The following is a 144,179-nucleotide window of genomic DNA, read 5'->3' on the forward strand; positions in this document are numbered from 1 at the left end:
TATAAAACTTTTTAACTTGATTTGAGCCCAAAACAATAAATGTTAAGGGGTTAAAATTGGGGACAAAGTTAAAAGAAATTGACCTTTCAGCCAATTTTTGGTCTAAACATTTGAAATTTTACATAAATGGTATTCAGACATAGGGCAAGCTTTTTAATCGTTTTTTGCGATAATTTGGCTACTATAGGGTCAAAGTTCAAAAGATTTGACCTTTGTCGTCTCTAGCGTAACCATGCAGTAAATTTTGGGTCAAAAATTTGAAATTTTACATAAAGGGTATTCAGACATGCAAGCTTTTTAATCAGTTTTGGACGAAAATCTGGCTGCCAAAAGGTCAAAGTTGAAATAGTTGATTTTGCAGACTACCAAACTCCACCGCCAATTTTGGGTCTAAACACTTTGAATTTTAGATGTGGTTTACCTGGACATGGGTCAAACTTTTTAATCATATATATATAAATATGCACATAAAGTTATGAACAGTACATAGGACCCGAGCAAAGCTGGGTTGAACTCTTAGTATTAGATATAATAGAAATGACAATAAGAAACAGTAAAATGAAATGAGGAAAAATGAACTTATATTATCGAATGCTTAAACTAAGGGATATTACAAAAGTTTTTTTATATCTCTTGGAATTTTGAAAATTAGGCTATTATATATTTTATCTATATTAAATCATATTTGATAAACAAATATTAAATATAATAGAAATAACATTAACATAATTGTACAGGGGCCCGACAATATTTTTCGTACACTTTGAAAAAGTACTTCAAGGTGGTTACTAGTGCCAAAATCTTTTGAGATTGTAAGTACGTAGTTGAGGAGGGAAAATCCATTACGAGTGTAATCTTATTTAATTTGGCTTTAGTTTTTTGTGATAACTTGCGCGACACTATTCTTCAGATATGACGAAAAATCCTATTTTATTAAAAGCCATGTTCATGTATATGTTGCTGTATGCAAATGTTCTGCTTGTACAGGTCGGAAAAGATCAATTGGCAAGAGGACTGAAAGGAGACTGAAGAGGACTGTGACACGGCTTTTAAACATCTGGAAAAAGTTACAGCAACAAAAGTAAAGGAGAAATGAATTGAATGTAAACGTCCGAACAGTACAAAGAACGCTGCATAGGATTGGTTTGAAGTATGCAAAGGCTAAGAAAAAAATTACACTAACAAAGAAACACAAAGGAGCAAGACTGGAGAGTGCTAAAAAGTGGTTAACAAAGCATGTTGACTTTAAGAAGATTATATTTACTTAGGAGAAGCGTTTAAAGCCTGATGAGCCTGATGGATGGTGTATTTGGTTGAGAAGGGGTGAGCCTGTTGTACTGAACAAATGACAAGTGGGAGGAGAAGTTATGGTTTGGAGTATGATCTTTGCTAATGGAAATATATGGTTGTAGTGGCTGAAAGGACGACAGAACAGCGAAAGTTACGAGCAGTTGCTGGACGAGAAAGCCCTACCAAGGATAAGAAGGGAGATGGGGAATGATTTCGTTCTATAGCAAAACAATTGCAGCATCCATGTCAAAACTCCTGACAGAATGGGTGGCTAAAGTGAATATGACTACTTTGGAATGGCCTGCAAAAAGCCCATATCTTAATTTAATGAAAAATGTTTAGGAAATGCTTGCGCAACTTGTCTATGATAGACCTGAAATAAAGAACGAGGCTCAACTACTGGAACGATTACTAGATGCCAAAAAAACAACTAATAGAAACACGTAGAGATTTTATCGTGCATATGTTTGATCATTATGGGAAGAGATTGATAAAAGTTATTGAGAAAAAAGGTGATATTACAGACCATTAACAGTTTTTCAACGATGTCCGAAAAATAATATCGCGTTTGTTTTGTAAAAACTGATGAAAATTAAATATTTTTCCTTACCTAATCGATTTTCTTCCATTTTTATTACAGGTATTGTCTTTATATGTTTATGCTACTCTATTGAAGTAATTTCGCCACTCTATGGTACTCGGAAAGTCGAATAATAAAGTGTGCGAGAAATATTGTCGGGGCCTTATATATATATATTGTACGTAAGAGCAAGTGAATTAAAATAGTAGAGTAAGAAAAAGTTAAAAATCCGTGATTATAAATAATGTGGAATAGCAAAATTCGGTCAATAAATTTAGTTTATTAAATAACTCACGTCAGAAATGTGTATTAACGTAAATAATATGGCATAATCACGTTGAGACACCGGTTCCTGCTGGATCACCGAAGTTAAGCAACGTTAAACCTGATCAGTACTAAATGTGTGACCATTTGAGACTTCCATGTGCTGTATGTTCTCTGTGCTTACCTCGGCATTGTTTCCAGTCGTCCTGGATTTCTCCTTGCCATTGGACTCAAACAATACCGACTCAGGAGAGGTGTGGTTGAGGATTGCATAATCCTTGCCTCAATTACACGCGCAGCTGCTCCTACAGAGGGTATCATTTGTCTCTCCAGACTGAACGAAGGCATCGTAACTTGATTAATTCCAGCAAGATTTCAATTCAGAATGAAGTCAAATTAGAAGTAGAAATATTAGTTCACGAAATTAAACTTCCATTGGCAAGTAAAATAGTAAAAAAATGGTGTAGATACCTCATCGGTTGTTCAAACATTAATTAAACGTTTAAATGCATTATTTTATGAAGTTATTCTATCACCAAAGTTCAAAATGCTTCTATTTAGAACTTGACTTTCTAAGCAGATTTGGATTTTGATTGAAATGGGTTTATCCATTTCAGAATCACGGATACTTTTAATTGATTTATTAACCAAGTAACAGATCAGATTTTGCCTTTTGACTATTTGGACTGCCATCTCGGCATTTTAGGGGTTTTTTTTAACCTAGCAAATGTCAAAGTTCTCAATTTTATAGCAAATTCATACTTTTATTTTGCTAGTTATTAACTCTGAAGAGGAAAATCTGTTTAATTCTACTAAATAATGTAAAACTTTCGTTATATTCTCTTGTGAACTTTTGATGGAATAACACATACATATATATATTTGATAAAATTACTGACTTATCTCAATGATAGGAACCAAAATAAGAAAGTTCAAGGATATATATATATATATATTATATATATATATATATATATATATATATATATATATATATATATATATATATATATATATATATATATATATATATCCATAGTGCAACTGCACTAGTTTTATTTGTGAAACGTAAAAATATCGCATTATTCTCAAATATTAGAAGGCAGGTAATAAGACTATATGAAAAAAAAGGCACAGAACAGTTTTAAAACTTGTCTTCCGATCTATATCTTCTTTTATCACACCCATATTCTCTAACCTGAGAATGCGGTGAGTGATTGGGTGATTGAAAAATGGAAACTCACTCTAAATGTTGATCACTTTGATCTAAAATAATTTAAAGCTACAGAAAGGGATTTTCATCTTTGTCAAATTACATTGAAATTAACAATGAAACATTTGTATGGAAAAAAAGTCCATTCTATAATTTTAGAGAAGAATGTTTCAAATCAATTTATATTTTCTATAACGTTGAAATTTTATTAAAACCAAACAAATTTATATATAAGTGTGGGTACATCTATTCGCTCATCCTAATCAAACCCTTGTCTCGAACAAAACGGAAAATAGTTAACATCCTACCTAAGAGTACCTCTTTCGATCACATCGGTTATCAATTGAAACAAATACATTGAAGGTATTGCAAAAGTTGCTGGAAAGAAGGTGATTTCCTCAACCATGTTAGAAAATTACTCACCTTAGAGTATCCCATACCACTAAAAGTCACCATTCATCCACGAATTGAGTATTTTTGCAACATCTGGGCACTAGTCTCTCTTCTAGACAGGTTAAAAAAAAGAGTCCAATCTAATATGTCCCGCACTATAGGGCAAGTTCTAACCCTTTTTCTCATCGCCACAATATTGTATGTTTTATGAGTACTTTAATGGAATATGCTCTGATGACCTCATGGCATTTGGGTTCCCTCGGGATAAATATCGACTAACCCTAAAAGCAGCAGCATCCCATCACTATTTAGATCTGTAGATGCCGGAAAGTCCTCAACTCTAATGGTTTCTTTCAAGAACTGCTAAACCTTAGAATGCTTTTCCTGTTCCCTACTTTTCTGACTGTATTAATATACAGATGTTTAGTTGTAACGCATACAGAAATCTTGCGGCTCAACTCTCCACAGTTTATTTTAGATATAACCATAAATAGTAGCCCTTTACATCAAAGTGGCAATGAGCTGAAAAAGCATCAATAGGAAAAGCAATTTCTTAAACTTTTGCTTATTTACGCTACAAAATCAATTCTAAAATGTCACTGGAAGGTTAAAAATCTTTGTCATCTTACCATTAATGAGTTTTTTTTCTTTATTGCAGATATTTTACAGATAATATTTTGAAAATAAATTATAGATAAATATAGCATTAGACAACGTACGCCAGTTGTGAAATTCTTTTACCAAAACCAGGGGTCGGTTGCTTTGACTCAAAGAGCTTATCGACGTTCCCAGACTTGACTAACCCAGACTTTCTCTTGTAGGGATATCTTAAAGACAGAGCCTATGTTAACAAACCTCAAACTCTGCAATAATTGAAGGAAAATATCATGAACGAAATAAGAGAGTTAAATTCAAAATCCAGAGATTCTGCAATCTGTTATGAATATTTTGGAAAGATCACAAATATGTGAAGCTGAAAATGGGCAACAGTTAAGATATTATTTTTCCTGAATAAAAATTGTTTGAATTTTGCATATTTTTTAAATTTGCCAATGTCTTAGTCAGATTGTGTAAATATTACAGAAATATATCTTCAAGAATAAACAATCTAAGTTAAAAATCCTTCCGTGACTTTGACTCAATTACACGCGCTTTCTTGACACACTGTATTAAATTATAATACTACACTGCATTCTTCAGGACAATTTATAGTTGGCATACATCGCTGAAGTATTTAATGGATTTCGCAAATACTCAGAAAAAAATAGCATAAAATATTACAGCATCGAAATTCATAAATATCATTGATTTTATGAGTGTCGTGTATTATATGATCTCTCTATGCATATCATCATAAATGTTTGAGATAGTCTTTCTTTGGACAACTTTTTAAATGCAAGACTAACACAAATCAATTGTGATTTTGATAGAAATTTATTTATCCAGAAAATAAATGTACATTTCGAGTAAGATTTGATAAAAATATTAATATATGAAAAATAAAAGCTTCTGAAACATCAATTTATTGATTTTGTGGGCAAAAATCAAAAAAACAATAATTTCAGTATTTTCTATACAGGAAAAGAAATCAGGTATTTCCAAAAATATAGTTTTCAGAAAATGAGAAAGAAAATAAAACAAATATTCAAATACGTCAAAAGTTGTGTTTCGAAATGGCTTGCAATGTTGACAAAGTTCATTTAAATGAATCCATTTTTGTGATGCAGTATCAGTTATTTGAATTAAATCTCCTATCAAAGTAATTTTTTCAGAAATATAAGCGTTTTTCATGATAAAATTACTTTTTATGAAGAATTTAATACCTTTATTTACACATTCTTTCTTGCTTATATATACATAGTTAAATAAAACGAGGAATTGAACATAAGAGACCTTACGGCAGTAACGATTAGGTTAACTAGTGCGGATTTTGACAAGGCTCACACTGGGTGCATGAGAATACAGATCTGCAAAAGAGAATCATTTCAGTTGAATGAAAGTTGAGTGACATAAAGTTGGGGCAGGGGGCAACAAGTAAAACGATTAACAAAAACGATTTCACAAAACGAATGATAGCGTATGGCGTGTTTTTAAGTAGAGATAGACAAAAATGTTCAAATCAGTTTTCTCGTGGAAGCCGAGCGAATGAGACCGCCAATGTAGAAACCTGATAACCTCAGTAAATGTTAGCGATGTCTTTGTTAGCGTACGTCACTCATGTCAGTTAAGTAAATATTATGCATTATTCTGTCTCCTGTATCAATTCTCTTTAAATAAAACCATTTATGAAAATGCTCAGCTAATTCCTAATTGTGCCGCCTTATAAATAAAATTAATAAATAAGAAGATCATTGTATAGTATCCACTTCATGAGAAAACAAAACGGTGTACTGTACAGCAAACACTAGAAAACGAAACAGCAACGATGAGAAGACGTGATTTTAACAGAAGTGGAAAACAAACACGTACGTATAAAGATTCTACTTTGTTATTGAAAACATTGCATATGCAAGTAAGAAATAACAGTGACCGGCTTCAACATTTGTGTAAATTAAATATAACAAATAAACATATTTTTTTTCATTTTATATATTAAAAGGGTGCAAATAAGAATGAAAACTAAGAACGATTCTAAATAAATTTAAATAACTGTCAGTTTTGTTTTGGTAATATAAACCATTATTCTAGAACTAAGTATTATTCTAAATGCGAAACTAACTTTACAATAGATTTACAGTAAAAATATGAAATTATAGAAAAAACTGAGACTCATTTTTTATTATTCCCTTAAAAATTAAGGAGAATCATATATTAATAAAAAACCTTTCAGTGGTTTATCATATTTATGAAATTTAAGTAATTAATTGCTATTATGGATTTTCTTACCGCATATATATATATATATATATGTGTGTGTGTGTGTGTGTGTGTGTGTGGAAATTGTATAAAAGAATTACACCTAAAAAACGACTTCAATCTATTTCAAAACGTTTTTAAAACGTTTTGAAATAGATTGAAGTCGTTTTTTTAGGTGTAATTCTTTAAAATAGTTACAGAAATTTTAGGTATAATTCTTTAAAATAGTTACAGAAATTAAGTATACAAATAAGTGCGTTTACATATTACTTTCATAATAAATATACTGTATTTTAAAACACCATATTTTATTATAAACTTTTTATTCATATATATTGATACGTTCTCGGCAACCAGTCTGAGAGAGTATCCGATAAAAAAATCATTTCGAGCAGTGTCACGTTTTATATATATATATATATATATATATATATATGTGTGTGTGTGTGTGTGTGTGTGTGTGTGTGTTAGTGTATGAGAGAGAGAGGGTTGGTGTAATGCGACAATAGTAGTGATAAATAACAGTTCAATAGTATTTTAAAGTAATGAAACTTTGTAATTTTAAGCCGTCATATAAAAGCTGAAGTTAATTTTAATGGCGTTTATTTAAAAGAAACAATTGTACTCATGTTTTCTGAGTCACGTAGAAACAAGTATCGTTAGTAAAGCGAAAAAAACTAAGAAATTCCCATTAGCAAAACACAATACGACAAGACTGCTTATCTACAGACTACATGATAGTCTTCAATCTTCAAATCCACAAAAATTATCGACATGTATTCTTAAATAATCAAGTTTTCTGTTTTCACCATGAACACCGCTTATCAAAACACCAAAACCACTTGAGAATAAATTTAATTGAGATTCAGGTAAACTGTGAGACAACACTGATGATCGGTAATGGTGAAATTTGTGTATGGTTTGGTTTAATTATTTATAAAGACGGTTCAACAAGAACTTATTTGCATTAGATATGCAAACGACCATGTTATAGTCAGCTGAGAAGCAGTTCCGCGGTATTGTGTTCCGCAGATGGGCAATTATAGGAAAGAAACTTTTCTCGTTAAATTATTATTTTGATTTAGGTACTGGTGGAAAGTAGGGGAAATTATTGACAGTTGTTGTAGGTACATTAACATTTGTTGCGAATGTTTTGCAGAGAGGGATAGACTGAACGTTAGGCGAACACCTGCCATGGAAATAACGATACAGTAGAGATTGAATTCTAACTCATTGTTTCAAATCCTCTCGTTGCATTGTTCATCATTCAACTGGCAACATTATTCATTATCCTCGAACGGCTTTTTGCCTTGACAGTTAAAATATATTTAAATTTTACGTGCATATACGTGGGTTCTAAAGGAATGTCAGTAACTATAAATAAATGGATATTAAGAGGGAGTGATCGCTAGCATTTTTATTATTTTCGTAAACGGAATTTCGGTTTCCTTGAAAACATGTCAGCCATTTTAATATAGTATTGTTACAATTAATGATTACTTTGTGAATCTTCGAATTATGAATGGAATTTATATCATTAAAAACTTGTGTTATTTTGGGTTCTTCGGACTTCCGTTCTAATCTTTAGTGTTATTTTCGCAATGTTCCTGTCGATGTAACCTTCGACCTTCTTCGGGTGTAACAGGTATAACTCTGTAGTCTTTTTGTCGAAATAGGAAATCAGCACTGCATCTCGAAAGAAAATATTTAATTAACGGAGTCATTTGCTTTCTTTCAGTCAGCCAGATATTATTAGCGACTGTATTTTAAGTGTTGCTGAACTGTAGCTTGAATCTTCCGCCTTGAAAAAAAATTATCTTACAACTGAATATTTTTTATCAAGTAGATTATTTATCAAAATTCCATGCAGATCTCCGGGTCGACGGAAAGATTCTGGAGTTCGACCAGATACACCTGAAGAGGGTCGGAGATTACATCAACCGAAACGTTGTGAAAAGAAAAATTCAAGGTGAAAATATTAATTCAAAGAATCGAAATACGAATAATCAATCCTCATCTAAAAATTTTACATCATTAAAAATAATTGTCGAGTTCAAAAGAAATCATTTCTGACGTTAAAATTCTTAGTTAATCCTCGTATATTAGAAGATTGAAAACTTGAAAATCTATTTACATCCAATCATTTGATAATGATAAAAGCAATATTACCATAAGTTAGAGTTTTATAACAATTTGGTTCAATTAATAATTTAATGACGAAATGGTAGCTTAGTAAGTACATTAAATATTCAAAATTCTATCAAGATAAATTTGTAATAAAAAAACAGCGTAGTTAAAAAAGCGAAACGGAAATAAAAATAAAACATACCGAAAGCGAAACATTAAAAAAGACTTAACACTTGCCAGGTATGATTAGTACATTACATACTTGTTTGTACGGCATGCATGTCATATACAGATTTTAGTTATTTACGTATGTACAGGTTTATGTATATATATAACATTTGAACTTAAAAAAGGACATAGTAAATTAAATGAATAGTATATGGAATTAGTATATAATATATGGTTTGACTTAAAGACCAAAATATATAGGTGTTCCAAACATACGTTTGTATAATTATTTAAACTTGCTAGTTTCCATATATCCAATCTATATTCTAACCATTTGATATATAACACGTAAGGCTACTTTTACCCATACATTTCACATACACAAATAGCTCAATATCTGTTCAAGTAGTATTCAGTTATAAATATTATTATTATACATTATAAAAGATGATTGTACAGTTTTAGTCCAATAAACTCATAAGTGTGTAAATAACATTTTTATGTATATTTTAATACAAAATCAAAGTAAAAATTCAGTTTTTGGGTTTGTTTGGATTTGCATTTAAAATGTATAAAAAAGATGTAGGCCTTCATTGGTTCACTTTTCAGATATAGTTTTCATGAAAATGCAACGAAGTGTTTAGATAAGCTTAGTTTTTTCCTCATAATATTCATATCTGTGTGCGTGTTTATATGTGTATATGCGTATATTATATGCATGTGTATTTATATGCATCAGCGTATGTGTGTATTTGCGTTTTTATTCACGTGTATGCTTATATGGATATAGTTAAAATGTACGCATATGCATGCAACTCTGTAGCAAGAGAGGATAAAAAGGAAGAAAGATGTTTAGCTTTAATGATTCATCTGATAAAAACGTTACTTTTGGCAGTAGAAAACAATTTTTCCATCAACCCGTTTAGAAAACTCCGGGTATTTTTCCGTTGATGCTGGATAACGTCCCACAGTTATTCTTAAATTATTCTATCATTTGTTTTGTTTTTTCTTTTCGAATGCAAATACAGTTCATATCGCTACATCCTCGGTACTTACACATTCTGGAAAGATCGTAAGCATATATATATATATATATATATATATATAACATTGTAGCGATGATCCCGGGATAACGAACAAATGAGTAGATTTACGCTCCCAGCATGCCGCGTCGCGATTTCAGTTTGTAACTCGGCCACCTTTTATATATTTCAATCGTTAATTAGTTCGAATGAATCAAGTTTTGATTTCTTTATAGCTAATTTGGTTTCTTCCGATTGTGCTGGAAAAATTCTCCGGAAAAGAGCGTGTAGTGCCTTTCTGACATCGTTATCAAAGAACCAAAGCAATGGAACAATTCCGGCACTCGTGACGCTCAGATAAGCAAAGACGTCCAACGTAATCCAAAAACTCTCTTCGTACCCAAAGTAACCGTTGTCCATTATATACTGATGGAAGCACTTCAAAACAAACATGGTGGCCGTAAACACCAGATTCACAGCAATGCCGGCGATTAAAGAGCTCCGTATTGACCGGCGATCTACACTGGTCAGTAAGCGGTAGGATTGCAGCCAGCGAGATTTTAACAAAAAGTAGATAACAATAAACGTGCTGACCACTGTGGAGAGGCAGACGAGGAATGTGAATAGATGAAATGCGCGGTTGGCCTGTGGTATCAGCGCTGACTTGCAGATAGGATGGGGTGTAGTTAATGTGATTTCAGTCACAGCATCTGGGTAGCCGTTAGTCATCGACGTGACGGCCACTGAGGTGATTGATGGAGTCGTACTGTTGGAGGCAAAACCAACAAAGTATATTGGCAAAGTGACCAGGATCGTTGTCACCCAGGGAAAGGCAAGCAAAATTCCGCAGCCGACAGAGTTGACACGTTGGAGGTATCGGTAGGGACTTATAGCCTGTAGCACTCGATCGACACCAAGCACAAACATGTGGAACTGGAAAGAAAAGAAAGAAAATTAAATGATTTAAACTGAATAAGAAAGGACATAACTTAATTCGATTAAAGTTAAGACTGAACTAATAATAATCAAGTTAAAATAAAAGACAAAAATATGAAAGATTAAATACAGATGTAAAGCTTAATATATCAATAGAATATCTAAATATTTTGTTGCTTCTTTGTTTGAACATGTTTTTATCTTAAACTCTTTCTTTTTTTGTATAATAAAGGGTGTCTTTTTAAGTTTTTTATCGTTGAATATAGCGTGCAACTACATATGCGTCGACACAATTTATAATAGCTACTAGGTCCTTGCCGATTACAGAGGCAAGTATTTTATTAAAGTATTTCATTAAAGAGGCTAAATGAGCATTTATTAACGTAATGATAGATTGATTATGGATACGTATATAAACTTACAAAACTAATTCCTAATTCTGTCACAAAAGATAGAGTTTACATAGATATTGATTAGGTTATTTTTCACGTTAATCCCTTCTGGATTATTGTATGACGAATCTACACGAATATCTTGTCTACAAATGATTTGTATGTTACTTAGTTCTTTAAGTTTGTATGCGTATGTTTTATTAATCCGTTTGTATACAAACAATTCTATTTGTACTAGGAATTAAGGGGCAATTTTCTATTCTCTAAAGCTTTCAAATTGGGAACTCAATACCGGATCCAGTTTACTGTTAATGAAGACGATTTAGTGATGTTAACTGCGCAATCTTCATTCGTAAAACTTGACACCGTATTGCTTATGTTCAGTAGTAAATGGAAATTCAAGGCAACAGGACGTAACTCGATGTGGCAGAGTGAACAACGAAAAACAGTCGGAAAACTAATGCACCTAAAATAAGATATGGACCTAAAGATATACGAAATATACATATATCGTTTAGAGTATGGAAGAATTGCAAAAACAATTTTTTTTTATTCAATTTTCACCCCAAACAAGGCACAGTGCCACTTTGAAGCAGGGGGCTACTATTAGGGAATTAATTAGCGGGGTCATTATGAAGGGAGAAGAGTAGAAAGATGTTTGTTAACATTACACTTGAACTTCTGCATATCATTGCAGTTGGGAAAGCAAAATCCCGGAAGGGAGTTCCAAAGACCCGCAGTTCTGGGGAAAAAACTATTGGAGTAAAAGGCTTTCTTGCACCTAGGGATCTCTACTGTAAAGGGATGAGACTTAGTAGCTTGTCGGGTTTGTCGGGGGTTGTTACGTCGGGGAGGTACAAGTGTTTGCAGTTCGTCAGAGCATTCACCATTAAAGTATTTGTAGAATAGGCAGAGGGATGCAACATCTCGTCGATGGGACAGAGGTTGAAGCCTAGATGACAGTTCAGGACCTATCAGGTTGGCGACTTTTTTTGAACCCTGTCCAGGAGCGAGAGACAAGCAGCAGATGCACCAGCCCAGATGTGACAACAGTACTCCATACATGGGCGAATGGTTGCCTTATAGAGGTATAGGATACTGGCAGGCGTAAGTAGTTTTCTAGCACGGTAGAGGGAGCCAACCTTCCTCGCAGCAGCCTTGGCAATGCTCTCAATGTATCTATTCCAGTTCATATTCCCTGTAAACGTTAGGCCGAGGAGTTTAAAAGAAGTACTTTCAGGCAATGTGTTCTTGGCCATTGCTATTGGTGGTAGAGAAGGTTTCTTGTAGTTATTGAAGGAAACAAGCTTAGTCTTAGCAGTATTGAATGTGACCAACCATTTTTGTCCCCATTCCACTACGGATTGGAGGTCGTCCTCTAGTGTTTCTGCCATTTCCTTGGATATGTGTATCCACGGACATTTGTCTCATTCTATGTATAAAAAAGTACTGGTACTATTACGAAATTGTTTTTTCTGCAATCTGAAGGAGTTGAGCCCAAGGTCGATTTTTTTATGTCGGAAAATCCAGCTCTGGGACATTTTTTTAATACTGCAAAAGGATGTCTGTTCAGCATAAATATAGGTGTATTAGTTTTTAGTCAAAAGCCGTGATTAGGCTTCCATCAAGAGGAGTATGGCGAACAACATTAGAGTTCATATGTTTGATGTTCCATACATACATATATACATTATATACAGTGATGATCTTATTTATTGGCACGGTAAAATAAAAGTTAAATTTTGTCTAATAAATTCTAAAAAAGGGATTAAATTAAAGAAAATAACAAAGTATATTATGTATTTTTAACTGGCATTTCCGATGCAGCAATCGGATTTTAGAAAAAATAAATAAAGGAACAACAAACATAATTGCAAAAAACCCTTGTTCAAAAGTATTGGCACGATTTATTTAATAATCAATTGTATAGCCTTTGGCCTTGATTACCTTCCTCGGTCGCTTTTCATAGTTTACAACCAAGTTGTTGCACTCTTCAGTAGTAATTTTAGCCCACTCTTCCTGACAATAATCCTCCAATTGAATAAGATTCTTAGGCTTCCTTTGCATTACCCTCAATTTTAATGTTCTCCATAAATTATCAATTGGATTAAGGTCTGGGCTTTGTGATGGCCACTCCAAAACATTAATATGATTGTCCTCAAGCCATTTCTTAGTCAGTTTAGCCGAATGCTTTGGGTCATTATCTTGCATGAACCACCAACGACGACCAAGTGAGAGCTCTTTAGCAGAGTCTTTCAGGTTTTCATCCAATATTTTAACATAATCTTCCTTTTTTATGCTACCTGTGACCTTAACAAGTCGCCCTGGTCCAGAGGCAGCAAAGGATCCCCAAAACATCAAACTGCCTCCACCGTGCTTCACTGTGGGTATGGTGTTCTTAGGCAGGAAAGCTTCGCCAGATTTTCTGTAAATATAAGACACTTTATTATGGCCAAATAACTCTATTTTCGTTTCGTCAGTCCATAGAACACGTTTCCAGAATGCAACATCTTTATCAATATGACGTTTTGCAAAGGCTAGCCTTGCTTTCAGGTGCATAGGCTTCAATAAGGGAGTCTTTCTCGGACGACATTCTTTTAAACCAGCTCTCTTCAAAACTCTACCAACTGTATGTCGAGATACATTCACTCCAGAGGTGCTCTGTTCATCAACAATCTCCCCAACAGAGATCCTTGGGTTTTGTTTTACTTGTCGAACAATTTTCCGTTCATCTCTTGGGGAAAGAATCCTTTTTCTCCCTCTACCCTCTAAACTCATAACGTGGCCTTGCGATTTGAACTTGTTTATTATGGCTCTAACAGTGGATTTGGGAAGGTTTAGCTTCTTTGAAATCTTATCATAGCCCTCCCCATTGGTATGGTATGCTACAACAAGCTTCCTGACGTCTTCGCTGTGTTCCTTAGTTTTAACCATGGCGATTGAAAATTATAATTTAGTCACTTATAATAGTTTAAATAAATCGCTATCTAAAAATTATCTGAAAAAAATTATTCACTGAATTAGCGTTAAACAAGCATAATATGGCTATAAAAAAGTTCAGAAAGCACGTAAACCGGAAATTGATTGATATTATACTGATACTAAAAGAAAAACAAAGCCGTGTCGATAATTTTGAACAAGGGTCTTTTGCAATTATGTTTGTTGTTCCTTTGTTATTTATTTTTTCTAAAATCCGATTACTGCATCGGAAAGGCCAGTTAAAAATACATAATATACTTTGTTATTTTCTTTAATTTAATCCCTTTTTTAGAATTTATTAGACAAAATTTAACTTTTATTTTACCGTGCCAATAAATATGATCATCACTGTATATATATATATATATATATATATATATATATATATATATATATATATATATATATATGCTCAGGTGTTTTAGAGACCGTAATTTTAATTTACCCCAAACAATTGCCGAAGTGAGTATTAGCTGTTCTCTTGTCGCAAAATTGTATTTTTGGAGGACTTTAAGATGAGAACAAGATGTAAACAACCTTTAATTTCATTATCAAATAATTCGACTTGTACTTAAATAATTTCTCTTCCAGAGGGGAGATAAAAAAAAAATTGCTTTTAGTAGTGCGCAAGCGATCTTTGTAATTTATTTCCTAAATACAGCCATAATATATAGTGCTTAATATCCTAGATAGAGCAAAAGGAGAGGTAATTACTCACAAAATAAGATATTTCTCTTTTGAAATAGGGAACCTTCACACATATGTTCGTACATACGTTATCCACTATCACATTTATGTTTATACGTACGTTATCACCTTTCACACGTGTTTGTATGTACGCTTTCATTTGTACGTACGTTATCACCTTTCAAATACACTTATGTCTGTACGTACATAACCACCTTTCAAAGATTTGCTTGTACTAAATTGCATATTCGTTTGAAAATAACTTATTTATCACTCTTCGATTTTTGTTTATTTTATGATTAGTTTCGTTTTACTATTACAGTTTACATTGTGCATAATTGTATAATGTTTTTAAACTTTCGAAATCACAACTATATATTGAGTTAATCAATAGGATTGTTTTATTTAATAATAAATACAAAATCTGCGTGCATTAAAGTGTCATATTTTAGCGCATTTTACGGCCGGGCAACGCTAGGCGGCCTGCTAGTATTTTCGAGAATCAAACTCATGGAATGAATTTGGATCAGCATTAGAATATGGACCATAGGCATAAGATTAGTATCGTTACATCCTTTTTTAAAAATCTTTTTAAGGGGACATAAATAGTACAGAACTCTTCTATTCGGGGTGGGGCGGTAATTTCTACCTATCCCGAGATTATATATATATATATATATATATATATGACTAACAAGTATACTTTAATAAAACTAATGAGAATTCTATTTCAATGGAAAATGGATAATTTTTTAATTCTTCATTTTCTAATTTATCTATTGCAACTCGTTTATGCTTTTATCGAGATAAATCTTGAAATCAACCTAGAATTTTGCGAGCCTATAATAAACGGACAGCTTGCTCATTTATTTATTAGGACTTTATATTTAAGTCATTCTGTAGCTAGTACGTGTGAAGGTCGCCTAATACATAAACATGAGCACCTAATAGCATATTGTTGCGTTCAAATCATCCCCACTTCAGTTGGCGTTTTACTTATCTTATTTAATGTTTATTTCAACATTCGTCAAAGTGAATAATTATATCACCGACATTGAACAATCATTGCTTGTTAAGTGCCTAAAACCGTATCGAAAAATCAAACGTTATCTTTTAAGAACTGTTCAATTTATTCAAACTTTGTTAAATGTTATCGCTTCGCTCTGCTTTCTTGCTATTTATTCATGTATTCGTCCAATGATATTCACGGCTGGCAACGGCCGGAAAATAACAAGTGATAGTTTCGCTTATCAATAATCATTATGTATTTAATCGCAACTCGTGTCCGTTAAATTGAAATTCAGTTTCTAAAACGGATAACGTTATGAAGTAAGGATCAATACATGTAAAACAAAACATCGCTCTTGTGCATAGATTGAAAGGGATCGGTTAGCTTTGATCGTTATCGGCTCGTCTCGTTTTGCTGTACCAGGCTGTATTGTTTGCGTAGCTAGCTGCTTATTCGCGCTTGTATCAGATGATGTTGTCAGCCATTTTGAGATTGATTGTCCGTTTTATTACGTTATCAGTTAATCAAAATGCAAAATGTAGGGCAGCGCGTGCGTAGAATAGCTTGAAGAACTAGAAACGCATGTTTAGAGGAGGCTGATAAGAATCACCTAAGATATGAATAGTATGAATGTCTGAATCTAATAAGAAATTGTAACATCTTTGTTAGCAACAACGCCGTTTTGCCAGTTTTATTTCCTTTGGTAGCATTATTTTTAAGGCGAACAGTCTATAATGGTAAACAACCTAATTTATTATCGCATTGCGAGAAACAAAAACTTTATTAAAATCCCATTTTCTCATTTATAAGAAAGGCATAACTTATGAAGGCTTGAATACTATTCGAGGATAAGAGATAATGAGCAAGGTAACAGCGTAATTATAGTGGGAAAAATTGGGTAGAATTTGATTATTTAAGAGGGAAGCTAAGTAAGAACTGTTTTTAGATTAGACTTGAAAGCGAAAATGTTTTCAAATGGAAAGAAGCCCCGCGGTATAGAATTCAACGGACGGGCAGTTCTAGGAAAGAAACTTTGATCAGGGTATGTGCGTTTAGATTTAGGCACATATAGATATTATGTAGGGGTTTGAAATTGATGCCATTGTTATTTTACTCATCTTCTACTAACTTGTTCTGTATCGCTTAACTTCAATGGTCTAGTGAGAACAAGTATGACAATATAATGATGTTGTATATATTTTATAGATGCATTAAATTAAAATAACTGATACGCACATTTTGACTTCAACGGTATTTGTAACGTTTCGTTAAATTAAACAACTTTTTGCAGCATAATCCAAAGTCTTTTCCGAAATGAAATAGATAAATACAAAAATACTTTTTTTAAATAAGTTTAAAAAAATATTACTATTGCTACTACGACTACTACGACTACCCGAAAAAAAAAAGTTTTAAAAATTACAACAACGACAATAACAATGATAAAACTCGGAAATCCGGATAAGATGTCTCAATATTATGAATTGACTGACCTGCGCATGGCGCTCCCAAATGGTTACCTATCTTGTCTGTTATTTTGAATTCATCAAAACGTTTAAAATGTAACAGGGTCATTCTTGCAAAAATACCCTCCTAATTTCGGAATAATTTGGGTTTCTTGCGTGTCATCTTTGGCGCTCTCATTTGAGAGAATGGGTCGATGAGACCCAAGGAATTTTCTGCCCGTTAGACTGTAAATTGCCTTTTAATGGTTCCGTTATGACAACAACTGCCTAAATCTGGAATTCGCTCGGAATTTCGAATAGAACTATTTATTTAATCATCTTGTGTAGTACGTTCTCGTTCTCCTTTGCATAGTGAATATAATATTTAATAAAATTCATTTATAAGTTTAACTCTTCTCGTGGTTGAAGATTCAATCCTCAGTGCGAATGACACTAAAAATACCATTTCCAATGGCATAGCGCTGCTACATAATTATAGGTGCCGAAACTACGGCATGCTACCCACGTGGATTAAATAAATGGATCGGTTTAAAATTACGTGCGAATTCCAGAGTTCAAGAGAAATAATTTTTATAATTCGACAAAGTACAATTGATATAGGTCGAATGTTATATCGATTGAAAATCAATGCGAATAAGCTAAAGTTGAGAAGAGTTGTTCGAATAATCAATAAATACGAATTATTAATTCTCATCTAAAATATTCAGAAACAAAAATAAGTTTAGTGTTTCAAAGGCGAATATTAATTTCGTTAGTTCTTTCCTTTTCTAGGGCATCGTCCATATATATATATATATATATATATATATATATATATATATCTACTTTTATATATTTTAATTGTTATGGTTTGAAAGTATGAAAGCTCAGTGTAATTAAGTATTTTTTATTTGTGAACATTTGTTTTTTACGGATACGGATTGCCTCTGGTACGAAAGCATCGCTGAAGCGGTAAATATAAAAACGACAATAAAAGTCGCCCAAAAACATTTCATTAGACACACTTTATTAGTTAACTGCAGCAAATTACACGCATTTAAAGCAACCAGTATGATTTTAATAAAATAAATGTGTGAAAATCGAGATTACAACGTTGAAATCATTGTTTTAAAATCGTTTCAGTTGCTTTAATCATTGGAACAATAATCTATTTAGTGTTTGTCAGTTAATAATTTAATATGCTTAAAGAAACAATACGTTATCTATAATATAAATCTCAGCTGGATGTTTAAATGCATGCATGAATGTATGTATGTATTTATGTATGCCTCGCAAAAATTTCAAAAGAGGCGACGGATTTTCACGAGATCGATATCATTTTGAAGCTCGACCCTCGGACGACAAATATCGAAAATTGGCCAAAAACTAATTCCTCCACCCTCAACTGGGCACTTTTCTACAGTTAGGGGGTCGATTTTTTCGCCGATATTTTCGCCTGTTTTCGATTGTCTAGCCTTAATTTAAACCTACGTCATTTCAGGTTTGGCGATGGCCTCAATAGCTAACGCGTCATTTTTTTTCACTTTCTTTTCCTCCTTCGCGGTACGGGTTCGAGCCTGCCTGCCTACTACCACCTTTCTTCGCTCGCAATTCACCCCTTTTTTTTGCTCAACCAACACCCTTACACCCTTACACACACACACACACACACTTACTTTTCCACCTTTGCGTCAGGAGTTCGAGCCTGCCTGCCTACTACAACTTTATTTTTGCTCAACAGACCGCTAAAGACTAGGGCAACGCCGGGCACCAAGGCTAGTCAGAAATATAAGAAAGCCAAAAACAATATTTTTTCTTTAAAACAAATTAACTTTAGGAAATAAATTAGCAAGCTTTCAACAATCTAAGATGTTTTTCAATTAAAAATAAATTGAAATCTTTTTTCTGTCGGAAATTTAAAAAAAAAAAAAAAACTAGCGAAAACACCACTATGTTAAAAACGGAATTGTACACATCTTATGAAGTCTTCCTTCAGCTAGTTTTAACATAATTTTGATAATCTGTTTCGTATGAATTAAGTACGATTTAAATATAAAAATGTATTCAGTAAACATATCGCAATGACGATTTTATAACAATACAACCATAACCATTCACATGAATGAGGCATTTTAATGTCATGTCCGCGGATTTAATAATCATGTTCATGTTGTCAATCAAGTCTAACATTTATATTTACGTTTGTTTTTATTAAAATTTAATTCAAGTTTCTTGTCCAAATTTCGATGTATATGTTCCTTCAAAAGAATAACTTCATTAAATTAAACGTTTTTTTTTTAATAAATACATTTGATAGCTGTTGATTTTTTATGATTACGTTTGTTTCGTAATTATTTTTAAATATTGTTTTGAATTCTATTATTTTTCTCATTTTAAACCCTTTCAGCGTGACAATTTTTTTTTAACGTAATATAGAAAATGGGGATCTGTAATCAGAGTAGGGTTTATTTATAATTGCATATAAATGTTATATATCAGTATTTATTTTACACACTAGAATCTCTAGTAAAAGAAATCTTACGTAACCGGTTACAATTCTGTTAATATAGTACAGATGGAAGGTTTAAATACAACTTAAGCTTAATTTGCACAACTATTATTAACAGTTCATAGTTATGTGTACTCTAAAAATTTTGTTATGTTATACATATTAATATATATACGAGGCACCTTCAATAAGTTTCCAAACATTTTTGTACAGGTATTAAAAATTGTTGTAGACTCTTGAAATTTTAGTATGAGATTAATATACATCTTCCGAAATAACTGACCAATTTTTATGACTTCATGTTATAATAAACAGCTACGGCAAGAATTGGAATACCCCTTAGTAAAGCCCGATTGTCACAGCTGACGAATTTCAAAACTTCAATTTGGACATAAAGACAATTCAGAAGAAAGATATGCAATAAAATTCTGTTTTAAACTTGGAATGTTTCAGACTGCTTTTGGACCGTTTGCATGAATCGAGCATCAGCTTTTGAGTTGCACAAAAAATTCAAGCAAGGCAAGGAGTCTGAGGTGTGGGAGGAGTAAGAAAATTAGAACATCAGAGTTGATTGGCCAAATAAATAATTTCATGGATAAGGACCGTCTTATGTGTATAGACACTAAGTACACAATTTAATCTCATTGTTGGAACTGTATATCTGTATATCTATAATTTATTTAAGATTTAACAATGAGGAGCATATTTTTATAACGACTAGTTGAAGCTTGGGTTCTGAAGTCGACGGAGGGACGCGACATAGCATGTGTTTGATTTCAACTGGTTTTATAAAAATATCCTCCTCATTGTTAAATCTTAAATAAATTATATTTTTTATAAAAATGCATTTGTTCGCTATTTTTGTACAAGCGTTCGATTTCAGCATGCCATTAATGCCGACGATGGGAAGATGCCAGTGACGACGCAATGAAGAAGCGACCCATGCCAACTAGTTATAGCCGACGACATATCGACCCGTTTTTGTTGATGTTTCCAACATGTGCTGATCGTTAGATATCGTATTTATTTACCCGGGGAGCTGGTTGCGTTCCCAGGACGTTCCTCAACTAAGTAACTTTCCCCGGGGAAGCGATAGTATCATATACCCAATTCTTCGCGAAAGACGTGCAAAGTTGGACCCAATACACCAGTCCATCTTTGTTACAAACTATTAAACCAAGAGAGGGGTCAAGGCAGTTCCTCATTCTCCCTATAGTCCATGCCTTTCTCCCTGTGGATTTTGGTGATTCCCTAATCTCAAGGAAAACCTTAGAGGCTATCCTTATGAGATACTTGAGGAGATGGAAAACGCTGTGACGAAGATCATTGGAATGCTCACAAGAGGACTCCCATGGAGCCTTTCAGATGTTGGAACGGTACAACACACGCATTGCAACTGGAGAAGATTACTTCGAACGTGACTCTAGTTTCAATAAAAGCGCTTATACGAAAAAGTCTGAAAACTTATTCAAGTCACCTCATAAATATATTTCGATTTTACGTTTTCTCAGAAAACTACTGAGCCGATATGGCTTAAATTTTATATGTTATAAGGTGCATCGAAGTAAGTATTATGATTTCCGTTTGATACGAATTTAAATATTAATCTATTAATACTTAAATTATATTTTTCTCGAAAAAATAATTAGGCCGCTCCGACGGGAATTTTACTATTTATCTTTGTTATTATAAGGTGCAGCAAACTACGTATTATCGTATCCGTTCAATGCACAATTAGAGATGTCTATTCAATACAAAAATGAGCACACATGCTACTATATATTTGACAGAAAGCACTAATTCTACGTCAACAATCTCTTGTTTTTAATGAACTAAAAGTCTAATAAATAGGAGTTTGATACAATTTGGAAAACATTTCGTAAGGTTCATTTGAAAATATTAAAAAAAAAATGCTTTAAAACTTTTCTAAACATCCATGATTTTCTAATATTATTTTCATGGCAGGTGCTCGATTGTGTTGCATCTATGATCCGCCCTGTAAAACATTACAACAATAAAAATTCAGTGATTTCCCTTTTCCTTTCAGCCTAAAAGTAAACGAAACATCCGCGAGGAAAGTTTCCTAATGCTAGACCTACTCGTATGTGGAACACGATACCGAGTAGCTGCTTCCGGTTGATTATATATAGGTTGTTCTCGACACGAATTTAAGTTCTGCTTAAATAAACAAATCCAGTTAAATTTTTACCCTTACAAATCATCACAATGCTTCAATAGACACTTGACACCCAGTAACTTATCCTCTACTAGCTTTGGACCTTCATAAGTAGTGAATCTAAAATCCATTCTCAACCTCAGATTTTTTTTTATATTGTGGGTAAAGCATTTTGTGCGGAAAATGTCTTTCCAATAAATTTAATTTTGAAAGGTGCGATTCTTCGTCTCAAATCTTCACGGCCAACGCCCTACACGGGTAAACTAGCATAGTATATAATCTCACATGGCGACCTGTTTGCGCCAAAGATAAATAATTGGCAAAAAACGATATTGCAAATAAAACACCCTACCTGTTAGTGGTTGGAGAAAGTGACTACCCGCTAAGTCGAACCTGTCATCGAAACAACGAGTGTTCAAAGTAAGTGGAATTTTGTAACGATTAAATCGTCGCTATTTTTGATGAGGAGTGATTAAGCTTTTGGGTATGGCTTTTTTTTTCACTTTTTACTTTGCCCGTTTTTCAGGAGAACCATGACGCACTCAAGCGACACTTTAATCATTCCCTTCTCAAAATAAATAATCTATCATTAGTGACGAAAGGACAGTTGATAACAAGTCAATTTACAACTAAGCACTTAGCTTCATGTTCTATTTACGCATATATATATATATATATATATACACTCCTATAAATTTGTTTCTTGTGTGTATTGATATTCATTTTAAAAACACATTTCTATTTATGTTTTTGTTTTTTTACTTACATCCCCACGAGGTCGGTTTTTAATGTGGGAAAAACCAGCTCCCCCTAAAGGTGCACTCTGGTTAGTAACAAAAATAAAAAAAATGTATCAGTCTTGAAAGATTTCTCCTCCATTAACCCAGATCAAAAAGTGTAGTGTAGTATCAGATATTACACTTTGATCTTGACCCGAAGGCCAAGAAAGAAAAAGGCAACCCTTTATTTAAACACAACCGTCTTTCTATATATTTTACGTATGCTTATATAACTTTATTTAAAAAAAAATTGCCTGCCAAACTCCTGTCAGTGTTTGGTCTACAACTATGAAACTTAATATAAAGGGTATTCGCAGGGAAACTTTATATTTGGGTTTTAGCCGGGGTAAATTGATACAAAAGTGTGAAAATTAAAAATATAAAATTTGCCAGGTGAAAGTCGAACGACAGAATTATTAGGCAATCTTGAAAAAGTATTTTGAATAGTTTCCCGCAATTTTGTTCTTTAGACCTCACATTCTACATTTTACAACAAATAGGAAAAAATATTGCTTTTGGTATTGACTTATGTGTGAGTGTTGTGTGGGGATTTTCCAACAATCAGTGGTGGTTGCATAGGATTCCTGTTATGGATCGAATAGATCATTTTCCAAAACTGACGAAAATTAATAAAGTTGGTCTCTTTATTTCTAGCGATTAATGGTAAATCGTAAGCATTACTAAGCTTATTTTTATCCATTTCTAAAGATGTTACCGAGGAGTAACCAGCGATAAATTTTAGATGATGGAGACAGTCCGTCCTCGCTTATTCGTCAAATTTGAATTTCTTAGTTAAAAAGCACTTGATTAATCTTCATGATTTTTGGAAGGTGATATTTTCGGTCAAACGCGTATACATACGTCATAAAGATCTTCTGGTAATTTCGTTTTTTTTTTTAATATATGAAAAATTCTGAATAACAGCAGAATCATCTCATAATATTAATTCTCCTGTGTGTCACATTAACCGGTATTCTAGAAAGTTTAAACCTTAATAAATGATGGTTAATTAGTAAGAGAAGAATCCTATGAAAATTGTTGCTCTTTTCAAGCGGCTACAGAAGCTGATAACGAATGCTGGCGAACTATTTAAGTCTAAATAGAACCCGATGTGATACACATTCTAATATTTATTAAATGTACGTATTTTGTCTCTTACATTATTATGATGGTATGATGTTTATATTTTTCGAAGCTGTAATTTGGCCATTGTTCCTCTATTATTCTTACTGTTTTGTAAGGTATTAAAACTTACGTACCACAATAGAGTTTTAAAATACACTTAATATTGCGGACTATAAAATCTATGATACTATCAACGTTCCCGACATAGTCCAAAAGTGTTATGAATTTAAGAGAAAAACTATGCTAAAAAGGAAAATTATGCTAAAAAGAGTAAAACAAACGTTATAGAAAGGGTGTAGAAGAAAAACTAGAGAGGAGGCTGTTTACCAACACTAAAAGAAGACGAAATAAGTTTGTTAATCATAGTTTGGCAGTGTTTAGAACAAAGAAACGAGCAACAGAGCTCAATATATTAAGAGTTAGTTTACAGTAAGTTTTAGGGGGGTTTGCTCTCGTTTACGATAATTAAGAACGGTTTACGGACAGTCTTTAGTTTTCGACAGTTGAGGACAGATTTGAGTTTCGGACAGTTGAATTCAGGTTGGGGCTCAGAACAGAACAAGGTAAGATGACATTAACTGACAAGTGACGTAGTTGTGAACCTACGCACTTAGTTGTTTCCCACGGTGGTGTCACACACGACTCAAAGCCCAATCGATTTATACAGAATGTGTTGGAGTCTTTCTGTAGAGCGTGTTTTGAAAGGTTTATTTTTTTATATTTGTAAATCATTATGTTCACTCCCTCGGCAGGCACTAACATAGACCAAAACTAGGAGAGAAGGTAAAAGAGAATATAATTACGGAAAAAATCGTTAGGGTCGGCAATTGTTATCCAGCGGAGGAACAATGTAGACCCACAAATAAACAAAAAGCAAGTATCTCTAATTTATAATAGTTTCAAATATTATTAAGCGCATTTGATCATACACTAACAGTCTACTCTAAACTTACACTTAGGACTTAATTTTCAAAATGGCTCCCACTATATTTGTTTAATCTTAGCAGGTAATTTTAATGCATTCAAAATAATTATTACATCAAGAGTTCTCAAGTTTCCCACTTGTATTATTTTAATACGGTATTATCTATATATTAATAAGATAGCATGTGTGTTATTTTGTGTGTCAGGATTACCTCTTTTTTCTTCAGAGGGTTTGTCGTTTAATTGTTATGACCTTCCATTTCTTATAAATAATCTTACCAAAAATTCTTCATAAGTTTTGGTTTCGGTTATATCTGACGGCACTCAAGTCATCTAGATTTTTATCATAAATAATTTTACCAAGAACTCTTTATAAGTTTTGATTTCTGTTTCGATCCAAGCTGATACATTCAAAGCATATGGATATATATATTTTTCGAAACCACAACTTTATAATACATAAGAATTGATAGAAAATTGACTATAATAATATATACAAAATCATCTGCATAAATTAAAATATCATATTTAACCGTATTTTCTAACCGTCCCTGCTAGATTAAATAAATACTTTTGCAGTTTTAGAAAAAGAGCTACAATAATATCAGGGCGTCTCCATTTACGCTGAACATCTACAGAATGCCAACATTAGCATATTACATATGAAAAAGTCTGGTGTGGAATTTCCACAGATCCCGCTAGTAATATATTAAAGTGGCAAATCTTAAAATGATTTCCATTTTTTATAAAATAATATTCGATATTGTTGATAACATTAGGCAATGATTGCAAACCGTAATGACCAGTTCATCTTGTTAACATGTTTAATGTACTTTTATTATTATAGACATTTTTAAACATTTTTTATCAGTTATAACTGTTAATAGAGTTTCAACTGCTTGTTTATAATGAATGGATCGTTTTCTAGTACAATCTCACATACAATATTAGTTCATCAATAATCCTAAATAAGGTTTATACAAGTACATGTAGTGTCATTTAATACTGGCCAACCTCAATTCAACTTATACGCTTTTATTTCGGATATATTTTCAGTATAATATTTGAATTCCTCATCCTACATTCTATACTTTTATATGCTTTTTCATCTAAGTTAATGCATATTGTTTACAAATTCTTTATCGTGTGGCTCTGAAGGGTTTTATTAATGTTTTACTGCACATGTTACTTTGATATTACATGATGTAAGAACTACTGTAATAAATACGAGATTTTTTAGAGCAAAGTTTATAATCCGTTGACTTAGAATAAGTGCTTTATGCTAAATATGAGAGAATATGATTAAATTTGTGCCTATTTTTGCATTATGCCATTACTGATAATCACGATTCTCTCACCAGCAAACTGACACACAATTACCTTTATGCTCGGGTTTTGATAAGTGATTATCCCATCCCTAATAATAATAAAAAATCTATTTTAATTTTTTACAATCCCTTGTCCACATTGAGTTATAAATAAATGAAATGTATACTGAACTAATTTCTTAAACTCTTGTCTTTTTACCATTTCGAGAAATAGAACTATCCTTAAAACTATCTGACGAATGTTCGTTCATAAATTCCTCAAATTACTTCTGGTCAGCTAATTGGATGTAAAGGTTACCTCGTTTAATATGCATTACTTGTTCGACTTACTGCATGGTAATTAGTTATGCTTAAATACCGGAAAACGTTCATTATTTACTCATGAAGACGAAACATATGGTGAACCAGGGCGAGAGCACCGAAACATTAAGGTGTGTCATATTATGTACACGATCTCAAACAGATACTTGAGATAAAAAAAATGATTCGAAAAATCTCACCTGTTTTAATTGTAAGTTTTTTTATTATTATTATATCTCTACTAGCTTCCTCACAACTGGTAAGGTAATCTTGTGGAGGCTAAGGCGACTACAGAACATATACTAAAGTGCCCTTATGATTATGTAATTTAGAATACTCCCAGACAAAGCTGATTTTCTCATCTTCCTTTTCGTCGTCAAGCATGCACTATATTGGAAATGTACTACTGTATTATTGCACACATCTGCTCTGTATACAATGATCAGCAGTAAAAGTATTTTTTCCGGTATTTCTGTCATTTTGTTAAATAGTTTCAGTTTTAGGATCAGAAATGTTAGACAAAGTTGATATGCATGATACGAAACATGCAACACTAATAAACCATCAGTCAACCTTTCATGCATAGAATTGCGGGATCTGGAAAACGTAACGGAGATGGGAGAATCCCTCTGCTTGCGCGACATAGAACTTTAACAATTCCGATAGTATATAACTGATGATAGAGCAGCCGTTCTAAGTGCTACTGAAGAGCCAGGACTTCTTTATTCGCAGTAGCAATATGGCAGCCAGACAATTCCTCAACCTGCCAGACAAGAATAGTCAAAGTAGACCCATGAACATATGTGGCAATTAAGCACATTCGAAAGCACAGTTTTAAAGAAATAGAATAAGAAGCAAGTGGAAGTGACGTTCATTGTCATGTTTAGGCAACAAACACTGGGTGTCTCTGCTGAATATTTGTCATTGCACATCTCCGCCTGGCTATTAGACAACGATGGAGTATAAAAGTCGGATAACATGGAGAGAATAACGACTTCAAAAATATGTGCATTATAACAAGTATAGTTTCTGCGTAATACAGAATTAATAAAGGGGTTAATGCCTAGATGATGGTTCCATAACAGAACAGATACTACACTACCTCATTCTCATCAGCCTAAAAACAGACGTAGTGACTAGAGGTTGGCATCATAACACGTAACACATGCTACACTATATCTCGTAATAGTAGTTTGGAATTCAAGCAGGCATATGCCAAGTCTTCATTTGTAGTTAGTGTCAACAGTCGCATTCAAATCTAATATTTTTAGTTCAATTAATGAAAATCTGAAAAAATATATTTAATCGTTGAATAATATATATAAGCGGATAAAACTTACTTCTTTTGAGGATAGGAGTGGTAATATCAGATCGTATTGTTAAGGGAGTAAAACGCCATTTAAAACCGAAATTAGGCGTCAGTGGAAAATTAAATGTCATTTGTAATTATACGCTTTCAGTTCACTTTATACAAAGTGTGCCAAAAGTTTTGTATTCAGTTATGCGGTCACCATAATTTCTATATAGTTTCTTTATACTTTAGTATCTCGCACGATTAAGTGTTTACTGTACATCAAGCGATATTTCTAACAACTGATCAAGTCTTTAAGACGCAAATTGAAAGTACTTGCACAACGACTTTATAGACATGTATTTTTCAATTAAACATAAATTTCATTTAGTTTTCGTCTTTAACCGGATTAGTATGTTGATTATCTTATAGATTGTTTTATTTTTATATAGAAATCGCTTCAGACAAGCCATGAAGATGAAAAAAACTGAAAAAAATTGGCCATTCATGTAAAATCTAGCGAATGTTATATGGATAGCTTCCAATCCAGAATACAGCAATTCTTCACCCTCATCGCTCATGGAAAGCGAGAAGTAGAGATCCAATAAGGCAAGCGAGTTGTTGTCTATTGCGAGGGTTAAAAATGCTATGTCTATTCCCTTAGTAATTTCTTATATTAAACATATAAAGCAAGATTATGTATAAAGTAATATAATAATTAACACATCTACTCAATGAGGACTGAGAGAACGAGAACAATCTATTCCTGTGCATTAAGTGCAAGTTAAAAAATACACCAGAAATTAATTTCGCTGAAAACTATTATTATGAAACTGATATTTTAGATGAGGACTTTTGGATTATTTGCATCATTCGAGCTAGCGCTCTCATTATGAGTTTCATCATCGCAACGTTTCGACTGATGAAATCTCTGCCCTTATGTCGGTGTATTCTGTCGAACTCGGGAATCTGTAAAGAATCTCGAATGAAACCCCTCACCCAATCAAAGAGGCATTATGCCCTCACCCAGTCAGAAGTCTCAAGCAATTCGAAACTGCATTCCCAGGGTCGCCCGCACCGAGGTTTGAATATTGAGAAGTGTCATTTTGAATTTGATTTAAATTTTACTTATTACTTCATCTATTATGACTAAAAGTAACGAGAAAATGCTTAATACTTCATCTATTATGACTAAAAGTAACGAGTAAATACTTAATACTTCATCCGGTATGACTAAAGGTAACGAGTAAATACTTAATACTTCATCTATTATGACTAAAAGTAACGAGTAAATACTTAATACTTCATCCGGTATGACTAAAAGTAACGAGTAAATACTTAATACTTCATCTATTATGACTAAAAGTAACGAGTAAATACTTAATACTTCAACTATTATGACTAAAAGTAACGAGTAAATACTTAATACTTCATCTATTATGACTAAATGTAACTGGTAAATACTTAATACTTCATCTATTATGACTAGAAGTAACTGGTAAATACTTAATACTTCATCTATTATGACTAAAAGTAACGAGTAAATACTTAATACTTCATCTATTATGACTAAAAGTAACGAGTAAATACTTAATACTTCATCTATTATGACTAAAAGTAACGAGTAAATACTTAATACTTCATCCAGTATGACTAAAAGTAACGAGTAAATATTTAATACTTAATCTATTATGACTAAAAGTTACTGGTAAATACTTAATACTTCATCTGGTATGAGTAAAAGTACCGAGTAAATACTTAATACTTCATCTATTATGACTAAAAGTAACGAGTAAATACTTAATACTTCGTCTATTATGACTAAAAGTAACGAGTAAATACTTAATACTTCATCCAGTATGACTAAAAGTAACGAGTAAATACTTAATACTTCATCTGATATGACTAAAAGAAACTGGTAAATACTTAATACTTCATCTATTATGACTAAAGGTAACGAGTAAATACTTAATACTTCATCTATTATGACTAAAAGTAACTGGTAAATACTTAATACTTCATCTATTATGACTAAAAGTAACTGGTTAATAATTAATACTTCATCTATTATGACTAAAAGTAAAAAGTTTATACTTAATACTTCATCTATTATGACTAAAAGTAACGAGTAAATACTTAATACTTCATCTGGTATGACTAAAAGTAACGAGTTAATACTTAATACTTCATCTATTATGACTAAAAGTAACGAGTAAATACTTAATACTTCATCTATTATGACTAAAAGAAACTGGTAAATACTTTATACTTCATCTATTATGACTAAAAGTAAATGGTTAATACTTAATACTTCATCTATGATGACAAAATGTAACGAGTAAATACTTAATACTTCATCTATTATGACTAAAAGTAACGCTTAAATACTTAATACTTTATCTATTATGGCTAAAAGTAACGTGTAAATATTTAATACTTCATCTATTATTACTAAAACTAACAGTAACGAGTAAATACTTAATACTTCATCTGGTATGACTAAAAGAAACTGGTAAATACTTAATACTTCATCTATTATGACTAAAAGTAACGAGTACATACTTAATACTTCATCTATTATGACTAAAAGAAACTGGTAAATACTTAATACTTTATCTATTATGACTAAAAGTAACGAGTAAATACTTAATACTTCGTCTATTATGACTAAAAGTAACGAGTACATACTTAATACTTCATCCAGTATGACTAAAAGTAACGAGTAAATACTTAATACTTCATCTGGTATGACTAAAAGTAACGAGTAAATACTTAATACTTCATCTATTATGACTAAAAGTAACGAGTAAATACTTAATACTTCATCTATTATGACTAAAAGAAACTGGTAAATACTTAATACTTTATCTATTATGACTAAAAGTAACGAGTAAATACTTAATACTTCGTCTATTATGACTAAAAGTAACGAGTACATACTTAATACTTTATCTATTATGACTAAAAGTAACAAGTAAATACTTAATACTTCATCTATGATGACTAAAAGTAACGAGTAAATACTTAATACTTTATCTATTATGACTAAAAGTAACGAGTAAATACTTAATACTTCGTCTATTATGACTAAAATTAACGAGTACATACTTAATACTTCATCCAGTATGACTAAAAGTAACGAGTAAATACTTAATACTTCATCTGGTATGACTAAAAGAAACTGTTAAATACTTAATACTTCATCTATTATGACTAAAAGTAACGAGTAAATACTTAATACTTTATCTATTATGACTAAAAGTAACGAGTAAATACTTAATACTTCGTCTATTATGACTAACAGTAACGAGTAAATACTTGATACTTCATCCAGTATGACTAAAGTAACGAGTAAATACTTAATACTTCATCTGGTATGACTAAAAGACACTGGTAAATACTTAATACTTCATCTATTATGACTAAAAGTTACTGGTAAATACTTTATACTTCATCTATTATGACTAAAAGTAACTGGTAAATACTTAATACTTCATCTATTATGACTAAAAGTAACTGGTAAATACTTTATACTTCATTTATTATGACTAAAAGTAACGAGTAAATACTTTATACTTCATTTATTATGACTAAAAGTAACGAGTAAATACTTAATACTTCATCTATTATGACTAAAAGAAACTGGTAAATACTTAATACTTGATCTATTATGACTAAAAGTAACGAGTAAATACTTAATACTTCGTCTATTATGACTAAAAGTAACGAGTAAATACTTAATACTTCATCTGGTATGACTAAAAGACACTGGTAAATACTTAATACTTCATCTGGTATGACTAAAAGAAACTGGTAAATACTTAATACTTCATCTATTATGACTAAAAGTAACGAGTAAATACTTAATACTTCATCTATGATGACTAAAAGTAACGAGTAAATACTTAATACTTCATCTATTATGACTCAAAGTAACGCTTAAATACTTAATACTTCGTCTATTATGGCTCAAAGTAACGTGTAAATATTTAATACTTAATCTATTATGACTAAAAGTAACGAGTAAATACTTAATACTTCATCTATCATGACTAAAAGTAACGAGTAAATACTTAATACTTCATCTCGTATGAGTAAAAGTACCGAGTAAATACTTAATACTTCATCTGGTATGGGTAAAAGTAACGAGTAAATACTTAATACTTCATCTATTATGACTAAAAGTAACGAGTAAATACTTAATACTTCATCTATTATGACTAAAAGTAACGAGTAAATACTTAATACTTCATCCGGTATGACTAAAAGAAATTGGTAAATACTTAATACTTCATCTGAGGTGACTAAAGGTAACTAGACAAGCAAAGGCAATGCTATATAACAGGGAAACCTGAGATTGTCTGTAGTGAATGAGGATCAATAAATGTTCCCTCCTTCTATAATTTTGTTATCGAAATCGTTGAAATCGTCCATATTTTAATCAAATCAGTTGATTGCCTGCTCTTGTTACTGACCCCCACAGTGTACTGGGAGGAATCTTCACATCTCTCATCGTAGTGATTTTATTCACAATACATTGTAGTCTACATTGCACTTATAAATAATCTACTGATGATTTTATAAAATTATCTATGAATAATAGGTTCAGTTAAATTTTAAAATGCAAAACTTAAGTATCATATTTCAATATTGCTTTAAACAGAAATATTTCGACGCGCCAACTAATTTTTTTATTTTGGCAAATTATTTTTACTTAATAACCCGAATTAAAGTTAAACGTACAAAAGTCAAGCATGATGGTTCAATTGTACCCTTAAAAGAAATATTTATTTCCAACGTGTCACTATCTTATAAAAGAATCCACAGTTGATCTTATAAGATGGGACTTTCTGCTTGTGCGATGATAAAACTTATCAAATACACGTTTAATGTTATGTTGTATGAAAGTGTTTACTCTGGTCAAAAATCAGACTTCCTTCTCTAATCAGATTGTTTTGACTATCGATATTGGATACTTATTATGTCCTGATACAATGCCTACGTAAGAAAACTCCCAGACACATCAAGTACGTTCGTGGGAAATCTCAAAACATTGTCCCAGCTGAACTAATTCACACGCACAAAGTTACTTTTATATAATAGTTAGATTAAAATTTAGAGATAGAGATATGGCTGTGAATTTCTTATCTGGCCATAAACTCATATAGAAATGTTTCGTAAAATTTTATTTGTAAATCGAATTTTTCCAGAACAAATAAAACAATAAATTTGGTAAAATTAAGATATTTAATGATTACTTAAATTAACGAAAAATACATCGTAACATATTTTATTAATTCTATTTGATTTCTTTCGTTCAACCAACAACAAAAAATAAGGGGTTAAGAAAAGATCTGCTGTTATAAAAGGGTGCAATGTCGCTTCGAGATTAAAGGAGTGGAAATGTCGCCTGCTTGAGTTAAGGTCTTAGATCCAACTTGTTTATAAGCGAGAACATCTATAAATAGTTCATCAAAAGTACATTCAATTCAAATGTTTTCATAGCATAATAGTCTAATCATTCCATGAAGGAATATTAGCTTACATAGAAAGACAATACTTTAACAAAATTCTATGTCATGTGACTGTATATTTTATTCAACAGAAAACCTTACCAAACATTTACTACTAATCTCATTTTTATAATTTTGATGCTTGATATGGTGGCATGTTTCTGGCGAGTTTTTTTGTTTTTTTTTTTGCTTTGGTAAAAATTGGCAGTGATGATAATTCGCAGGATGACTGGGAGAGCTGGTTCTCTGTTTCATTTAATTTCTCGGTAAATAAAGGGGCTGCGAGATACATAAATATTTGAATATTCCATTAAAGTCTTATTTATCAAACACTTTGTTAGAGAAATTGAAAGCAATTTTCCTCTCCCCAATTGACCATTTTTATGTGTTATAACATATCTTTATTTTTGGTCTCTTGGTCTTATTGGGTTCCAGAAGAATCCATATATTCTGGTGAAGTGTCCAGTTTCGTGTTGCTACTTAAGATAACATCACTTGGAGAAGGTGCACCATTCCTTGTAAAGGCTAATGTGGGTTAACAATACCTTATTTGGGTTGTGACTACTATGTGATTTTTTTATATTTCGCCAGGGTTTACTGCCAAGGAAAAGTATCCTCGTGCCATATTGTCCTGACAACCCCCTGTAGAGAGAAACCTTAGACACTTTGGGATAATGTCTATTAGGTATTACAGTTCTCTCCTGTATGTGTGTATGTATGTTCGATTAAAACTTTAAAAAAGGGCAATAAATACTCACAATGTTGGTATTTTTATCTGCATTACCCAGGATGAATAATATATAAGTTTAGAAAAACATTCAATTATAACAAACTGTTGCAGATTTCATCAGAGGGGTTCGGCTTACTAGAATAAATATGTATTGACGAAAGAGAAGTAATTCTGATATTTAATCAAAAGTTAATTTGCCTCAAGCAAAATTGTTCTTTGAGAAATATACAGGGTGTTTCAAAAGTCTTGGGAACAACGATTTTTAATAACTTGTAATGTTCCCAAGACTTTTGAAACACCCTGTATAAAAACAGGTTGTCTATTTGTGTGCGTATGTCCTGAGAGAGGAATAGGCAAGAAAAAGAGGTAGAAAGAGGAGGGGAAAACAGGAGGAAGAAAATAGAGAAAGATAAAGTAGAAATAGAAGTTGTAATCGAAATATGTAGCGCGTTTGCCAAAGATATGACGGATGGCGTTGGTAGTGATAATAATTATATTATCTAATTTCCTGTTACTAACCTGTCACCTCTGGTCACAAGTTTATGTTTATTCTCATTTTGATGAAATTTTACAGCATTTACTGAGAAGGGACTTGGAGATGAAAAAAAAAAGATCGTGTTAATCGAATTTTTGGATTCTTCGAACTACTGTTGTCATTTTGAGTATTATTTTTCACATGGTTACGCTTGATGTAACTTCGACCTTGTGAGAAAATGATTACTTCTTGTTAACGTGCTTGCCCATGAAATGTGAGAGAGAAGCAAGCATTGCATAATTCAAATCGCACATCTCCAGCATTCACATTGTTTTAAGTCTAGAAAGCAAGAAATCCGTGACACCGGAAAAAATGCCAGAATAAGCAGAAACCGACTATTTAGAAAAGCAAAGCTCCAGAATCGGATATGCCGCAGTCAATCGGTGCGACTACTTCGTTACAAACACACACACACACACACATATTTAATTTTAGGTCAACTAATTACATGGTTACAGTAAAAAGAAAGCTACTGTTTTGATTAAATGATGACCTTCACCAGGTAACGTAAAGTTCTGCTTTCATAAAGACATGCAATAAAATCTTAAGTTTTAAAAGGTTTTAAGGGCATGTCTTTATGAAAACGGAAGTTTAGATTAATCGATGAATAGCATTATTTGACTAAAAGAGTAGCTTTGTTATAACCATTTTTTTTATTACATTTTCACCCCAAACAAGGCACATTGCCACTGTGGTGTAGGGGGCTACTATCAGGGGCAACATGTTGGGATTTGGGCAGCAAGATGTCGGTTCACGTTTCACTTGAACTTCTGCATGTCAGTACAGTTGGGGAAGCAGGAACCTGGAATGGAATTCCAGAGTCTAAGGGTTCTGGGGAAGAAACTACTGGAGTAGAAAGATCTTCTACATCTAGGGATCTCTACTGCGTGGGGGTGGGATTTAGCTGCCTGTCGGGTTTGTCGAGGGTGTCTATGTCGTGGGGGCACAAGTGTCTGCAGTTCGTCAGAGTATTCACCATTAAAATACTTGTAGAACAGGCAGAGGGATGCAACATTTCGTCGATGAGACAGAGGCTGAAGCTTAGATGCCAGTTCAGGGCCTATCAGATTTTGAACCTTGTCTAGGAGCGAGAGACTAGCAGCAGATGCACGTCCAAATGTGACAGCAATACTTCATACATGGGCGAATGGTGGCCTTATAGAGGTACAGGATACTTTGAGGTGTTAATAGTTTTCTAGCACGGTAGAGAGAGCCTACCTTCTTCGCAGCGGCCCTAGCAATGTTTTCAATATAATTGTTCCAACTCATGTTTACTGTGAACGTTAGGCCAAGCATTTTGAAAGATGTACTCTCAGGCAGGGAGGCACTGGCCATTTCTATTGGTGGCAGAGAAGGTTTCTTGTAATTATTGAAGGAAACCAGTTTAGTCTTGGCAGCATTGAATGTGACCATTCATTTTTGTTCCCATTCCACTACAGATTGGAGGTCATCCTCTAGTGTATTTGCTATTTCTTTAGTTATGTGTTCATTTGTTTTCCTGTCATGCCTGTTATAGAGTGTGGTGTCATCAGCATATATACCCATCTCAGAAGCAATTTTGTCAGCGAGGTCATTAATAAATAATAGGAACAATAGACGTCCAAGGATAGACCCCTAAGGCACTCCCGCATTTATATCACACTGTTTAGATGTACGACCGTCGAGGACAACCTGGATTTTTCTCTTATCTAAGAAGGATTTAATTATGTTAAGTATTCTACTAGTGATACCGTATGATCTTATTTTCCTGTCATACCCTGTCAAAAGCCTTAGATATATCTAGAGCTACCGCTCTGCCCACCTCCGCTTTGTCCAGTGAATGGTATATATGTTCAGAGATTACACTGAGGATGTCTGCTGTGGAACGGGTTGTCTAAATCCATATTGTTTGTAAGTCAGAAGTTTAGCATCTGCAAGGTGACGGACTAGAGCATGGTTTATTATGGTCTCAAATATTTTGGCGAAAAGTGGGAGGAGGCTAATGGGGGAATAATTTGATGGGTCAGTTCTTTCGCCAGAATTCTTGAATACTGGTACCACAGAAGCAGTTTTCCAACAGCCCGGAAGCATGATTCATTAATACATTTGTTGTAGAGTTTGGAGAGAACTGGAGCTACTTCGGCTGAGCACTTTTTTAATAGCACAGCTGGGATGAGATCAGGTCCACATGCTTTTGAAGTATCAAGGTTTTTTATGATAGCATGTCCCTGAGCAGGGGTGATTTTCAGATCGTCTAGCGTGGCATCTATCCGCAAAGGAAAGTCAGGCAGGGGGTGGTTGGAAGGGTCCAGCGTGAAGTTTGAGGCAAACCGGCTGGCAAGCATATTAGCTTTGTCGGTTGCTGAGCAAACAACCTCATGATTGTTGGTTAGTGGATGAATTGTTGATTGTCCATTATTTACTACACTGCTGTAGATTTTCAGAAGTCACGAGTTCCTAATTTTTGTGCTTCGATGCGTTTTTTAATGGTTTCAGTAAATTCTCTCTTAGCTGTCGCTATTTCTTTCTTAACGTTACTTTTAGCTTCTATATACTTATGTCTGTTTGAACTGGACTTATGTTGGTTAAATCTGCGGTATGCATTCTGCTTTTAAGCAATGGCAGTTGCGCAAGTAGAAGTAAACACTTGGGGGAGTGGGCTTGCTATAAAATTTCCGCATGGGAACATGTGCTTCAATTACTGTTTTGAACCATTCAGTGGTCTCATTTGCGCACTGTTCAGCAGGAAGAGAAAAAGTATTTCCCCATGGGGCATCTCTGATCGCTTCCCAGTCTGCCTTTTTATAATATCTCGTTGTTTTGAGCAGTGACTCTTCAGTTTTGGGTCTAGCGTTTAGGGCGATTTCGACCATTATCACTGCATGATCAGCGTTCCCGAGTGGGCTGTCAGCATTTGTTATACACTCCTCGGGAACTGGTCAGAAACAGATCTAGAAGTGATGCGTGTTGCTCTTGCTGGTCAGGAAAACGTGTTGGAAACGTAACCATTTGTGATAGGGAGGGAGATATAGTGAAGCTATGTGTTGTGCTGCCCGCTGCATCTGTGCGAGTAGAGAATCCAAGCCAGTTTGTGTGGTGAACATTAAAGTCTCCAAATACATGCATTTGTGCGCTAGTGTCGAGAGAGAGTGCTGTGTCTATGCTGTCATGTAACTGATCTAAAATTTAATAAAAACTGTATCTTGCCTACTTTATTGAGGACTATCAATAACCGCATTAAATTCATTAGTTTTTACTTTGAATGCACTTAACCTAGAATAACAATAACGTTTATATATATATATATATATATATATATATATATATATATATATATGTCATTCACATACAGTACTGTTTCGCTGTTTCACAGCTCATCAGTGCGGCTAGACAGGAAACTATCACAAGCCAGGATTGAAACCAGACCGTCTGTAAGACAGTCCAGGCTCCTAACTACTACGCTATCGGCGGCTGCTTTATGAGTCGTGAGTTTAACGATGATTATATATATATATATATATATATATATATATATATATATATATATATAGAGAGAGAGAGAGAGAGAGAGAGAGAGAGAGCTTAGTTTAGTATATACAAACATGTATAATAGTTTATAATTTGTTGATATTTTCGTAAGTATGTATACAAAAATTAGAATTGATAAATTTACTAATTATTAAATAGAACATTTAGGTAGAAGATTCATAATTTAATGAAAATTGTTGGTACGAATAGTTGGGTTTAATGAATTTGTTTGATAAAAATTCAATATGGCGTAATGGGAAAATAAAAAGGTATTTGCAGTCTCTTCAAATTTTCGGATTTTAATCATATCACATTACATTTCAATTCCTTTTGACGGATTGATTGTTGCTTTTTCTTCTGATGAGTTAAGGACATAATAGATTCACTGATTGATATAATTAATTGATTTTGCGCTACGAAACAGATACAGTCAACAATTGTATAAGTCAACTGAATTAAAAGAATAAGTTATAAGATGGTCAACATCATGAATTTTGGAATATAACTTTTTGTTATTTATTCTATATATATATTTGGGATGATTGTGATATTTCCAATCAGTCTGTGTGTCCATATACTCAATAATATTTAAACAGGTATACACACAATCACGTACCTTTAATAACTTAACTATTTTGATAACCTATTTAAGTAAGTATATTTAATTTTGCTCAAAGGAGTATACAATATTATTGTGACCGTTTATTTGTTTTATCTTCAATAGAAGATTAGAAAAAATATCAGATTTATTTATATCAGTAAAGTAACCCTGATCAAGACATATGGCAAATTTTCACCTTCAAACAAGATTTTCATGCCATGTTCCTAAAAGTATTTCCTTTAATTTATCTTTAATTCTGATAGTGTTTTTTTTTTCTGGACGTTTACACTATATATAAATTTAATTTACAACATCATACAGAATTAAAAGCCGATTCTCGTCTCACCCTTATATATGAAGTGCATGTCAAGGTGCGTTGTCATCACTGCATATGAGCTCTATTTAGGTGCAGGTTTTATTTTATGGAAGTGATAGATTTGTGGATGTGAAAATAATTTACAGATTATTGGCACGAATTGTGAATTAAACATGTATTAAATTTCCATCCAGGTTTTTAAGTGACTTTACTAAGCCTAAAACCAAAAGTATTCAATTTTATGATTCGCTATATCTGGTTGACCAGATTTCACACTAACAGGAGTATTCTATGACAATTTTCTAACCCTTACTACTTCCGCGTTGACTTGACAAATTCGAAGCAAATGTTCTGATTATGACACCATTATTATAAGGTTTCATAACAGCACAAACGATTTTCTTTCCTTGTTTTGGTTTTTATACATAACCCCTCTTGTCTTGCCTTGATGTATTGCCTCGATTATGGCCGAAAAACTTCGTCTACATACTGTAGAGTAAGCCTCCAGATTATTAGAGAGGCTAGCAGGTTGTATAATATACCTAAGCGCCCAGTATTTCCTAATTGTCACCCATATGGTATGTGTTAAGTGCAATATCAGTTACGTTTAGTTATATGCATTTTCAAGCTATAAGCAAAATTGTAAACGAGATTTGTAAACTTTGCTTCAACAAATTATGTAGAGAAAAACCTTATATATATTTTTCTATAATAGAGTCGATTGTTAACTATTGTTAGTTTCAATTCCTTCTATTTATTTTAAGGTATATCAACATATTTTAGATTACTTAATGCCAAAATAGAATATATATTGAAAATGCATGAGAGTATGGTAATTATGTTATCTACACGTTATGAGAAATCATGAGTTTATTAATGCCTTTAAACTGAATATATCAATGGGCATTTCCAATAGGATTTGCATCGGCGGTAATATGCTACCGACAATATTCATTCGGTAAACAGCATGTGCACGTACATTTCAAATAGAAACACCATCTTTTTATTTCTTTAAATATATCAAATCTAGATTGATAAAATTAATTTCCGAATTGGACAGATTTTTAACACTTACGTCCCCGGACAAAGAGTAGAATTAAGATATAATGCTGATAAACTCTATATCTAAAATTTTTATTCAAGTTTTTATTTCAAAAGATCTAAGACTTAAGCTACAGTGGTTTTAAGTAGTAAAATTGCCTGAATTTTAATTAAGTGTTTAAGATTTAATGCAAATCTGAAATATTTGAATTTTCAAATGCAAGATATTTCCCATATTTTCATATTGATAAAATTCCTTTAAAATGTCCCAAAGAAACTTGAGATTTTTTTTTTTTTACAAGGTGGTCACCACTTATCAAGGCCCGGAAACCAGGCTGGGATAAGTGTTATTGTAAGTACAGTACGTTAGTGTGGAGATTTAATAAAGTGTCTACATAAGGGGGCGGTTCATCAGGAATTTGTTTGTGTTGGACTTGAAGATATTCAGGTTGTAGTCAGGTGGGAAGCAGGCAAACGGAACAGAGATCCACAGGCGTGCAGTTCTAAGAAAGAAGCTTTGTTCATGGAATCTACGTTTTGATTTAGCCATAGATAAAAAGTGGGGAAAGTTCTTGACAGTGGATTCAGCTAGACGGGTGTTTTTCGTAAAAGATTGGCGAGGAGGGACCAGAGATTGGAGTTCAGACGAGCACCTGCCATGGAAATAACGATAGAACAAAGATAGACTTGCAACGTCTCTTCTATGGGAGAGAGGTTGCAGGAAGAGTAAAGGGCATCCCCAATTAAGTCACGAAGTCTATTTTGTACTCTGTCAAGGCAGGATAGGCTGTTTTTAGCAGTTCCTGGCCAGATATGGCAGCAGTATTCCATCCTTGGACGTACTTGGCTTTTATATAGATAGAGAATTGCATCAGTAGTGAGATATCTTCTAGAACGGTAGAAGGATCCCACCATCTATCCAGCAACCTTGGCAACAGACTTGATGTACGTGTTCCATTTCAGATTTGGAGTGAAGGTTAAGCCCAGAAGCTTATCAAAACATGGGGTTTCTCCTAGACGAGAGCTGTCCATTTCAATTGATGCCAGATGGGGATCAGAGCATTGATGATGTAAAGATAGGAGTTTGGTTTTGGATGCATTAAAGGTAACCAGTCACGTCTTCCCCCACTGAACCACGCGCTCGAGATCAGAGGAGAGAGAATCAGAGAGAACTTTGTCATTTACGGCTTTTGATGTGTTGCCGTAGATGGTCGTGTCATCAGCATAGATGTCAACGAATGATTTAAGTATGTGTTTAGGGAGATCATTGATGTAGATCAAGAAGAGAGTTTGGCCCAGGATGGACACTTGAGGGATTCCAGCATTAATACTGCAGGCCTCTGATTTTTGTCCGTCAACCACTACTCTTATGAACCTATCAGAGAGAAATGATTTAATGATAGAGAATATTTCCAGTTATACCGTAGCTGGAAATCTTGTGAAGTAGGTCTTTATGCCATACCTTGTCGAAGGCCTTTGATATGTCAAGAGCAATTGCCCTAGAAAGGAAGCCTTTGTCAAGAGATTCACTAATCCTATGAGATATAACCATTAGCACATCTGCGGTAGATATTGCAGAACGGAAACCATATTGCGTGTCACTAAGAAGGTTATTTCTGCTGAGATGGTTGACTATTTCCCTATTTACTATGGATTCCAGCAACTTACTCATAACACAGAGGAGACTTATTGGTCTGTACTGAGAGGGGGATGACATCACCTGAGTTCTTAAATACAGAACATACTGACGAGGTTTTCCAGGGTGTTGGAAAGCACTTCTCCTTAAGGCAAAGCTTAAACAGTTTCGTAAGTATGGGAGCAAGTTCTGGTTGAAGTTTTTTTAACACTATAATTGTGATGCCGTCAGGGCCAGTTGCTTTACTGGAATCAAGGTTCTTGATTAGCTTGGCGAGCTCATGCACAGATATTTGTACGTTACCTAGCGTGTTCTGTGTTATAGGAGGAAATATGGGGAGTTGATGGCCTTCGTCGCATAGGGGAGGATTAGCTGCAAAGTTCTTGGCAAATAGTTTGGCCTTGTCTGAAGCTGACGAGATGACTTCTGGTCCATTGATAATGGTTGGGACAGAACGCACTCTTCTGTTCAGGATCTTATTTGTTATGTATTACGTTGGTAGCTATGGAAAAAGTGATTTCTGTGCTCGATGGCAGCACATTCAGGGGAGAACCATGGCAGGCTGTTAGGTTTTAGTTGGAATCTTTTGGGTGGCATGAATCGGTCTATGCCTACAATTAACCATTCGGTCAGGTCTGATACTATAGAGGACACATCCTTTTTAAACATGGAATGCAGGGGTAGATCAGATATAAATGTACGGAAGCTATCCCAGTCAGCCTTAGTGTATCGATATACTGTACGATAGAGAGGTACGTCTGGGGACTTTCATTTTTATCAACTGATACGACGGAGTGGTCGGAGCATCCTAGAGGAGAAAGAACGCAACTTGAACATAGCTAAGGGGAAGTTGAGAGAAAAAGGTCTAGGAGGCTCGCGAACAAACTGAGTGAGGTCATAAGCAATGGCAAAATCATGACAGAACCTCCCCTCATCATCCGTCTTATTTGAGTGGGTCAGCCATTCCACGTTATGGACGTTGAAGTCACCACAGATGTGAATGTTAGCCGAGGGATGTGCAGACAGCATGTGGTCTATTTTCTCAGATATGCTCTTAAAGATAGTAACTCCGCTGTTGTGGGGCCGATGGAGGGCAAATATAAATGCAGTGGTGTAAGCAAGTGCAACCCGGAAACACATATTAGGTAAATTAGGATCTTCTCTAAAGATATCCCTGCCACATGGGAAGCCATCTTTAATGTAGGCACACATTCCATGCCCATGGCCATCTTGGGAGTCAGATTTAGATGTTAAGTTAGAGTATCCATTAATTATGAACTCATCTAGGGAAGTGGTCGGTCCTATTCCAGTTTCACTTAGAATATGTCCGGTGTCGTCTCCTGTAATTGGGTTTGAACCTCTGGAAGGTTGGAACGTAGACCCCGTATGTTGGAGAAGGAGACATGGTAGTAGGGGTCTACGTTGGAAGATAGGGTTCTAGATTTATTCAAGTTTTTTTTTCTGGGGAGGATTCATGTTGAGGTTTTGAGATTTGTAGAACAGGTCGGCATACTTGGTTAGAGCAGTACAGAGAGGGAAAGTAAGAGAGAAAAAGACAGGAATTTAAAAAAAAAATTTTATTAATCAATGTCTAATAACTGATAATATTTCGTCAAAATTGAAGCTGCCTAAAATCTCATGGAAGTATTCCATCCTTTTTGTCCTTTTTTGCATCAACTTAGGCTGAATACAGTCAATATTACCGACCCTTAGATCTACCTGCTATAGTGTATAATTTGTAATGATATCCTTAATAGTTTATGACTTAATTCAATGCATGCAAACATGTAAACATATGCACATAACCCTACTTTATTTAACTATATTCATTAAGGCACAATTATATTCTCAAATGCTCTTTTTTTTAAATAGCCGCCCTAGGGTTTTTTTTAAATAGTTTTTAACTGATTTGCTTTTTTGTGAATAATAAGTATTTGTTTAAGAAATACGTTCGTTTTTCAAGTCTAATGGCCATGTTAGCCGATAGCATGAAATTATCATTTAAAGGACACGCGATGGTATTTTAAATGATAATGCAGGTCATTTGTTTACTAACGACCCAATTCACATACTAAATGGTGCGACCTAATTGTTTATATTATTTTGTCAATGAAATACAATCCAGTTATTCACACATAAAATGCTCTCATTTCCCCCCTAACTGCTACAGCTATAGGCAGATGATAGAATCCTTCCTCCGCACATGTTTCCTTTTTACATTCAAGAGAATTACTTGCTCAAACAGGATGTTTACCGAAATTAATGTTGTATTTTACTTAATACAGAAAATAAAATTCTCGACTTTTAGGTCTATGTTAAATATTTTTTTTTTAAATAGTAGTAACAATTGTCCCTCCATTTAATTTATCTGCTCCCACAGTTTACACGGGCGTACAAGTAACAATTTTAGAAAAGTGCCACATTCTATAGGAATAATAATACCGTATTAGAATGTGAGAACTGTAGATATCCCATACCGTAGTAAACAGACAAAATGCATATTAGACATATATACTGAAGCATAAGACAAAACATTGTTACAATTATACTTTATTTTCGGAACTAAGAACCATATATCAAAGCATTAATTCTTAAACATCGTCCATTTCAACATAACGATACATTTCTTCAATTACTATCGTACATTCTTTTACGTAACCGGTTGTCTAGTTTCAAAACGGAGAATATATTTCAATAAGCAATAGCTTTAACTAAAATGTACGTATTTTTGTTTATATTTATTTATTTTAAGAATTATTTAATACTTAACTTTGAAATAATATATGAAATAATTATACACCGAATACAACAAACGCAAAACAATTCATTTACGCCGTTATCGCGTAATGTGATTCATGATATCGCAATAATAATCAAAGTGAAACTTTTTCTGATTAAATAACATTACCATTTACCAAGCGTGGCCTATTATCGTGCAGATTCTCGAGTTCGACAAAACACACCTGAAGAAGGTCGGAGTTTACATGGACCGAAACGTTGTCAAAATGACACTCAATATAAGAACAAGAAAAATTCAAACAAAACTAATCATTTCAAATATTCAGAAAAAACTAATATGTAAATTAATTATCCATATTGAAGTCGCGTGTATATTCATAACTAATATAAGTTATGTTCAATTTTAACACAGAAAATTTAACTTTTAATATAATATATATAATATATATTAGTGACGAGACGATTCCAATATTTTCTCGATTCAGATACAACTACCCATTACGATTCTTTATAAATCTCTAAATATTTAACTAGAAAATTGTTATTTCACCCCGATTACCATAAAACCACGCGTTAAACGTGCATATATATATTTTTTTTACATGAAGGTCACCACTTATCAAGGCCCAAAGGCCACTCAGGGATAAGGGTTATTGCGTGTACAGTAATCAATGAGATAGTATTGTAATCATTAGTATTGGAGGTTTTGATAGAGTGTCTTAAGGGGGCGGTTTGTCAGGAGTTTGTTTATGTTGGACTTGAAGACATCCAAGTTGTAGTCAGGTGGGAAACAGGCAAGCGGCAGAGAGTTCCTCTGGCGTGCAGTTCTAAGAAAGAAGCTTTGCGCATGGAATCTATATTTGGATTTAGACACAGATAAAGAGTAGGGAAAATTATTGACAGTAGTTTCAGCCAGACGGGTGTTTCTCGTGAGAGATTGGAGAGGGGGGACGAGGGATTGGAACTCAAACGAGCACCTGCCATGGAAATAACGATAAAACAAAGATAGGCTCGCAACGTCTCTTCTGTGGGAGAGAGGTTGCAGGGAAGAGAAAAGGGCATCCTCCGCTAAACCACGAAGTCTATTTTGTACTGTCAAGGCAAGATACGCTGTTTTTAGCAGCTCCTGCCCAGATGTGGCAGCAGCACTATCCTTGGACGTACTTGGCTTTTATACAGATAGAGAATTGCATCAGTAGTGAGATATCTTCTGGAGCGGTATAAGGATCACACTATTTTCCCAGCGTCCTTGACAACAGACTTGATGTACGTATTCCATTTCAGATCAGGAGTAAAGGTCAAGCCCAGAAGCTTGTCAAAACATGGAGCCTCTCCGAGACGAGAGCTGTCGATTTCAATTGATGCCAGATGGGGATCAGAGCATTGATGATGTAAAGATAGAAGCTTGGTTTTAGATGCATTAAAAGTGACCAGCAACCTCTTCCCCCATTATACCACGCGCTCAAGATCAGAGGAGAGAGAATTAGAGAGAACTTTGTCATTTACGGCCTTTGATGTGTTGCCATAGATGGTCGTGTCATCAGCATAGATGTCAACGAATTATTTAAATATGTGTTTAGGGAGATCATTGATGATATAGTTTCTCAAACGTAAGCCACTCTTGTGAAGGGGGCTATAGCTTTTAGCTTTACTGGTAGTTCAAGAAAAATTATTACCACAAGCAGTGGAAAATTTTGTTTTAAACAAAAGCAAATAAAAGAATCAATGAAATTGTTTTTGGCATCGGGGAAACAGGCACAATTTTTTTCCGATTTCGATACCAAAACGTTCAGAGTTTTTAGATTCTCGATTAACCTCCCAAGAGTAATATATTTATTTATTTTAATACCAACAGACACTAGTGTATCATGCTTTCGCTATCATCAGTGCAGGAAATTACGATTACTGTTGGCCCCGAGAGAGTCGAACCAAGCCACCTTTAGCAAGGAACTCACCCCTAACTCAGCATCACCGCCTCGAGAATTAAAGGGAAGCTAACACTATAAAGCCAAACGCAGGTAGGGCGTTATTAAGCCAGTGATAGAGCGACAAGAAATTGCGATCTCGCACAAACATATACATATATATATATATATATATATATATATATATATATATATAAATCTACGCTCACGCGTAAACCTATATACACGTATTGCATACATTGCCTTATGGATACAATAAATCCAATTTCGTTCTACCAAACCATAGAAATAGTTAATAGCATATTGCTGCTACGGTCATTATAATGATTTAAAAATCATGACAACCTAATAATTTTCTGCAAGTTGAATATCTACTGATAATTTATCAGATATATTTGCAAATCAAGAATACTATTGAAAGCAAATAATAGTGCAACAATAGTAAATTCACCGTGTATGGACAATTAGATTCTCGTAATGTCAATGAAACCAACGCACATTAAACCCAGCAGAAAATATTCACAACGTGAACACACAGGGACAAGTGTGAAAGCGTTGCATGCAAAAACCATAGATCAACTTGTCGGTTACGTACCTGGAATGCAAAGTCAAAAGCCACCAGAAGCATGTGGTAAATCCTGCAGGCAATTATACCGAAATTCCAGTCGAAGTAATACGTGTGCGTGAAGAGAGAATGTCCGACGACGCCCCATAAAATCCCATTAATGGTGTAATTAAGGAGGAGTTTATCTAAAGGACGCATGTTTCCGGAACCGATCTTTGACAGCATGGTGATGAAGAGCAAGACGTTAGGAACGGTCACCAGGATGCTGACGCCGATATGGAGTAGATAATAACTGAACTCTTGATCGGGTCGACCGAGTTTATCTGATCCGTATCGATTTCGTAAGCCATAACTTGGGTATTCGAATTCAAAATCCACCATCTGAAAATCAATAAAAAATAAAATCGATCAATTTATTATTACGTAGAAAAAACATAAATTAAAGCATATGGCTCAAATCAGCAAAACAATGTAAATTTATTTTTTATTCCTTTTCGTAGCACGTAAAGAATATTTGTGAATACTCGTTTATTAATTACCCACTCCAAAGAGGTTACGTATTCAGTATCATTTGTAACTTTGTTTAATTATTTACTAACTTTTATGTCTCTTGACTTTTTTATTTTTACATAATTTAATAAGCAAAACATATGGTTGAAACGGGATTTAACTTGAAAATCCTATCTCAATATAGCAGGGTCTTTATTCTTCCTCTTTCATATAGTTTTCTCTAATAACGACATAATCTACACGATCCTTTCTTCAACCACGGAGACTGACAAAGAATGTTGGACAGTCGTCGCGGATGCTTAGTGATAGTTTTGTATTCTGGGTGAGGCCCGACAATTTCTCCTAGAAAACAAAACGTACAGGTGTTCCATATTTCCTCTATCATAATATATGTCACTACTTTTGAAATACCATTGGTAATTTGCATTATTTTTTGCTATGTTTAGTATGGTTTATGTATGGAATTCCAGTAGAGAAATATACAGTTTCGTAATCTTTATAAATAAAACCGTAGACGTATGTGTGTAACTATCTAACAGGTAATCTCTGAAAGTACTGGTCACATAGGACCGAAATTCTCAGGAAATAATATTCATGCACCAAGGGTGATTTATAGCGAATAATATCTTTGCTTGCATGCATGTATATCGCATACACACATCGGCAATTTTACATGAAAATGTTCATTAAAAACATTAGGTGACATTTTGTATTTTTGTGCGCATTGCGCGCTCTTTCGTTTTTTTTGTTTTTTTTTTCTTAATTTCAATTCTAACTGATGACACCAACTCATTTTTTTCATGTTTTTGCATTAAAGAAAAAAAAATCATGCGTACATTTTACTCGCGGTTTGAAATTTGTAAATATGAAAAACCTATCTTTTTTACTTAATTCCATACATTATTTTAAGACAGAGGAGGGGGGTGACACACGGAATACGGACAGTACTGAAATAATAACGTTATTTAGAAATCCATTCTTAATATGGGGAGGAGAAGGTATTATTTAAACTATTCTGTACTTTCACCTAACAATTTATTAAATAAGAAACTCACATGTATTATCTCTATTTTTTTTTAGTATTAGTTAACATTAGGATCTGTTTCTCTATCCAATTTCTTGATTAGTTTATTGTAAAGTAAGTGTTGCCTAATCACTAACTGCACTTTGAAATATTTATTTTTTGAGTAGCATGAATTTTAAATCAGATGCTTAGCATAGATTTTAAATAAGGTGCTTCTACAGTGTAGTATGCATATTTAAAAAATACAAACAATTTATAATGAAATCATGTATTTCGAAAACCTGCTGAGTCATTTTCCGGAGGTGACGTCATGTGTTTATGATGGCGGGGGGACAAGCACGATTATGTTGCTTTAAAAAGTACTCTGGAGGCTGCCAGGGATTACCAAACCTTTACTTTTTTTATTTTTTTTTTCAGGTGAAGTTGGTGCCTATTCATTCTCCCAAGCATTAGGTGTATCAGAATTTTTGTAGGAATTTTTGACACTCCTAACACGAAACTGCGAATAAAATATAAAAATCTCGTAATTTCTGTGGTAGTAAGGAGGAGAACTATATTAATATTGAAAATTGTGGTAAAGTAAAGGTTATTTAGTGATAATTCGCATCAATGCATTTATGTAATTATTTAGAAAACCTGCTGAGTCATGGTCAAGAAATGATATCATTTAACTTAAAATGATGGTGTCAGTAGTAGGGAGGAAAATAACACAGTAATGTGAAATTTTGTAGTGAAGCAAGGGTTGCCTAATCACAAACCTTCAACATATCTTCTGAAAATGACGTCTTTTTTCCCAAAAATTTTGATTGTCGGTAGTGGTGAAAAAATGAAGCAGAGTAATGTAGAATTTGATAATGAAGCAAGGGTTGTCTAATCCTTAACTTTGTCAATGTATTTATGCATTAATTTTAAAATCCTGCTAAGACATCTCCCAAAAATGACAATTTATCTTACAATAATAGTGCTGATAGCGAGGGAGGAAAGAAACGCAATAATATTGAAATTTATGATGAAGCAAAGGTTGCGAACTCATTAACCAACACAATGTATTTATGTATTAATTTGGAAATCCTAAAGATCTATCTTCTAAAAATGATTTCAATTTTCTTAAAATCATGGCAGCCTATGTGGAAATAGAAATTATTTCATATATGTTGTACAATACCTGTTGAGAGTATGTTGAATTGTTTCATATATGTATATGAATTACGCGTCCGAAGGTAGGTAAACATATTTTAAATATGTGTTGTAAATTACCCGTCCAAAAAAGGTAAAATTATTTCATATGTGTAATAGCCGTCCTAGGGTAGGTAAAAGATTCTTTTGCTCGAAATAGCAAATGATATATGCACATTAAAACATCCTCTCTCTACAGAATAACAATTATATTCAAAATCAACTTGAATTTTCTCATTGTTTATATGGTCTCGAGCATCGTCGGTTAGCCTAGCTAGTATCAAATAAAGCGCATTAAGATAGAATTTTCATAAATCTTTGCTAAATATAAATTTATTTAAAAGCTACTTTCTAGGTAAATAGTAGGTAGGATTAACTTTCATATTCTAACAGAGATTTAGTATCTGAAGCCGAAACCATACTATTAGTATTATATTCTATTAGTGTACTTTTGTACCTTCTTTCAAATCAGGGGAAGAGGCGGTGAAATATGTTCTGTTTATAGATCAGCATCCTCTGCATTGTTTGCTTGTTTGAGGTGTAGAGTACTTCAAGAAGAAATTCTCAGTCTGCTCATTAGAAAGCTGGACCTGTTCATTATATATACCAAGAAAATTAGGAGCAATAGCTGTCTAGTATATATTTCATTTGCTAACATATTTTTGTTAATAGACTTAGAGTTTGGTTGTTTTTTTACAGGATATTAACTGTTTTCCTATTATTTAATGCCAACCAAAGCCATCTAAGTAGAAACTTTCATACTTCAAGTTCTTTATATATTCAAAAATGTATTCATAGCGTTTTGCTTGGTTGATTTGTAGGGAAAATTTGTTGGTTTATGTTTGACTTTGCAGAACATGATTGCAAAGAGAAAAGAAAAATTTAAATCAGAAAGTTATGTTCAGACAGCCTGACATAGAAGCAGTAAGAAATATAGGGAGTCAATAAAGGATAGCTACAATCCATTAAGAATTAACATCTTCAAATGAAGCCCAATACTGAAGAGATACACATTTAGAGATACAAAAGACACGGAGACAGACGAATAGACGGAAACACAAGAAAAAAAAACTGTCGTGCTAATTGATTTAAAAATGAAGGTTGCCGTTACGATAATGAAACCAAAGACGGAAGCCTGTACTGAAAAAAAGCGAGATAGAGAGAAAGAGATGAAGATATGAAAAAAGTGAAGTCAGGGGGATAATAGAGGGAGAAAGGGGGAAGGAGGGTATAAATGGGAAGAAAAGTAAGGAAAGAATAGACTGGCGGACAGCCATAAGAGATATACAAAAAAGGAGAATGGGGAGGGAGAGAGCGAGAGAAGGAAAGGCAGAGAGCGAGAGAAGGAAAGGCAGAGAGCGAGAGAAGGAAAAGCAGAGAGCGAGAGAAGGAAAAGCAGAGAGCGAGAGAAGAGAAGGGGAAAAAGGGAAACAAGCCATATACAAAAGGAAAGTAGATTGAACGATAAAAGTACTAAAAACTGCTTAAAAGTAAAGGAAAGAAAAAAACGGTGAGAGAGGAGGGATGAAGGGAGTGAAAGTGAAAATCTACGAATAAATAATAGTATTTAACGTTACTGACAAATAAACGCAAAAAAGTTGCAATGGGGGCACGCTTATCCTTGCTTTCTGCACAGAGGCCATTGCCAGAATTCTTAAAATATGATTCATCCTTTGATGGCGACGATAAAAATAAAAATGAACAGAATTGAAAATGGTCAGGTGTTTTTGATTGCTTTGATAGATGACGAAGCAAAAGTCGATAAAATCAAGCACCCGCGAGACAAACGAGGCAGAGTTTGTAGTTATCACGTGATGCTGTCTGCGCAATCTTCGCCATGTGGCAGACATATGCATAAGCATATTAAGACCATTTCAGAATTATTTTGCGTAGTCATTTTTACGTCACTTTTTCGCAAAATATCTTGACTATAGACAAAATATAACCGTTTCATCAAAAATAACGAAGCGAAATCTAACATTCTTTGAATATATAAAAAGGTATTTTAAAAGTCAATGGTGCCTACTAAAATATTTTTTCTTCGGTATCTTCGGCTGCTCACAAAAACAACCAGAAAATACCGAAGCGCTTAGCCAATCAGATTGCAACAGACAAAAATTTGCAATTGTGAATTGATTAGATCATAAAACGTTAAGACAATTGATTAAAGCTAATAAGGAATGTAAGCGTTTTTGGACAGACGACTCAACTTATAAAAGAACTAAAAAATAAAATCGCTTTTTTTATCTAACACCTAATCATAAAAGCAATGTAAACTCCTTTTTACTCTAACTATAAACTAATCCAAACCTGTACCAGTAAAAACAAAGACAATAATAATGTCCCGTAATAAAAAATAAACATTCCAATATTCAAATAAATTTTTGGTTTGTTTTGTAAAAATCAAAGTTATAACAAGTGTTTCATAATCTTTTTCGACAATTTCTTACAATATACGATTAGTTTTTTTCTTGTTTTGAATGTTTTTTATCATTATTATTATTATTGGTAGCCTCACCTTATTTGGATTTTGACACCGAGTTGTTTTGATTCGGCCTTTTTCGGCTGTTTAGGTGAATCGTCGGAAAATGTCGAAGAAACGTCAGTTTTAGCATGGTTTACGAACCATGCTAGTGTTCAAATTAATAGAGTATGGTCAAAACAATTAAATTTTCTAATACCACAATTTCCATTAAAAAAACTAGTTATAGTATACTCATCTAAATTATTTATATCCCAATGTGTGTTACTTGTTTTAGGATAATAAAAAAAATAAATGCAATCTAATAAAGCGTAATTAGTCGAACTTAGCTCTGAGAATAAAGATATATAGGTAAGTGTCTCGCACAAAGAATTATGGTTAAAATCGTTAAGAAAATGTTGCACATGTATTAAATTACTTGCTATTTTAGCCCTTTAAAAACGGGAAACAATTTTAACCAGTTGATTTTGAAGGAGTTCTTTATGCAAAGTTTAAGCTTGAATATAGTTAAACTTGTACTCATTTTTGCACTAACATAACTTAGTCCGCTGTACGTTATCGTAACAAAAGTCCATAAAAAAATTTTCGTCAGATCGGACCAGTCGTTTTTGAGATTAAGTAGAAAGAACAAAAAGAAATATAATACAAGGTGACCCCAAAAAAACGGGCCTAATTAGGCCCGTTTCTTAGTGTTTTGTCGGAATGAAATGAAACTTTAGCCATAACTAGTTTATTATATTCAAAACATCACATTAAAACACAAGGGTCTTTAGTCTCTTTTTTCTCCGTTCTACAGCATATGTTCTAGATGGCCTCCATTTACCTTCTTTTTCTGGGGGGTCACCCTGTATACAGGGTGCAAAAAATTCACTGACGGGTTTTGAACGTCAATAGATTCTTTATTTTTTATATCTTTCTGTACTGAATAAAAAATGGAGAAATCTTATTTTTTAAAACTACAAAATTTAAACAATATTTATTCATGAAAAATGTCTTAAATGTTGCCCATTTTCAGATTCGCATTTGTGTTCTTTTCAAAACATTCATGGCAGATTGCAGAATCTTATTTTTTAAAACTACAAAATTTAAACAATATTTATTCATGAAAAATGTCTTAAATGTTGCCCATTTTCAGATTCGCATTTGTGTTCTTTTCAAAACATTCGTGGCAGATTGCAGAATCTTATTTTTTAAAACTACAAAATTTAAACAATATTTATTCATGAAAAATGTCTTAAATGTTGCCCATTTTCAGATTCGCATTTGTGTTCTTTTCAAAACATTCATGGCAGATTGCAGAATCTTATTTTTTAAAACTACAAAATTTAAACAATATTTATTCATGAAAAATGTCTTAAATGTTGCCCATTTTCAGATTCGCATTTGTGTTCTTTTCAAAACATTCATGGCAGATTGCAGAATCTTATTTTTTAAAACTACAAAATTTAAACAATATTTATTCATGAAAAATGTCTTAAATGTTGCCCATTTTCAGATTCGCATTTGTGTTCTTTTCAAAACATTCGTGGCAGATTGCAGAATCTTATTTTTTAAAACTACAAAATTTAAACAATATTTATTCATGAAAAATGTCTTAAATGTTGCCCATTTTCAGATTCGCATTTGTGTTCTTTTCAAAACATTCGTGGCAGATTGCAGAATCTTATTTTTTAAAACTACAAAATTTAAACAATATTTATTCATGAAAAATGTCTTAAATGTTGCCCATTTTCAGATTCGCATTTGTGTTCTTTTCAAAACATTCGTGGCAGATTGCAGAATCTTATTTTTTAAAACTACAAAATTTAAACAATATTTATTCATGAAAAATGTCTTAAATGTTGCCCATTTTCAGATTCGCATTTGTGTTCTTTTCAAAACATTCGTGGCAGATTGCAGAATCTTATTTTTTAAAACTACAAAATTTAAACAATATTTATTCATGAAAAATGTCTTAAATGTTGCCCATTTTCAGATTCGCATTTGTGTTCTTTTCAAAACATTCGTGGCAGATTGCAGAATCTTATTTTTTAAAACTACAAAATTTAAACAATATTTATTCATGAAAAATGTCTTAAATGTTGCCCATTTTCAGATTCGCATTTGTGTTCTTTTCAAAACATTCATGGCAGATTGCAGAATCTTATTTTTTAAAACTACAAAATTTAAACAATATTTATTCATGAAAAATGTCTTAAATGTTGCCCATTTTCAGATTCGCATTTGTGTTCTTTTCAAAACATTCGTGGCAGATTGCAGAATCTTATTTTTTAAAACTACAAAATTTAAACAATATTTATTCATGAAAAATGTCTTAAATGTTGCCCATTTTCAGATTCGCATTTGTGTTCTTTTCAAAACATTCATGGCAGATTGCAGAATATCTGGATTACGATTTAACTCCATTATTTCCTTCTTGATGTTTTCCTTCAATTCTTGCAGGGTTTGGGGGTTGTTAAGAATTTCTTTAATACATCCCCACAATAAAAATCGAGGCTAGTTAATTCTGGGGAGCGTGGTGGCCATTTAACATTGCGACGTTTAATCATTGTCTGATTTTGGTAAAACAATTTCATAACTTGCCTATGTTGTTAAATGCTATACGTATTCATAATAAATTATCAAAATATTTGAAATAGACGGAAAATAATCATTAATGGTACAATGCAAAGATTTTCAACCCTTCAGTGGCTTTTTGGACACCCTGTAAGAAGGCGTACTAAAACTAATGCTTTCTATTTTTTTTATTCCGTCCTAATGGATCAGAGGGATTGTAAATTGCATTGTTATGATTACTGAACTTATTTATGACATGAAAGTTCCATCTCTCGCTTACATATATTGACGGTGTGAGACTACGAAAGCAAACCCCTTCATTGACGAGCGTCAGAAGCAGAGATTCAGCATTGAAATCCTGGCAAAAGTGTATTGATAATTGAGGCGACTATGTGAAAATATGAAGTTTGGATCACAAACAATTGCTAGTCTTAATAGTATTACTCACTTCTTCGTAGCTCTTCAACTTCCCCAGTTAAAAAATAGGAGAATTGTCATGTGGAAAGATCATCGTGTATAAGTAACCAGAATTAAGCCCTGTTTTACAATTAACAATAGTTTCTTTTTCATCAAGTGCATCGTCTTTCAGCAGTTGTACGTTTGACACCAAGTTCTATAAAATGCATTTATATTTACGATTTGTGAATGAATTACGTAATCTTCATTAGTGAACATAAAATAACTATCAAATAAGAAAACGTCAAATAACATTCAACATGTTTTTTCTCGTGTAAGGTGACGATCATATGATCGTAACTTATCTTTATACTTCCCATCCCTTGACCACAAAAAGTACCGCAATTATTCTAACTACAATGATTTAGCTTGAGTGGCTGACTTAAGAATGTTGTAATATGTTTTAAGTATAGAGAAAATCTATTACAAATCGCTGAAGTGACTAATCCATATCTCTTGAGCCCCTGGATGGGCATAGGCCATGTACAACTCAGTAGATGCTTTTGTAGCGGGGAGTTCTTTTTACAGGGTGAGGGTGCTGGCCCCACACTCAACCTTCCTAGATTCCAGTATTCAAGAATTCTGGCGAAAGAACTGACCCATCAAATTATCGCCCCATTAGCCTCCTCTCACTTTTCGCCAAAATATTTGAGACCTTAATTAACCATGCTCTAGTCCATCACCTTACAGATGATACACTTCTGACTGACAAACAATATGGATTTAGACAAGCCCGTTCCACAGCAAACATCTTCACTGTAATCTCTGGACGTATATACCATTCACTAGACAAAGCGAGGGAGGGCAAAGCGGTAGCTCTAGATATATCTAAGGCTTTTGACAGGGTATGACAGGAAAATTTGATCATACGGTATCACTGGTAGAATACTTAACATAATTAAATCCTTCTTAGATAAGAGAAAAATCCAGGTTGTCCTCGACGGTCGTACATCTAAACAATATGATATAAATGCGGGAGTGCCTCGGGAGTCTATCCTTGGACCTCTATTGTTCCTAATATTCATTAATGACCTCCCCCACAGAATTGCCTCTGAGATGGGTATATATGCTGATGACAGCACTATCTATAACAGGCATGACATGAAAACAAATGAACACATATCTAAATAAATGGCACAAACACTAGAGTATGACCTCCAATCTGTAGTGGAATGGGGACAAAAATGGATGGTCACATTCAATGCTGCCAAGACTAAACTGGTTTCCTTCAATAATTACAAGAAACCTTCTCTGCCACCAATAGCAATGGCCAGTGACTCTTTATCTGAGAGTACATCCTTTCAAACTGCTTGGCCTAACGTTCACAGGAAACATGAGCTGGAACAATTACATCGAAAGCATTGCCAGGGCCGCTGCGAGGAAGGTAGGCTCTCTCTACCGTGCTAGAAAACTACTAACACCTGCAAGTATCCTGTACCTTTGTAAGGCCAACATTCACACATGTATGGAGTATTGCTGTCACATTTGTGCTGGTGCATCGTCTACTAGTCTCTCGCTCCTGCATAAGGTTCAAAAGAGAGTTGCCAATCTGATAGGCCCTGAACTGGCATCTAAGCTTCGGCCTCTTTTCCATCGATGAAATGTTGCATCCCTCTGCCTGTTCTACAAGTATTTTAATGGTGAATGCTCTGGCGAACTGCAGACACTTGTGCCTCTACGACGTACACACCCTCGACAAACCCGACAGACAGCTAAATCCCACCCCCACACAGAGATCCCTAGATGTAAAATATCTTTCTACTCCAGTAGTTTTTCCCCCCAGAACCGCTAGACTCTAGAATTCCATTCCAGATCCCTGCTTCCCCAACTGTACTGATACGCGGAAGTTCAAGTGTAACGTGAACCGATATCTTGCTGCCCAAACCCAACATAGTACCCCAGTAATTGTTGCCCCTGATAGTAGCCCCCTACACCAAATGGCAATGTGTCTTGTTTGGGGTGAAAATGTAATTAAAAAAAAGAAAAAGAATAACCGTGTAGCTACATTTCAAGTTCCTAATATTTATTTTTATGCAAACAGCTCCTCCAGCATGTTAAAATTTCGGTGCATTTTTATTGATTCGTTTTGTTATGTGGAAACGAACGCTTATTATGCCAAAACCGTCTCTTTTCGTATATATACTCATCAGAAAAATTAAAAATTATTTGCTTATATAGGAAAAAATGCATAACAACAATGCTGAGAGAATAAAAATTCATCGAAGCCTCAACATCATGTTTGTTCCGGCAGCCATTTTTGACAAAGATTTATCAATTCAGTTCAACCATCTACGGGCCTTTTCAGATTAGATTAGGCTATGTTTCTGCTGTTGTTTTACTATACTACACACATTATATATATATATATATATATATATATATATATATATATATATATATATATACACACACTTGTCCGGGTGTTTGGAGGTGTGTGTTGAGCAAAATGTGGCAGGTAGACTCGAACTCGTGACGCAAAGGCTGAAGAACAAGTGCAAAAAGAAAAAGCCTGACGTATGACTGCTATTCCATGACGCGACCGGAAGTTCAGAAGGATCATTTCAAGCAATACGAGGACTTACAAAAATGATGACGCAAACAAAGAAATTGACCTTTCCTGTAAAAACTGCCGATTTGAGACTGAAAGAATTAATGTTTGTAGCCAATTTTTCGATATTTATCGTTCGAAGGGTCGAGTTGCTTTTCATATGATATACGATATCGATCTCGTGAAAATCCGTCACATCTGTCGAAAGTTATAAGACGACATACAAACATACATTTAAACAGACAGGCAAGATTCATCTTATAGATGATTTATGAACGGTATATTTACGTTGCCACACCGGTTCCCGCTGAATCAGCGAAGTTAAGCAACGTTCAACCTAATCAATACTAAATGGGTGACCATTTGGGACTTTCAGGTGCTGTATGTGCTCTCCACTTATCTCAGCATTGTTTCCAGTCATCATGGACTTCTCCTTGCCACCAGACTCAAGCAGTGCCGAATCAGTGGAGGTTTGGTTAGTCACTGCGCAACTCTTGTCTCATAATTATATGTGCAGCCGCTCCTACAGCGGGAATCCTTTGTCTTTTGAGGCTGAATGAAGGTATCAAGATATATGACTTGAGTGTCACCAGCTAGAATCGTAACCAAAACATTAGAACTTTCTGACTCACGCCCATACGCATAAATTCACCTGTTATCCTTTTTTAAAAAGGTGGAACCTCCCGATCGTTGAAGACACGATTCAAGCAATCCGGCTTATATCACAAACACTGCCGTTTTTTTTAATATATAGTTAAGTGACAGTTTTACTCATTTAGAACTGCTTTAAATCTTCACCACTCACTCATTTTTCAACCAAATTTCAAATAATTATTACAGTTTATAGATCACCTTAGCTATATTGTGAAAAAATGTTCAATTTTCGTTCAGTAAAAAAAAAGACGTAAGGAGGTGAGCGACGTTTTTTTACTGATTTCCATAGCAACCACGTTGCCTCAGCAGCTAGTGTTGCTACTAATTCACTGCTGTCACAAAAAAGAGAAGTAACAAGTGAAACAGACAGAGGGAAAGAAAGAAATGGAGAGAATTGGGGGGATTTTATTGAAAGCAGACGAGTGCCGTACGTTGTTATTACACATGTGTGTGTGCTATGTTTATGGGGGCAAAAAATAAGACTGAAATTAAGCAACGAACAAGTGAATTTATTGGAAGCCTGAAAAAAATAATGAATTACTATAGAAAAATGCGAGCATTAAAAGTAATACGGTTAAGCTTTAACATGGAAAAATAAAGGACTAGTTAAAACTGGGAAAGAAACGGACAAGATATTCTAGTAAAAATATAATAAATTTATAACTTAAAATATAGCAGCATTATTTTTTTTAATTCAATTTAACATTATATAATCAATTCTTAATGCTGCAATATTTTAATATATTTAAATATTACCGCCAAAAAGAAAGTCCGCCCTTTTCAGTTTTTCAGAAACAACATATTTAAGCTACATTGAACGTAACTGTTTAAACAACGTATACCTCATTAAATTCGGCTTTTATTCCTTTATACTTTTACCTGTTAATATTTTACTTTTAATTGAAATATCCGAGTGTTCTGTTATTCGATCTATGTACAGTTACGGATTATAAGGAGTTAGTATTTAATACGAAATCAGCACAAATTTGTATTCCATCGTCAACTTGCCAATAAGCACTCACTTCGAGTCAACTGGAAATAACTTTTGCATATTTTTAACAACATTAAAAGTATAGACGCACAATTTAACCCACATATACGTACGATGGCATTTTTTAATGTATTATCTACATACAATGGTCAGCCTTGAATACCGACACGTTTGAAACGAATGTTAAGAGTTCCTTTCAGCAGTTTGGCATATAAACTGTTTATAATGAAATTATCTTTTCAATCTGTTGTTGGACTCAAGTGGTTAATTATCTAAGGCCGAGGAATATATTTCGCATTCCGAAAATAATGACTCACGTACGCGCAAATGATTGTAACAGTTATAAAAACATAACAAAATGTTTTGCTTGGCGATTATCACAGAAATTGTACAAACAACTTATGGAGAGCACTCATAGAGTAAATACAGTTTTTATGTGTTTAACGAGTCAAGAAGGGAGCTTCAAGTATTCATGGATTAAACAGGTGCTCTAGCTGTTTGCCTCAACCAACACATCTATGTATATATGTATGCGTGTGTGTACAGGCATTTCACTGCTAGGACGTAATGTGATTTATTTTTTATGTCCATTGTATTTATTCTATTAGAGATTTGAATTTATATAGTCTAGATTTATGCCAATATATACGGCACAATAATGTAGACACACTAGATCTCACTAGATCACCGGTTGAGCACGATCGGTACCAGGTGGGCGAGCATTTGATAATTCCAGACAGTGTGGTGGAGGGGTACGGCACAATCACGTTGACACACCGGTTCTCGCCAGATCACTGGTTAAGCAACGTTGAACCTGGCCAGTACCAGATCGGTGATAATTTGAGAAGGCTAGGCGCTGTATATACCTTCTGGGAAGGTTGGACGTGGGGCGAGCACCCTCATCTCGAAAAAAAAAAAAAAGAACTCCTCGCTACAAAAGCATCTACAAAATTTGTGGATGGCCTATGCCCCTCGATGGGGCTCAAGGCTATTGGTTGGCTGGTTGGTATGGAGGAGGACGTCTACCTCTCTTCGCAAGAATTTAAAAAATCTAACGTCATCTGACCGTAATATACATTCAACTGGTTACTGCTTGTTTATTTGTTATTCTCTTGACACCCATTTTTTCGGAGCAAAATGGTTAAAACTGACTAGAATAAATCACACGTAGTTTTTTAAATTCTATTATGAAATTACTATTAAACTGTTTTAAACAAAATACATTGTTTTAGACTATTAAAATAATTTACAACACTATTGATAACATATACTTTTTACTTATTTTTAACAAATGTACCCGGCGTTGCTCGGTATTAAACGTAACGTTAAATTTCTTTAAAAACTGGACTAAAACAACGGAACGAAACTCAGGCATATGCATGCGAGTATTATATTTTCTCTAAACAATTCATTCTTTTCAGTAAAAAAATAAAATGAAATACTCGATTTAAGATCGAAACAAAAACTTAAAGAGTAAAATCCGATAACCATTAGGACAGCTAGACATGATCTTTAAAAAGTGTTTTCAACCCCTCTTATTCTAAATATAGAGATTATATCATGTGAACCATTCACGCATGCACATTCGTAAAACAGTTGACAAACAGATAAATCCAACGACCCCCCACTAACCATTTTGTCAATTTTTTGCCCCTTAGTAGCCATTTTACTCAAGACAAACCAATTAAAAAGTTTTCCACATGACTGAATACTCTATATACCAAATTTCAAGTCTGTAGAATAAAAATTCGCTGAGTATATAGATTGAGAAGCGTCCTCACGCACACACATTCTTACTTTTATAGATATAAAGATTATTGCTTATATTTGAATTCGTGAACATGATGTAAACTATAAATCTATGACGTCATGCCAAAGCTATAATTGTTTTATTAACGTATGCTTTTAACTACTAAAAATAGTTAAACTAACTCAATTAGTGCACATTAGAGGCGATGATTTCGAGGTTTCAGTTTCCGATATTGGCATTGGATTTATTTCTTGGAATTTATCTATATATTAATACGATAGCGTATGTGTTCTTTTGTGTGTCAAGCTTTCCGACAAATTTGATTGGTTGAGATTTAATTTTGGAATAGACATTTAATTTCGGAATACACATTTACGAACGCTCTAAGTTTCTTATAGCTATATATATTTTTTAATTCTATAAAATTTAGGGTTTTATCTTTCAAAATTTAGGAAATAATTGATTTTAAGTTATTCCGTAATAAAATTGATAACAAACCGCTCTGCCAGCGGAGACAAAAAAATTTTGCAATTATTTGTTTTTTTGTTTTGTTTTTTGTTTTTTTCATTGTTTATTTTTTACGTTTGTTTATTGAGAGAGAGAGAGAGAGAGAGAGAGAGAAAGGCCGATGTTTTCGTTAATATATTATTACTCCTACTACGTTATGAAACCTCAACTTTCATGAAAATCCTTGACATTAGAAACCAAAAAAGCGACACATTACTAGCGAAACGAAACCCCTGTTTTGTACATAAAATATATATATATATATATATATATATATATATATATATATAATTTTAAATGGCAGTTCATTTTACAACATTGTTTTAACGAAAACTATATTTGTTTTTAATTATTTAAAATTTAGGGTTTATCTTTCAAAGGTTGTTAAGAAATAATTGATTTTACGTTATTCCGTAATAAAAAAAACGATAACAAATCTCTCGGCTGGCGGGGACAAAAAATTGACCAGTTATTTGGGGTTTGGGTTTTTTATTTTTCATTGTTTATTTTTTTTTTTACGTGTGTTTATTGAGAGAGAGAGGGGGGAAAGAGAGGTTTTAATTCTTCATAAGTTTTGGTTTCGGTTTCAACTATAGCTGATGGCACTTAAATCATTTATATATTTTTTTTTTTTTTTTTTTTTTTTACAAATAACGTTATCAAGAATTCTTCATAAGTTGATTTCGGTTTCGATTATGGCTGAAGGAACTCAAATTACATATATATATATATATATATATATATATATATATATATATTCATAAGTTTTTTTTATTTTACTTTCAGTTCAAGCTAATACACCCAAGTAATATGGATATATTTCTTAAATTTTTGAAATCGCAACTTCATAACATAAAAATCGATAGAACATTAACTCTTATAATAATATATACGAAATCTGCAAGAATTAAAATGTCATATTTAAACGTATTTTACGACCGGGCTTTACCGAGCGTTCGTGCTAGCTTAGATAAATACTTTTGCAGTTTTAACCAAAAAGCTAAAATATCAGGGCGTCTCCATTTATACACTGAACATCTACAGAATGTCAACATCAATATATTACGCATGAATGAGTCCCCTGTGGAATTTCCACAAGTCCCGCTAGTTACTATTACAGTAATATTCTTCATTTCTAAAAATAGTAAAGATCTGATATTTCGAAATAAGATTAATTTTTCAATGTATTTATTACATAAACAATAATTGTAACTGACAGAAAAAGTGTGACATACAGAGGGACAAATTTTATATATATATATATATATATATATATATATATATATATATATATATAGTTATGTCTCGGAAGTAGAGTGAAAAGCACATCTTATTTTTATTTTATTAATATTATTTTTTTCCTTGTACACATGTTTGTGAATTATTCAATGGATTTCTGCCTTTGGATTATTATAGACCATCTTCTAATTACGGGATGTCTTTGGATTTTACTTGTACAAATGGAAATTCTTTTAACTTTCTTGAAGTTTTACATTTGGATTTTACCGTCACTGGATTTTTTATCTTCCACCAGACTATCCATTCATGTGTAATCACCTTTTTCTTTACCATATTCCCTCTGCTTAACTTATTTTATTTTCAAGTAAGATCTTTGACTTACTTGTTGTTTCATCAAATAATTCTGTATGTAAAATCCGATCCCGCATTTTGCTAATTCCTACCCTCTGATGAGAAGGAGAGTATTTCTTCGAAACTTCGCGGATTAAGGACTATCCATTTATCTAGTGTTTCCTTTTCAGATTAAATATGTTTTTAACTCATTTCAAAGTGTTTTTAACATATTTTATTAACTTTTTGATCATATATATATAAGGTAAAAGGCTACCTTTAGCTCAGTAAGTAATATCATTTCCTGTTATGATTGAAAAATGATCGATTTCACCGATTTTTATGACAAAAAATGGGAGCGTGAAACATTCGTTGATAATCATTAAATAGTTGTGTCTCCTTGCTAGGAGATTATATATATATATATATATATATATATATATATATATATATATATATAATGCCGAGTTTATTTCTCGCTCTGACATTGCTGTTAAAAGCCTACTTTTTCTACTTAAAAATTATTAAAACAAGTTTCTTTATATACTCATTAGCATATTCCTTGGAAAAACGAGCGCTATTAATTGCTGATTCATTTTTATAGTTTCTTTATAGACGATTCATTCCCTTTCACTATTATGCTGAATTCTATTGTTTACTTTTGCATAATTGCGAGAATTTACAATGAAAACATTTTAGCACCCAAAAATATTTAATTGACCTTGTCGGTGTGTGCGAAATTCTCTACTAAACTCCTCTCATGAATATTTAGAGTATAGTATTGAAATTTGATATATAAGCTATTTAGACCGGTAGGGCACTTTCGATTTTGTGTTAACCAACAAAAACTTGCTAAATGGTCAACATTGAAAGAAGAAACATCGTGTAGGCTGTTTTTGTTTGTTTTGTTTTGGGGGGGGGAGGCGCACGCTAAAAATGAAATATGCACAGCTCAAAAGTGCTTAATTTTTATCCTTTCGCATCCATCTGTCCTTAGCTCAGGCGATAATGATGCTGGAGAGAAAAATAACGACTAAGGTTGGAGCGTTAAATGCTCTGGTTTCGATTCTAGCGCATAGGACCGAAGAAATTTTTTTATATCATTTGTAAATCATTAATATATATTGAATTATAACCAATAGGAAGTGGCTCTATATTAACAAACAAGAAATTTGCATTGTGTGTGTGTAAAACGGCATCCACCGAACTACTGACAATTTTTGGTCTCTAGATTTGAGATTTGATATATAACGGATTTGGACCTTTAGAACAGATTCAATTTGGATTTAAACCGGTAAAAATAGCTCTCCAGGGGGTCAAAATTAAAAAAAACTGAACTTGGCAAACATAAGTTAACTTAAAGTATATCTTCTGCGCATAAGCAAATAAACGTTTATATGTTTACATACAGTGTCTGTTATTTCCAAATGGTCACCTCTCTAGTACTAACTATGCTCAACTTTGGTCATCTAACAAGAACCGATGTGTCAACGTGATTATGCCAAATTGATGGCTTGTGATCATTTTTTGTATCAAGTACTAATCCCTATTAATATCTTACTGCACATCTAAAAGACACCATAATGCTTAGTTCGCTGCACCTTATAACAAAGGTCCATATTTCTTTAGCCAGGTCGACCAAATAGTTTCCAAGAAAAAGTGGAACGAACAGTAAAGTAGACAGACTTACATAAAAATAATATTCATTTTAAAATATATGCCATAAAATATGCACGAAATTTTAATTACAATTTCTAATTGAAAAACTCACATTAATAACATAAACATGTGTTTTTAGTCTCAGTTCCTACTCCAGCTGCATTAAATCGAGTGTGATACAAAAGTAACGTCTTCGTATGAAATCTTGCGAGCCATCTTCAGATTTATTTCACTATTATTGTTGTTTTTCAGCGGCGGCTCAATTGCAAAGGAAGTAACGAAATTTGGGGCAGCTCTAAGCTAAATCTCACCTTTGAACGGAACGGTTGACAGATGACGTTAAAACCCTACAGAGTTGATGCGAGTGGCACTCAGATTATGTTGCACGCAGACATAGACATGGGAAGATGAGATACAGATGGAGAAGATCAAAAGCTTCAACATGAAAACTAAGATGAGGAAATGGAAGACATGTTTCAACGAGAGATTTCTCGTATGTACCAGACAATCAGTCAGACTATGTGCACACTTTCACTTTAGAGAAAACCTTTGCCAGTTTAAGTGTTGAAGGTAACATACAAAAACAATTATAGACCAAAACAAATTCAGTAAATCACAATAAGGTTGCTGGTTGTATGGCATATCAACTGTTTTCCGATTACTTTATGCTGTACTCAGTCAATGTAACAAGATGTTAAACGTCGTCATATTAAAATAATTATACGCGCTGTCATCATGTTTTGTAAATAAATACCTTTAACTTCCCTTACTCTCCATGCCTAAAACAAAATTTAAATTCTATGAGAAATGCTTCTTTCATAAAACTCAGTCTGCCCAACGCTATCGCTGGGCTGCTTTCCACCTACTATAACATAGCTGTTTCCAATTTCAACGGAAACGAGTCCTTGTTGCGCAGTCCTTTTAAACAATCAAATTCTATCAAATTTCCATCATTGCCGATCATCAGGGGGTTGTCTCACCGACCCCTTTATTCTCAGTATCTTTTATTTTTGACAAGTGGCAACGCTAGTAAAAAAAAATAATTAAAAAAAAATAATAGTATCTGGATTAGTAAATAGTTATTCCATTAATAGTCTCTCGTGTGCCATCAACTTTTTTTCTTTTTTTTTTTTTTTTTTGAGAAAATTCAGAATATTTTCTTTTCATCAATCATTCTGCTTTTATCATTAAAACTGTAAACATTGGTCGCAAAGATTACAATGAAAGACTCGACTGACTTTTTTCACATTTTGAAGGATTCAAACAATGCAAACCGTGTTAACTTTATTTTATCTTTCCATAATCAGATTGGGACGATTCTGTTTGTGACCACAATCACACATTCAGATTTTTTCTCAAATGTTTCCTTGTGACATTAAAGAGAATCGCATGTTTTGTCAGACGTTCAATTTCCTATTCGTCCAGATGGTATTTATATACACACACAAACACACGCTTATAAAAAACAACTTCTAGGCTATTTTATATAGATAGAGATTTTGTCCGTCACAATTTTTTATATACAAAAATACATTATAGAATGGTTTTCATTTCTTAATTTTACAAATTGAAATCTGCATTAACAATAATAAATTCCTAACAAAACCGATGTCATGATTGGAAATCGAAATCTTTAGATCTTCAGTTTGGAATTCTATTAAGTGAACTATTTAGATTTTATTTTTATAGATAGAGCTCAAACCATGGCACTCAAAACATTAATTATGCAATTGATGTGTTGTCATTAGTTTGTTTTATGTCATTTTTTCAAAATATAAATTCAAAACATAATCGATAAACTCTTAACTACATGTCACGTAACACTGAAACTAACAAAATAGCCATACACCAAGGTTGGCTTATAACGAGTAAAGTATGTGTTTGAATAGACGATTAAATCGTACAGTAATATAACAGCAAGATGAAATTAAAAATGTTCATTTCAGCTTGCTCACATATTTCTAATAATTTTGCGCATGCGCAAATTCAATCATAGCTATAAGAGTTTTAATTTTAAATGTTTCCTGTCTATTTGTTGATTTAGCTAAAACGGTGGGGATCGCAACTGGAGCGTTAAATGTGTTTGTTTTTATTCTAGCTGATGGAACCCAATTATTTTTTTAACTTTTAGAAAGAAGTACTATATACTAGTGTTGGAGTGATTAATTGGAATCGGAAAAATCGGAACTTTCTTGTAAAATCAGAATCGGAATCGAAAAATGTGTGACTATGTTTCTTTTATTATTTTTCTTAATTTAATTTTGTATTAAAAATATATTCCAGTGCTGTTAGTAGTAATAAAGTATAAAAATTCTGTTTTATTATATTTTTTTCCAGTTTTATCTTTCGTGTGGGAGGTGAAAGTTGTTATATAGGTCTCAAATATTAATCGTAACATTTTCAATGGTTTAGACCGGCATCCTCAGAGAGAGTAAGTAGAACATTAGTGAGAGAGACGGAGAGTGGAAAGTTTTCGTAGTAGCAGCTGCTAGATCCGTTGTGGGCATCGACGAGCCAGTTGCTGGGGTCAGTAACTGGGTTCGTGTGGGGAAGATAGGTGGGTGATGTGTTAGGATAAGCAGTTTAATGTTTTTGCTTGTAGTAAAACTAATTGTATTGATTGTGGGTTGAAATGTTTATATATGACTTCTAATGTTTTCAGGATATTTTTACGTTTGTTACATGGTGTCTGTTTTGGGCTAAGATTTGTTTGACTTCGATAGTGGAACAGTTTTGTTCTTTTTTGAGATGTTGGAAGATTGTGCTGGGGTCGATATTATGAATATGATAGTGTCGTTGTTATGTAACCAACATAACTGTTTATTTTAGATAATTGTAAAAATTACACTCTCCACATGGCATTTAAAGCTATAGATAACATTTTTTTCTAATAGTTTTATGGTTGAGGAAATATTGTTTATTGCTACGAGGTTTTGGGTCTTCAATTTTGTATAGTAAATGATAATGTTATTATTGTTGTCAGTTGGGAATGCGTATCTGTGTATGCTATTTCTACGGCTTTTTTCTTCTAATTTAACGTTGGGTTGCATATGATTGCAATAAAACATGTTAATATAGTTAGGGTTGTGGTCCTGTGTGCTATTATTATGGGTGGTTGTATTTTTAAGTTTTGTTGCATAGATTTAATTTGTTGATCTTCGATATGATTGAGAAATTCATTATTAACAAATAGTTGTTTGATGCTTTTTACTTGGATGAGTAGTGTTTTTTTTAGTCGAGCAGATTAGTTTTGCACGGTTAAGATTTTTTTAACAGTGGATATTTTACAGCGATGAAAACACTCTCTTGAAATTTAGGAAATAAGAATTCAAGTTAGGTTTTTTTCTAGCAAGAGTCGCAAAATGTATAAGAACGTCAGGAAGGATAATTTTGTTACAAATATATAAAATAAAGTATTAACTCTATAATAATAAATACGAAATCTGCAGAGATTAAAAGATATTTTGGCGTGTTTTACAACCCCGCAAGGCCAAGCGTCCCCCGCTAGTTATAATAAAACTTAAAATACTATTTTAAAGACTTCTAGAATTTTATTACCAAGGGAGATAGCTTGCATGCAAACATCCTATAGTAATAGAACGTTTCATGTCGATATGGGGAATAGATTGATATATTGATCTTATCCCCAAAATCAGGAAACAATAAAAAAAAAATTCTAGCTAGGCATATTTATTAAAAAAAAAAAAAAAAAAAAAAAAAACGTATTTAATCGAAATATTTTAATAGACGCAAGTTAGTGTACAATGTGTTGTATTTTCATTAGACAATCTTCCTAGGAATTACTTTCTTCTTTATTAAGAGTGGGAGGAATTCTCAAGGTGTTACATCTTATTTAGCATAGCATATTTAGCATAGTATCCATTCTGTTGTAATAAAACCGTTCTCACAGAAAGTACTTTCTCACTTTTTAAAGAAGGTGGGGAATCCTCCAAGGTTTTATATCCTCTTCTAGGAGAAAGAGAAATATCTATTCTATCATCATAGGAGAATTTTCTTAGGGATTACCTTTATCTTTTTGGAGGAGTACTGCAGTGCAGCATCTATTGATTATTATATTATACTTGCTGAAATTACGTTATCCTTTTACTGGGGATACTACCTGGTATCACTTTATTTTCGAGTGGGTTATATCTATTTGTTGTTTTATGTCATCCTACGTGACATTATCCTCCGACGCAATGTCATTCTATGCATCACCATCATATTTTTTAAATGATAGGTTTCTCAAGACTTACCTCCGACTTTTGGCGTAGTATAGTACATTTTCATTTATTAAAATATATTCCTCTCAGAAATGATATCCTCTTTGGGAGGGCGCACTATATAATATGTTCTTTCCTCATGACAAAATCCTTAGTATCTGTCCTGTTCCATGTATATCCTTCTCTCAGACAATGCTCCTATTTTTTTAAAGAAGCGGGTGGGGTTACTTTCATTTTTTGTTGTTTAGTCCTCATATTCCATAAGTAATGTTTCTGAAAAATGGAAAGAATTGCTGTTTTCTGGGTCAGAATCTATCCATCTAACACTTATCACTAGCTGCTTTTTAACATTGAAATCGTATTTTAAGCCTCTTACGTCAAGCAGCTTTATGTCTTGTCTGGAGCAATTTTCTATAAGAAAATATTTGGATTCGTCACGAATCTACCAACAATTTCTCACACTCTCTATCATTGCGTAAATCTATGTACAAATTCCATGAACAAAGTTTCTTTCCTAGAATTACTCGCCTCTGGAAATGTTCCGCTGGCCTGTTTTCCAGTTAACTACAACGTGGTTGCCTTCAAATCCAATGTAAACATATTCTTGATGTCTCGCCTTCTAAAATAGTCAAATTCTATCCAGTTTCCACGAATAACGATCATGCTGTTGTCTCAATGACCACCTTAAATTCATTAATCCTTATTCTCGAGTGGTCTCCGGGCTTGATAAGTGGTAACTCCTTTGTAACAGATACTTTTACTTTCTACAATAGAAATGTGTTAATTTGCTTTGAATTAAGAGATCATTTAAAATTCAATTGGTTTCTATTCGAAATCATTTTCATAGATCTTGAATTTTATTTGTCCAGCTTTATTTTCATAAATCTTTCAACATCGAACCATCGAAATACTTTTCAAGTTTTGTTTATATGATAAAAGGTGGGGGGCGTGACTGTGGTCAAGCGGTTAACAACACGAATTAGTGACTCTGGTATTTTAAGTTTGAATTCAGTTTGCCCCCCCCAAATCATTTTTACTTGGAATGTTGTCAACCCTCTTGTGATCCTTTCTGTAAGTACCCGATGCCCCTAGAAGAAATTCTGACTACAAAATTATCGGGATAACCAATGTCAACAATAGAACCTTTGGATCCATACAAGATGATAATAGTTGTCAAAGTTGTGTCAGGCAGAGAAGATGTCTGCGGCAACTCTTCAAATCGTTTCGCCAGAGCACAAGGTAAGAATCTTACAGCTGTTAGTCTTTGTTAATCGTCCCCTCCCCCAAAATATAAAATAGAATTAATAATGATTTGTCGCTGTACATAGAAATAAATGTAAACAGCAATGACAATATAAAACTCCAATTTACGTTTGTTAAAATAACACGGCAAATAAGCAATAAACCAAGTAATCAGTTTCCTTGGTCGAAGGTGGAAAGAATCCTCATATTTACTCCATTTTTTAAATTCATTTATAGTTTGTGTATATAAACAAACAAGCAAACATAAATCGGAAACTCGAAAGCCAAATGAAACAAAATTGTAAACCACATCTTAACATGTAAAATATTAGCGTGATTTAATTTTAATCATTTATAGTTTGTGAAGCGGTTATCCCTTTATATATAAAATGAACTCATTTTTCCCCTATGATTTTGACATTAATAGGATTAAAACTCAAGACATTTTATGTGAATGATTAATATGCACAAACTGCAGCACAATATCTGAGATGTGTTACAGACATATTACCTCTCTACTTCCTCGATAATCGTAGATTCCTTTATTTTTTCTGGTAAGAGTTCACTGCCAAAATCGGTTAAAATCAATGGAGGTAGTAAAATCTTTTCTCTCTAATTAATTCCTCCTTCCCTCGCCATCATTTACATCGTTTCCGGGATCGTTCACAAAAGACAGTTACGAAGGAACACCGGTTTGGGTTTTCCTTACTTCGTAGTTGCTTAAAAAAACTGGAATGGAATTTTAGCGTTCCTTTTCGTTCTATGCTTTCTGCTAGGTGAAACGCACTATAGACTTAACCGAATCGAAAGTTTATTTATGCCATTTTTTTGTTTCGCTTTTCGCTGTGTTCTTTTGCTTTTTGTTTTTCCGATTTCTTTTTTTAAAAAAAGTTTTACGTTTATTTTGGTTTTTCCAATTTTTTTAAAGAAAAAAATATATATAAACAGGTCTATTACTTCGCTATTCTTTACTTTACCCCCCTTACACACACACACACTTCTAAACACCCGATCAACGCCGGGTACCCCCGCTAGTAATGGAAATAAACCTGTAAACTTAAAAATCGATTTGGCAATAGGGATAGAAAAGGAGACGAAATGTTTTCTAAAGCGTCCCTAATAACCGTTTAGTAAAAACGAATGACTTTCTCGTTATCTTTATTATTAAAATAGCATAGAATTAATGATTTGTCACTGCATCTTTATGAATATAATAAAATATAATTAATAATTATAGTAAAGGAGAGAAATGTAAACTGCAGTGCAAATATAAAACTCCCATTTCCGTTTGGTATAATGGCAAATAAGCAATAAACCAAGTAATTTGTTTCCTACTGATAAGGATGGAATAAAAAATGTAGTGCGAAGAAATCTTTCTTTCTAGATAATAAAGTGTGTAATCAACGTATCTAATTTGTAATGATTCTACGCAGGGAAGCCAAGTTTGTGTTAATCTCTAGCGTTCTTTTTTTAAGTATGTTTAGGCCAATTTTAAATCATAAGAAAAATCTAAAATCAGTTTAATTATGAATAAATTTTGTCATAATAAAAATATTTATTAGATTAATTTTAATTTGTAAAAGAAAAAACGACATTAAAAAAAATCCAAAATCAGCGAATTTATTCAATTTTGTCATAAAAAACGATTGCTTGATTAATATTGCTAAGAAAACAGGTTTTACTTTATTATAATAAACCATACATAAATTATGTCTGAATGTGAAGAATTTTTTTAGAATGACAAAATTTAATAATTATCTGCTGATTTTTAACTTTTTCATTATCGTTTTTTGTTTTGCAATTTAAAAAGAATCCAATAATCCTTTTTTATATTGAAAAATATATTGACAACTTACTGATTTAAAATATTTCAATCGTTTATTTACTAAAGAAAATTAAAATCAATTTACTAAATAATTATTTTTTTACAAAATGTATTTACAAAATTTGACTATTGATATAATTGGATGATTTCAAACATTTTCTTCTGTATGCAATTCATTTTATTTCTTCTGTCAAAAAATTATAATCAATATAATAATCGTTTTTATGATGAGAAAATTCATAGATATTTAAAATTTTTAAAAGTGCAACAAAATGCCAAATAAATTTTTATTAGTGCATAAGGCACATCTGATTGAATGTAAATAAAATATTTTTTAATTCTAGTATCTTCCTTTTTATAGTTTAATATTAATAGTTTTCGGTCAAATAATTTTCCAGTTAAACATTTTGTTGAACATTTTTATGTTGAGGCAGAAATCTTTTTCAAGAAAATATATATATTAGTCACTACACCAATTATTGGTTAGATATATAAAATAACTTAATTATATCAGAATGTAAAGAAATGCAATCCATTTTTAACAGAGATTTTGATTTCATTAAACAAAAAAAAATGAAATATCTCAGTGAAGAATGTAATAAAATAATTAAGCGATTTAAATAGTTGTTTTCTGATACATTACATTTTCTAAAGAAAATGAAAAGTGCCTTATTAAGAGACGTTCTTCAACCGTTTAATGAGCGATGACAGTGGTCTCAGCAACACGAAACATTTAAACTTACGGAAAAGAGATAACGCATTGCTTTTAAAACACTTTCTCTGATGATATTCTACTATCCGAAAGTTATAAGAAAACGTTAAAGAAAATAAGTTTTCTTTTTAAATATTTCTATTGTCTGTATCGTTTCAAAGACATTTTGTCTACTTATCGGAGTTTCAATTTCTAAATAATGCTTGCATGAACATTTACCAAATTGAAATATTTAAAAAATTTTATTATCTAAGATTTAAAATATATTTGTAGAGTCAGTTTCAATTGACAAAAAATGTATCAGAAATGCTAGATATGAGGATTCATGTTCTAGAATAAAATCTTTGTGATGCTTTATCAAATTGCTGAAAAACTCTGATGCTTTATAAACTTGCTGAAAAACTCTGATGCTTTATAAACTTGCTGAAAAACTCTGATGCTTTATAAACTTGCTGAAAAACTCTGATGCTTTATAAACTTGCTGAAAAACTCTGATGCTTCATAAACTTGCTGCTAAACTCTGATGCTTCATCAAATTGCTGCTAAACTCTGATGCTTCATCAAATTGCTGCTAAACTCTGATGCTTCATCAAATTGCTGACAAACTCTGATGCTTCATCAAATTGCTGACAAACTCTGATGCTTCATCAAATTGCTGACAAACTCTGATGCTTCATCAAATTGCTGACAAACTCTGATGCTTCATCAAATTGCTGACAAACTCTGATGCTTCATCAAATTGCTGACAAACTCTGATGCTTCATCAAATTGCTGACAAACTCTGATGCTTCATCAAATTGCTGACAAACTCTGATGCTTCATCAAATTGCTGACAAACTCTGATGCTTCATCAAATTGCTGACAAACTCTGATGCTTCATCAAATTGCTGCTAAACTCTGATGCTTCATCAAATTGCTGCTAAACTCTGATGCTTCATCAAATTGCTGCTAAACTCTGATGCTTCATCAAATTGCTGCTAAACTCTGATGCTTCATCAAATTGCTGCTAAACTCTGATGCTTCATCAAATTGCTGCTAAACTCTGATGCTTCATCAAATTGCTGCTAAACTCTGATGCTTCATCAAATTGCTGCTAAACTCTGATGCTTCATCAAATTGCTGCTAAACTCTGATGCTTCATCAAATTGCTGACAAACTCTGATGCTTCATCAAATTGCTGACAAACTCTGATGCTTCATCAAATTGCTGACAAACTCTGATGCTTCATCAAATTGCTGACAAACTCTGATGCTTCATCAAATTGCTGACAAACTCTGATGCTTCATCAAATTGCTGACAAACTCTGATGCTTCATCAAATTGCTGACAAACTCTGATGCTTCATCAAATTGCTGACAAACTCTGATGCTTCATCAAATTGCTGACAAACTCTGATGCTTCATCAAATTGCTGACAAACTCTGATGCTTCATCAAATTGCTGACAAACTCTGATGCTTCATCAAATTGCTGACAAACTCTGATGCTTCATCAAATTGCTGACAAACTCTGATGCTTCATCAAATTGCTGACAAACTCTGATGCTTCATCAAATTGCTGACAAACTCTGATGCTTCATCAAATTGCTGACAAACTCTGATGCTTCATCAAATTGCTGACAAACTCTGATGCTTCATCAAATTGCTGACAAACTCTGATGCTTCATCAAATTGCTGACAAACTCTGATGCTTCATCAAATTGCTGAAAAACTCTGATGCTTCATCAAATTGCTGAAAAACTCTGATGCTTCATCAAATTGCTGAAAAACTCTGATGCTTCATCAAATTGCTGAAAAACTCTGATGCTTCATCAAATTGCTGAAAAACTCTGATGCTTCATCAAATTGCTGAAAAACTCTGATGCTTCATCAAATTGCTGAAAAACTCTGATGCTTCATCAAATTGCTGAAAAACTCTGATGCTTCATCAAATTGCTGAAAAACTCTGATGCTTCATCAAATTGCTGAAAAACTCTGATGCTTCATCAAATTGCTGAAAAACTCTGATGCTTCATCAAATTGCTGAAAAACTCTGATGCTTCATCAAATTGCTGAAAAACTCTGATGCTTCATCAAATTGCTGAAAAACTCTGATGCTTCATCAAATTGCTGAAAAACTCTGATGCTTCATCAAATTGCTGAAAAACTCTGATGCTTCATCAAATTGCTGAAAAACTCTGATGCTTCATCAAATTGCTGAAAAACTCTGATGCTTCATCAAATTGCTGAAAAACTCTGATGCTTCATCAAATTGCTGAAAAACTCTGATGCTTCATCAAATTGCTGAAAAACTCTGATGCTTCATCAAATTGCTGAAAAACTCTGATGCTTCATCAAATTGCTGAAAAACTCTGATGCTTCATCAAATTGCTGAAAAACTCTGATGCTTCATCAAATTGCTGAAAAACTCTGATGCTTCATCAAATTGCTGAAAAACTCTGATGCTTCATCAAATTGCTGAAAAACTCTGATGCTTCATCAAATTGCTGAAAAACTCTGATGCTTCATCAAATTGCTGAAAAACTCTGATGCTTCATCAAATTGCTGAAAAACTCTGATGCTTCATCAAATTGCTGAAAAACTCTGATGCTTCATCAAATTGCTGAAAAACTCTGATGCTTCATCAAATTGCTGAAAAACTCTGATGCTTCATCAAATTGCTGAAAAACTCTGATGCTTCATCAAATTGCTGAAAAACTCTGATGCTTCATCAAATTGCTGAAAAACTCTGATGCTTCATCAAATTGCTGAAAAACTCTGATGCTTCATCAAATTGCTGAAAAACTCTGATGCTTCATCAAATTGCTGAAAAACTCTGATGCTTCATCAAATTGCTGAAAAACTCTGATGCTTCATCAAATTGCTGAAAAACTCTGATGCTTCATCAAATTGCTGAAAAACTCTGATGCTTCATCAAATTGCTGAAAAACTCTGATGCTTCATCAAATTGCTGAAAAACTCTGATGCTTCATCAAATTGCTGAAAAACTCTGATGCTTCATCAAATTGCTGAAAAACTCTGATGCTTCATCAAATTGCTGAAAAACTCTGATGATTCATCAAATTGCTGAAAAACTCTGATGATTCATCAAATTGCTGAAAAACTCTGATGATTCATCAAATTGCTGAAAAACTCTGATGATTCATCAAATTGCTGAAAAACTCTGATGATTCATCAAATTGCTGAAAAACTCTGATGATTCATCAAATTGCTGAAAAACTCTGATGCTTCATCAAATTGCTGAAAAACTCTGATGCTTCATCAAATTGCTGAAAAACTCTGATGCTTCATCAAATTGCTGAAAAACTCTGATGCTTCATCAAATTGCTGAAAAACTCTGATGCTTCATCAAATTGCTGAAAAACTCTGATGCTTCATCAAATTGCTGAAAAACTCTGATGCTTCATCAAATTGCTGAAAAACTCTGATGCTTCATCAAATTGCTGAAAAACTGTTCTGTTGTGGAGAGTAGTTTCAGGATATTTGAACGAGTATTCTAAATAACTATTTAGAATGCGTGTCCAAATCTCCTGAAATTGAATATAGATCTTACATGTCTGAAACCATGAAAATAGAATGTATGCAGTTAAGTGACCATTACAAGTAGAAAGGGCTCAAAATATTCTTATATTTCAGCAATTTGCATAATTTTATGTAGTTTGCCTGTAGCTTAAATGGCATTACAATTAGAGGTAAAACCTTTTTTGTCGGAATAGATTAAGCTTCATTAGTGTTTACAACAACGATTTATACCTACTATAATATTGCACAAAGAATGAAAAACTTCCCTTGCGGTGTCCTAATTTATTCCATCAATTATGTCACTTTCGAAGCCATGTTTAATGCAAATTTGACCAACAAAACGGCAAGAAGAGAATTTAAAAACGACTATGAATATGCAGATTCCTAGAGTTACAAAAAATAAACTTCATCTGAATTTTAAAACTTACCTTAATAATATATCTATCGTAATGTACAAACCAACTCAAATTTACACGGCTCAAAACTTATTATACAACATCGTTGCATGTCGTAAAACTTAAAGTTAAATTATTTTATGTTTTACGGGTTTTTTTAAAGTAAAATTACATTTTATATCTGTTTATTTCTATAATGTTGAGTATGTGCATATGCTTATATATCTGTAAAGAATTGTCAGTTGCAAATAAACTACAAGAGAGGATTGAAAATGATAAGTGGAAAAGACAGAATGTGATTATTTCAGATGACCAAACAAATACTAGAAAACATTGAACAAAAACGAAGCCATGTTATAGTTGGTTGGGAAGCAGCCTCATTGTATTGTGTGTAATACATGAGAGCTCGGAAGGAAACTATTCATGCAAGTTCCGTTTAGTTTTAGTTAAAGGGAGAAAGGAAAGTTTTTGCCGGGTTCGTAGTAAGATGAGCTCTTGCTGTGAATGTTTTACAGGGCAAGGAAACATGAAACTCAATCGACAATCTTAGTGATGTCATTCCCACTAGGTGGGTTTAGCCGGCTTATTTCTAAAGAGTAGGTTTGTAGGGAAAATCAAAGTCACAAGCAGTCTCCAGTTACATGTATATTTCGGCCAGGGGAGAAGACGAGGTTAGGTTATTGCTGTTCTTGTAAGGACGTGTCGACCTTCTCTCATATGCAGTGCTGGGTATTCTCAAATCGTAACCTATCTGATACTGACCAGACATGAAGTTGCTTAACTTCGACGTGATTATGCCGTATATCATTAATATATACCTTGTTTTATATAACAAAGGAGAGTTACGTGTGAGGCTCAGGAAGTTGAAGGGACGAAACAATAAGTCGGAAAGTTCAGTATGTTTTTTATCCATTCAGTTATTGGTGGGATGCAGAGATACATGTGGATTGGACGCATTGTCATTTATTGTGAGAATTTTGAATTGGTTGACTTTCCGAGGGTAAGTCGGTGGGGAAGAAAGGAGTGCTGGTAGCTGTGACCAACACAACCGGTGGTCCGTTAATCAAAGAACCTGAGTGCCTATTCCTTACAAGTTAAATAGACATTCCAGTCACGCGTGAATCTCGTTGACTGAGAGTTTGAGTAGATAAAAAGGGGTGGCCGCTCTACTGTTGTTGTAGTAGTTGTTGTCTTTTAGACAAATTACACTTCGACCATCGTTACGCATTTGCTACTTTTACAAGGAAAGACTGTAAGCAAGGTCACCATTTCGTTGCAAGCCCTTACTGCCTTTTCTTATCCCCTCCCTCTTCTTGTTGGTGAAATAATCCAAACAAAATTGCAACGAAGTTTATTGCCCCTCTTCTAGAATTGAATTATTCTAGTATTTGCTGTCTTTTGCCTGAATTGTAACATGAAGGATTCAGTCTCTATGGAGGAGTTTGATCTTAAACGGAAACTTCTACAAAGAAATGTGCTGACTACTCTAGAAGGACTAGAAAAAGAAAAGAGTCCTGAGGAAGTGCTTTTCCGTTTCAAGAGGGAACTTGAGGAATGGATGGAAGAGTTGGAAGCCGTTTCATTTGGTATGGAGGAGATTTATGCTAAAGATGGAGATGCAGAGACCCTGGCCAGCTTAAGTACTGCCTCCTTTCGCTTTAAATCCGATGTCAGACGAAGGTTAAGTTTACTGCGAGAGACTCGGCAAGCCGAGACCCCAGCGGTCACCTTATTGGATAGAGATATTGACTCGATTCCTAAGCAAGAGAACCCGATGACCCCTGATAAGAGATCTTCACTTTCCAAATTGGCAGCCCAATCATCATTTTCGGTGGAGCCATTTAAAATAAAGTTGAAGGGACCTCACTTCAACGAAAATGACTTAAACCGTCTTTTCTTCCCCTCCCCTCCTACTCGTCGGTATGCTAATTCCGATACTATGTCTGATGAATTGCTCTTCCGGAAAACTAAAAGAGTAAATACATTACTGTTGATGTTCATGTGTATTTCATGAAGCAAGTAACGAGTCGTTTCGGCAACAATTTGTTTAATCAATGACGACCGTGCACGTAACAGGGGATGCTAAGTGAATTTTTTAAAATTTGGCATTGAAAACATGTTTTTTTTAAGGCGAACAGCAGGCAAGTCTTACGTTTAGATGTTGGTTTGGTTGTTTTTGTTTTACGGTATATCAACACTTTTCGGGTTATTTAATGCCGACACCTTTGAAGAATTTTTTTTAATAGAATATATTCGTTTTTTATAAGTCGGTTTCTATTTAACCCATAATTGGGACACTAACAGGTAACACCACAGAGTGAATCTGAGAGCAATGACAATTAAAGTGTGGCTCCACACTCTCAAATGCTCGCAAGCTGGGGCCTCGCCATCGGATATAGTTTAAGGTCGTATCCAGGACTGGTTGACGTTTAGAGAATTATAGTTTTTCTTTAATAGTTCTGAATGTCAAAAATCAAAACTTCTATTTAGTTTATCTATTTCAACTATTCCAGCAAGTAGTCTTAAAATATTTATTTTACGAAAATTAACTTCACATTTAAAATAGCTTCACGGGTGTTTCCCACGAAAGATACTCTCGATTGTCTATTTACAGCGTTTGCTAAAAATTACATTTGTTTACAAATTCGTGACTGGTAACTCTTGCTCTTTATGTTAATAAAATAATTCATTGACGTACTGAATAATTCATTTTCTAATCTATCCATATTATCAAACTGGAATGGAGAGTTACAGATCTAGTTATTAAAGATACGGACCTGGGTGATTCAAGTTCGAATTTCATAAAATCACTTTGTGATATTAGATACCTTCCCGTGGTCCCTTCCGCAAGTAACCGATGTTATTCTAGAAAGAATTCCAACTAGAAAAATTGAAAATCAACACACAACAAAGTATTGGGATTCATACGATATGAGGATGATCAAACATGAATGGAGTTTTACCACATTACATTTTAGCTAAAACCTCATTAATGAAAAACGTTGATAGTGGTTAAACTTTTAAACATTTTCTTTTCCATTAATATACTTACAAAGCCCTCAACTAGTTAGCCTTTACACTTTTGATGTCTAGCGAACATCAAGCAGCTTTTCACTGTACTTTCATAAAGGAATATTTTTAAATATTAAAAAAACCCAACAATCTCTCTTTTGCATTTTCTTCCTATTCTTTTCACTATTATAGCATTCTCCTGTATTTGTAGCAAAACTAACACCGATATTTATGGAGTCTTTTAAATAACAAAGGCGAAAAATTAAATGGTGTCATAAATTGTTTGACAAGTCACTAACTCACGATGTGAGTTTTTTTTTTAAGAGAAATCTCTGTATTTGCATTAATTTTATGTTGCATTTGTTAAATATTATGAGATCAAATCCATTAAGTAATACACATTTTATATTGAGAAATACACGCTCTTAATGTGTAAATATCAGCAAAAGTTAACCAATAAGGATCAAAGAGACAGTCATTTTGGATAACAAATTTTTTAGCTAATGTTTACATATTTAAAGTGTGTATTTCGTAAAACAAAAAGTGTATTACTCGATAGATTTTAACTGTAAAAGATTCCTCATAATAGTATTAAAACCCCCCAGATATTAAAGCTTACATAGATTTTTAATTCGAAATAAATGCATTTAAGTTAATTAGCTAATTATTCTTATTCTATTGAATATTATCAAACCTAAATTATATATATATATATATATATATATATATATATATATATATACTATTTATGTACAATATGAATTATATATATATATATATATATATATATATATATACATTATTTATGTACAATGAATATAGGTAGAATCCAATGCAAATCTGATACATTGTAAATTTACATATATATATATATAGTCGGTCGGTTCATATTTTTACTATTTCTTATACGTCTGGTGATAGCTCAAACGTTAGGGACTGAGGCTGGAGTGCTAAATGTTTTGGTCTCGACTGTAGCTGATTACACCGAAGTCATTTATTTTTCTTACTTTTGAAATCACTACTATATATTCGGTACAATAATCAATAAAGAATTGACTATAATATTAAATAGGAAATCTGTATAAATTAAAATCATATATAAAAGCGTTTTATGACCGGGCAACGCGGGGCACGTTGGTGGTAAGCTGTAAAAATAAACCACAAAATTTAATGCTTTGTCTAAAAGGAATCAACAATAACAAAATCTACACGAGTTCATTTTTTTTTATATGCGGGTATGCAAACAAAATTAAAAATAACACGAACAGGAAAGTCCTTTCAAACTATTTTAAGAAACCGTCATTTTCCATAATTATTAGTTCCCCTTCACCGCCGTTACGTTTTTTTAAGCCGTGTTATTTAATGAAGATTAAAACATTAAAGTACAGTTATTTTCTGAGCGTTAAACGGACGAAAGTTTTGTTCGTATAGAAATTTCTAAGTTATTTTTGTATCAACAAATTTACTCACAAAATTCATTACATAAAACTGGAGTGCTAAATGTTTTGGTTTCGATTGTAGCTGATAACACCAAAGTCATTTGTTTTTACTTTTGAAATCACTATAATATATTAGGTAAAATAACCAATAGAAAATTGGTTCTATAGTAATAAATACGAAATCTTCATAAGTTTCTAATTCTTATGGAAATTGCTTTAGACACGACATGAGGCCCCTTAATGTAAGTAGCTAGAGCTTATTGATCTTTATATTTTAATAACGAACACCATTTCTCAAATTGTAACCAATCTAAATGAATAAGTCTTGGGTATAAACACATGGCGGTTATGTTAAATACAGCAACACAACAATGAAAGATTTCGCTGTGGAATTTCCACAGACCCCGCTAGTTATCAATAAATAAGCATTGGAATTTAATTCCGGCATAGTGTACAACTATTAAAAAACATTTATAATTATCTAAGGGGCCAGTAATAGTAGGAAAAGGAAAAGTTGTTACTTTCTCAACCTAATATTCTCTAATGTCCGGTAATTAATTTTTACACCGTATAGCTTTAAGAAAAATAATGAATGATTAGTACAATGCGGGTGACAAGACGCTAGTCCTTTGTCAGTGATATTTACTATCAAAGCCGACACATTTATACACCTAGATGGTGTGTTTGCTAACACTAAGTATTAGGAAACGGTAGCTCGTCTAAGTATACCAGATTCATTTGGTCGGCGTGAGTAATCTAGCTGGTTGTTTTGTTTTAGGGCATATGAACACTTTCGAATGATTTAATGTTGGATACAGTCATTTTGTTAAAAGCTTTTATGCTTTGTTCGTTATATATTTAAATATTTATTTATGGTGTTTGGTTTGGTTGTTTTCTAGAGTAAAATTGCCGTTTTTGATTGAGCGAAAGGATTCAAACAAAAATGTTTCGTGCTTTTAAGGTCGAAATCCATGCATTCATTCAGACAGCCTGATCTGGTTCTACAAAATTTGGTTATCTAAAGCAAACCTATACATCAATGTGATGCTAGGAATAAAAGACCTACAGGCTAGAAACATAAAAGCCTTAAATATAAAAATGAGATCTTAAACGGATTCGAACCTGCGTCTTAGAATACGAATTGTCTTCAGAGTTAGTACGAATCTCATTTGTAGGTTTCTGCATCTTTAGGTTCTCAGTTCCATACATTTAAGAACGTATTTTCCTTACACCAAACGCGTGTTGATTTAAAACACACACACACACACACCTTTAAAACAATTTTGGGGGATTTTCTTTGCTTGTTTATATTGGTAATTTCAACGATTTCTTTAAAGGAATTCAATTATGGCATTTGAGTAGCCAAAGAAATCGGTTATCTGCGTTAGTTTTTAGTCTGAAATGCTTGATTATAATCTGTTGCCTGTAAATTTGTTTTTACGGGCAAAAGTAAATCGATTTGATAAATTGGGTCGAATTCTATGAAAACTTTAAACGGCACACATAACATTCCTATGAGGATAAACAGTTTCACTTAAGGATATCGGAGTACGACTGGTGAATTACCTATCACCGAACTATAGAATTCGATAACAGAATTCGAATCCGGTTTAATCTCTTAGTTAATATCAAGTAAAACATTAATACTAACTAAAAAAAGATCAACAAATGCAGAAGATGCCATGACCACAATTGGAACTGAAATAGTCAGATATTCATTTTGATGTCCACTTACTTTGCCATTCAGATCTTTTCATGAAGAAATCTGAAAATTACTTTGACATTAATTATAGCTATGATGTGACGTCATAAATTTATGATTTATGTCATGTATAGTTTTTCTTAAGAGTCTCACACTGCAACAGAGAGATGAAACTTTCAGGTTATAAATGCATAAATTCAATCATAATAACAATGCAATTTGTAATCCACTGAGCCATTCGGTCGAAATAAAAAGGAGGCATTACGTGTCAACGCATATATTTTTTAAATAAATAATGTTTATACATATTTTATTAGGTATTGAAACATAACGTACATTGTATCTATAATGATACGTAAAAGCTATAATTATTTTGTTATCGCTAGGAAAATCTACATATAGATAATTTAGTAGAACATCAGCCTGAAAATCTTAAAGTTTCGGCTTCGATTTTCGCGTTATTTGTTGTAAATTTAGGATTTAGAATTAATATATTTTCCCTTTTTTTTTTAATGAAAAATCATTTTCATATCGAAATGTGTTTTTTACGTTTACAAAATTCTGACTGACGGACTGAAAGTTGGTTGGATTTTTCGATTTTAGAGTTATTTATTAGGAATTCATGATTTAGCATTAGTGCAATATTTCCATTTCTAAAGAAATTTGAAATACTCGAAGAAACTGAAAATTTGGAAATATTCAGGAACTGATGTCTATTGTGTATGGGAAAAATCTGGAGGTATTTGTATTTTCACAAAGGTCATCCAGCCACTTTTTGCCTACAAAGAAATACATCATATCGTTACACTTAGCAGCTGTGTTCTTGAATCCATAATGATCCGTTGATTAGTTTCAAAGTTTATTTCAATGGCGGACTTAGAAAATTCGTGACAGATTGTTTCATGGTTATAGATATTAAAAGCTCAATATTCATACGAGCATGTTCAGATCTAATTTCGTGTGGGTCCAAACAGAAATTACTAAATACTAAGTGTAAATTACTTTCAAAGCTTCACGCCAGCTTCTTATTGACGTTTGACATTTAAACAAACTCAGGATTAATGTTGCCATATTTCAAAGACGAAAGTTTGAAAGAGAAAAGAAAGACAAATGTTAATTCAGGGACTTTAGAAAAATATAAATATTGATGGGGAGATATTTGAAACGTCTGGGCGTGTCTATAAAAACCAAGGAAAGGTACCGTGTCGTGATTTTGATATACGTCGCAAGCAGAATTCGATTAACGAGGAAAACATTCTTCTCCAGTTACACGGCTAGTGTATATTACAAATTATTTATACTTATCCCGTGTCAGATATATGGATCTATATGCACAGATGGAGGAAATCTATGAAAGAGATTAGAAGAAAAGGTGAAATTGAAAACATATATTGGATATATAGCAAAAACATTTCACTGCTGAGATTTACTTCTTTTCATCAATAAAAAAAAATCATACTCATCCCTTTACATATTAAAAACACCAAATTTATTCTATCATTACCTCATGGCTGTAGCGCACTATTCATAGAGTCAGATATACACTAGCAGGATCTGTGCCATGCTGTTACCCGAGAAAATTGTGAAAGCCAAGGAGTTTCTACTCTCAGAGTATTCTACATTTTCGATAATTGTAAGGAAGGCGTCAGTGTAAACATTGTTGGTTTTTTTTTACAAAGGAGACCCCCACTTATCAAGGCCAGGAGGCCACTCGAGGATAAGGTTTGATGAGTGTACAGTCGTCAATGGGAAAATATCGTAGTAATTGTTAGTAGTGGAAATTTGGTAAATTTTACTACTTAAAGGGATAGCTGATCAACAACTCGCTCACGTTAGTCTTGAAGACGACCATATTGTAGTCAGTTGGAAAGCAGACAAACGAAACAGAGTTCCACAGGTGTGCAGTTCTAAGAACGAAGCTTTGTTGATGGAATCTACGTTGAGGTTTATACACAGATAAAGAGTAGGGGAAATTATTGATAGTAGCTTCGGTTACGCAACTGTTTTCGTGAAAGTCAGGCAAAGAAGGACCATAGATTGGAGCTCAGACGAGCACTTGCCATAAAAAAACGATAAAGCAGAGAAAGGCTCGCAACGTCTGTTCTGTGGGAAGAGAAAAGGGCACCCCCACCAGGCTTGAAGTCTAAATAAAAATGAATGCTAAAATAAACCTAGCAATGGTTTCCAAATAATGACACAGGAAAACGACGAAATAATATCTCACTAATATATCATTTAACAAAAAAAAAAGAAAAGATTTATCCGGGAAAATAATTGAACTTTTACGTAGACAATTATTTTTAGCGTGTCTTTGACGAATCAAATATTTATGGAGAAAAACGACTATAATTACAATAACCCAGTGTTTATTTATTGTAAAAATCTTAACTACAGAAACGTTTGTCCGTCGAAAGGAGAAAAACCATTTGACTATTCTGGAAGTATCATGGATGACAAGCGCTCAATTTTGAAGCAAGGTTGCGCAAAATCTAACCACCCTCTCATTGTTGCATAGGGGTGTTATTTTTAGAACGTATAATCTGTATTGTTGTTGGTGTTCGTCTTAGGAAGAGTCTTAGAGTGATAGAGATTAGACAGTCTTAAGAGACTGTCTTAAGGTGGTAGTCTTAGTGAGAGAGATTAGAGTCTTAATAGCGTTTATGTGTTGAGTGTTCATATGATGTTCATGTTGTAAGAGATGGAGACATTGGTGAGATATAGAGACAGTACATATAAAGAGAGTTCTGTATATATATAATAGACAGAGTACATGTTACTACAGGAGAACCAATTCAATGAGAGGAGATTTATGAATATCTTGATAGCTAGACCGAGATATAGTGCGTTTGACATTTACGTCTTGACAGTTGTGCATATAATATAAACACGTTACCTTTTTCGTTGTAATGATGAACACAGAAGACGCAGATACACAAAGATAATGACGTTCTTTATTTCATGACCGGTCCATGAGGAATTCAAAATTTCTTTACATGGTTATTTCTAAAATCCTCCTCGCTTCCAGAGGGTGCCGAGAATCGATCTCGGCCTCTCTGCTCCTCTGATCTGACTGATCTAACTAACTTCGAACTCTTTTCTATATTGAGAACTCGTCACGTCATCGCATGATTAAACATGTGCTCATAAAGCACGTTGCATGAGATGCATCACGTTCCCAAATTTGACATGACCCCGAGTTCAGTAACCTATTTTTCAAATAGCATTTTTACAAAATATGTTTACAATTTCAAAGAAACAAATTCCATTATTACATTCCTTTTCCATATACAGATATGTAAGCTAAACAATTGCAATTCCTTATTTCAATAACATTCTGTATTTATTTTAACTTATGATTGGAATTTTCAATTCCAAATCTAGCTTCGCAAGTTCGAATCCTTGACTATCTTTTTTCATATTTACATTTAACTAATTCCATATTTTCTACTTACATGAAAAGGGGCCAACCCTTTATCATGCAACATCATGAGTTGGCATTGCTTGATTCTAATGGCAAGGGAAAATCCAAGATCACTAGAAACCCAGCCAACATAAGCAGAGAGAGTACATACAGCACTTTGTATTCCTAAATTGTCAACCATTTTAGTGCTTCCAAGTTTCAACGATTCTTAACATCTGCAATCTAACTGGAACGTTTGTATGAGCAAGGTTTCATCGTATATACTACATAGCATATATTTAAATAGAGACTGAGAGAAGGGATAATTTTGTTGACGATTTTTGTGAAGTCTGAAGGACGTATTCTTTGCTCTTTCAACAGGGGTTCCACGCCTCGCATTTAAAAAACGCTATCAGCATGAAGAGATTATAAATATTCGCTGTAAAAAGTGTATAATCTTAAAAATCTAAAACTAAAAATAGCTTTATTCATTTAATCAAAAAAAAAAATATAACATTATTTGGTGTTCTAAGATTTCAAATAACTAAATAATGTTTTTAAAGATGTGATCAAACTCCTATATCAAAAAATTGTTGGGTTGCATACAAAAATTAATCAATTCATACCTTCTTTACCAACGTTTTTCCTCGATACTTTATATAACTTCTAAATATGCTTTCCCTCAAGCATCTTATTTTAATTCTTATTTATTTTGTATCCTTGTTCACCTTTATTTTTCAGCACTTAAACTCGTCTCGCAATTTACGCATGCTTGGGAGAGTTCTCGTTTTTTTTTTCACCCCTTCACCCCGGAGTATTTTGAAAAGGAGTCAGTGAAACTTCCTTTTTAGCGCATATTTCTACAATTTTCCTTCTCGGTGAATAGAAAGAGTTTGGATTTCATTTTACTAAACACTTATCTGCATTTTTATATATATTTAGTCTACAGTATTTCAGACGCTGCCAAATTTTACGTGTAAGTAATATAAATAAAATTTAAGACATAAAAGTAAACACATACACTTGAAGAAGGATATAAAACTAGTTGGCCACTTGACAAATATGTATATTTTTATAACACTACTTTTTAGACTTTCTGCATGAAAACTAAGGGTATACAAGACCTGTTAAAAAGATAAGACTTAAGTGCTTAAACCATTAAAGAAATTGAAGAAAAAAGTCAACATTAGTGGGAGACTATGCTTAATTTAGGACAGCAATGTAAATAAACCTTCGCTTATAGTCAAGATCGGCTGTTATTTTGACTTTAGTTTCTCCGGAAACGAAATGACAGTAACAAGCAATAATTTCTTATTAATGATTATCTTCGTCTCAGATTAGGTGAAAGGCTCAACCTGTCACCATATTAAGAGTGGATTTCTTTTCCGCATGATCATGTTTAATTGTCCAGACAAATGGACAGTAGAAACCGGAAGTCTAAAAGCGCAGACAATCTTGATTATAACTGAGCCCTCTTTAACAGCTATAATCTCTGTTCAACTGATGCATTTTCGAATTTCTAATGGATCATGTAGAAATTGTAAATAAAAAATAGGTCGATTATTATGTTTACGTCAACCATTATCGGATAGAAGTGTGAAGTTTTTTTACGTTTTACATAAAATTTAAAATCGATCATAGCTGACGGATCGAGATCAATGAATCAAATAAAATACTCAGTTTGAATTTATGTAGAGACTCTCAAGGTTCTATAAAACACACTCGAACAAGGTTACTTTAGCCAAAATATTGTAAGAATATCAACCAAGATAAAAAGAGTAGTAGGAATAATTGAAGTCATCAATTCGCATTCCAAGAAATTCAAAAACATCGCCATGACAGTAAGGTGGTTACGGTTTCAGAAGATCAGAGCGGTATAACACCTCTGTATGGGGTTGCAATTAACACATTCGTGACACTGTCGCTATAAATGGGACGTCGATGATAATACCGCACTAAGCCAGAGTTGTCTTCGAAGTAATGGCTAGAGTGATTCCAGATGATCGAACAGATATCATCCATGTTTTCCTATATGAATTAGTTTTTATGCTTCTTTCTGTGGTAAAATAAAATAAAGATAATTATATGTTCATAAAGGCCTAGTAAATGAAACGAATTACATTGTAAATTTAAGTTGATTTGTTTTAAACGAAACTATTTTTATCCATATAATGCGTTAAACTATTTCATGTTCGTACGTTATCGATTTTCACATTAAAAATATGGAATCGTGTGATTAGCAAACACGGGGATTGAAGAAAGATATAAAACTAGTTGGCCAAATTTGACAAATATGTATATTTTTATAACACTGCCTCTTAGAGTTTTTGTATGAAAACTAAGGGTATATTAAACCTGTAAAAAAGAATAGGACTTAAACCGTTAAAGAAAGCGAAGAAAAAAAACGGTGTAATTAAGCTGATATCGCTAAAGTAAAGACGTTCAACTTTAGCAATTTGAATATTTTTCCAAAATCAAATTGCATCGTTCCAAGTCAGCCAACATAATAGCATTAAAAAATTTTTTTAGAAATTTGGAAGAATATTAAGCCGACAATTATATTTACAGGAACAGAATTCTGTTCTAATTTAAAAAGAACAAGTGAAACATGCATGGTCCCCCGTGAGTGCACAGTAAACGAAGTATAACAAATGACTAAGTTCAGCATTCCCACCACCACCACCATTTAGCATCAAAAGTCCCCAGGGGACGTCAAATCCTGGTAAAAATGAACAAACGGTGGAATTTTAGGCCTTAACAGATGTAAATTTGAGTTCTGCACCATGCAAAAAAAAAGAAATGACCAAGTCTATCATTTGCTCCCCCCCAATTTACCTCCAAAAGTCCAAGGCCTTAACATATTTAAATTCGAGTTCAGCACCATGCAAAATTGCTCATGCACACACAATTTTGGAGAAAAAAATGGAGTGTTTTTATTAGCCCTAAAAGAGCCCCTGGGGCACATACAAGAGTTATCGCAAAGCATAAACAAACAAAATTATATGGAAATCAGTTACAACTTTTCAGAAAGTTTTATAAAAATCCAAGGCATAATTTCTTTTAATAAGCACAAAAGTGTCAATTTTAGCTATTTTAACCTGAAAGGCGTCCCTAGGGGGAGGGAGACAACCAGAGTTTTTTCCGGAAAATACGTTCCGTTACATTTTACTCATATCGTGTTTAACGTTTGTGCAAATTTTCAAAAAAATTCCAAGGGGTAGTAATTGAGAAAGTGTGGACAGACGAACGGACAAGGGTGAATGTACAGACCCACTCTCGTTTTGTCGGGGAAACAATTAAATTGCTACAATTTTAAATAAATAAAACACGTATTCGTTTAATTATTTTAATGAATGTATAATTGAAAAGACTAACTATTTTACAGACTGAAATGTTATTTTTAATACCGTTGACCCTGGCAGACATTTTAAAAAGATTATTATTAACAGTTAAGCATACATATTGATTTTGAAAGCAGTGGCGGGTTAGGGTTAACTAATTAACTGCCACACTACAGTCTCCTCATCAAGAAAAAAGTGAAGGATTTATAAAAATATTTATTTTCCTATCATTTCTCATCGGACTTTCTACGATGAAGGTAAATGAATATCGATTTCTATTAATAACGCTTAATCAAATGCATATTGTGTTATTCAGTAGGGGAAGATTCGGTTGCGATTTTACATGTCGACTTACATTTCGTATTATTTTAGTACATGAATCCCTTTTACTCTCCAAGGACTCAAATATGAACAAACATATTCTATGTTTATATATGTATGCAAACATCTATCTTAAACATTCTTAAAATATCTTTCTTATGACATCTAATAGAAAAAAACAACCTGGACGGATTCTCGGTAGCATTCGAACATTTTCACTCTTACCCGTTCAGTCCGGTTTGCCATAACTTAACCCAACTCAACTCCCGACATCTTCATTGCCGGCCTTATATTCTCTCATTAATATGCAAATTAAGACGCGATCGAACTTGATGATTTGTCACTTTATCGGTCGGGTTTAGAGTTCGCACATGCCACCCTTGGCAGCCTGCCTCCGTGACTGCCGTCACACCACAACTTTCCCTATATACTTTTAGAACTCATTTTGTAATTATCATACGAGCTGTTCCTATTAAAAACGTCTCTCAAAAACTGTCTATCTCTAACAATCTTATTTGTACCTTAAAAGACCCCATCAAAAACTATTATTTTATTGTTAATCACCTCCACCTAATTAATCTGTACCCTTTTGTGGCGAGAGAATATTTCATGAATGGTAATTTAACGAGTAGTGTTTTACTCAGGCATATTGGGTTGCGAGGCAAACCTAGTATTTAATGCCAAATCGATTTCCATTGTAAAACAATCGTTATCTATAATATAAATTTCACCTCTCTGTTTAAATGTATGTGGGTTTGTTTGTCTGACTAAAACTTTCGACAGAGGCGATGGATTTTCAAGAGACCGGGATCATTTTGAAGCCCGACCCTTCGGACGACAACTATCGAAAGATTGGCCAATAACATTAATTGCTTTATCTTCAACTAGGCATTTCTCTACATAGAGCGGTCGCTTTTTTCGCCGATGTTTTCGAAAGTCATCGTCTCCTTTCGATTGTCTAGCTTTAATTTAAACCTACGTCACTTCCGGTTTGGCGATGGGCACAACAGTTTACGCGTCATGTTTTTTTGTTTGTTTTTTTTTCACGTTATTTTTCTCTTTCGCGGTACGAGTTCGAGCCTGCCTACTACAACTTTTTTTTTTTTTTGCTCAACACACCTACAAACACACGAGCAACACCGGCCGCCCAGGCTAGTTTATAATATAAAAGGCAAAATGAGCACGCGCGTTTGTGTGTGTCTGCGAAATTTGAATAATAATGAGCGCAGTGCCATTATTATTAATTGTTGACGTATTTTTATAGTTTGAACATATATGATTGAAAAAGAAAAGTGTGATAACGAGTATAAACTAAAATACACTTTAAAAATATTTTCTCCTAATTCAATGTTTAAAAAACACAAATTAGGAACAAATGTGTTTAAATAATAATAAAAACAACAACAACAACTATTAAGGCGCATTTCGGCTTAAACTTTCCAAAATAAACTTCAGCAACGAGGGGCAACATCGTTTAAAAACGTTTTAAAAAAATAAAAATTACTAACGAAGGTAGGCAAAGATAAATAGTATTTGGGAAAAGAGAAAAGAAAATCTCATCGAACGCATATAAGTTTAATTATGACCGTGTTCCTTCTGCTTAGACGCTAGACCGATTCTTTAGAAACTTCACATAAATGCACGGTGTGCATAGATAGGTCTTATTTGAATGTCTCAGATAAGTATCGAAAATGAATAATCGAAAATCAGATTAAAGATTTTGACTAAAGTTGACAATCTTATACAGCCTAAACTCACAAGTGCACCCGAGAAGTTTTATTACCACGCAAGCAGAAGGATCGGTCGTATAAAATCAACAGTAGATTCTTTGATAAGACAGGGGGGCGTTAGAAGTGAATATTTACGTTTAGAGCACAATTGAACCATAATACTTAGCTTTTGTATTTTAAACTTTAAGTCGAGACAGAAGAAATAATCTTATAAAATCACAGTAGGTTCGCTACAGTGTAATATAGACTACAATGTATTGTGGACTAAGTGACTGTAACAAGGCACGTGAAGCTTGCTCTTGGTACAACGCGATGGGCCTCCGACTAGAGCAAGCAATCAATCGATCCGAATGAAAATTGGGCGATTTCACCGATTTCTATGACAATACAAGTATTGGAAATGTAGAACATTCCTTGATCCTTATTCGATCCCGGGTAACGTCGGGTCTCGTTGCTAGTGTGTGCATATATATATATATATATATATTATATATATATAATCAATTCACGTGGTAAAACGAACATCTGGATTTCATTTTCGTTACCATTGTTTTTATTTGTAGTTTGTTTGCTTTGCTTTTAATGCCGCAAACCCCCGGGAAACATTTCGTCGCTGTCGCCGCCATGTAGGCCAAGTCTATTTTAATCCTGCCATAACCCTAAACATGAACTTCCTCTCCCGCACTGTTACGTGCCGTTATCGTCTGTTGCAAGATAGAAAAAAAAAAGGAGCAGGAGGGCCGGATATAAAACAGTTCACTTTATCGGCTTCCGTCATCCGATCTATTACGTGAACACATTCACATTTCTGTACATAAATGCATACACATTTGAGAGAACATGTATAACGAACAGCATATACACTACGAACTATACAAGTGATTTGGGACTTGTCTTTAATGTACATAAACATACAGATTATATATATATATATATATATATATATATATATATATATATATATATATATATATATATATCCACTACATTACGCAATATTTATTTTGAGTTAAAACATCCAATAATTTAACGAGGTTTATACAAGGTGGTTCAATACCAAAGGAGAACAAGATATACTTTTTTTTAAATTTATTTTAACATAAATATTTAGGTATAGCTACATATTGAGGAATATGTTTAAGTGTTAGACTTTTGTAAATGCAACATCGCCTGACAATGTCTAGTTATTTATAATTAGTTGACTGAAACATACTCACGAATTTGTAGCGATACCTAAATATTTATATAAGAATAAATTTTATATTAGATATAGCATATAGCCTCCCTCAAATATGAATATTTTCCTTCGACATTACTCGCACAGCAATAAGCAAGTAAAGATAAAAAAGAAGGTATAATTTCTCTTCGTTTCGTTAAATTATTTCATTAAAACTAAATAATGCTGTAAAATCTTATTAAATGAAAATATTTTTTCTGAAAGTTTCGGTGGAATTCATGCGAAACCATAAAGACTTTGTAATTTTCCCCCATTTTGTTGTTCACGAGTGATACTCACTATAGGAAAACGTGTGTGTGTGTATATATATATATATATGTGTGTGTGTGTGTGTGTGTGTGTGTATAATGTTAAGCTACACAGAATATTCAGCGTTTCATTGTCGTGAGAATTCGTCCGACTAACTCCTATTCCGCACGAAGCCTTACGAATGAAACGCGGAATATTCTGTGTAGCTTAATTGCCATATATATTTTCATAACTTACTATCTAGCTCTACATAGGCATAGAGCGCTGTTGAAGTAAATACTGAAAATTTATGCATGAAATTATATCTTCGTATATTAATTTATGTGATTAAATGAAGTAATCATATATATATATATATATATATATAAATATATATATATATATATATATATATATATATTATATATTTATATATATAAGGGTGACCCAAAAAAACGGGCCCCAAGTAATTAGACCCCGTTTCTTGGTGTTTTTCCGAATGAAATGAAACTTTGGTCATAACTAGTTTATTTTATTCAAAACATCACATTAAAACACTAAGGTATTTGGCCTTTTTTTTCTCCGTTGACTGTAAAATGCTCAGAAAAACAATTGAATGTCCTGTTTTGTTTTGTTGCACTATATATATATATATATATATATTACAATAGAAAACTGGGAGCATGAAAAGTAATACGGTTAAGCTTAAACATGGAAAGGAAAGAAGATATTCTAGTAAAAAATATAATAAATTTATAACTTAAAATATTGCATCATTATGATTTGTTTTAATTCAATTTAACATGATATAATCAATTCTTTTTCTGTTGTAATCCATGATTTTCTAGACTTCCAGTAAATTCACTTGTCCTTTGTCTAATTTCAGTTTTATTTTTTTTTTTTGTCCCCATAAACATAACATGTACATATGTAATAACAATCCTCGGCACTCGTCTGTTTCCAATAAAATCCCCCAATTATCTCCATTTCATCCCCTCTGTTTCACTTTTTACTTCCTTTTTCCAGACAGCGGTAAATTGGTAGCAACACTAGTCGTTGAATCGGCGCGTGCTTGCTATGGAAACCAGTCATAAAAAAGTCGTTCATCTCCTTGCGAATTTGTAACACCAGTAAATTCATCATAACTTGTTTTACTGAACTAAAAGTACATTTTTTTTTCACAATACAGCTGAGGAGGTGATCTATAAACTGTAATAATTGTTTGAAATTTGTTCGAAAAATGAGTGAGCGGTGAAGCGTTAAAGCAGTTCTAAATGAGTAAAACTGACACTTAACCATATATTCAAACACTACCGTGTTGTAATGCGATATATATATATATATATATATATTAATCAGCTAGAATCGAAACAAACATTTAGCTCTCGAGCCAGGTTCCCTACAGTTTGACCATTGAAAGATAGATAGGATTCTATATTAGACCACTTCAAGCTATGAATGAAAAAGTAATAGAAATATGTCGACAAGTTGAAATGAGCATTTTGCATTTAAACTTGCCGATATATATCTGTAAGAGTTATTCATGCATCCAAACAAAATTTTACTTGTTACAAACCATCCTTGGTGTATGATTGCTATTTTCTGTTAATTTCAATATGATCGGTAGTTTAAGAGTTTATCTGGTAAATATTTTACACATACATACATACATACATTACACTTTTCTCCAAGCCTTTCAGTAGAATCCACCCTAATTATAGATTATCTAATATGCGTGTGGGGAGGGTGTTTTCTTTCCATTTGGTTGATGAGGTTATGGTTTGATCTCCATCATATATACAAAATATTAAATTGATTCAAAGTATAATTAGAAAATTTACAATAATAATTAGATAATTAGATTAAATAGTAAAGCAATCTCTGGTCCCCCCTCGCCAATCTTTCACGAAAAACACCCGTCTAGCTGAATCCACTGTGAAAAATTTTCCCCACTCTATATCTGTGCCTAAATCAGAACGCGGATTCCATGAGCAAAGCTTCTTTCTTAGAACTGCACGGCTGTGGAACTGTTCCGTCTGCCTGCTTCCCTCCGGACTAAAACTTGGATGTCTTCAAGTCCAATGTTAACAAATTCCTAATGAACCGCCCCCTTAAGTAAACACTTCATCAAATCTCCACACTAACGTAATGTACTTGCAATAACCCTTATCCCTGAGTGGCTTCCGGGCCTTGATAAGTGGTGATCACTGTGTAAAAAAAAAAAAAAAAAAAAAAAAAAAAAAAAAGGAATATTAAAATTGATAGATGGATTTTCAAAGTTGAGCACTTTTTCTCAGGAGAGGACCCTCAATAAAATAACAGAATATTGGCTAGCATAAATTTTAAAATTTACAAGTAAGTTTCGAATTCGAGCAGAAAAATCATCAATGTTGATATTAAGTTATTTTTATATTCCTTTCTTGGACGCTTGATTTAATAAATTTTGTAAATTTTCCTTTTTTTTTTCATTATTTCTTATATTAATGCTCTATCTAAAATACCAAACATCCACTTATCAGACTAGGATCTAATATAATCTGTTATCTTTATGAGTGTTCGTCCGTCGGAACGATGATGACCCTATAATCATACTGGAGGGAGTATGTATAACAGTAAATTAATTTACAGAAAAGGTTGCACAATCTTTGACCATCCGCGAGTCGGCACTGCTCGATTCCAGTGGCAAGTTGAAATTTACAACGAGTTTTAAAAAAATGCAGTGCACACTATTCCTTATTAAAGAAGGGGGAATTCGAAAAGAAAATTATGGAACACATTTTTTATAATAAAAAAGTACTCTTTTAAAGAGTTAATTTCATCGTGAACCAATAATTATAAGAAAAATTGTTACGCTTTTTTTTCAAAATTCCATTGAAGGTGTTCGTTTTAACTAGTTGATAATCATATGCAGTTATCCCACTGTGCACTATATTAGAACATGGTAATATGTAATTCATGAATAGAATTTTGACAGGTGCTTTCATATTAGACCGGGGAGTAATAGTCACTAAATTAAGACTCCACTTCCCTCAAATCAATGAAATCTCAATATTAAAATAAAATCACCTATTTGTTCTTACATGAAGATGATAATTCGTATTGTTAGGACAACGATTGCTATCTTAGATGTTACTAGCTGGACGCATGACGTTGCCCGGTCGTACAATACGTTTAAACATGATAATTTAATTCATGTATTATAAAATTAATCTTCTATTGAATATTATATATTACGAGGAATATTTTCCCCGGTGGATTAATTCAGAATAGTAATATGTCGTTCATCAAATTTGATCTGTGTTTGTTTACAATATCACGTCAGCTGATATTTGGGCTTAATGATCTTAAAAATAGTCTTTCGTCTTTTATAGATAAGAATTTTTACAAAGGAATATGTTACACAGACCAAAGTTACACGGGTATAACGTAAAATATTCCCCTGTAAAAATTATTTTTATACATAGGAGAAAAAAACTATTTCTAAGATCGGAATTCTTGGATTTTTGATACTTCTCGATACTTCTCAGATGAATGTCTGTACAAAATATTTAATACGAGCACTACCAGACATATATTAAATTTGCGTGAAATTTGCAAAAGTTAGGCTCAGTCGTTTCGGAACCTATGAGGAAGGAAGACACAAAGTGACTTTTATAAAATAGTAGAGATTCTGACATTGTTTCGGCTGTTGGAATATTTTTCACATGGATCTCTGGCGCAATGGACAAAGTATTTTTTTAATTGAAAATTTTAAAAAAGGCATGAAGACACTTGCTGTAAGGAGTTACCAATAAAAGAAGATTATCGCAAATCCACGAGATGTCTATTAGCCTTATTATTAACAAAAGAAAACAAGAGTATAGGTAGGAGAAAAAACAGTAAACGGAATGAGTTCCACAAACCTGCACTCGATGGAAAGAAATGAATGGAATGGGAAACTGTATTACAAGGAGATATCAAAACAGCATATTGATAGAGACCACTAGACTATTATCAAACCAGCTGTAACTTGTCGAACTCGGCAATCATTCTGTCGAACTTTGAAATATTTGCGGAATTTCGTACGGAATCCTTTATTTAATCCACGTACAGACTCCAAAGTTTGACAAGATACATCTGAAGAAGATCGGAGATTATATTGACCGAATCATTACCATGATAATACACAAGATGAAAATAGAAGTCGTGATAATCCAAATAAAAAGAACTAATGTGTTCAACCTTAAACTAATCATAATCGGATGAAGTAGCAGATTCGGTTGGTAAAACTAACGAAAACATTAGAGGATGAAATAATGACAATTTTGATAGAAAATGCGATGCATAAAAACCTGACATGTGACAGATTAGTTTGAAAGTCAATTTATAAGAGCCGCCCAATACACGTCAACGGATGTTAAACTATGGTGATTCCCTCACATTCGTATGCCTGCCAATAAGTAAAAGTAAATTTAATTCGCAAATCATTTAAACTAAACTTCAAAGCCACTGGTACTATCAGAAAATAGCCGATAAAATGAATTGTATACGCAAAATTAATTAGAAATAAATTTATATTAGGTTGAGAACTAATCAGATGAAAGAGAATTCGTTCATTATTTTATACCGACTTTTATGTTTCTGTGAGAAAAAACTGCATTAAACTCTGTAAGTGTCTGTAAATCAGCAGATTCTCAGACGACGATTTCCGGGGAGGCGACTGGATCGTCGAGCAAAGTTATCTAGGAATAAGATAAATAAAAACCTTGAAATATATGCATCGTTTGTCGCCCCTCGGATGAACGCGTAGGTAAACTAGATAACCTTATAAACTTGTCATCTGGTTTTCTTATCTGTTTCCGATAGACATGTTTACCAAGACTGGCTGAATAGTCAGAATATTATAGAATAAAAGTCGCAATACGCTGATTCTCTCTCTTCCGACATTGAACACGTTGTACAATAGACAAAAGTTAGTTGGTTACTTTTAATGCGTTCAAACAAATTCCTTTTTTAATATATGGTATGTTTTTTATTATCATTATTGCTTTAATTGTGGTTTCACTATTGAGGGGTGGGGGTTGACGTTGGTTCAATGGTTAACGACATGGATTAACAGACTGGTAGTCCCAAGTTCAAATCCAGTTCTTTTCCCAAAAAAGTCACTTTCTCTTAGAATGTTGGCAACCTTCACGTGGTCCCTCCTGTAAGTACGTGATGTCTGGCTGAAAATAATCCGACTAGAAAAATATCGAGGAAACCAATGTCAACAATAGAATCTTCACATTCATACGATATGATGATTATTTCATGTCATCTAATTTTAATTAGTTTAGTATTTTCTAGCTGTTTACTGAAAAAGCACGTAAATGCCGACAAAAAGCTGGTTTTAGAATTGGTTACAACATGTATTAAATCTTTTTTGTTCTGAAATAAAGTCATAATTTTTATTAGCCCTTCATCTAGTAAATATGTTTGCCAAGTTGCTATGTATTTTACGGGTTTAAATTAAAGTTACATTTGGAGGAAATGATTCTTACGCGTTCAATAAGTAATGCCTCTGAACCACCTCTTTATAGCAGTAGAGCAACGAAACTTAATACAGTTACTAGTTTTTCTCAACATAGGAACCACAGTGTTACACATTTCTCCCACCATTTAATGCAGTTCTGGAGACTTTTTCTTAGAACACCTCAAATTGGTCGTTCAACCACGACGTAACTTCGGAAATCAAGACTGCATTATCTGGAAAACGATTTCTCTTACAAATAAGTTCGTGGCTGGGAAGGTGAAAGAAGATGAAATTCTTAGAGAGTAGGGGTATGTGGAATGATTTCATAGCCATATATACGTGCTTATCTAGTGACATGAGCATCATCTTGTTAGAAGGTAGGATAACTTTGCTGAGCTTACTTCGACTGTGGATTTTGATAGCTTCTCTTTATTTCCTCAAAAGGAAAGCATCAGAGGCTTCTGTAATTGTAGGGCCCCTTACGAGGAAGCATGACCTTGCCAGCGTAGGACTGCACCCGTGACTTCTTTGAAAGCGTTGAGTCTAAGTGCTTCCACTTCATTGACTAGACTGATCTCTGGATCATAGTGATAAACCCAGGTATCATTCTGTGTAATCAGTCTTTTGAAAAATTCTAACTTATCTTCTTGTCAAATAAATAAATTCTCGAGTACGCGATGCGTGCTCCCTTCTGGAAAGATGTCAGCAACCTGAGAGTCTATGTGGCAGGCACTTAGTTATTATCATTATTGCACATTCTGTTTACAAAGCTATAGAGAAAGAGGGAAAGTAATTATTTTAGGCCATAATTGATATTACTTGAGTAAGAATAGTAGACCAACTATTATAACAGATTTTATATATTTTATAGTTTATTTTACAATGACGTCAAACGTTCAAAATGTCTTAAAATAGTTTTCAGTTTTTTGTCACAAGATTCCTTCCTTTTCATTCTAAATCTGTTTACATCTAATCTTAATTATTACACAATTAGAATGATGCCTGTCCTGGAATGGGTACAATTTCGCGCACCCAAGTCATGCGTCATTGTATGCCCCCCCTTACAAAGATTAAAATACAGCTATAATGATCTGACACCTTATGTCTAGAACCCTTTTAAAACTGGTCATAATTCGGATTCTAGAAAATGTCTGAAATTTAAAGCTTAATCTTTAAAGGTCAAATAATTATATGTCAAATAGTAGTATAAAAGTATAATAACTGTATTTTTAAATAGGGAGTTATCTCAATTTTATCCTACTAAAAAATTAAATTCACTCTAGTGAAACTGGAATTTAAAAATATTTAACTAATGACTAATATCTATTGTTAAAAGGTATCTGCATTTTCAGTTCACTAGTTTAGTAGTTTGTCATGTATAATCTATGCATAAACCTTTACACATACCTAACATTTCATTCACACACACACACACATATATATATATATATATATATCATATGCTGTTTGTAGAAAAGAAGCTCGGCAAAGTGTTCGATTCTGAATAAAAGAATATTTATTTTTAACATTTTACAGAACATCAGAAACAGGGTGAAAGAGTCCAATACTTCTCGACACTAAACTGGTCCCCCTGTATTAGATTTGAAACCGGATATATCTATGTTTTTCTGACCTTTTGCAATATATATATGCACCCACTAACTTTTAATCTTTAGAAAAATAGCATTAGATGCTACCCAAAACAAATTTCAAAATTCATAATTAATTGTACATTAGTTTAGGGAATTTATATTCCAGACAAGCATATATTAGGTTGAAAAGCTTCTGGAGGAATTTTTAATTTTAATTTTAAATGATGTATTTTCAAATATAAGCAACTACTTCTGAACACACAGCGCAATTGTGGTTTCAGAAATTTCTTGATGGTGACGAGTCTTGAAGAGTATAAGCGTAGTGGTCGGTCATCGGATATTGACAACGATCAATTAAGAGCCTTAGTCGAAGCCAATCTACGCAAATGTGTTCGGGAACTTACTTTCGAATTAGACGTAACGTATAAGACGATTTCTAACAACTTGAGACAGATTGGAAAGACAAACAAACTTAATAAATAGGTGTCTCGTTAATTGAACGACAACCAAAAGAAATGCAGTTATGAAGTGTCATCTTCCCTTCTGTTACGCATCAAGAACGACCCCTTTCTTGACCAGGTTTTGACTTGCAATGAAAAGTGGGTTCTTTACGATGAACGGCGGCGTTCAGATCAGTGGTTAGACGCTGATGAAGCTCCCCAGCACTTGCCGAAGCCAGAGTTGCACAAAAAAAGCCATGCTGACTGTTTGGTAGTCTGCAAGTGGTCTCATCCGTAAGTTTTTGAATGCAGAGACAATTACAGCGGAGAAGTACTTTTAAGAAATTGATGAAATGCATCATCAAACTTCGACAACAACTCGTAGCATTAGTCAAAAAAAAAAATTCTTCAAGACAATACACGACCGCATGTTGCTAAATCGACCCTGCATAAGTTGAGCAAATTGGGCTACAAAACTGCTTCAGCCGCCATACTCTCTAAATCATCTACCGATTACCACTTTTTTGAGCATCTCAAGGACTTTCTGCGTGAGAAATGCTTTAAAACCCTAAGCGATATAAAAAAAACGCCTTCAGCGACTTCATTGCTACCAGAAGGCAAAGGTTTTACGTTACCGACATAAATACACGTGTTTTGCGTTGGCAAAAGTGCGTTGATTCTGATGGCGCTTATTTTGATCAATAAAGTTTTGTTTGAGCAGAGATATGTTCATCTGAATTTAAAATTAAAAAACCATAAGAACTTTATATCAATCTGATTATATATATAAGGAAATTTTAAATTTTCTGAATTAGAATTTACAACATTTATTATTCGACATAAGGAATACAAGTTCGAAGTCCTATTCCATAGAATTTCAAAGAATGGCTCTTATCATCAGGAGAAAATAGCATAGTGATATTATTATAGTGATATTATTACTGGCTATAATTTTGCTGGTTCGCATAGAGATTGAAAACTGTTTGAGAAACCATTTCTTTTTTTAAAAATTATGTAAAGGATTTGCAATTTCTTATTGTACAAGTTTTAGTTTTCCATACAAATAAATATTTTAGCCACCTTCGTTTTATGCAGTTGTAAATTGTCAACATCTGAAGATATTTTTATATTTTATTCGAACACGCCATCATTTAAATATGTAAAATTCTATGGTAAGGTATTATCAAGAATTATATTTCTTAATTCAAACTCATCTTACACTATATTATTTGAAAGCTATTGTTTAAGATAAAACCAAAATATAAATGAAAAAGAATTATACGTAAACATGTTAAATTGCTTCTAAGGATTTGAATTGAATCAAACGGAACTTTGCTAAAATAAAATTAGCTTACGATTTAAAAATAAAGTCCGCCATTCACAAAAAAAAACATTGATGTGTATGCATGTATATTACCTTGCTATTTTTTAAATTGTATTTTCGAGTTAATTTTTCCGATATTTATGTTTATTAAATTCTTAAGTGAAAGAACAGAATAGTTGTAGAACACTCTTTCTTAATGTTAATAATTGCTTTCTAAATAATAACGTCATTATATCACCACGGTTCCATAGATGCACAAGTACTTGATAAAAGAATAATATCGCAACTTAAGAATTGTTGCTTGTGTTATGTTGATTAATCGGACTATTATTCTCATCTTGGGTTTTATTAGCATAAAGTTTCGGTCGCTGCAACCTTCTCCGAGTCTTGAAGATTTAAACTTCTTTATGATTTACGGATCCACCCTCAAGCTCACAGTTCGAATTTTTGTAATGCAGAGCTAACCATCTTTTCCTTGGTAGAGAAAAAGAAGCATGTTTTCAACACCCAAAGAAGGTCGCAGTTTGCAGCGACCGAAACATTGTCCTAATAACACCCAAGATTAGAATAATAGTCCGATTAATCAGAATAACACAAGCATTCACATCTCATCCCAAAAATTCCGAATTGCATTAAGCATTGTTATTCCACGAAGTTAATCTTTAAATATGACTCTCCTACAAAATGATTAATGTCCAACCCGTTGTTCAAATGTTATTCTGTGAAAGAAAATGTCGAAAAATGAGAACATTTGGTTGACTAAACAAAAGAGTAAAGGGCGGATACATTTCTTAATTTGCCTTGATATCAAATAATGATTCATAAGTCATTACCAGAATTAAACAAAAAAAGTTGATACTGCAAAACCAGTTGTGAACAGTAAAAATTAACGTGATATTTACAAATTAATCTTATAAGCAATTAGCTATTTTGAATATGAAGTGACCTTGCCGGGCATCGTAATCGTGTTTTGATTTTTAGCTTAGCAACCATTTTTAGGTTATTTAATGCTAAAATAATATCTATTGAAACGAACAGTTTTTTATCCAAAGTACAAAAGATGTTTCATAAACATGACTATTAAGAAGCGGGGAAGAGGTTGGGTGAACGTAATATTTCGATTGGCTTTGAACTCGGCTCAGTCCATTCCAGAGGTGGCTCACTAGCACGTATGGCAGTATTTTGTTCTCGCTACTTTACCGTTACAAAACAAAAGAACTGCATTTAAAAAAATGTACTACGTAAGGGTTCCAGGGCGGCTTAGAAGCAAAGCAAATGACGTATTCATTAATACTTTTGATAAAAACTAAAAAGGAGATGTTTTTCCTCGATACAAGCGTAAGTATATATAAGTTAATAGAACGCAGATTTTTTTTGTAAATAAACATTTAAAAAAATTAATTAACTTAGTTGTGACGATATACGTCAATCATAGAAACAGTTTTTTTTCTTCTTCTTTCCTCCTAAAATGGTGTCATTAGAAAAGCAGGTATGTGAGGTGGTGAAGTAGTTTACGACACGGACTAGCGACCTGAATATTCCAAGTTCAAATCCAGTTCGTTCCACTAATTCACTTAGCATGTTAACAATCTTCCCCTAGTCCGGCCAGTAAATATCAGATATCTTTCTAGAATGAATTCTGATTACAGAAAAATATCGCCGAAACCAATGCAAACGATAAAATTTTTGAATTCGTGTCATTAGCAAAGCTAGGTCCATCTGGTCTTTGATTGTAATGTTCTATTCAAATGTTCACATTATAAGGATTGTATGATTTCAATATTTTTAATGTTTAATTTTAGAAAATTCTCACGTAAAATCTTTCTTTCCACCTTAACACTCACCTTTAAAATGACGACTTTTAAAAGTTTTCGGGTATGCTGAAAACGAATATCACATTTAAATTTTCTTTATTTTAAGACATTTCCAATGCATTACTTAATGTCAGTGGCGTTCGCCATCCTTAACATGGGGGTGTAACACACGTACACATTAGTACTTTTCAGTTCGAAAAAAATCATGGCCACCAGTTATTTTAAAATGTAAAAATCACTGGTGGCCATGATTTTTTTCATAAATAAAGGCTCTTAATGTCCAGAAAACTACTTATCTTCGCAAAATTTAAATGTGATATTAATTTTAAGCATACTCAAAAATCTCATTTTAAAAGGTTAGTGTTGGGTAGAAAGAAAGTAAATATATACTAATCCTGCGTTGTATTTGGCTTCTTAAACTTGCCTATTTAAATTCAACATTACACAACTTATACATCGAGGAATAAAAATCTCTAATTCATTTTATGGAGGTCACTTATTCTGAACAGAACGACGAATTTCACATAAAACACATTTTTTTTCGCAGAATCAATGAATGTTTTAGTAGCATCAATGTGAACAGGTTTTGAATGGAGAAGGTAGAGTGTTATATGGTTTCAGCAAGGTTAAACTCGAAAAGGAATAATTTCAGAAACAAGTGCTCAAATTCATTGACAATGATGTGGTATATTTGCACCAGGAATTTAGGAAATATCTACAACAAATAACTCTTACTAAATGCAACCTGTATCATTTTAAAATTTTGAAACTAAATTTTTATTTAAACATTTGTCTTGTTACATTTACCGAACCAAATGCGAGACAATTGAATATTAAGTAGTCGCTAATTTCATGCCTAAACATTAAAAACGGCTTAAACTAACCCTAAATCCAGAGTGGGTGCCTATCTGGTAAGGAAACATGTGTATCATCCTTTAAGCTTGGAATTAACGATTACATCCAAAAATCTCGGGTGCCATGTTTTATTTACTTGTATTTGGCTAAATAGAAGTTGCGATAACAAATTAAGGAATAATAGATCATGCTATCAGTTTCTTTCAAATTATGCAAGTTTTTTTTTCATTCCATTTTGACTCCAAACAAGGCACAGTGCACCATTGATGTAGAGGGCAACTATCGGGGACATAAGTTGCAGGGATACTATGTAGGGCGATGAGCAGTAAGATGTCTGTTCACATTACACTTGAACTTCTGTATGTCAGTACAGTTGGGAAAGCAGAATCCCGGAAGGGAGTTCCAAAGTCTAGCAGTTCTGGGGAAGAAATTATTGGAGTAAAAGGCTTTCTTACATCTAGGGATCTCTGTGTTACATGAAAACGGCTGTCCCCTTTTCATGCAAGTAAAAAAAAGAGAATTAGTTAAATGAAAATGATATCAGATAAAATCAGATCAGATAGAGATTCTGGTCTAAAAAAAAATAAAATTATGAAGTCAGTTGGAAAAGGGCTGACTTGAGAAAAAAGTTTCGTGTTTTTTGTTTTATGGTGTCTGATTTTTCTTAGCCAAGTGGTTATATAGATATAGAAAAAAATGTACTAAAATTTTAAAATGCTTACATTTTTTTTTACATGGAAGGAAGGAATGTTACATGAAAAAGAACCCTGTAGATAAGTTTTAAAGAACAATAGGTTTTAAATGGAATGTCTAGTTAAATTGTTAATTCTTTTTAAATATTTTATAAATAAAATTTGGCTGGAAAATTTATTCACATTCGTAGAAAAAATGCATAATAAAAATATCGGTTAGAGAATTAACAAGTAGGTTAAATTCCTTTGCAAAACAAAGAGAATGGGAGATTTCCTGATCATCAGAAATTGGCTCAAAACGTGCAAATCGCGCATGTTTGAAACACGTGAGTTGTGGTTACGTTGCCAGAATACGTGTGACGTTATGGCAGAAATGATTTCTCAATATAGGAAAGGGTTCGAAGAGTTAACGAGGATAATCAGATTCAGATCGGAGAATCAGAGAGGATCTGACCGATTTTCAGTTAGAGTCAGGGGACCCTCTTGGAAGCGGGAGGCTTACAAGGAACCATGTAACGACTTTGAATTCCTGAAGTACCGAATCATTTCCGACCGGTAGAAGAATAAACTATCATCATGTTTTTATACCTGCCGTCTTTCTGTGTTCATCATTCCAATGAGAAAAAGTAATGTGTTTAATCATTCCAGCATGTATCAATGTACACCACTTCATCCTCTCATCAAAGTATGTCTTGTGAATATCGACTCTCTCCGTATAAATGTCTTCAACATGTACCTACTGTCACTGTCTCCTAAATGAACATTTAAAATATGTGTGTTGTCAACTACAAGGACCATTTAATAATATATGCACATGCCGTCACGTAAATAATATGTACCCCCTCTAAAACGGATATCATAACATCTGTAAGGGTCGGATTTTGCTGCTTGTCGGGTTTATCGGGGGTATTTACGTCGGGGGGGGGTACAAGTGTTTGTAATTCGACGGAGCATTCACCATTAAAATACTTGTAGAACAGGCAGAAGAATGCGTCGATGGGACAGAGGTTAAAACTAAGATGACAGTTCAGGACCAATCAGGTTGGCGGCTCTCTTTTGAACCCTGTCCAGGAGCGAGAAACTAGCAGCAGATGCACCAGCCCAAAAGCAATTCCTGCATGACTGTCAAAAAAATCTATTCTTACCACGAAAACAAAACATGTTATTTTTTCAGCAGACTTCCCGCAGAAAAAAAAAATGAAAAAAAAGTGAACACTATCTTCTTGAATACTAACTGAAACTTAAATAATTTTATATTAAAACCGGAACTCTAACGGTTTCCGGATATTATACAAACATCCGTGATTTACCAATTTATATTAGTCTATAAAAAGGCACCAACTACTTTGAAATCCAACTAATAATTCTGCATTTTTATGTCGAAAAACAAAAATTGTAACGATTAATTGGAAACAAGTTGCGAGTTTTCATTGTAGTGAAAATTGAAGGTCAATACGTTTTTAAAATGTATTTATGCATAGAGGACCACAACAAATCAGAGTACAGAAAGAGGTTAAAATCAAGTTCTTTTCATTAAATATAATCTATTCAATTCATTAAGTTGTTACCGTTCGAACGGCTTGACATTTTCTTAGATAATATTTCGTAAACAGTACAGAATAAAAATTACTGTATAAAAATTTGGCGCTCAGTAAACGGATACAATTTTGGTACAACATTCGCTTGAATCAGTGCGAAAAATAAATATTCTATTATCAGAGAAATGATACTTTTACACGGTTTTCTAAGTTAATATGAAATTAAAAAATATAAGTTCCTACTAAAATAATTTCGGGGAAACAACTTTTATATAAAATTAAATTGAAGGTGCTCGTTCAGATAGGGGCTTGTGGTGATAAACAAAAATGAAGAAAAACTTTTATCGTGTACATACTTGTTAAAGAATGAAGATGCTATATTCCAAAAATCATAAAATATTGACCAAGATGGGTTTTTTTTTTCGAAAAACAAATTCACCGTTTTTGGCTGATTAGTGAAACTCGAAGTCATGTGAATATTCTTCAAATTGTTTTTAACGCTTATAAAATGGTCATTTTAAAATATATTTTCATAATGTGAAACTTGTTTTGAAATAATAAAAATATACATTATGTTAATAAATTATTTGATTTTAAGTCTTACGTTTCGGTTGTTTTTCCAACATGATAAAAAAATAACATGAAAATCGGTTGTCTGCCCTTGATTTTATGATTGCCGCTACTTTTTTTCTTATTAACACGAAGAAAAACTTGATTTTCTAGAATTAAATTTTTTTTTATCAAATTAAGTATTTTTTTTTTTTTAGAATATTTCATCTTCGTCCCGTAAATAGCATGTACATCATACGGACTTTAACTTGAAAATATGATCAAAATAATAGCACGATACCTTCTCTACGGAAGTACTCATTATTTTTTAGGAAAACAAACATTATGTGGCGAAAGATATGTTTATATTGTTTTAAATAAATTATTTTTATAACTTACTCAAAGACTTCTTTTTGACTTATTTATCAATTCCAACCGTTTTATCGACTACAGTCACATTGGAAATACGTTTAATTTCTGTACTTTTTCAGCTTACGAACTTGCCATTTTAAAACCGGATTTTAGGTAGTTCTGCTGACACATTCCGAGCAGTTTACGTAAACCGGCGAAAATAGGCGTTCAAAAAACTTGGGGGGGGGAGGTACCGAAAACTATGATCAATTTTAAAACGCTAAATTTAAAAATTAAGAACAACAAGGCTATTTTGACTAATACCGCGGGGAAAAATAATCGAAAATTACCTGTTAAATCAAAATCGCGAAATATAGAACCTCGGGCATATGAAACGAAACACTTACCGAAAGTTACCGAAGCGAAGCATTTAATTTTTTTTTTTTTATCTAGCCGCAATGTTTTATTTAACTTCTCGCTTAATGCAATATATTTCGGTAAAAAAAATAGGTAGAAAGGTAACTTATCTGGCCTTTGATAGCATTTATTGGTATTTTTTACGACCTGCCCCAGCGTAATAATATAAATACCTCCACTTCGCCATGTTAAGAACGGCTCTCGGAATAAACACCTACAACCTCGAAAGCCGTTCTTAACATGGGGGAGGTTGGGTGTATTTATACTACGCTGAGCCAGGTCGTAAAAAAAATACCCATTTATTTGTTATATTTGCTTTTTTTTACCACTACGTAAAAGATGAGACGAAAGATTTATGCAATAAATCCTTTTCAACGCAAAAAAAGGTCGATTTTATTTACTATTTTTATTCAAATTCCAGTTAAATGCACGATTCTCTTTCAATAGCCGGAACGTGTGTGACATTTCATATTTCGCAATTTGGATTTAGCAGGAAATTTCGGCCATTTTTATTTTTTTTTATTTTTCGCACGCCATAAGTCAAAATAGCCCAAAACAAGTATAATCTAAAACTGTCAGCGTTTGAAATTTCAATGAAAAACATGTACTTGTGCAGTTTACCGAACGTGCATAAAGAATAACGTTATTTAAAAAGTCGGTACTAGTGCAGAGAGTGATCCTGGCGTAAATAATAACGTTATTATTTAAAAAGCCATTCTTAACATGGGGAGGGGAGGGTGTTTTGTACCTATTCTATATTTCAACCTTACAATTGAATAAAAAAAAAACATCAAAACTTTAAACTTGGAAATACGATTTTTAAAAAATAGCGCGGATCACTCTCTGCACCAAAAAGTCATTAACATTTAGGCGGAGGCTTTTGAATTATAGTCTACTTTCATCTAACAATTTAATCCAAATATGCAGTCTGCCAATTGCCGGCTGCTGCGGTTTCGTTGGCTAAACGGTTTGAACACCATTTTGCGGTTTACGTAACCTGCCCAGAAGGTGCCGGCGATAGTACGGTCTGTATTCTGCCTAAGTACCGAGTTTTAAGTTAAATTCATATTTATGGTATATTTTGTTTAGTGAAAGTACATAATTAATAAAGCCCCCTTCCGTGTTAAGAATTACTTTATAAATAATAAGGTTATTATTCTAGTACGGTCTGTATTCTTCACAGAATACCAAAATGTATGAAAAATCAGCAAATAGCAATTGGTATTTTGGTGCTAATGCAGAGAGTGATCCGCGCTATTTTTTTTAAATCGTATTTCCACGTTTAATTAAAGTTGTTGTTTTTTATTCACTTGTAAGGTTAAAGTACAGAATAGGTACAAAACACCCCCCATGTTAAGAATGGCTTTGTAAATAATAACGTTATTATTTCAGCACGGATCACTCTCTGCATGAGTACTGGTATTTTTTTTTAGAGTAGCCAGCGTAGTATAAACACCTTCAACCTCCCCGTGTTAAGAACGGCTTTCGGAAATAAACACCCTCTTCAAGTTCCCCATACTATGAACAGCTTTCGAGGTTAGGAGTGTTTGTTCCGAAAACCGTTCTTAACATGGGGATATTGGGGGTGTTTATACTACCTGGGTGCTCTCGTAAAAAAAAAAAAAAAAAAAAACTAGCAATTTGCTACGAGATTATGTGTGTGTGTGTGTGGAGGGTATATTTACCTCTTCTCCAGAAGATTAGATCCAAGGTCAGATATAGTTTTGAGCTGCACACTCTGGCCTATAAAACGTCCGACTAGGCGCATTAGTTACCTATTAAAATCGGCAGTTCTACGTTTATGAATCCACGATTTCTACGAATTACGGAAGAACCGGAAATGGTCGACAAGTAGTTTTCGGGATATTAAGACATTATTTTCCAATGTATTACTTTATGAATTTTAGTGGTCGTTGCAATTCTTAATATTAGAGGGGGGGGGTTGTAACAATTTGTGTTTTTTGTAATAAGGGTCGCCCTGCCGTTTCCGGCTATCACGTCATCTGAGTAATTTCGTGGAAATCGCAGGTTCACTCATGCAGAAGTACTTAAAATTCTAGCCTCATAGAAGGTAATGGCCTGGCAGAGAATACTTCTTACAACTGAACAGAAACATACCCCAGCCCACAAAGTCACTCTGGGGAGGAGGATTCAGATTACATAACGTAATGTAAGTGGTAACCCATTGAAACAAAAAATGAGAATGTCAAAACGACCCTTGACTTTCCTGCACAGGTGTATTTACAAGAATTTAAGAATATACACACACTTTTTAGGTGCACAGACGTATTTACTTGAATTTAAGTGTATTCTGTAATTTAGTCTCATTTCTTTCACAATATACGAACCGTACTGGTTTTTTTTTGGGGGGGGTAATTATTTTACTCTAACATAAGCTTTTAGGTAAATGAAACGATATTAAAATTCCAAAATGAAACGTCAGAAAAGTAATAAGAGTAACGAAAAATATGTAAAAAATAATGTTATTAGATTTTGGTAAAACGTTGGAACAAGATTTGTCTTTCTACGTTTGTGATCTGAATTACTCACATCACGATTACAAATCTATGGATACTTATTTCTAATATTCAAAAATAAGAATGAAAAACAATAGAAAACATTTCTGAATACTTCAAATAATTGAATGCGTCTACAGAATTCAAATCAACCAAACAGATCTTTGCTGAATCAAATCTCAAGCATAGTTCAAGCTAAAGAAAAAAAATCAGTTCGGTTAAAATTCTGGAGAAGTATACAAAATTGTACCACACCTGGATACTTAGTGATTAAGCGACTGTTAACATGTGATCATATTATTGCCGTTAGGTACAATGTTAATTACATAATGACGTCCGAATAGAATATGCACCAATCATTTCGCACAGTCCTATAAGAAATTACGGTGTTTATGCAGTCATGTTACTGCGCTATTGCTAAATAGTATTTTCAAGTTAACAAAAATTTCGTAAAAATTGAATTTAATTAAATTGTCAGGTATAAGTGCAGAATAGTTAAATACTTTTCCTTCCATATGTTAAGAAGGGCTTCCTAAACAATAACGGTATAGGTAAAACTTGTCGTGGGCGCTTTGTTTTGGGGTTGTTTTGAAAATGGAACGGAAATTTTAATTTCGTTTAGTTTTAATTTTTTTTTTTTTTTTTTTTGGTACTAGTGCACTTATTGATCCGTGCTGAAATAATAACCTTACAATTGAATAAAAAAAAATTTAATTAAACTTAGAAATACGATTTTTGAAAATAGCGCGGATCAGTAAATACACTAGCAACATTTTTATTTTTTAAATGCGCACGCGCCAACAAAATCGAAAACGCACCGTTCACATTCGAAATGTCAACTTTTATAGGTATTCGGGTATGTTGACAAGGTTGAAGATGTTTATTCCGAAAGCCGTGCTTAACATGGGGAGTTTTATTTCGAAAGCTCTTATTCGTTGTCAGCATACGCGAAAACCCGTAAAAGTCGAATGTGAACGGTAAGTTGGACGATGTAAAAAAATATCAAAAATTTTACTAAATTTACTTTTTTCAGTGCTTCTGCACTCATTGAACAGCCCTATTGTTTAAACTAGTATTTTCAAGTTTAAAGGTATCTTTTTTATTAAATTGTTAGATGAAAGTATAGAATATTTACAAAACACCCTATCCTCATGTTAAGAATGGCTTTCTAAACATTATTTCAGTACGTTCAATACGTGCATAAGTACCCTTTTTTCGTTTGAAAATTAAATTATTTCGTTTTTGTTAATAAAATTTTATTTTTATAAAAAAAGTTTGGTACTAGTGCACTGATTGATTCGTGCTGAAAAAATAACATTATTTAAAGCCATTCTTAACATGGAGAGGGTATTTTGTACCTATTCTGTACTTTAACCTTAGAATTGAATAAAAACAAAACTTTAATTAAACTTGGAAATACAATTTACAAAATAGCGCGGATCTATAAGTGCATTAGCACCAAAAGTTTTTATATTAAAAAAAAAAGTACGATTGTTTAATTTTATTCGTTCGATTGTATCGGCACATGCGCAAATGGAAAAACATTAAAACGAAACGAAATTTAAATGTCCGTTCCATTCTCAAAAGAACCAAAAAAATACAATTATAAAATTAGTCAAAAACAATTTACTTTTGCTTATCTACTTATTTCTGCTAAAGTTGTGTTTAAAAATTCGGTACTTATGCGTTTATGTTACCGCGCTATTTTTTTAAAAACATTATTTTCAAGTTTCACGATATCTTTGCATTGATTAAATTATTAGGTAGAAGTACAGAATAATTACAAAACATCATCCCTTTTCCGTGTTAAGAATGGTTTTCTAAACAACGTTATTTCAGCACGGTAACATAAGTGCATAAGTACCAAAAATTCACATTTATTAAAGGATATGAGGATACTTATACACTTATTGTACTGCGCTGAAATAACCTTATTTAGAAAGCCATTATTAACATGGGGAAGGGAGAGTTTTGTAACTATTCTCTACTTTCACCTAACAAGTTAACAAAAAAATATCGTAAAACTTCAGTTTATCTTGAAAATACTATTTAAAAAAATACGCGAGACAATAAGTGCATAAGCACCGATATAAGCGTGGATAATTAGATACTTATGCAGAGGGGTGCAAAGTATAGAATAGTTAACAAGATCCCACCTCTCCACTCCATGTGAAAAATATTCTAAATAATATCGTTATCAATTCAACAGTTCATAAACTGCATATTAATTTTATAACGTAAATAGCTCACACAGGTATATGTAAATCCAAAGTGTTGCACTAATTTTCCAATTGTATTTCTTGAAAAGAATGCATTGTTTATATGCCTTTTCAGATTGGCACTTATGGCGGCAATTAAAAATAAAGAAAATGCACAAAACTATGTATGATGTACGTAATCGTTACAGAACGAAGACGGCGTATTCCAAAAATTACGTAAATCGATCATGTAGTTTTATTTAAAACTAAAAAAATAAAAATTTACGAATTTTTAGCGATTTTACTAATAAACTGTATTGAACGTAAGGCTGAATTTTTTTTCACCTTTCAACTTTGTCCCCTCCTTTTATATTTCATCGGATTAAATCATGGTCGACGAAAACACGCTTAGTTGTAAAATTTGATTTTTTTAAATAAAAAAGTATCTTGATCAAATTATGTGATTTTTTGGAATATTTCAGGTTGGTTCTGAAATTGATACGCACATCATACAGATTTTTCTGTATTTCTTTACTTTTAATTGCCGCCAAAAGTGCCAATCTGAATAAGCACCTTAACGTGTACATGGACTTGGAATAAATATCGTAAATATTAAACTTACCTCGTGTTTTTTATCGCTGTAAAAGTTTTGTAGAAAGAGGGTCTTTTTGTTGTAATTCACAAAACTGCGATTCGTTTTTCTTTTGGTATTTTTTATAAGTTCATGAAGAATTCTTTAAAACGAATTTTCCAAAAGTCTTGCGTATTTAATTTTATATGTCCAGCTTTAGAACATTCTTACGAGAACTACAATTCTCTTATGAATTCCAACCAGCGTCTGAGAAGCGACGATAAAAGAGGGGGAAAAGGGTTGATGTAATAAAATATTTTTGCTGAAGAAAATTATCAACTGGTCTGCCCTGCACTTGTGATTCTGTATCCATCCATGCAGCTATATATTCCCCGTGACCAAACAAGACCTAACTGTCCATGAGATACTAGAAGAGATAAGACTGTCGCCAAACAAATGAATTTACCACTGCTACTGACGTCACATTGGACGGGTTTCAGATTTTAGTGTAGAGACATGTGTTATTTATCAGTGTTGTTTTTAGACACGCGATCTTTTCAAAGTTGTATTCTAAATGTAAAATACACTTGCATGCTTTCCACGTACATGCCAACATTCACAGACATGAAAAAGATGATGCCATTTTTCCCCGTTTTAAAAATATGAATTGAAACAAATAAACAAAAAGGGATGAACTATGATATAGAAGAGTACAATTAAATTGTGCTTGATTTTATAAAGACATCTAATACGTTCCACTTGGTGCATATCATGTTTAGAGACAACTCGTTGTCTGTAATACAGACGAAATAGACGTTCCACTGACAGTAGTTGAAAGAAAGTCTAGTGTGTACTAAAAAAAAAAGTCACTGGTGTTAATGACTGCTGCTAGTGCTTGGGGTCGGGGAAACCAGCAATTTTTTTTTTTGACAGTCTGTATTTGTAAAAGCAGAAAAAGTTTACCCTCTCTCTCTCTCTCTCGCTTACTTGCCCGGCATACCCATCTATTACAATTTAGAGCACACAAACGCCGGTATTAGTGGAAGAGACAGAAAGAGAATAAGAGGTAAAAGGCGGCGATTAACTCTTGATATTTATTTTCATGCTACTTAAAAGTTTGTTGGTTGTTTGATTTTACGGCATATCAACTATTGTTGAGTCTTTTTATGCAGAAATCATACATACAATTTTCCCTGCCAACCGGGAGGTAACATCTTGCCACTTCCTATTGCTAGGATCTAGTTGGCTATGGAACCCAACCGTTTTTGTTTTTTATTTACCAATATATTACTACTTATCAAGGCCAAAACCTATTCGAGGATAAGTGTTAAGGCGATTGATAGATTGACAAGAGAATGATAAATGCTATGAGAGGATTGAAAAAATCTATATACTAATCGCTGAAAATAAAAACCAACTAATAAAACAGTTATTTTCCTCCTTTGTCCGAAATATTGCTTACGGAATATGAGAAATAAACGGCAGATAGTGATAAAGCGAGAGAGACGCGGCTGTTAAAATCGAACCCAAAGTTTACTTCTTACTCTGCACAGTTCAGTTCAGATTTATGGGTTTACTTCCAGGCGTTATCTTCTCTTCCGAGATGACGATTAGATTATTACCGGTTGGCTGAGGTATCACCCGGAGAATATTTCGACTTGTTCGTTTTTACCTCAACCTGAACATGACTTCATGACTAATCTTGTAAGAAGTGGGAATCGTATATCCGTTTATATTATAGGTGTATTTTGTATACGATTGATCGGTAAAATACTTTGGTTTATAGACATAAATGTTATAGGCATCTCGTCTGTGAACGACAATTTCTATTAATACCATAGTTTGAGCACTGACAGAGACTGCTAGTCCGGGTCGGAGTAGACTTGAAAGTATTCATAAGTGAGAGGTGTTTTTACATGCTGGCAAATCTTCAAAATTGGAGTACCGTTAGTGAATGCATTTCTGTGTCACGCACCATACAGTTAGGAACGAGTAGAAGTTTGAAATGGGCTAGGCAGAAATTAAAGTTGCAAGTCATTGGGAGAAATGGATTTCTAGATGTTTAGGTGAGGTGGATGATGTTCAAGTTGTCAATCTCTCTCTCAAAGCGGAAAGATGCTGGGCTAAAGTCACGGGAATGGGATTGAAGAACCGTTTTTTTTTTATTAAGAAGAAAACTCTGACCTGCAAAAATAAATGCTTCAGCAGTCCCGTCGGCATTTCCAATAGGAGCACCTTAGGTATTTAGCAAGTAAATAACCTCTTCTACAAGAAAGAAGACAAGGCCTGGGACGATGGAACTCCTAGGACTGCACAGGACGAGTAACATAAAACAATCAATAAGACAAAAACATTTACAAAATTACTGGACTCTGCTGACTTGTGCGCCGACCGAAAAAAATAATGCGTCCAAGTTTTTGTTTGTGTTATGCTTTTGATCTTAGTTGACGGTTCTTACTGCCAGGATCGGTATTAAGACGGTTCTGGAAGTCTATAAAATATTTGAATTCGTGTGTAGATACAAACAATTTATGTTAAATAAGTTCTTGGCTAATTTACAGATTTTAAAGATAGGCAAGCACAATGGAGGAATAAAATGTTAATCAAAATATATTTGTTTATTTTGAACTGATACCAGCTGTTCATACAACCTTTAATTTCTCTTGCTATAATTATGACAATATTGGAGGTTATTTGAACTCTCAGACCCTTCTTTGCCAGAATGATGTATCGTTCAACTAATTTCTATGCATTACCTCCTTATCGGAAAGTAGTTCATTGCGATTATCTGAAGGGTTTCCCTCTCGGCGAGTTTTGTGTCCAGCCAGAATACTCGAGAAGCAGACGGCATAATCATGTTGTCGCACCCGTTCCCGTTAGATCACCATAGTTAAGTGACGTTGAATATGCTCAGCACTAAAATGGGTTTCCAGTCGTGATAGATTTTTCTTACAATTGGAATCAACCAGTGCCAACTCAGAAGATATGTGGTTGATATTGCGCTACCCTTGTTTCAAAGTTAGACGCTCAGGCACCTTTACAGGTCGCATCCATCGTCTGTCAGGATTGAATTGACGCCATGCATATGCAAAAAATAAATTAAAAAAATAAAAAGAGGGTGAAAACCTTTGGAGAAAAACCATGTAAATCCAATTTTTGTGAATTTTTAAGAATATAGACACAGCCGTCCTATTTGGATTTTCAACTACATAAGTTTACCTGATTTTCATCCACAGTCATCAAACACCAATCGAGCAATATACATTATATTTAAATGTATTTTTAAGGCCTTTAAACTTAACTAAAAGTAAGCGAGTATGCAATTATCTTAGTGTAATATTATCTCTGTGATTGCTTTATTACTCTCATTATGCAATATCTTAACTTTAAACTTGTGCAACGTAGCGTGTACGTTAAAGTTTCTTTATTTTTCTTATTCACTTTAATCCCAAACGACTGTCATTTGGACACAAGGGGCTACTAATTGGGACCATAAACAAAAGAAAGATTAATATGTTAGTTTATGTTGTAGTTGAACTTCTGCATATCACTACCGTTAGTGAAACAGGTAGTAGGAAGGGAATTTCAAAGTCTAAACGTTCTAGGGAAGAAGCAATTAGAATAGAAAACTTTCTGACATTTAGACACCTCAACAGTGAAGGGGTGTGATTTTGTTGCTAAGCGGGTTTGTCTGGGATATGTACGTCGAGAAGGCACGTACAACGAGATCAGAGCACATTCAATTAAAATAGTTGTAAAACAGGCACAGGGATGCAACACTGCGGCGATGGGACAGAAGTTGGGGCCTGGTTGACAAAGTGGGACCTATTAGATTAGCGACCCTTCTTTAGACCCTATCTAAGAGGGAGAGACTAGTGGAAGATACACAAGTCCAAATGTGGAAACAATACTCCATGTATGAACGAATGGTGGCCTTGTAAGGGTACATGATACTCTCAGATGTGAGTAGTTTTCTAGCACGATAGAGGGAGCCCACCTCCCTTTCAGCAATCTTTGCAATGTCCTCAATGTATTCATTCCAGTTCATGTTTCCTGTTAATGTTAAGCCGAATTCTCATGAAAACCGTTGTCATGGATATCGGTGATTGGAGAGACTTTTTGTAATTATTAAAGTATAACAGCTTAGTCTTACTAGCATTAAATGTTACCATCCATTTACATCCCCATTCAACTATGGTCTGGAGGTAATTTTCTAAGGATCAGCCATTGCTTTGGATTTGTATACATCCGTTCTTCCTTCGTGCATGTAATAGAGTGTTGTATCATCAGCAAATATACTCATCTCAGACACAATATTATCGGGGAAGTCATTGATGAATATGAGAAATAATAGTAGTCAAAGGATCAACCCCTGAAGCACTCCCACGTTGATGGTATGTTGCTTAGGTGAACGTCCATCAATGACAACTTGGATGGTCCTATTGTCTGAGAAGGATCTAATTATATTTAGTATTATCAATTCAGCTCGGCTTTGTTCGGGCTCTATGTACTGTTCATAACTTTATTTGCATATTTATAGATATTAAGTTTGACTCATTATCATGTAACCTACACATAAAATTTCAAGTGTTTAGACCCAAAATTGGCGGAGGAGTTTGGTAGCGTCTGTAAAGATCAACTATTTCAACTTTGACCTCTTGGCAGTCAAATTTTCGCCCAAAAATTGAGTAAAAAGCTTGCTACATGTCTGAGTGCCCTCTATGTACAATTTCAAATATTTAGACCCAAAATTTGCTGAATAGTTTTCTCGAGACCGCAAAGGTAAAATCTTTTGAACTTTGATAGTCAAATTTTCGGCCAAAAACTGATTAAAAAGTTTACACTCTGTCTGAATACACTTTATGTAAAATTTCAAATGTTTAAACCAAAAATTAGCTGAGTAATAGAGACCACAGATGTCAATTTTTTTTTTAAACTTTGACCCCCAATTTTGACTCCTTAACAATTATTGTTGTAGGCTCAAGTTCAATTAAAAAGTTTGATCAATGACCAAGTAACCTACACCTAAAATTTCAACTGTTTAGACCCAAAATTGGCGGAGGAGTTTTTTTTAGAGTTTTCCTAATGCTCAATACCCCTTATGTCAAATCTCGAGTCTGTAGACTGAAAATTGACAGAGTAGTTTGATAGAGAAATACACACACATATGCAGACAGACAATTTCACTTTTATAGATAGATTTGTCCAGTTATATTGTATGATTAAATTTTCATTAGCAGCCCTTTATGCCAGACTTCAGCAAAAGCTTTTGATATATCGAGGGCTATAGTCCCGACATGCCTTATCCAGTGCATGGTATATGCGTTCAGAGAAATATCTGCAGTAGAACGACATTGCCTAAATCCGTACTGTTTATTACGAAGATTAGCTTTTGCAAGGTGGTGAACTAGTGATTGATTGATTAGTGCATCAAAGATTTTAGCGATGAGGGGGAGGAAACTGATAGGGCGATAATTGAGAAAATCGGTCCTTTCACCAGAATTCTTGTAAACTGGTACTACAGAGGCCATCTTCCAGCTATTAGGAGAGCAGGATTCAGCAAAGCATTTGTTATAGAGTTTGGAAAGTACGGGGCTAGCTCAGCTGAATATTTATTAATTAGTATTGGAGGAATGAGATTAGGCCTACACGCCTTGGGGGTGTTTAAGTTGTTTATGATATCACGGACATGAGAAGGCGTGATTTTCAGATCATCAATTGTGGCTTCCGTCTACATAGGGAAATTTGGGAGAGAGTTTTTTGTTGGTTCTAGGATGGAGTATAGGGCGAATCACTGAGCGAAGAGTCCCGCGTTTTCGATTGCCGTGCATGCAACCTTCTGATTGTTAGATAGTGGGGGGATTACTGATTGCCGTTTATTCACTGCATTATTATAAATTTTCTAGAAATCACGAGTTTCTATTTGCTGCGATTCTATGCATTCCATGGTTATTTCAGCATGTCTTTTAGCTCTGTGGCGATTATTTCTTACAATGATTTCTAGCATCTATAAATGTTTGCTTATTTGCATTTCTAACCTCAACGCGGAAAAGGAACAAACAAACAAAAATAAATCCGACTTGGTTTTTCTTTCCGTTTTAGCAAACAGCATTTATTATCATTATATTCCATACAGTGCTTGCTTCTTGTTTTTTTTCCATCTGACATAAGATTACCAAAACCCCACCAGTTTACCAGTTTTAAAAATCTCTCGCTGCCACATGTCTATCTTATCTGGCCGATTTTTCTTTCTCTCCTTACGCTTACATAGCCAGAAATTTCTCGCCTTTGCTTTTACACGTCCATCTTTTTCAACGCGCACTTTACTTCTCTCGACCAAGTGGTGTCCTTTTGTTTCTTGTCGCGCCAGCTTGCACACATTTCCTAATTTGCATACGTGCTTTTCCGGCTACTGCTGCTAATATATTCTCGCAAGCCAGCTATCTTACAACTCCTTCTAATATTATTCCACGCGCTCTGTTACACTTGGTATCAATTCCTCGTTTTGATGATGAAACCTGATATTAATAAAAACTGCCCATCTTCCTCAAAACGATAGTATATAAATTGTTCTTTACGGTAAAAGCTAAACTTGGGAACCATCTTAAATCATACAACGAAAGACGAGATCAAGAGTTTTCTTAGAAAGCTACCCTACCACAACCAACCATGTTCATTTGTCACATTTGTAATCTAAATGGCTGCCCAATGTCAAGGCTTGAGGCTTAATACGTTTAAGAAAATGAGTGGTGAACCAAGTGCAAGAGAGATTCAAACAACTGACTTTTAAGGACGGTCAAAATCTTTAAAAATAAAATGGAATATCTGTTAGCAGGTGACTGTTTGCTCCATGCCCAGCTTGAAAAAACTGATGAACGTTTTAATGAGAAATCTGTAAAATTAGCCTTACACAATATTTGAAAATTTATAATATAGTTGATGTGCAAGCATCGTTACGAAAAGAAAGTTTTTTTTTTGTCACACAATGCGTCCGACATGTGAACGTCCATGTAAGACTGAAGCTGGGTTAAAGAGTCACGTATGTGTGCACAATACAACAACTAATTGAAGAGTTGGCAAGTGGAATAAATCGTTACATATATTTTAGCAGTGAATAATAACAATTGCCATGTTAAATTCTACTCTTGAGATCAATATTTGTCCGAGTGATATTTTTAGTCGCGTGCAAGCGACTCTATAACTCACTCCGTCGGCCCGTCGGCCCGTCGGTCGGTCGGTCGGTCTGTCAGTCGGTCTGTCCGTAACACTTTTTTGTTTCGCCTTTTTGGTTAAGATCAAAGGTCTGTTATTAATAGATACTGTTCTTCTGTTCCGGCAGATACTGCAAGAAAAGACCATATGTGTGAGCAACCCCACATATATGACCTTGGTCAATAAAGGGGTAACCCTTTATACCAATTGTCACTATCCAGCTCCCCTACTCCCCGGGGAGCTGGTCCCCATTTCCTCTTTACTCCTCACATTAATAATGGGCCTTGTGTCTAATTTGCTCGGTTGGGAAGCAAATAAATACCAACCCCACATATAAGACCTTGGTCAATAAAGGGGTAACCCTTCATACCAAGTGTCACTATCCAGCTCACCTACTCCCCGGGGAGTTGGTCCCCATTTCCCCTTCACTCCTCACATTAAAAATCAGCCTTATGCCTAATTTGCTCGGTAGAGGAGCAAATAAATACCCTTTTCTTGTGTGGTTCGGACTAGGTATCCAGCTGGAAAAAAACTGGTCGGAAGTAGAGATCAAAGTCAAATCCAATGTCAAGACTTGGGTTCGAAGGAAATTGTCCTAGAAGGATCGGGCGGAGGCGTGTGCTACATACGTCTTCCCACTCATCCTTTACCGTCTGTCTATACTTCCCTTCCCTGCAAAACGACGAATCAGCTTACAGGAGCACCTCCACATATCTCTTGTGGAACGAGGGTAAGCATTATCTTTGCAGAGATGTCTGTGTTCGAAATCCGAGCGAGGGAGGTTTGGGACAGCCCGATCTCTTGCGTCACAAGCATGCAGAAAGGTTGACCTTCCTGAGCCGTTCACTGTACGTAGATGTTCCATGGGTCACTGCGGTTGGAAGCTCGTTTTCCAATCTCACACCCGACCGAGGTGGGAACAAACGGAGACCGAGGTGGGAACAAACATTCTACGCCGAATGCCGGTCAGCACTTGGAGCATTGCTGGGGACCAGTGTGACCGAACAGTCTAGGAACAGGCTTTATCGGGAGATAGCGGGGCGTAGCAAAAAGAAACCGCTAGTGAAGCGGATGGGGATGTCGTTGGAGGAGGTCCGCTCCCCGTGGATTTGGGCGCCGGGACAGGACTTTCTTACCAACTCGGAATTTTCCCTCACCTGGCGACTTGTCCGGAACGCACTGCCCCTCTTTGACGAACTCCACTTGCACAAAGAGGCCCAGGTCTATTGCCTGCGCTGCGACGAAGACATGAGAGAAACAGTCGGTCATGCTTTTTTCCGCTGCAGCAGGCTTAAGACACTCCTAGGGTACGTCAACGAGATAGCGGCTTGCATCGATGTCAAGCGCCTGTTTGAACTCGACGAGTCTTTTTTTGTGGAGAACCCCAATCCCAGTAGGCGATCTAACTACTTAGACTAGCTCAGGGAGGGACCTTACTAACAATGCACTAGGCATTTTTATTTGATAATTTTTTCTAGGTTGTTTTCCCCACTCCCCAACACGAACTATTTGTTACCAAATTAAGAACTTTTATTTTTCTAATGAATTGAACCTTTTTCACACACACGCATATACATTTATGTTTAATAAAAAATACACACACACACACACACACAGAAATTGTAAATATATGCTTTTGTCTAAAACGCCGAGGATTCATTAGTTAGTTTAGATTCCACAGATTGAATGAGGTATTGTGATAAATGTTGCCAGTCAAGAGTAAGTCGCCAAAAACTCCATTTTTACTTTAGTTACAAAGACCCTGCAACACTCCCCTCCCCAGATCTTATAGGGCCTTGTGCCTAAATTTGTTTTGTCTTTTGGAGATTTTACTTTTTTAAATTTTTTTAATTTTAGATTGAAATTTTTTTCATTGTAATTTTTCTGTAAACGGAATAAATTAGATATGAAGATCAAAGTGTAGTATCTGTTCCGGCAGATACTGCAAGCAAAGACCATATGTGGGGGCAACCACACATATAAGACCTTGGTCAATGTAGGGGTAACCCTTCACACCAATTGTCACTATCCAGCTCCCCTACTCCCCGGGGAGTTGGTCCCTATTTCCCCTTCACTCTTCACATTAAAAATCGGCCTTGTGCCTAATTTGCTCGGTGGGGGAGCAAATAAATACCCTTTTCTTGGCCTTTTGGCCAAAATCAAAGTGTAATATCTTTTCTTACTACATGCCGTACTTATGTTTGAAACTTTGTGATATAAAGTGGGGGATCACTTTTCTGTATTAATTTAATGTAAAATGACCATCCACTTTACAACCAGCCAGTCTCAAAGCAATAGAGTTATTCTCCAGATCATTCAAAATGTTTTTGAAGGATTCCAGTTATTTTTTAAGCATTCAATTCATTCTTAGGGTCATTCAATTCATCCTTAAGTTCATTAAATTTATTCTAAGGCATTTACTTTTTATTTGTTTAAGTCATTTCAGCCCATTTTTCGGTCATTTTATCTTTAAGAATTTCATGTTAATCCTACATTCACGCATTCATTCATTACACGAGAGCACGCGACTAATGTCTCTCGGCCTTGTTGATATAGAAAATCCCCTTGGGGACATTCTCTAACAATATTTTGTAAATGATGATATGCATCCATAAAGATGGGATGAGTAAAAATAAAGAAATAGGCAGAATGCACGGAACTAAGAGAGGCATTTTTACGACGTCAATATCCGAGTTCGATCGCACGTAAATTTGACTTTTTTTTTCTAATTGGGTATGTGTTTTATAAATTTTAAAAAATTCAAATAACATGCTAACATTAAAAATACATTGCATAAGTCATTTTTACTTTTTGATAATTCGCAATAAAGAGGACATAAAATGTATTCGGTATATGTTTAAAGTTTTAGAAAACAATAATGACATGTTTTTGTTCATGAAAGAGAAAATTAAAGAATTAAAGCGGAAAACGGGAATGACAATAAAAGAGAAGAGAAGCAAGAAAGTGGATCTCTTCGATTTGGTAAAATTTTCTATAGTTTGACATTTCCCTCTTCAACTAATAATTCACACCGTATTCAAACAGTGAACGTTTTAATTTGTAAACATAACTTGTGATTCGATTCATGCTGCGGTTGGTTTTGTCTTTTGCGTTTAATTTAAAAAAATATTTTTATCTATCTCTGCAACCCAGTTTGTTTTACCTATGTATCAATTATCAGAACTTATGTTTTTATAGTTATTTGGAGCTGCAATGAAACGTAATCGTAATATATATATAAGAACAAGTAGTTAATAAAACTTGTTAAAAAACACTTTGAAAAAGAGTTAAAAACATATTTCATTTTAAAAAGGAAGCACAAAATAAATGGATAGTCCTTAAACCGCGGAAGTTCGAAGAAATATTTTCCTTCTCATCAAAGGGTAATATTTAGCAAAATGCGGGATCGGATTTTGCTTGCAAAAGTATTTGATGAAACCACAAGTAATCCATAGATCCTACTTGGTATATATATATATATATATATATATATATATATATATATATATATATATATATATATATAATGTGTGTGTGTTAGTTATGGTACGATTTCAATATATTTCCCGATTCCGTTACCATTACCGATTCCAATTCTAATTCTTTATAACTCTCTAAATATTTAACGATATAATTGTTATATTTTTCAGGTTACCGTGAAAAACACATGTTAAATGTGCACATATTTTCTTAAACGTAAAATCAACACTTTTGGGCAAGGGTGATCTATGGGTCGTAGCTTTACTAGTTGTTTAAAATCAATAAAAATGTATTATTTTATTCATCTCAACAATAGTGGAAGATTTTGTTTTAAACAAAATCAAATATAGGAAAGAATTAAAGATATCGTTTTTGGCATCGGAAAATAGGCACATATTTTCCCGATTTAGATACTGATTCTGATATCGCAAAAGGTTCCAATTTTTCCGATTCCGATTAATCGCTCTAACACTATGTGTGCATGTCTATTATAAATTTCTTAAAGTTTACAGAAAGGTTTATCTAGTTCCTGGGTATTGTATAATACAACTTCTTAATTTAACATTATACAATCCTAGTTCATTCTTAGGAGTATTTTATTTACGTATACTTGTTTCTGCTCATTTTATAAATATACATATTTATAGTATACAACCTGAATAAATTTCCAGATTATTTGTATAAAGACTCATTATAATACTAGGACCAGCACTAAAATACAAATTAGGATGCTTACCAAATTTCCAGCAACATGTAGACTAGACGTCACTCTGTGGACATTTTTTTTTATTTAGATTACTGTATTATACAAATTGTCACGAATTTTAATATTTTAAGAATGTTTTTTCCTGGCAATACTGTTTTCCGACTCTAGTTTAAGAGTTTTAAGGAGAATAGAATATAGATTTTGGCTTGACTTTGCGCAGCCTCAAAACTCTCTCTTCTTTGATTTTATTCTTACATGTTCACATTCCATGAGCGATCTTTCTGACAAGGGAGGCGAATTGCTATTTGCTGGGTGGGAATGTATCCGTCTAATACTTATCGTTGGTTATGTTTTGATTTTAAATATTACTTTGTTTATGTTCTTACATCAAGCGACTTCATGCGTAGTCTGGAGTAATTTCTACATTAAATTAATAAATAAATAAAAATTATTATATTTATTTCCATCGTTGCAGTTTTTTTTAAAGCCTTTGTTGTTCTAGTTTTGTCTGCTTTAAGCCAATGCTGTAACGCCAAAACAATGTATTGTATAGAAAATGAAAACACTTAAGTGGGAAGAACCTGTAAGACCTGTAATTGTCTGGCCTTTCTGTGCGTTGTGATTATATATGTGCGTGGATATGTTTATGTTGTATATGTATACACATGTATATATGTGCACTATATATATATGCACACACACGAATATGCAGATAATATATATATATGTGTGTGTGTGTGTATGTATATATATATATATATATATATATATATATATATATATATATATATATATAAGTCACTTGGAGCAACTAAGATACCATTGACCGTCAATTTTGTTAAACTTGTCCATCGTCATTATGGGCTCCCTAACCCTTGCCACCCGTACAAAAACCGCAAACCGTCCGACTTTTTAAGCAGCAATGATGTCACGCTCTTTATTTTTCTTTTCTAACAACTGCTATCTCATTAACTATTCCATTAAGCGAACATTACACAAAGCATAAGTGAAACGAAAACGCTAGAGACTAACACATTTTTATGACACGGCATGACGAAATAGTAACTATAAATAAATACAAAAAATTGTCTATTTAAAGGAATAGGAGTTCCTATTTGCTTCCATTCTCGCAGTGGGAAGAATTAGACATAACTTCGGTTTTATAACATCGAAAAAATCTAACATCTCTAAAAGAGACATTCTGAATCATACAAAAATAATTGCATCAATCTAGAAGGATTTCCACTTCACTCACTTAATATCAAAATAACTGATATTTTATTAGATTTTGCGATGTGTTATCTTATCTTATTACAATTATAACTACAAGATAACACTTTCTTTCCTATCGGTGAACATTTCCAAGAAGGTATTTCTCAAGTTTGTATTCTTTTAATTAATAATAATAACTCATTTACTAGAAATTATTGTACCATGCTAATTCGTCAACTCTTTTATTCGGCATGAACTTATTAGACCAGCAATAAACCACCTCCTTCCCAAGGAGAGGAAATAATGAGACTGAGCTGGGTAGAAAATCGTCTAGAGCCCCCAATACAGTCACTGCTTGCAATGTTGACGCGTATCTATTTAATTGTTTCGGTGTTAGATACAAGGTTGTCTTTATGAGGAAAAATATTTATTTTTCCAAAAAAGGGCACTTGGAAATTGGACAAAAATAAAGGTGACTGTCTACAAGAATTGTTCCAATGCTGACCGAGGACGAAAGGAAGTATAGAATCAGAACAGATACTACATTTTGATATTAGCCAAAAGGCAACAGGTGTGTTCATGATTAGCTTAGTACAGTCACAACGCTTTTGGGAGGCGCCAGCTTTTCTCCTCATGTTCCGGCTGTGTACTTATAATGAGAAGAGAGAATGTTATATATTCTTATCATCGAGGTTATCCTGAGGGGGACCAAATTGAGCTTTCGTTACATTTGAATATGTTATATAGAGTTCTTCATTTAGGGGTACTTTTTACGTTTGGGTGTATACACTATATAACATCAAAGATTCCGTGTGATTGTCTCTAATATAAATGGTTGTGTGTTTGATTATCATAAAGGGAATCGTGTGTGTGACATGTAATTTCTGAACCTACCTCTGTTCTCGCTGTTGAACCATCTGGCAATTTCTCATCCTGGAGGGAGACTTGATACCTGTTTGACGAAGATTTATCACTCCAAGACGATGAAATGGTTTTATAGTTTTTTATTTCACTTTCCCCAGAGGTTCTGCAGAAGTGGAAGTGAAATCGGCTTGTGTTAGTTCTTCTTCACACACGTCAGCGTTCGTCTCCCCCCTCCCCAGTTAAGAGGGGGAGACCACGGAAACCGTCCGTCTTCTTCAAAGCTCAAATCAAATCTCACAGATCTAGCCAACCACGTCACACATACGTAATTTGGTCAGCTGACCTTTGGTTCTGGTAAACGTGTCTACCTCCACGTTTACTCACCTCTCTCTCTCTCTCTCTCTCTCTCTCTCCTTCTCTATTCTCTTATAGAGACACAGAGAGAGAAAATAGAAAGAGTAAGAAAGCCAGAGAGGGGGGGAGAGATGCTCGTTAATAAGAACGCAATGGCTTATAGGACATGTTTCTAACCTCGCATTTTGTAGAGATAAACAGAACGTATGGCGCGTGCAAACTCTGTGAGAGATCGCTATTCTTTCTTATGTTTTCTCTTAGACTCATCGGTGTTCATTTATACATCTGGGTGGAGTGTTTGTTTTCAACATGTGGTATTCCCTAACCGTCAGCTATCCAAATATCAATCAGTCTTACTGTTCTTTAACTTCAACGATCCAACGAAAACTATTTAGTCAGCATAATTTAATCGTAACAGAGAGATGCAAAGAAATAATAAAAAATGAATAGCTAGAAATAATAACCAGATACGATATTAAGTAACCAATTAAGAATCGTACTCTAATGAATGTAAGTTTCATTCTTATAATCTATAATATATATCTCACCTGTCTGTTTAAATAAATGTATATATGTATGTATGTTTGTATATCTGCCTAAAACTTTCAACAGAGGCGACAGATTTTCACGAGATCGGTACTATTTTTGAAGCGTCACCATTCGAACGACAAATATAGAACAATTGGCCAAAAAAATTCATTCATTCACCCTCAACTAGACACTTTTCTACAGGAAGGGGTCGTTTTTTCGCCGATATTTTCGAAAGCTATCGCCTCTTTTCGATTGTCTAGCCTTTAGCCTTAATTTAAACCAAGTCACTTCAAGTTTGGCGATGGGCGCAACAGCAAAGACGTCACGTTTTTTTTGTTTTTGTTTTTTTCACATTCTTTTTCTCCTTCGCGGTATTTGAGCCAACCTGCCTACTACCACTTTTTTTTGCGTTCGTAATTCCGCCCCCTTGTGTTTTTGCTCAACCAACAACCTTACACACTCCTCCACTTTCTTTAGCCGCCTTCACGTGACGGGTTCGAGCCTGACTACCTACTACAACTTTTTGTTTGTTCTTTTGCTCAACACACACCTACAAACACCCAGGAAACACCGGCGTCCAGATTCGTTTATAATATAAATTCCAACTGTCTATTTAAATGTATGGATTTTCACAAGATCGTTATCGTTTTGAAGCTCGACCCTTCATCCAACAAATATCGAAAATTGGCTAAAAACATTAATTCCTTCACCCTTAACTGAGCACTTTTCTATAAGAAGGGGGTCGCTTTTTTCGCCGATATTTTCGATAGTCAACTATTCTTTTCGATTGGCGAGCCTTAATTTAAACCTTCGCTACTTCGGGTTTGGCGATGAGCGCAATAGTAAAGGCGCTACTTTTTTTTACGTTCTTTTCCTCCTTCGAGGAACGGATTCGAGCCTGCCTGCTTACTAGTAATTTTTTTAATTTTTAACATTGCTAAAACACACACCTCCAAACACCCGGGCAACGCCTGGCACAATTCTTAGATATTATTTCTGTAATGCATCCATTGATATCTGTTTTATTCTCTCGTGTTGAACAAGCCGTGTATACCATATTCCTGACTTCTGCTTCGTACTTGAAATTTGCCTTAACAAAAATTGCCATTCCGAATAACGTATAATAATTCAAATATTAATTTGTAAATTCAATAAACAAGCACCGGTTAGTCTGTTGCATTACACGTTTATATATGTTTCACTTCTCATTTTCTACCCAGGTGGACATGATGGAGAGGGCTATATATAATCATATGTATGCTTCGTCAGTCACCACGTTGCTTAATTTGAATTTTCTAAAATTAAAAATCATCGTTCTTTAACTATTCCCTGCTCTTGTCTAGTAAATAAAAGCTTAGCTCTGTTCAGCTGTTTTTAATATCTTACATAAGCAAAAACACGAAACTGAAATAATGTTTTACTCCATGTGATTTATTGTGCGATTATTATGGAATACTGAAGAGTTTTTTGTTTTGTTTTTTTAGATTTTCATTAATTGTGGGATATTATAAACAAAAACGCAATTCAAGCAAATGATTATTTCGTGTTCAAATCATTGCAAACCAAATTGATATAAACGTACACGAAAACAACTTGTGTTAGAAGCATCAGAGTTACATGTCGATTTTAACTGAGAGGGAGAGTAAGTGCACGCGTGCGTGCGTGCGTGCGTGTGTGTGTGCGTGCGTGTGTGTGAAGCCGCGTTATGAGATCGATGGATACCATTGCAAATTGTGATACAAAAATACGATCATTGTCGACCTATTTTACACATTTATGCGCTAATACTATTGGAAAGGGCGTTTCCCCGTAGATGTGGGTAAAATACCAAGTCGAATCATTTACAAAATAGATATTTGAAGGTTGATTAAAGCAAAACGAATTTTGATTAAAAGGCATTACACAAAATTTTATATTTGCATGTATGTAAAAACATCGCTTCATACATAAAAGAACATCTCAAAGTTGCATAGTAAAGGTACTCACATTCGTTATATTTTATTGATAAAATGTCAATTTTCGTCATAATTTTATTTCAAACACTATTTGTGTATCAGTTAAATAAAGGGTGTGATCGATATTTATAGCTTTGAAGAGCAAACCAGTATTGCGTTAATATTGAACAATGTCTTTATATAAATATCTAAATCTTCCTTAAACATAAGAATACCCTGTAAAAAAATATGAATAGCTTCTAATTAAGGCAATGTTGCAAAGTTCCTTCTCTCGGTTGAACACTCTAAGGAGGCTGTTAGTATTCAGTTAATAAATATAAGCTTAGTTTTCCTTCGGCGAAGAGTTGTCTCAGTGGCAAATATGTCGAATAAAAGTTCAAAGTGACTTCAGCTAAGGGTTCGAATCCTGCGACCGGTAGTACACTAATAGTTGCACACTGATGAATCTTGATTAAGATAAAGCATATACAGAGGAGTACATAAGAATTGTTATTTTTCTATTTAAGGATTATGCAAAGCTAGATGAAGGGTGCCTTGTATTTAATAATACTAAAATAATACCTTTTTCTAGGATAAGTAAAAAGAATTTCCTGGACAGGAGAGTTTTGTACCACTTTTATGTAAACTTTAAAAAGTTTAAAAACAAGACTAAAACATATGTCAGATCTCTTAAGTTTTATTATGTTTTCAATTGTGGAAAAGTCTAACATGTAAAACTTAAGCTAAAACAATTATTAAAAACTATCAGCACCCGTAGAAATCTCACAAAATGAGCAATATATCTAATGATCAAATAGGTTTGGATAAAGCTGACATTTTTCTTGATAGCGCAAAATCTTCATGTTTTTTTTAACAGGAAAAGCAATAACATGAGGGTTTTTTAACATTTCTTTGACGATAGTGTAAATTGTATATTAAACATACAACTGGCATAAATTAGATTACTTTATAAGTACTAATAAATGCTCAGAAAGTAATATTGTGTTACATAGTCCAATGCAAATAATAAAACCACATTGTAAGATACGATCTTTAATACACTTCTGCAGTTTAGCACATCTTGGCAGACAATGTGTTTAGCCTTGTTTCTTTTGAATGTTCCATTTTTACTTAACGTTTCGGTGACCTCTTTCTTCGATTAAGAACTTATTTACATTTAAATTACTACGAGTTCCTTTCTAACACTATTACGACAATGATCATATTATTATTATTATTATTATTATTATTATTGTTATTATTATTATTATTATATTTTAAACGAGGCTGTACCAAAGGGAGACCACTCTCATATTCTTGTCTAGGATTGCGTTTTTAAAGCCTAATTTCGTGCATTAGGTCTTAAGCATAAAGTGTGAAAAAACAGAAAGGTAAATCGATAACATGTACCATTTTAAGCAATGGATATATTTTCATATTATTCGAGGAAAAGTCTATGTTTATTTTAAAGACGATGAAATCAGTTTGTTATTACGCAGTGGTTTAATGCGTATTATTATTTTATAGTCGATATAATTAGAAAATTGACAACTCAACCGAGCGTAAATTGCATAATTTTACATGAAAATTAATTGAAATAAATATATTCTGCGTTATAATCCTTACGCCTATTAGCTATGTTTCTAAAATTGAAAATTATCGCTTTATTAGTTTAGAACTGAATAATCTGCATACAATATACACATTTTTTTTTTACATGGAGGTCAACACATACCCAAGTTTTAATAGGCTGCGTATTTATTTTAGTCCCCACCTCTCTCTTTTTCTTTCTCGCTCTTCATTTTTTCTGTTCTGTTCGGGTTTATTACTTCCCCTCCTTTAATTATTTATATCTTATTTATATACTCGACTTCCATCCCCCCTTGCTGCGATTGTTATTTGGATATGTGATACAGGCCCGATAGATTCCAAATGATTTGAGCGCCGAAAGTTCTGTTGGCATTAACGAGAGAACGATTGTGTGTGTGTGTGTATATATATATATATATATATATATATATATATATATATATATATATATATATATATAGCTATGGGAACTTGCCCATTCACTCGCAATTGACTCTGCTATTATATAAATTACGTCGTAAATACTCTAAATGTTGCAATATAACGCGAAACTACTGGCACCCCTTTTTGTGCAATATTTTATTGCTACCTATGACCCTTGCGACGAGATTTCGAGAACTTAAGAGGTAAAACCGAACATTTAAAATACCTTAGTGTTTCACAATAACGTTATTCGAACTTACAACGTTGCATTGCAAAGGACCCATCTCAACAACGTCGATCTTGCCATGAAGTATAATGTTCCAAAACCACTAACAACGACTCACTTAGAGAGTATGTAACGTACAATCGAATGATTAAACGTTTTAATAACTAGTAAAAATTCTAAAGGGTTGTTGGCTTTGAATTTCCAACTATCAGTTCCGCTCAACAACTAAATAAAAAGATAATAAAATTGTTCAAAGGATGAAATTTCTAAAAAAAATAAAAACATCCATAAGATGAATTTTTTCTTATTGGACTAAAACGGAACATTATTTTCATTTTTTTTTTTTGTGTGTGTTTGTTTGTTTGTTGGAACCTTAGTTTTGCACTGAAAAAGAACATTAAATGCTGTGACAACGACCTTGATTTTAACTTCTTATTATTTGCCAGAAGAACCATAGGTTAACTTTAAGTGAGTGAGAAAAAGGTGTAATTAATTTATTTTAACTTTAACTCCATATACTGTTGAGCGTTAAAAAATAGCAAAAGCCTACGTGGAAAACAGTAAATTGTGTTCATACGTTCAAAGGCATATACTATTTGCTTCTTCTCCCTTCTTTAAAGAGAATAAGAAACTTAAAGTCCACTTTGACACAAATGTGGCAATATCAAATGAGTCTGCAAAACAAAAACGAAAGATTTCCAAAACTGTTAACAAAAAATATTACTTTAAACTTTAATAACTAAAAAAAAATGAGTCACAGAATGTAAGCTCCAATCCTGGCCTTACTTTCACGAAAAATAATCGCCTAGCTAAATCCACTATCAATAATTTACCCCACTCTTTATTTATATCTAAACCTAAACGTAGATTTCATGAACTAAACTTCATTAAAACTGCACGACTGTGGAACTCTCTTCCGATTTCCTGCTTTCCAACTTACTACAATATGGTCGTCTTCAAGCCCAACGTGAATAGGTTGTTGAGTAAAATCCTGAAGTAATCCTATTTACCAAATTTCTACTACTAATGAGTACTACGGCATTTTCCCATTGACTAGTGTACACTCATTAACCCTTGCTCTCTAATATCCTCCGGGGCCTTGATAAGTGGGGACTCCTTTATAAATAATCGTTTTTTCCTTAAACGATGGAAATGCCTGAAAGATTACGAATACCAATTTTGCATCAATAATCAAACATTGCAACGATTTAACACTCGCTGATTTCAAATACCTAATATTTGTACAGAGATTGGTATTGGCAAAAGACTCAAGGATTCGGTGCAGTTTAACTAAATTGGAAAGCGAAAAAAAACTGACTCTACAGAAGTTGACTTAATACTGCCAGCGAGTGATCAGCATGAAAAGCTTCAAAGAGCATGAGCAATCTGGCGTCGGGTACGTAAGAAAAATAACAAAAATAAAAACCTATTCTCTAGGGAAAAAAAATGAGCAACTTCGCTCGCAGAGAGAAAATGCAATTCACTGAAAATCAAAATAAGCCATTATTTAGTCTGTTATCAATGGGGAGTCCTACATGAAGTTACAGACTACCCATAACGCATAAAAACTTGCCTGAATTATGGCAGAATTAAATTTCAAAAAATTAAATCTCTTTGTTCACGGAACAAAACATTTTTGGGAGAGTTTTTGCAGAAAATTCAATTTGTGGGGTTTGCTTATAAATATGGTTTGTCGAAACCCTAACGACTGAGAAGGACAATTTAATCTGGAAAAATTGTGCAGCCAGATTTGAACTCAAAGATAATACGCAGCCAGTATTTAAGAAGAAAAAATGTACCGTTTGTCCCATTGGAGAAAATTAATGAGTAGCTCGAAAAACAAACAAAAGTAGCTCGAAAAACACAAAACAAAAACGGCATCTTATCAAAAATTAAATTCAGCCATTGGCCCGCCCTTATATCAAAAAGAAATATAAAGAAACTCGTAGTGGTTGTATTGGCACACGCAAAAAAAAAACAAGAGGACTTACATAACAGCAGAAACAGACTAACTCCCAAGGAATTTTGTGAAAACCTCTTGGAGCAATCGCAATTAAATGTGTGGTCAGCTTAGAAATTTTCAAAATATTCACCAAAATACATACGCATAACCAGTGTTTTCATTAAAATCCAACTCAAACTAGAAAACTTCCAAGCAGTTTGGCAGCAGGAAATATTAAAAAAAAAAAAAAACAGAAAAATACCGTGTCGAGAGAATCCCTAAAATGTATGACAATCAGTGCAAACAATCTAACCGAATCCAGAACAGCAAATCTTTAAATATGAGATGCCATATGTGTTACAGCATTTAAACTTCAGTTAAGACATTTTTACCGAAGCTTACATCGGAGTTTCTTTAAATGATAGTTTTCGATCTTCACAGATCAAGTAGTTCTGTTACTATTAAGAGTGGAGAACGTAAAGATTTTTTTTTGATTACCCCTGAAATGTTTTTCGCGGATACACCTGCTTTGAATATTAGACTTTATGAAAACAAAATGTTGAATATGTTTTATAATGAGTGACATTCTTTCCTTGTCTGTTTGTTTAAAGGTCAATTCAATCAATCATAAAAATTCATCTCAAGCCACAAGAAAAAAAAACGGATCATCTGATTAATGGATAATTTAAAAAAAAACTGCAAAACTATCGAGTACCCTTTGCGGAATAAAAGCTTGAAAGAATGTGTTATAAGAACCTACATGTTCACTCCTAATACAATCTCTAAATCATTAAATAAACCACGAGGTTAATACTCTCGTAATGGGGGAGATATCGCAACCTAATGTGAGAGAACAGGCAGTCTAAGTACTATCGGAAATACTTATACATTTGTATTTTTGTGCGCAATATATTCTTTCTACCTAAAACTGTTGTTCGTGTCCTAATGAACAATTCCCTTAGGCCACAAGAAATATGCGTACATGGTGGTCGTTAGAAAAGCGAGAACTTTGTGAAACAGTAATATCTTTCAAAAAATAACTTTTATAAAGTTTTTTATAGGCTAAGATTAAATTACACATTCTGTTACTCAATGTCGTCTGTTCAAATCGAAATGAATAAAGTAGCTACACAATAAAATTATATAAAACTTCACACTTTCCGAGAGATCACCCTATATATATATATATATATATATATATATATATATATATATATATATATACTAGCAAAAGTACCCGTCGTTGACTGGGTTCAAAAACAGCCTACAGAAAATAGACTCTGACTTATGAAAGTATGATAGGTTATGAAAAGGAAAGGTTGTAAAGAGATAGCTTCGAATTTGGGTGTATCAAAACCAAAGCAAAATATGATGAAAGTAAAAATAAAATAGATAAACCACATAATTTATTATACCATACCTGTTCACACTGAAATACTTATCACAATATTCTGTGGATCTATATTAAAAAAAACTTGTTAAACTTTGTGAAATATTTTCATTCTATGGAGGTCAGGCGCGAACGAACACCCCATAATTTTATTATACCATATTTCTTCAAACTGAAACGTAATTATCAAAGTATACTTACGCAGATAGATATGTAAAGTCTTTATTAACGTTTGTGCCTATTTCCATTCTATGGAGGCCAGGCGCGAACCGGATCCCATAATTTTATGATACCATCCCTATTTAAGTTAAAACATACTTATCAAAGTATTATTATGTACATCTATATCAAAAACACTTGTAAACGTTTTTTTTTTTTATTTTTTATTTCCATACTTTGGGGGCCAGGCGCGAACACAGACTCCATATTTTTTATGACCCACTGTTCTGCCAGATCAAACATACCCATTCCTGATCCTCGATACATCTTCTATCATTATATGTAATCAGTTTTTTCAAAATAGTCAACCATATAGGAGCCTATTCGTGACCAGACACACACACACACACACACAGACGTTCAGATTTATATTATATATATATATATATATATATATATATATATATATATATATATATATATATATATATATATTCAAATCACTATTTTTATGTCGCCTGATGATCATTACTATGTTTCGGTAAATTAGTTACTTACGAAAAATCTCCTTCGACTTAAAGCTGTTCTTTTAAAATTCAAATCCCCAAGACACGTGGTTACCTATGAAAAATTGAGGAAGCTAAAAGAAGAAAAGAAGGGAAAGAGACAGTTGTCTTAGATCCCGGATAACATTTTTTGCTTAATAGAAACAATATGTTAACTCAAACCAGTTCAAGGCTATTAAAACACTTGATATGTACATTAGTAAAATAAGGGCGTTGGATATAGATAATAAAGCAATAAAGATTCAATTTACCATGTGTAATTGTTTATTTAAGAATATAAAAAAATTAAGTAAACTATTTTCTGTTATATATTATTACACTTTATTGGTAACATTTTTTTTAAAGTAAAATTAATAAAAAAAAAATTACTGGTAGGTAATAAGTTTTATATTCTTTAAAAGGATTCTGCTTTTAAATTTTATTTTTATTAAATAATTCTGTTTAAATTGAGGATTTGAACTTGCGTTACCTGACGAGTTCTTCAGTTATTTATAACTAATTTACCGAAATATTGTCATGACGTGTAGTAATCTTAAAACTTTTATATAAATATAAATGAAAGTATATATTGATCTATTGTTGAGCATTACTAAATAAACCTCTTCAAATTCATTTTTAATCTCTGAATGTTCTTAACTTGGAATAGTGTTTTTATATATATATATATATATATATATATATATATATATATATATATGCACTTATAAACACGTGTCATGAATGACAAGCTACCTAGATGTTTCATTATGGTATCTATGAAATTTAAATGGCGGTCGAAAAAGTGTGAAAGAGAAATATGGTCGTTGACTAATTTCTTTTCGGTAAGTTGTATAAATTTCACTGGCTAAATAGGTCTCTCGTTAAATTAGCTGTTTGCCGTCTGAGCACATTTGAAGAGAGCGGCGATTGATAGACCGAAAAAAATTCAGAAGTCCTTTTTCGAGCTTTACCTAAAGTTCTTCATGGACGAGACAATGTTTGCATTCGTTCAGTCTTCAAAATTATCTACTTTCCAGGATAGAAATTTTAACATAGACACCTAAATGGATGTCTGACATTTAATGATGGCTGTAGTAGAAGCAAACATAGCTGCATACAGTAATAATAGTGATGATATTGGTGTGTAAAAGACCTTTGTCTATCGCTTACTATTTTTCGCAGCAGTGGCAATTGTACTTTTTTAGAGTAACCATGCACATTTGGGATTTAATAGCTTTAGTGTAGCTTTATTGTTCACTGTTAGTATTAGTGTACTATGTGTAGTATAAAGGGAAATAGATCTACTTCCTGCGGAGATCAAAACACCAAGACAATTTATTTAGCTTTCAATCTGCCATGTATTAGTATCTCTAATTTTTTTTTTCGCTACATAACCTTCACAGGTGTTCCTAACTCACTTTTTTTTCGAACTTGAAATTTTAGTTTTACATAACATATTTCTAGTTCAATCTGCTTATAAATAAAAATAACCATTTTTACATTAATAGTTTTTTATTATTATTATTAACTAGCATTTCAGCCCGGCGTTGCCCGGGTGTTTGGATGTGTATGTTGAGCAAAAAAAAAGTGGTAGTAGGAAGGCAGGCTCGAACCCGTACTGCAAAGGAGGAAAAGAACGGGGTAAAACCTAACGTTTATGCTATTACGGCCACTGCCAAACCGGAAGCGACATTTTTTTTTAAATTAAGGCTAGATTATCTAAAGGAGAGGATAACTTTCAAAAATATCGGCGAAAAAAGTGACACCCCCCATAGAAAAGTGCCTAATTGAAAGGGAAGATATTAATGTTTTAAGCCAGTTTTTCGATATTTGTCGTATGAAAGATCGAACTTTAAAACGATACTGATCTTGGTAAAATCCGCCGCCTCTATCGAAAGTTTAAAGCAGACATGCAAACAGACATACATACACACAGTTATATATTGGTAACTAAAAATTTTCGACCCAAACTGTTAAAAAAAGCTTGCCCTATCTCTGAATATCCTTTATGTAAAATTTCAAATATTTAGACCAGAAATTGTCTGAGTAATTTAAAAGAGACCGCAGAGGTCAATTTTTTTTACTTTGACCCCTATTATGACCCCTTAAAATTTATTGTTTTGGGCTCAAATTAAATTATTAAGTTAGATCCATGTGCAAGGAACCTATATCTAAAATTTCAAGTGCGTAAACCCAAAATTGTCGAGGAGTTTGGTAGAGTTCTCAAAAGTCAAATCGTTGAACTTTGACCCCTTAATCACCAAATTTCCGGCCAAAAACCGATTTCGTCGATTTTCCCAAATCTCAGTAACCTGTATATCAAATTTCGTGTCTGTAGACTAAAAATTGACAGTTATTGCGTAGGGAAATGTACAGACACACAGATACACAGACACTTTCACTTATATATATATATATATATATATATATATAGAGAGAGAGAGAGAGAGAGAGAGAGAGAGAGAGAGAGAGAGATTACTCTTATTGCAACTATTTTTTATTTGGTTTGTGTCGAGAATTTTCTGAAATTCCAAATATAATATTAATGACATTCCCATTTTTATGGTGCTGTCTATTTGGTGATCAGCGAGTTTTATGCTATGGTAAAATAAACCTATTTTAATTTTTAAACAAAAAGCTACAGTAATTGAAGTACCCTACAATCCATTGGTTTATATTTGAATAAAATAAAAACTTTATCTGGAAGGTCGCCATTTATCAAATCTTGGAGGCCACTCTAGGATGGGTATTAAGTGTTAGGTAGATGGAGATGCAACGTAATAAGATGGTGGAACTTGGGTAGAGCGAGATTAGAGAAAGACTCAATAGAAATTTACTCACATTAGATTTTAAGACAACCATGTTATAGTCAGTCGGAAAGCGGACCCACAGTATTGCGTTCCGCGGTGAGTTTTCTAAAAGAAATTCAGCATATAGAATTTTCGTTTAGGTTTAGGAACAGACAGAAAGTAAGGGAAGGTGCTGACGAGTGTTTCAGCTAGGCGAACATTTTTCATGAAGAGACCATAGATTGAAGCTCAATCGAGAACCTACTATAAAAGTAACGATAGAGCAGACTCGCAGCGTCTCTTCTGTGAGAAAGAGCAAATAGAGGCGAAAATATTATCATCCACTAAATTTCGAAGACGATTTTTACCCTGTGCTTTATGCTAACATTAAATAATAAATACTGAAACTCTCATTAATATTAGATAATTCTCAAATTTTATTATTACATTTGAAATCCGGAATCTTCATCTTTTTAGTTAAAAAAAAATTATTTCCATTGGTTGTTCCCGATAGTATATTATTAGTCCAATGAACAGATAACCAGAAATATCACTTTTTTACAATATTCGTCCAATATCGAGGATTTTAGCCTTCCAATGAAAGTGGAAGTTTATGGAAAATAGTAATTCGCATGTGGTCCCAATCAGTCTCGGTTAGATGAGATTACATATAATGTTTCGTATTTCCAAATAGGCACCCATTTTGTATTGGTCACGCTCAACGTTGTTTAACTTCGGTCATCATCATATCCTACGAATCCGAAGGTTCTATGGTTGACATTGATTTCCCTAATATTTTTTACTCAGAATTTTTTCTAGAAAGACATCGGGCATTTAGGGGGTGGACCACGTGAAGCTTGCCACTATCTTAGGTGAAAGTGATTTGTGGAACAAAATAGATTCGAACTCAGAACACCTTGGTCGTTAGTCCGTATCGTTAACCACTTAATTATCGTCACCTTAATTAAATCGCCGTCATACCTGTTAATCACCTTTACCTTTAACTTCGATGGTCCAATATAAACTGTTGTATCAACATTACGCTGTATATTGAAATTCGTTGCAAATAAAACTATTTTACTTTTGCTTTTGAACAACTGGCAACGAAGATGAATCGGTAAGTTGGTTTTTATGTTTTAAATATATTTAATCTATGAATAATAACAAATTGTAGTAGTAATAAGGTGTCGTCTTTTTTCCAAACCAATATCTACTATTAGGAAGTATAATTTGATGTGTTGTTGGCTTAGCACGTTAAGGAAACGCTCAAGGCGTTTCCACGAATAGTGGCGATTGAGAGGCGTTTGTAAAGTCAAGACAATTCACGACGGTGTGTTATTAACAAATCTAGATTTTAGAGAAAGTTGTATGTTGTACAGTCTATTACTCCATTAGTATTTTTCTTATTGCTTGCGGTTTTCATACACCGCTGCATATCTGGAGTTTATTGCTGTAATTGTTAGTAATTGCCCTTTGAATAGGAATACGTAATTTATTTTGCGATTTTTACTACAATTTTGTAAAATTAAACTAGTTTTGTCTTTGGGCGAAAGCGTTATTTTTTATGGCAATGGTATACATTTGTAATACTTACCTAGTTTACGACCTAATCTCAAATAATTTCGCCTCAGCTGCCAGAAGATGGCAAACTGGAATGAAAGCGTGAATGGGATTAATTCAATTTTTTAACAGTTCCCTAGGCTAAGAATGACTTTTTTTCTATTTATATATAATTTTAGACACTTAAAGCGGTTACGTAAAGAAATGATGCTATTTTACTCAATGAAGCATTTCCCAAAAGTATTTTTGTGCAAGTAAACGTAATTAACCCACTGGGAAATAAACTTGCCTTATCAACTTTAATCTAAATTATAAATATGTGAGATATTTCGACCCACATCCATTCTGCTTGAAGATTCGCGTATGTTATCTAATATAATAAAAGAATTGCAGTGTTCTGCTAACTTTGTTGTATATCTCTGTTTTGTTGCTGTAATTTTATTTTGCCTCTCGATTTTTCATTTGCTGCAACAATCTTAATAGGACGCTAACTGAACACTACCAGAACAATTTTCACTATCACTATTTCATAAAGCGTGTTTCGCGCAACAATGCGTACATTTTATCACTGTTTGTTTTATTTTTACATTTATTGAATATTTAAAAACACAATTAAAACATGATATTTGATTTTTTCTAGCCATTATATTTATAAAATAAACAGTAGGTTCTCTACAGTGCAATGTAGATTACAATATCTTGTGAACTTAATCGTTGTGAAAAGAATGTGAAGCTTCTTTCATGTGCATCACGATGGATCCCCAATTAGATCAGGCGATCAATCGATTTGATTGAAAAATGGGTTATTTCGTCGATTTCAATAATAATAAAAAATATGGGAGTAAACATATGTTGATCATCATTCCATCCCGGGCAACGACGAGTCTCCCTGCTAATCTTTACTTAAAAATTCCATCTTCAATTTCTCATAATCTTTAGTTTCCATATCTAGGCTTTATTGCTGCCTATCTAAGCTTTATTGCTATACTTTTTATTTTGCGTCTCTCGATTTTTCATTTTCCGCAACAATCTTAATAGGAAAATAAACGAATACTCCCAAAACAATTTTTCACTATCACCACTTAAAGTACTTCCTATAGTGTGTTTCGTGAAACTATGCGTATATTTTATCCCCGATTTATTTTGTTTACATTTATTCCAAACAAAATGCCTCTCAATTTTGTATTGTCATACCGAGAGTAGCAAACAGTTTTTACGCATTGCCTAATATGTTCTCTAACTCCACTCACGTCACCATCTTATTGGATGGAACATCAATTTTCTTTAAGAACCTACCTAGAATTTCAATCTTCAATTTCCATCTTTACCTACCTTTTTATTAGAATAGAAAATTATCTGTGAATTTTTGTGGAAAACTCTCTAGTTAGTATTAACATTAGAGAGGTAACTACGATGAATGGATATACTTATATTTTTAGCAAAAAATAATAATGCTTACTTTCCTTGGTTCTACTTTTTAAATTGGAAGACTTGGATACGAAAGAACCTTGAACTTTCGTGTCTGTTTTTTTTTTTTTTACATATTCCTCTTAGTGCAACCCCCACAGTGTATTTTACAAAACTCTAAGCGGTCGTCTTGTTAATTCTCTTCGTCTTAACTAGAAGAGGCTGGCGGCACGCGTAGCTTCCCAACTTCTCTGTTCGACAGACTGCCCGATTCTCTTTGTTCGTCTATCTCCGCAGTAGTTTTATTAAACGTCATGCTCCCTTCCTTCCATAGTCGGCCCAACCTCTCTATTCGACGGGTAATCATAATTCTTTCTCTCTCTCTCTCTCTCTCTCTCTCTCTCTCTCTCTCTACCTTCCCAACCGACCCCCTTTCGATTCAATTCCGAGAATTAGTTATCTGTCTAGGCATTTAACCAATTTGTCCCCTTGAAATTAGAATGACTAATTCAATTGTTTTCGGGGATTGTTCGTTCTCTCTCGTCACCCCCAACTTGTTGGCTTAAGTGAATCATGTTATTGTTTACACTCGTGGTCGACTTACTCGTCGACCCTCCCCAGATCTCCTTGCGTTTTCCTCGCCAACCCGACATCTGGCTTATCTTTAATCTGGCCCTTCTGAACTCCAAATAATTTACTTGTCACTCGATGACAATTCGTTGGTTTCTCACGAGATGGGACTGAGACCTCTCGCCCAGCTCCATCCCACTCACCCTCAACCTAGGAAGCAAGGTTATCCGGTGTCGCCCGGCTTCGTTACATTAGCACACATGCTACTTGAGGATAACGGTTATTGGCTTGGACAAGTAAAAGCTAGGACAATGGTTATTTCCAATGATGATATAACTGGGAGAGAAATTCATTATTTATACGGCAATGTTTTATCGCTATCTGGAAGGCATCCCCGCTGCACCGTGTTTCACAGTTCAAGAAAAGAACCCCTGCTCATGAACGTTCCACTTAATTCTACGTACACAGAGCGAGGGGAGAATTTATCGACAGTGGCTTTAGCAAGACGAGTTTTTGCTGTGATATTCGGCAGTATTTGGCTTATATACAGGTAGTGACCTGCGTGAAGAGTAAAATAATTTCTGAGGCGGTCTAATAATCCAAGCATTTTCATGGTGATCTTGGTAACACACTTTAGATCTGAAGTGAAGGTCAGTCTGAGAAGCTTATGAAAGCGAGGGGATGCTTCTAAAATTCTTTACTACTGGTTCGATATTCACCTCAGTCCAAACTTTTTCTATGTACAGTTTTGCCTTGTTAAAGCATTTTATTAAGCTATCTCAGGCTCCCGTGAACCTTTCTTAAAGAAGCAAATAGAGGTGAGAAACCAACTAGTTGGTTCAGAACTTGTTTTATTTGGACAAGCACAGAAGCGAGCAAGGTGTTTTTGTCATACAATGACGCCTTCTGTTGACATAAATCGGAAATTGTTTCTGTAAATTCAAAATAAAAGAAGCACAGAGGAAAAAGTGAAGAAAAAAAAAAGGAAACAAGGACAAATTCGATCAATTATGTTCTTTTAATGCTGCGTGTGGTCATGTGAATGTCGGGCAGATTCAGCATATGTACCTAACGGACAGGCAAGTACAAGGTTTCTTATTATTTTAGTTCCATATTAAAATAAACATGGAAGATTGTTGCTAGGTACGAAGCCGCGTAGACATTTTTGTGATATATGGATTTTATAAAACTACGTGGAAAGATGCGGCTCCCTATCTCCCAACTGAGCTTGGGTTAAATTGCTTGAATCAAAAGTGAGATTTTAAAATCAGTAAAAAAAAAAAAAATTACGAAATTTAAATCTAATATCTTTCTACTTGCTATCAATTTCTACTTACTTCTCTAACTATTTAAATAGCTTGAATATTATATATACCTGTGGCGATATTTCATTTAATTTAAAAAGTTTTATTCTTTATTTATTAACAGTCGAAAGTAATAGAGAGAGAAATGGAGAGATGAGGCAAGCGCGATATATGACTTAAAGGATCAGATCTGGAGCCACACAACATATATCGAGAGAGTGTGAAAGTGATAGATATAGAGTTAGTTCTACTTATGCAGCTTACAGAACATCTATGTTTTAAATAGAATTTTCAAATTAAATTTAAGTTTTACAGTATATTTATTAACTAAATTATTAGGTGAAAGTATAGATTAGTTAAAAAGCTCCCTCTTTATATTAAGAATGGTTTTCTAAATTAAACGTTATTATTCTAGCACGTTTTGTAAACTACATTAGTCATAAGTTAATAATAAGTTGTTGATTTGATAAGTTTTTTTTTACAAATTATGACCGAATAGAACAATTAAAATTGATGTTTTTCAAA

General features: G+C 33.5%; 1 protein-coding gene across 1 annotated transcript; it reads right to left on the reverse strand.

Annotated features, from left to right (window-relative positions):
- Positions 1-5,155: 5,155 nt before the first annotated feature.
- Positions 5,156-114,415, reverse strand: LOC145260165 (uncharacterized). Its single transcript, XM_080118007.1, has 3 exons — positions 113,508-114,415; positions 46,932-47,282; positions 5,156-10,846 (listed from the first exon to the last, which is right to left on the reverse strand). Exons 2-3 carry the CDS (start codon positions 47,280-47,282, stop codon positions 10,103-10,105), a joined length of 1,095 nt encoding a protein of 364 aa, XP_079974133.1. The 5' UTR covers positions 113,508-114,415; the 3' UTR covers positions 5,156-10,102.
- Positions 114,416-144,179: the final 29,764 nt, after the last annotated feature.

Source organism: Euprymna scolopes, chromosome 3 (assembly GCF_053919585.1).
Source record: "Euprymna scolopes isolate OS-2025 chromosome 3, ASM5391958v1, whole genome shotgun sequence".
Classification (NCBI taxonomy): domain Eukaryota; kingdom Metazoa; phylum Mollusca; class Cephalopoda; order Sepiida; family Sepiolidae; genus Euprymna; species Euprymna scolopes.

What these genes read in the sequence shown, in the direction of transcription:
- LOC145260165 (XM_080118007.1), bottom strand. Translation starts at nt 47,282, where the DNA reads ATGGTGGATTTTGAATTCGAATACCCAAGTTATGGCTTACGAAATCGA. An exon ending in CTTTTGACTTTGCATTCCAG is followed by an intron (nt 10,847 to 46,931) that starts GTACGTAACCGA and finishes TTTTCTTTCCAG; the next exon opens with TTCCACATGTTTGTGCTTGG.